General features: G+C 38.5%; 2 protein-coding genes across 8 annotated transcripts in view; one reads left to right on the top strand and one right to left on the bottom strand.

Moving 5' to 3' along the window:
- Positions 1–35,752, bottom strand: part of ZNF713 (zinc finger protein 713) — a 44,607-nt gene extending 8,855 nt beyond the window's left edge. Inside the window, exons 1-5 of one of the 7 annotated variants that reach the window (XM_019421783.2) lie at positions 35,529–35,751; positions 23,768–24,283; positions 23,022–23,110; positions 2,361–2,487; positions 1,931–2,023 (exon numbers count right to left, since the gene is read on the bottom strand). In XM_019421783.2, coding sequence (XP_019277328.2) covers positions 1,931–2,023; positions 2,361–2,487; positions 23,022–23,108 — 307 coding nt within the window. In that variant the 5' untranslated portion in view covers positions 23,109–23,110; positions 23,768–24,283; positions 35,529–35,751. Of the gene's footprint in view, positions 1–1,930; positions 2,024–2,360; positions 2,488–6,933; positions 6,959–23,021; positions 23,111–23,767; positions 24,284–25,183; positions 26,305–32,901; positions 33,849–35,528 lie in introns of those variants that run through there. The other 6 variants (XM_019421782.2, XM_019421781.2, XM_019421784.2 and 3 more) reach the window with 6 other exon arrangements.
- A 27,944-nt stretch (positions 35,753–63,696) lies between these two features.
- SEPTIN14 (septin 14) lies at positions 63,697–138,528 on the top strand. The gene is made up of 8 exons (XM_053894030.1): positions 63,697–63,781; positions 64,418–64,486; positions 75,535–75,655; positions 76,483–76,678; positions 100,725–100,911; positions 103,578–103,739; positions 136,753–136,849; positions 138,355–138,528. Exons 2-8 carry the CDS (start codon positions 64,433–64,435, stop codon positions 138,525–138,527), a joined length of 990 nt encoding a protein of 329 aa, XP_053750005.1. The 5' UTR covers positions 63,697–63,781; positions 64,418–64,432; the 3' UTR covers position 138,528.
- Positions 138,529–144,179: the final 5,651 nt, after the last annotated feature.

Genomic DNA, 144,179 nt, shown 5'->3' with positions numbered 1-144,179 from the left:
GGGAAGGGAGTTTTCATTTTCTTCCTTTACTTTCTTACTTCCCAGGTTTCAAAGTGTGGAAATTCATAGAAATAACGTCACTTACTGTTGTCAGGGAAAGTGTTAGGGTTCCTGAAAAAATGTTTTAATTATTAGCCTCTACTTATGGAATGGCAGCACTGGTCAGACCAAAATTCAGGTTCAATGAGACTAAAACAGGAACAAGGATTCCTACCTAACATGACCTGGAGAACTAAAAGCAAGGACAGCCAAGTCAAAGCCACACTGAAAAATAAGCTGAAGACTGAATGACAGAAAACCAAGTCTAAATGGGAAAACCAGGTGCCAGAGCAAAGAATCAGGGTGGACACTAGACACAGATGGCGTAGGTTAACTTGACTTAATAAACCAGAGTGGAAAATACCTAACTCAGTGTCTGGCATATGTTTAACAGACAACTACTTGCTAATATAACTGGGCAGAACACTGTAGGTGGTATGCCAACAATAGAGAGCTAAGCGCTTGGGTTTTTTTGGTTAAGAAGCCTCTCATTTAAAGAGTCCATCAACTGATGAATGGATAAAGAAATTGTGGTTTATATACACAATGGACTACTATGTGGCAATGAGAAAGAATGAAATATGGCCTTTGTAGCAACGTGGATGGAACTGGAGAGTGTGATGCTAAGTGAAATAAGCCATACAGAGAAAGACAGATACCATATGTTTTCGCTCTTATGTGGATCCTGAGAAACTTAACAGAAACCCATGGGGGAGGGGAAGAAAAAAAAAGAGGTTAGAGTGGGAGAGAGCCAAAGCATGAGAGACTCTTAAAAACAGAACAAACTGAGGGTTGATGGGGGGTGGGAGGGAGGGGAGGGTGGGTGATGGGTATTGAGGAGGGCACCTTTTGGGATGAGCACTGGGTGTTGTATGGAAACCAATTTGACAATAAACTTCATATATTGAATAAAAATAAAGAGATACTTTAAAGAGAGAGTATAAAGTCAACAAATGCAGGTTTTGAAATAATTAAAATAATGGTATGACATTCATAAACAAAAATATAATCTGAAATCTGGGAAGAGAATGTGGGTGAAATACTGAGGCTAGAAATATAGACATGGGAAAATGACACAGAAGGGCTATTTTAAAGCGATGTACTGCAGAGTTGAGCACCACGTCTGTAGGAATACATACCTTTAGAAGAATGAAAAGGGACAGAAGGTAGTGAAAGAAGCAGGTAGAGATACAAGACTGAGACTACAAGAGACAAGAATTGTGTGTATCACAAGCCAGGGTGGAAGAAAATTTCAAGAAAGTAAAGCCAACACAATCGAATGCAACAAAGTCATAGGAGACAATAACCGTTTTTGGTTTTTTTTGTTTGTTTTTTTTTTGCCACTGGATTTGACTGATAGGAAGTTAGCGGTAATCTCCAAGTAAACAATTTTAGTAGTACAGGTAGGACAGGGGTCATATCACACAGATAATCTAAAGAATTAAAATTCAGGTTATGGGTTTTAGGCAAATTTAAAGAATTTGATAATAAAAGGAAAAAGAATGAAAAGTAGGTAAAAATGGCAGAGGATCTTTGACATGGAAAAGAAAGATTTAAAGAATACTGAGAGAGGATGTATGAATAAAGCCCAGAAAATGTTATGTGGAGATTTACAACACCAAGGTATTTATGAATGTTAAAATTAATACCTTGAAAGTAACTTTTGTGTTGTGTAAATTTTTAAATAATAAGTATATATTATCTGTTTAATCAGAAAAAAATAAGAGAGCCATTTCCACTTTGGAAAAAAGTCAAACATAAACTGAATTTTAAAAGTCCTCAGTATTCTTTAAATCCCAGAGGCAGAGATTTGGAGCACACTCAGTTGAATATTTCAAAAGTGACTGCTTCTCTTTACTGAGCAGCAAATACCCAAATGCTTGCTCCTCACCTGCACGAATGTCCCCTGAGCTGCCTCTTTCCATCATCCATTGCTCCTCCTGCTCCAACTGACAGATCACCTCTGGCTTATAAAGTTGATGCCCTATTCATGGGAAAAATGTATGCCATAGAAGTTTATACTGGGAACAAAACTGTCTCTCAGAACTCATTTCCAACTTTTTTAGTCTTTAGAGCCTCTGGATTTGGAAAGGGGAAACTTCAGAGGCAGCGAAATAAAGCTTACTCATCTCAAACTCAACAAAGTCAAGACCTTTTACCTGAGGAGAAACAGCAGGAAACAAAGGTCCTCTGTCTCCAAGCATTGATTAACATTCTGTCCTGGCCTGAACTATATTCACAAAAGCTTTGGAAATTTTCACTACTTAAGGAAACAAACCCCTTTAGAATGGTTTCTAGTTTTACAGGGGCAACATCCTTACCCAGTGCGACCAGATTCCTGTAGTTCTCCAGCATCACATCTCGGTAAAGATTCTTCTGAGCAGGGTAGAGCTGGTCCCACTCCTCTCGTGTGAAGTCCACAGCCACATCCTGGAACGTCAGTGATTCCTGAAATATCAAGAACACCCTGCTTAGCCAGACACTGCTTTTTACAGGGGTCCTTTGGGGAAAGGGCAAAGGTGCAACAGTGGCAGTGGCAAAGGTTAGGATGTCTGAACTGTTGAGCTGCCAGTCTTCAAGGCTCTCTCTTGAGTAATCTAGGTCAAAAATTTTAAAACAACAATTACTGCCTGTCTATCATCTTTTAAGACAGACATAAAGACATGCACGAAATAATGCTTGCTTTTAAGTTTTTTACAGTTTGTTGCAAGGGAAAGACTCTCCTCACCTAAACAATTGAAAAACTATAGGAAATTCATGCTGTAAGATTTCAGAAATGAAAGAATCCAGGATCAGTAGAAATACTGAGGTGTAAGGAGGTGTCAAGTTGGGGGATTTTGTGTATTCTCAACAGATCCTTAATAGATTTTTAAATTTCAGACAGAATTAAGAGAAAGTATTCCAATGGGTTGGAAAAAAAAAAAAAAGCAGCAAGGGCAAACAGGTTGAGAACAGAAGACACATGGTGCATGTGGGGATCAGAAAAAGAAACTACCTTGTTACAGGTAGGAAATTCAAATAAAAAAGGGTGACTTCTAAATTTCCTCCACTGTCAGTGCTTTTTAACAATCCTTTTGCTTTAAGGGACACACCATACAAACACAGGCACATACAAACAATATATATACCTCCCCCTCTTCCCTTACTACCTAACCGTCTCCCACCCCCACCAAATACCACCCATAATAACTCCTCAACCCATCAGAATGAGTGTAGTGTTACAAATAAGTCTTTTCCCCCATAAGGTAATAGTCGATATTTAAATACAGTTCTGGCATTTTACTTATATTAATTTTCATGCTTTGATAACATATCCTTCTAAAATATATTTCAATTAAGTGACATAGACAATTTAGAGATGAGTCACCAAGGCTGGAAGAAATTAAATAATTTATCCAAGGACATACAGCTAGTAAATAGCAGGAACTGGATTTTATCTTCAATCTTATTCTAAGACTATGTTCTTTCCATCATACCACAAAGATGTGTTTTCTGCTTCTACGAACATCTTCCCTCTTGTGACTTTTATTTCTAATTTCCATTCTACTTTCCCCATGCTTCTTGCATGCAGTACCAGGGTGAGGAAAACTTTTAATTTATTATAGTCTACATTTTTTAATACCTGCATTTGTAGTTCTTTTTTGGCTGTTTTATTTAGTACTTTTTATTTCCTTCTATACATTCTAATGATTTTGCATTTGGTTACCTGTTTCTATTTTATTCTTTTTTAAAAATATCCTTATTTGAATTCTATTTTTAGGTAGATAATGTATTAATATTAATATAGTTCATAAACAAAAACATATAAAAAGGTAGTAAAAAAAAAATCTCTCTCCCAGGCTTCTTTCCTCTCTATCCAGCTCTTGCTCCCAATAGATAATCACTATTTATAATTTTTAGTGTATTTCCCCAAAGTTCTTTATGCAAATATGAATATGGATTTTTATTTTCTCCCACTTTTTTTTTTTACCTCAAATGTAACATATTGTATAGATTGTTTTTTAAAATTTTATTTAAAGTTTATTTATTTAATTTGAGAGAGAGAGAGTGAGAGCAAGACCAGGTGCGTAAGCAGGGCAGGAGCAAAGAGAGAGGGAGAGACAGAATCCCAAGCAGGCTCCGTGCTTTCAGCCCAGAGCCCTACTTGCAGCTCAAACTCACAAACTGTGAGATCATGACCTGAACTGAGATCAAGAGTTGGATGCTTAACTGACTGAACCACCCAGGGGCCCCTCATTATAGTTTTTAAACTTAAAAAATTTTGACATAATTTCAGACTTAAAGAAAAGCTGCAATAATAAAAAAAAATTCCTCCTTCTCCTCTACCTTTTTCTTTCTATAATTTTTCTGGACTGTTTAAGAGTAAGTTGCAGACATGATGCCCCTTTACCTCTAAGAAATTCAGTGTTTACTTTCTAAACAAGGGATTCTCTTATGTAACAACAGCACAATGATCAAAATCAGGAAATTAGCACTGACACAATACTGTTGTCTAAACTATATACTAATTCAGATTTCATGAAATGTCCTAATAATGTGCTTTATAACAAAAGAAATTTCAAGACCATGTACTACATTTGTCTTCCATCTTTTGTCTCTTTTACTCTGCAGCAGTTACTGAGCCTTTCTTTAAATTTCATAACATAGATATTTGGAAAAGTATAAGCTAGTTATTTTGAGAATAAAACTCTGTTTGGTCTTGTCTAATGTCTCCTCACGAGTAGATTGACACCACACACTTTTGGCAGAGGTAGTACGGAAGGGATACCGGATTCTCGGTGAATCCTATCAGAAGGCACACATTATTGACTCGTTCCATTACCAGCAATTTTGATAATTTGGTTAAGGTGGTTATCTACCAGCAATTTCTACTAGAAAATTACTATTTCATCCTGAAATTTTTAAGTATCTTGTGGGGGAGATACTTTGAGACTATGTAAATATCTTGTTCCTTAAACTTTTATCCACTAGTTTTGGCACTGATACTTCTTGCCTGAATGAATTACATTTATGATGGTTGCTTACTTTTCTAATTCCATCATTCTTTGTATAAGTTGGCTTTCTATTGTGATGAAGAGGTTTCCCTTCTCATTCATTAATTTGTATCAGGTGGATTTATTTATTTTATTCAGTAATTTATAATCATTTACTATCACTATTTATTTTAATGCTCAGATTGTCTTAAATTTAGTTGGGAGGAGTCCTTCAAACTGGCTCTGTGTCCTTCAACATTTCCCTATCATTCTCTGAGCACTTTACTTTTTGGGGACAGAAAAATGTTCTTTCAAGGTACATTTTGTGCTTTTCTGTCCCAAGGATGGAATTAACAATTTCTTCAAGGATCCATGGTTCCTTCTAGTGGTCAAACACTGAGCGGCTCTGCTTCTAACCAAAGGATCTGTAGGGCTGCCATGTATCATGTTCTGTTCTATTGGTCAAATACGGAGTGTTATGTCTACTTCCTCTTAATGGAGAATGGCATTTAAAAACCAAGATGTGGACCCTAGGTGTGTTCAATGCTACTGGAATGTTACTGCTTTTAGGCCTTCTAAGTGGTTGTACCTGGGAAATAGAGGTATGTATATAATGATGTATGTATACATGAACACAAATACAACTCCATAACCATTTCTATACTTAGCTGTATATATTATGAGATCACACTGATACCTCTAATTCCAATCCAACATGGCAGAGTTTATCATCTCTTTTCGTGCTAACTCATGCCTCTGCACAAAAGAAACCTACAACTTAGAGCTCTGTATTTGCAGTTGCTTTTGCTTTTAGCCTCTGAGTAGAGTCCAACAATTTAGGTTTAAAGGTTAACTCCTTTTTCTGCCTGATTCCTTAAGTGTGGTTATGTCAGTAATTTGAAATACAGTTTAGTTCATTTGTTTCTGCTTATATTCGATTGTAGGCCCTCCCTGCAAACTCTCTCCCTCTCCCTGCCATTCCCTCTTTCTTTTTCACCCATTCTCATTCAAGCCCTATTGGCAACCAATCTCAGACTAAATTTCAACCTGGTGTTCCTTTTTTCTCAAATGAGCAAATATACATATACGTATGTTTTTATTTCCTCTTCTTTCGTACACAAAAAATAGTGCACTATAGATACTCTTGTATTTTGATTTTTTCACTGAACAGTTTATCCTGGAAATTCCTCCACATCAGTTCATGGTTATCTATCTCATTCTTTTTCATGGCTACATGGATGTCTCTTGTGTGAATGTTGCACAATTTATTTAACTAGTGTATTAAAAACACTTTAGTTATTTTCTACTCTTGCTATTATAAATAATGCTGCAATGAATTATCTTGTATGTATATTATTTTGCAACTGTGAACAAGTCTGTCTGATGAATCAATTTCCCAAAATAGGATATCTAGTAAAAGAATACATGAATCTGTAATTCTGATATATATTGTCAAACTGATCTTTTATAAGGGTTCTATCAATTTACATGCTATAAGAATCTATTGTTGCATAACAAACTACTCCAAAGTTTAGTAGCTCAAAAGAACAATCATTTATTTTGTTTACAAAATCTGAAACATGGGCAAGACTCAATGAGATTAGCTCATCTTTGTCCCATTTGGTTTCAGCTGGGATGGCTCAACTTTGGGCTGTAGGAATCACTTGTAAGATGGCTTGCTCATAAGGCTGACAAGTTGGCTGTCAGATGGTGCTCAGACAGGGGTCTCAGTTTCTCTCTGCATGGGTCTCTCAACAGGGTGCTTCTGACTTCTTCATGGGATAGTAGTTGGATCCTGAGTGTAAAATTCCCAAAAGGACCACCTTTTATGACCAAGCTTCAGCAGTCACATTGTTCACTTCCACTATAGTCACAAGCCTATGAAACTGCCCAGATCCAAGGGGAAGATACAGAGCCTTACCTCTTAATGGAAAGTTTGTCTTTCTTTCTTTCTTTCTTTCTTTCTTTCTTTCTTTCTTTCTTTCTTTCTTTCTTTTTCTTTTCTTCTTTCTTTCTTTCTTTCTTTCTCTCCTTTCCTTTCCTTCTTTTCTTCCTTTTCTTTCTCTTTCTTTCTTCCTCTTTCTTTTTTTTTTTTTTAATTTTTTTTGGAGAGAGAGAGAGAGGAAGAGGGAGGGGAGAGAAAGAATCTTAAGCAGGCTCCACACTCTGTACAGAGCCCTGTGTGGGGTTCAGTCTCACAGCTGTGAGATCATGACCTGAGCTGAAATCAGGAATTGGATGCTTAACTAAGCCACCCAAGCTCAGATGGAAAGAGTTTTCAAGTCACATTATAAGAGGAGTCTGTGGGATGGGAGAGATTATGCCATTTGTGGAAAATACTCTCTGCCACAGTATATCTTCTAGAATATAAAAATTCACATTCCTTCCACATGCAAAATATACCCATCTTCTTCCCCTAAGCCCCCAAGTTTCATTCCATTATGGCATCAGTTTGAAGTCCAGGATCTTGTCATCTAAATTAGGTCCACATACAGATAAGGATCTTAGAGTGTAGTTCCTCATGTTTGGTTCCTTGAATGATTTCTGTCTATACTATGACCTGTGAACTAAAGAAGTAGTTATTTGGTCCCATCCTGAACTCCTCCCCCCACCCCCAATTTACAGTGGTAGGAAAGGCACAGAAATAATCACTGGAGGTATCCCCATTCAAGTAAATAGCCGTTCATTGTAGTTCGAAAATGTAGCTGAACTGTGCACATGTTGAGAGGTGTGAATGGGAAAGTTTCATTTTCAAATCCAGTAACTCTCGGTTTCTGTATATTTAATGGACCTTTTTTTAGCCTATATTTTTCCTTTTACATTTTACTTTAGGTAGCCAGAAGCTAAAGCAATCAGGGATTTCAATTTTCTACGTGAAAATCTCCTTAGATAGATCATTGGGTTCATTAAGTATATTTCCTATTTTCCTTATTATGAAGGTGACAACATTGCCCATTATTTCTTCTTTGAGGATGTTGTTTCCTCTTCACGTGGGCTTCTCCAAGGACTGTCTGGTGCTCTAAATGGCAAGGTAGCTGGATTTAGAGCAAGCATCCCAAGAGAATGAGGTGGAAGACTTATTGCTTTTTGACTTGCCTTTGAAGTCACAAAGCTTTACTTCCACTGGTCATAGACCTGCCCAGAGTCATCGGAGGGAATACACACCTCAATGTCTCTTGATGCAATGAGTATCAAAGTCACACTGTAAAGGAAGTGTTTCTGATGGGAGATGTTTTGGCCACTTTTCTGAAAAAGCAAGTTGCCACACACTTATACCAGCAATGTAAGAGAGTGCCTGTTTCCCCAAAGCTTTGCCAAGAGATTATTTGACAAGCTTGTGGAAAATATCAAACTCATGGCACATATGAAGCTTGGTGATAAAATATCAAGCTTCTCTAGTTTTATTTTTTTTTAAGCTTCTCTAGTTTTAATTTAAACTTTCTCTTGTTATGAGTATATTTGACATTTTCTTTAAGATCTACCTGAATTTTCTTTCCTGTGAATTGCCTTTTTATGTTATTTGTACATTTTTTTATTGGATTAATAATCTCTTATTGATTTAGAGAAGTGTTTTATATATTTCAAAAATTAGCCCACTGTTAATTTGAGTGGCAAAATGTTTTTCATCATTTGACAATGTCTTTTTACTTTGCTTATAGTTTTCTTATCATGCAGACTTTTTGGGTATTTTTAAGGAGTTGAGTCCATCAATCTTTTCTTTTATGGTTTCTGGATTCCCAGTAATTATAAAACCTTTCCTCAGTGAAGGGATTCTTCCATTTTTTAAATTGATGTATAATTGAGATACATTATGTCAGTTTCAGGTATACAACATAATGATTTGACATTTGTATACATTGCAAAATGATCACCACATTAAGTCTATCATCTGTCACCATACAAAGTTACCACACTTTTTTTTTCTTGTGATGAGTTTTGCTTTCTTAGCAACTTTCAAATTTGTCATATAATATTATTGACTAAAATCCCCCCACTGTACATTACATCCCCATGACTTATTTTATAACTCAAAGCTTATATTTCTTGATCTCCTTCACTCTTTTTGCCCACCTCCCAACTCCCCTCCCCTCTGGCAACCACCAATCTGTTCTCTGTATCTATGAGTTTTGGGGCTTTTTTTTTGCTTGTTCATTTGTTTTGTTTTTTAGATTCCAGATATAAGTGAAGTCATGTAATATTTATCTTTCTTGGACTCATTTCATTTAGCATAATACTCCTGAAGTCCATCTATGTTGTCACAAATGGCAAGACTGCATTTTTTTTTAAGGCTGACTAGTATTCCCTTGTGTACACACACACACACATACATACATACATACATACATGTACACACACACTACATCTTTTTTAAAATGTTTATTAATTTTTGAGAGACAGGGAGACACAGAGTGCAAGCAGGGGAGAGGCGGAGAGAGAGGGAGACACAGAATCTGAAGCAGGCTCCAGGCTCTGAGCTGTCAGCACAGAGCCTGATGCAGGGGTCCAACCCATGAACTGTGAGATCATGACCTGAGCCAGAGTCTAACGCTCAACTGACTGAGCCACCCAGGAGTCCCCTACATCTTCTTTATCCATTGATGGGACATTTAGGTTGATTCCATATCTTGGTTATTACAAACAATGCTGCAAAGAACATAGGGGTGCATATATCTTTTTGCCTTTGTGTTTTTGTTTTCTTCATATAGATACCCAGAGGTGGAACTGCTGGGTTGTATGGTAGCTCTATTTTTAATTTTTTAAAGAGTTTATTTATTTATTTTGAGAGAGAGAGAGAGAGGGAGGGAGGAAAGGACAGAGGGAGGGAGAGATCACATGCATGAGCCAGGGAGGGGCAGAGAGAGAGGGAGAGAGAATCCCAAGCAGCCTCTGTGCTGTTAGCATATAGCTCGATGTGGGGCTTGATCTCATGAACTGCAAGATCATGACCTGAGCTGAAATCAAGAATTGGACACTTAACTGCCTGAGCCATCCAGGTGCTCCTATTTGTAATTTTTGAGGAACTTCCATACTGTTTTCCACAGTAGCTGCACTAATTTACATTCCCACCAACAGTGCACAAGGGTTCCCTTTTCTCCACAGCCTTGCCAACACTTGTTAGTTTTTGTCTTTCTGATAATAGTCAATCTGACAGGTGTGAGGTGATATCTCATTGTGGTTTTGGTTTGCATTTCCCTGATAATTAGTGATGTCGAGCATCTTTTCATGTGCCTATTGGCTTTCTGTATGTCTTCTTTGGAAAAATGTCTATTCAGATCGTCTGTCCATTTTTAAAATCAGATTGCTTGTTTTTCTGTTACTGAGCTGTATGAGTTCTTTATATGTTCTGGATATTAACCCATTATCTGATATGTTATTTGCAAATATCTTCTCCCATTCAGTAGGTTCCTTCTTATTTGTTTTATTTTATTTTTAAAAAATATTTATTTATTTTTGAGAAGAGAAAGCAAGTGGGGAGGTTCAGAGAGACAGGGGGACAGAGGATCTGAAACGGTGTCTGCTCTGACAGCAGGGAGCCAGATAGGGACTTGAACTCACCCGTGAGATCAAGACCTGAGCTAAGGTCAGATGCTCAACTGACCAAGCCACCCAAGTGCCTTAATATGTACCTTTTTAATTTTGTTGATGGTTTCTTTCACTGTGCAGAATCCTTTTAGTTTGATGTAGTCCCATTTGTTTATTTTTGCTTTTGTAGCCATTGTTTCTGGAGTCAGATCCCAAAAAATATCACTAAGACCAATGTCAAGGAGCTTACCATCTTTTTTTTCTTCTAGCTATTTTATGGTGTCTGGTGTTACAACTTCCATTTTTTCTTGTAATACTTTTAGGCTTAATTTTTCATATTTAAATCTTTGACCCATTTGAAGACTATTCTTTTTGTTCTTCCAAGTTTTAAATTCCAAATAGTTAACATACACTGTAATATTAGTTTCACATGTAGGATTTAGTGATTCATCACTTACATAGAATACCCAGTGCTCATCACAAGTGCCCTCTTTAACACCCATCACTCTTCATCACCCATCACCCATCATCCTCCCACCTACCTCCCCTCCAGCAACTCTCAGTTTGTTCTCTAGAGTTAAGAGTCTGTTTTATGGTTTGTCTCTCTCTTCCCACCTGCCCCTCCCATGTTCACCTGTTTTGTTTGCAGACTATTTTGATGTAAAGTATGAGGTGTGGATTCAACTTTACCTTTTTCCAGATGGCTCTCCAGAAATGCCAACATCAATTATTGAATAAACTATCTTTTCACCACTGGTTTGAGATAACAATCTTCATCATATGAAAATTTCTATTTTTCTTTCTTTCTTTCTTTTTTAAAGTTTACTTAATTATTTTGACAGAGAGAGAAAGAGAGAGAGAGAGAGAGAGAGAGAGAGAGAGAGAGAGAGAGAGAATCCCAAGCAGGCTCCACATTGTCAGAGCAGAGTCTGACACAGGGTTCTAACTCATGAACTGTGAGATCATGACCTGAGCTGAAACCAAGAGTTGGACACTTAACTGACTAAGCCACCCAGGAGCCCCACAAATTTCTATTTTTCAAAAAATATTCAGTGCTTCCTTATGTGACAATCATGGTGCTTGAGTGTCATAGATCCTGGGTCTAGAGTTCTCTCTTGTTCAGTAAGAATGCAGGTCGCAGAATTAAAACGCGAGAGAGGCTAATGTTCTGAGGAGACAAGAGCCCTGAGTAAGGGTGCTTGCTTTGTTTTTATTAAAATCAGAAGTCTTATTGTTGGAGAAATGAATAAAGTGCTGCACTAAAGATGGCCGACGGGACTAAAACAAGCTCTGGTCTCTAGCTTAGAGACCCCTCTTTCCGGGTTCTTCTTGCCCTGTTTGCTGTGAGCATGAAAACCCCCACAGATATGGAAGCTGACAACTATAAATTACCCTTCCCACTTGCATTCAGGATCAGATCTTTGGAAAAAGTCTCCTCTGAGCCCGCCGGTGTTAAATAAATCTCTGAACCACCAAGATCTCCAAGTGCCACTTGTTTTTTTCTGCCAGTGTTCCAGCTTGGTTCTGTAACATATTTGGTTGCCTGACCAGGAAACCCAACCATGCTGGCCCATTGTTGCCACCGGTTTGGAAGAACGGTGAGGCAGTGACGGAGCGAGGAATCGCAAAGGAGAAGGCGCGCCCTGCCTGAATTTTGGCAGTCTCCTATTTGGTCGCCTCAGGCTGGCCCCGCTCCATCGTTCCCACCGGACTCAAAGAGACTGGTAGGTGAGGACCTGGACCCGACGCCAGAACCGGTAAGGCCGGGGCCCCAAAGTAGTCAGGCCCATCCAAAAGGGTGGATGGGGGACCTGATCACTCCCCAGAGACGTTAGCGCTCTCACGGGTAGAAAATTTTGCAGGAGGGAATGTAATAGCCTCTGGTGTGTGTGCGTGTGAATGTGCGGCTCAGCCAGGCTTGCCAGTCGAGTTTGAGTTTGTAGCTCCACGGACAGGCACCCTTAAGGTCCCCAAAAGTCTACGGAGTCTGAATGGGCTTTCCTGTATCGTGGTGAAAGCATACAGTCCAGGGCGGCATCAGGATAGACTCCAATTGCAAGTCACAAAGCTGAGTCCACTACAGCCAAGCCTCACCTAAAGTTTCCCTTGGGAACGCGACCAGTGGAGTATCTGATTGGTCCTCTCATCTGAGGGGATACCCTCCCTTTGTCTGTCTCCGCAACACTGAACACGAGAAAGGAATTAATCATGAGGTCAAAATAGAGTAAGCCTATGATTTTAGAGGTCATGCTCAGAAATTTTAAAAAGGGATTTTCAGGTGATTATGGAGTCAAAATGACACCTGGGAAGTTAAGGAACTTTTGTGAACTAGAATGGCCCATATTCAATGTAGGATGGCCCCTGGAAGGGATATCAGATGCTCAAATAGTGCAGCAGGTTTGGCTGATAGTCACTGGGAACCCAGGTCACCCTGATCAGTTTCCATACATCAACTCCTGGCTTGAAATTGCCTGAAATCCTCCGCCTTAGGTGCAATTCATCCATAGCAAGCAGAGCCAGGCAAAGGTTTGAGCTGTTTTATCCAAAGACTCACCCAGGTAGCCAAAGAAGCAATCCACCACTCCCCTAGTGTTTGCAGGAGACCCAGAGGAAGATCCCATCTTTCCACCACCTTATGACTCACTGGGCTCCCTCCCCCCTTCCCCTGAGCTTGAAACTCCCCGCCCCCCCCCCCCCCCGTCTGTCTCTCCTCCTCCACTGCTGCTGCCACCCATCCCTCCTCCCCTCCCAGACCCAGAGAACCCTCCCTACAAGGGCCAGCAGCCAGACTGCGCCCCAGACCCAGACCTAACACTCTCCAAATGCCTGTAAGGGAGACGAAAGAGCCTGAAAGACAGAATGAGGACAGAATAGTCCAGCCCAGCTGTTCCATGATGTATTATTATCAACCTTTCTCTACAACCAACCTCCTCAATTGGAAACATAACACTCCATCATACTCTGAAAAGCCACAAGCAATGGTCGACTTGATGGAGTCCCTCTTCCAGACCCACCAGCCGACTTGGGAAGATTGTCAACAGTTACTCTGTACTCTGTTTAATACAGAAGAAAGAAGAAGAATGAGAGAAACATGACAGTACCTAGAAGATCACGCACCTCTGGGGATCAATGACCCTGCTGTCTGGGCTCAAGCTGCTGCCCCTGATTCAATGCCCAACATGGGATTTCACCACAGAAGGAGGACAAGCCCACATCTGACAATACCAGGAAGCCCTCCTTCGGGGAATCTGAACTAGAGCCAAAAATCCCATGAACATGACTAAAATATTGTCAGTCACACAGCCTGGGGAGTCTCCCAGACACTACTATGAAAGACTATGTGAGGCATACCGTGTATACACTCCGTTTGACTCCCAGGCACCAGAAAGTCATCAAATGGTAAATACCTCTTTTGTGGCACAGGCTTCCCCAGATATCAGAAGAATACTCCAGAAGTTGGAGGGCTTTGCTGGGGTGAATATCACTCAGCTGATAGAGGTCACCAATAAAGTTTTCAGGAACAGATAAGTTGCAGCCGAAAGAGAAGTGGAGAGAAGACTAAAAAGAAGGCCACCTTTCTTGCAGCAGCACTGAAAGAAATAGACACTGCAAAGATGGGAAGACCCCAACCACCAAAAAGGGGGAAGCCCAGAGCCCCCTTAGCAAAGGACCAACGTGCATACTGCAAAGAGAAGGGACACTGGTAGAATGAATGTCCGAATTGGAAGGGGCCCTCAAAACCCAGCTGATATTGGGAGGAACCTCGAGGCGAGGACCTCATTGGTCTGGCCAGGATAGAATCAGACTGAGGGGGACCGGGCTCTTTCTCTCTTGGCCCCCATGAGCCCACGGTTGAAATGAAAGTAGGCAGCTGAACAATAACTTCCATGGTTGACACTGGGACTAAACACTTGGTTGTTACTTCCCCGGTAGCCCCTTTCAGCCAAAAGACAGCAACCATACTTGGAGCTACTGGGACATGGGCGATACAAGAGCCCTTCTGTCAAGCTCAACAATGTGAACTTGGGGGTCACAAGGTCTGGCATGAGTTCCTCTACTTACCTGACTGCCTGATTCCTCTCCTGGGCTGAGATCTGCTCTCCAAACTTGGGGCCAGATAACTTTTGAACCCACTGGACACACTAGCCTCCAATTAAACCCAAGGCAGAAGGAAACCCTGGTCTTGGTGATTACCCTGCCAAGGGAAGAAGAATGGAGACTATTCTGTGCCCAAGCCCTACCCTGTAACCCCTCAGAATTCAGGCTTACATTCCCTTCTGTATGGGCTGAAGATAATGCACTTGGACTAGCTTGGAGTCGGGCCCCCATCATTGTTGACCTGATCCCTGGAGCCCAACCTCAGAGACAAAGGCAGAACCCCTTCCACTCGAGTCTAGAATGGGTACACAAGAGCACCTGACCAAGCTCAGAGAGGAAGGTATTCCAATTGAGTGCCAATCAGCTTGCCAGTCAAGAAGCCAGGAGGAGGATACAGACCAGTACAGGATTTGAGGGCCATTAATAAAGTGACTGTTTCCTTACACCCAGTGGTTCTGAACCCGTGTACTCTCCTCAGCCAAATTCCAGGGTCAGCCAGATGGTTTACATGCCTCAACCTAAAGGATGCTTTCTTCTGCCTCTGCCTGGCTCCTCAAAGTCAACCACGGTTTGTCTTTGAATGGACTGAGCCCGTTACAGGGTGCCAGATGCAGCTGACCTGGATATGACTTCCCCAAGGCTTCAAGAACTCACCCACTTTTTTGGGGGAAGCATTAGCTACAGACCTCACCAACTTTCCAAGGGAAACCACAGGGTGTGTCCTCCTCCAATATGTAGGTGACCTCCTCCTTGCCACCGACACCCAAGAAGGCTGTATGAAAGGTACCAAGGCCCTCCTGCAGCTCCTATCCTACTTGGGGTACCGGGCCTCTTGGAAAAAGGCACAGATTTGCCAGCAGCAGGTCCAATACTTAGGTTTCCTCCTCACAAAAGGAAAAAGAAAACTAGGACCGGAAAGGAAGAAGGTTATCACCACACAGCCACAGCCCCAAACGAAATGAGGCTTGTGTGAATTTTTAGGGGCTGCAGGGTTCTGTCGCATTTGGATCCCTGGATTCTCAACCATAGCGAGGCCCCTCTATGACCTGTTGGGAGGGCCAGACTGGGAGCCCCTCGCATGAACTGATGAGGCAAGGGCCACTTTCACAGAAATAAAGTTGGCTCTGGGACGAGCCCCAGCCCTGGGTTTGCCCGACACAGAAAAGCCCTTTAACCTCTTCGTACATGAAAAGGACAAAACAGCCCTTGGAGTGCTCACTCAGAGCATGGGGCCTTGGCAATGGCCAGTGGCCTAACTGTCAAAAAAAACTTGATCCTGTGGCTGCAGGATGGCCACTGTGTCTCAGAGCGCTGGCAGCCACAGTCCTGCTCATCAAGGAGGCAGACAAACTCACACTGGGACAAACACTTAATGTTAAGGTCCCACACGCGGTCATGTCCCTCATGAGTACCCAAGGATATCATTTCCTCTTCAATTCTCAGCTGACACAATACCAAGGACTTCTCTATGAAAACGCAAGGGTCACTCTCAAAACAGTAAGAACACTAAATACGGTCACCTTCTTTCCGACGGAAGAGGGAGAACACGACCATGACTGTTCCGAAGTAGTGGATGAAGTCTACGCCAGCCGCCTGGACCTCCAAGACCAGGCTATAACAAACCCAGAGATCACCCTGTTCAGCAATGGGAGCAGCTATTTACAAGAGGACAGCCAAAGAGCAGGATATGAAGTAACCACAACCACCGAAGTTCTGGATGCCGAGGCTTTGCCGGAAAGATGGTCGGCACAATGAGCTGAACTGTAAGCCTTAAACCCCAGCCCTCATCCTTAGCAAAGGTAAATGAGTTAACATCTACACTGATTCCCAGTATGCCTTCGCTACTGTGCATGTACATGGGGCCATCTATAAAGAAAAAAGACCTCCTTACTGCAGGGAAAGCTGCAGGGAAAACTATCAAAAACAAGGAAGAAATACTAAAGCTTCTTGAGGCTGTTTGGCTCCCAGACAAGGTAGCTATCCTACACTGTAAGGGACACCAGAAAGGAGATGACCCCATATCTCAAGGAAATTCCCTGGCCGACAAAACAGCCAGAGCGGCCGCCTGTGGTGATCCAGGTGAAGCTCCTCCCTACACTATGACTCTTGCACCCCAGAGGGAAGCCTCCCCACCCCTGTACGCAAATGAGGAAAGAAGTTGGGCCTCGACAGAAGGGGGCACATTAAGCAAAGAGGGATGGTGGGTCATGCCAAATGGGCACATCTTTGTCCCGTTGTCTATGGGAAAACACCTAGTGAAGGAATATCACCAACTCATGCACCTAGGGAAAACTGCACCAGAGGCCATCCTCAAAAAGAACTACTATATCAGCCAGCTGCTGGCATTATGCCGAGCTGTCAGTGAACGATGTGTAACGTGTGCCAAAAACAATGCTTGGTCTGTCCCACGGCCCCCGCCTGGCACACAAAGGAGGGAGGCCACCCCTTTCGAAGATTTAGAGGTGGACTTTACTGACATACAACCAAATAAAGGATTCAGGTACCTTCTTGTAATCATCTGCACATATTCGGGATGGGTCGAAGCATTCCTGATCAGAATAGAATGAAGTCGCGAGGTGGCCAAAGCTCTTCTACGGGAGATTGTGCCTCGGTTTGGTCTACCCTTAACCATACACAGTGATAATGGACCTGCGTTTGTGGCAGACATTACACAAACCCTGACAAAATCCCTTAACATTACCTGGAAACTGCACACTGCTTACCGACCCCAGAGCTCAGGGAAAGTAGAGCAGATGAGTTGAACCCTCAAGGAAACCCTGGCTAAGTTCCACCAAGAGACTAATTGCCCATGGCCAGATTTACTACCGCTGGCCCTCTTGCATGCCCGATGCATGCCTGGGGCACTAGGATTCTCCCCTTTTGAGTTATTATATTGGTGACTCCCCATGTTTAGGAAAACTCTCAGGAGACCTACACCAGATTGGAGACAAGGGAATAAGAGAACAGCTCCAGACCTTGGGGGTAGTCCTAAACAAGTTACAGAGATACACCATAGAGAGGGCCCCAATTTCCTTAGGGACTCTCGTTCACCCCTTTCTGCCAGGAGACTCTGTGTGGGTCAAAGATTGGAAGAGGGAACGTCTTAAACCACGGTGGACTGGGCCTCATACTGTTATTCTAACAACTCCTACAGCCCTTAAAGTTTCAGGTATTACCCCATGGGTCCATCAATACAGAGTTAAGAAGGCCAGCTCAGAAGAACCCACAACTTGGCGAAGTGATCCAGATCCAGTCAACCCGCTTAAACTGGCCCTCAAAAGGGACACTGGCCCCTGAGACCTCCAGCCCTGCTCCAGCCACACCCTGGCTGTCCTGCGCATAGCAGAAGCTTGAGGAATCAACACGTGAACCTAGACCAGGGGTTTGGATGCAACTCTGCCAGCCCTTGCCCCTTACTGGTGTCATAGCACTAATCTTACATCTTTTAAAAATTATTTTTTTTACACTTATTTATTTTTGAGACAGAGCACAAGTCGGGGAGAGGCAGAGAGAGAAGGAGACACAGATTCCGAAGCTGGCTCCAGGCTCTGAGCTGTCAGCACAGAGCCCGATGCGGGGCTCAAACTCACGAACTTCGAGATTGTGGCCTGAGCCGAAGTTGGACGGTCAACCGACTGAGCCACCCAGGTGCCACCTAATCTTACTTCTTACTGTTGGGCTGATAGAGACTGCACCAACAAGCTGGACATGAGACAAAGGATGCATGCTGGGTATCACATACCTCCTCTGGATGGGAGGATTATTAAGTACTGCCTGCATATTATGATAACCTCTCTCACCCTCTCAACTGTTGCTTACCCACTTTGCTCCCAGGATTGTTATGTGACAATAAGGGGGTCAAGGGTGTTCAGCGCCTTCACCTCCCTCCACAAAGATTGCTACAAGGGAGAAACACTCACTCTCTGTCAGTCATCCGGTGCCCCAAGGACTAAGTATTGGACGCAGAGAGAACCCAAAATGTCAGGAACCCATGTCACAATAAGGGCCTCCAGAGAGGGAAGCTTGCTACCTTACCTTACCTTCCTCAATGAGGGATCTCGGACGGGGGAGGGATGCAAGACACGGCCCTTCAAAACTTATAAAGGATACCCAGGATAGGGTAATATAAGCCATAAAGGTGACCATTCCCCCAGCAGCCTACCAGGGTTTGAACCTTTCAGCCTTCAATCAGATGTTTACCAATTCCCCACTCCAGTGTTGGACTAACACTACTCTACAAGTCCTCCATAAAATAGATAATCACACCCAAACCTGCTGGATGTGTTTGCCCCTCAGCAGAAGGGCTTACTTAGCCACTCCTATCCATTTGACTTGTGAAGCTTCTGAAAATCTCAAAACCAACACTTCTGTCTTAATTGGACCCCTGGCCCCTGGGATCCGTCTCACAAATGCTGACAATCTAATCTGTACAGTCCCTGAAGGTATGAATGGTAACTCTCTATACAGAAGAAATATAACCTTAAAGAGGAATACAACCCTATGTTCAACCCCTGGGTTGTTCTATCTCTGTTCTAATTCGGCCTACCAATTGCTTAGAGGCCAACTGGACTCAGATATGTTATTCCGTCTTCCTAACCCCAGAGATATCCATATACACTGAAGATCAGTTCCTAACAGCCTTTAGCCCCAAGTCCTGGACTAAACAGGTAATCCTGCTACTCATTCTGATAGGAGCAGGAATTGAGACAGGAATAGGGACTGGAATAGGGGGCACAGGTTCATCCGTAGGACTGTACCATAGACTATCTCAAGAGCTGAATGAAGACATGGAACAGGTGGCAGATTCTCTGGTAACCTTACAAAGCCAAATAAACTCTCTGGCAGCAGTGACCCTCCAAAATGGGCAAGCCCTCAACCTCCTCACTTCAGAAAAAGGAGGGACTTGCATCTTTCTGGGGGAGGAATGTTGCTATTTCATAAATCAGTCAGGAATAGTTACAACTAAGGTTAAGGAGCTCAAGGAAAGAATTCAACATAGACAACAGGAAAATATCAATCAATGGAAAGGATGGGATCTCACGGATTGGGCATCCTGACTTTCTGCCCTGATGGGGCCTCTCCTCTCCATAATTTTACTTGTATCCATTGGCCCCTGTATACTGAATGCCATGATACATTTTATTGAAAACACTGTTGCTTGCCAAACTACTGCCCATATCTTAGCCTTCTGAGAGTACCAACCTGTAAAACTGAAAGGTGATGCCTACTAAAAGTTTTTTTAAAAGGCATCAAAAGGGGGAATGTTGGAGAAGTGGATAAAGTACACCAAAGATGGCTGATTGGACTAAAACAAACTCTGGTCTCTAGCTTAGAGACCCCTCCTCTGGGTTCTTCCTTTGTTTGCTGCGGCATGAAAACCAACCCCCCCTCCCCCAACACACACACAAATATGGAGGCTGATAACTATAAATTACCTTTCCTGCTCGCATTCAGGGCTCAGATCTTCCGAGAAACGGTCTCCTCTGAGCCCGCCGGTGTTAAATAAATCTCCAATCCACCAAGGTCTCCGAGTGTCGCTTGGTTTTTCTGCCAGCGTTCCAGCCTGATTCTGTAACAAACTGACTGAGCCACTCAAGGGCCCCTTCTCCACCTAGTTTTAAGTTATTATTTTCTATCATCTACAATGTGGTAGTAACTTCCTAAGTGGTTCTCTCCCCCTTCCTTTCTTGCCTGTCAAAAATTCATTTGTTATATAGCACACATCTGGGTGATCTTTAAAGTGGAATTCAGCTAATTATTATGTTACTGTCCTGCTTAAATTCCCCCAAGGCTTTCTACCTCATTTAGAATAAAACCCAAACTTTTCTTGCATAAGAAAGTCCTGCATACTTAGGCCATGTATACTTCTCCAAGCTTATCTCAAGTCATTCTCTCCCTCCCTCCACTCCAACAATGGTGGCCTTCTTTTAACTTCTCAAATATACCCATAGCTTTTACACATGATGTTAAATGCTCTTTTTCACTTACTTCTTTTAACACTTGTATAACCTTTACATTTCACCTTAAATTTCACTTCCCCAGAGAGTTTTTTCTTGATTCCCTAATGCACATTCACAGCCTCTTATTCTTATTTTGTATAATAAACACCTCAATTTGCAAGTGAGTGGACGTTTCTGTTAGACTCTAAGCAACTTGGATTTAGGAACGTCTATTTTGCTTACTGATGTATATCTGATGCCAAGCACAATTTCTGGTACATAGTAGCTGCTCAAAAAATACTTGATGAATTAACCATCTTTCTTTTTTCTTTTTTAAGTTTATTTTGAGAGAGAGAGAGAGACAGAGACAGAGACAGAGAGACAGAAAGCGAGCGCTAGCAGGGGAGGGGCAGAGACAGAATCCCAAGCAGGCTCTGTCCTGACAGCGCAGAGCCCAACACAGGGCTCAATCTCATGAATCATGAGATCATGACCTGAGTTGAAATCAGGAGTCTGTCACTTAAGTGACTGAGCCACCCAGGTGCTTCTGAATCATCTTCTTTCTTAACATAATAAGTGGTTCTGGAAAATGAAAACAAACTTCTTTGGCTAGAATGCCAAGAGGCAGATATGTCACCTTAGTTCTTGATGTCTTTCTATTCCTGTCTGTGGGGAGCCTTATAATTAAGAATAAACCTAATAAATCTATTCCCTGCAACCCAAAGATTCCCAAAGCACTAATGTACCAAATAAATGCTCAGCTCCAGCTGCCAGTCTTCTTATTGTCCCTGCTCTTGCACAAGTTTTATTTCCTGTCTGCAGTGCTCCTGTCTACTTCAGTCCCCAAATTCTACCCAATATCAGCACAAATTCAAACTCTATCTTCTTCATGAAGTCTACCCTCATCATTCTGGTCTCAAACAGATTTCACCCTTCTCTGAGTACCTAGTGTATTTTGTTGCATTCTACACTCATAGGAGCATCCAACATTACACTTTTGTAAGTGCTGTATGGTGTAGACCTGTAAAAATCTCCTCCAATGAATTTATTGGCTACCTACAGATAATGATTATTTCATATAATTTGGGACAAGAGAAGTCCTCCTGATGAGGGAAACAAAGACAAGAAAAATGTAGTTTAAATTAAATCCCCTCACAGCTTGCAGACCACTGATAGATACCAGAGACCTGTAGTGTATAACATTCTTCAAGGAGTTTGTGGCTGCCTTAATGCATTAATGTTTACATTTCATTACAATGTAAAAGCAACCTTATCTTGACAATAGCTAAGTCTTCAGGGTTCAGTAAGACCCTGCTTTCACCATACAGAAATTCCTTAGAAACTAATGTTTTCTTCATCTAACCCCGCTCCCTCCACAAACTTAAAAGTATATAATCAGTTGCTCCTCCCAATCCCAGTGCAGCTCTTTCTGCCCATGGGTCCTGTCCTCGTGCTTAAATAAAATCACCTTTTTGCACCAAAAAAAAAAAAAAAAAAAAAGTCTTGAGAATTCTTTCTTAGCCATTTGTTCATGAACCCCACTTCAAATTTCATCACTCCTATCTGAATTAATTGATACTGGTAGCTGGTGTGTTAAGCTAAAAAGCTTTTAAAGTTGAGATCCATAAAAGATATCTTAAACATTTTCATTTGAAATTATAAATGTATATTCATTTGCTCATCTTTCGATGCAAATCTAAGCCTCTTCTATGAGAGTGATTTTAATGATTGAATGCCCATACCCATAATACATCAGTTTTTGTTTCATTAAAGTGGAACAAGCAAGTGACACTTGGGAAATTATACAAGCGTAGAATCCTCTGAGATTTTTATAATTTTACTTCAGTGTTTTACAGTTTTCTCACACATAATTTGATAGCAATTTAAAAAAAGTGGCATTTATAAGGTCTTTCCAAAGCATTCAACTAGTTTTCATAGAAACAACTTCTTGTCATAGTTACACCTTATCAGTTTACATAATACTTAAATTATGGAATAGTAACAACAGGCTTAAACAGATTTTGTAAGAGATACAAGAGATTCTTGATAAACACTGTCTTGTAGCAGCTGTCCTCAGGTATATTTAATAATGTCATTAGCTCCAAGAAGTCATACTTGGGCATCATTCATTGTTTACAGAGAGAATGACAAGTGTTGTTTAAAGTCTGGTGAGCTGTTTAAGTAAAGGGTGATTAAAAGATAGTCAATGGCTTCTTTTGTTTCCTTTAAAATATCTAGAACAGACATCAGCCCGTGATCTGGTAAAAATGCTGGAAGGAGAGAAGAGTTATAAAGGGTATATAAGGCAAACGGGAAACATCTTACAGAGATTATCATTTGCCATAAAAGTCTAAAGGGCTCTGGATTCAAAACTGAGAACTGAAAAATAAAAGTGCCCACATTCTTAGAACTATAACAGCATTTCCGAGGAGAATAAAAGTGAACTTACCTGAGACCTGACTATCTGTGATTCATCATTCATTTCCTTCTCTTCCATGTTCCCTCTTAGGGAAAGTATAACATTCTGAGAGGGCATAACTAAGAAAAAGAGCAAAGAAGCATCTGGTCAATACATGACATTAACACTGACACTAACTCTTAGAGTTTTTGCTTTGTGTTAGGATGGCAGACAGTTTAGAGAGAAGCCCTCTAAGACATAAGCTCAAAGGCTGGATAACTTAACCGTGACATTCTTGCTCTTCCAACATACTGAGGAATTCAGTGTAGGACTTTCTCTTATTGTGGCATATGGGAAGCTCAAGGAAGTTCAGTGATTTTCAGCCCTGGCTACACACTTGGGGGATGTTCTAAAAATGCAAATGCTAAGATTTGGATAAATCCAGTATTATACAAATTGGTCTACGATGACCCTGGGCAACAGCATTTTAAATTCTAAAGTCTCCAAGTGACTTCTAAGTAAGGAGATGCAAACCACTGATATGAGCTGATAGAGAAAACATATGTTGAGAGCCTGATCTTATTTTTAAGGGGATACATTCATCCCCAAACTCAAACTCCAGGGATCTTCTCTAGTTTACTCTCTTTAAGCTGATCTTTCTGGGCTTTCTTGATCTTGGGGTTGTGAGTTAGAGCCCCATGTTGGGTGAAGAGATTACTTAAAAAGAAAATCTTTAAAGATGATTTTTTCTAACACACAAAGGAGATTTCACTCTTCTCATTTTTCAAAATGTTCACCTTCCTGTTTGAGTACATGGATTCAGTCCTCCACCAGGATTACTACACCTCTTTGCAGTTCTTAAGTTATAATGCCATCAAAGCTTTGCTTTCTTCTAGAAGGACAGTCAGGAGATACACCAGTACTAACAGCTTCAGTGTCCTTGTCAGTCCCTGAAAGCTGATTTTCCAATGCCTTATGGAAAACAATCACTCATTCCCAGGTATTAAAGGTGCCTCATCTCTGATGAGAACCTCAGGAGCCAATGGCTATCCACAAGAATGACTTCTCAGGGCAGCCACTCTCCGAATCTTGCCTTGTTCATGCAAGGTTGACATGTGGGGGTTCCTCAAGGTGGCTATTACCTTTTCCCCCTAAAGGCATCAGTCCTTCATGAACAGACTTCACTATGATACTCAAATCTCCCTTCTGACAGGAATCTTGTAAGATACTCTATCAGGTGTAGCACATGTAATGAGATGCACCAGTCTACAGAAGAAGTCCAGCAGTCTCAGTCACCCAGTGACCTAGAGAGTCTGTAAAGAAACATACTAAACTATCTATTCATACTTCACAGTATGGTGTGGAATTTTTAAAGACAATCAAAAAGCATTTCTAGAATTTCTCAGATTCACACATTACAAAAAGCAGATATATACAGATCCATCAACCAAAAACAAACTTTAGCTTTAGTTCTTACCCATCCTCTTAGAATAGAAAACATGTGGTCCGTGCCTAGTGAAAGATTTTCAGAAGACTTTCACCAACATCAACAACAGAGCAAAATGTCTTGATCTGCTGATAAGCATGAAAGAAAACATTCTTTTTTCTGTTCACAACGTTTGGCCTGAAAAATTTCTCTCAAAAGCTAGTGATGGTATTAAAGAATGAAGTCATTCCTGAGAAGTAAGTTTTTTTAAGAAGAGAAAATCACAGTTCCAGTGGAATGGCCTTGTTAGATGAGGAAGCCAATCACTGCCCAAGATAGGGCATGAATTCAACATTTTACAACCAGTTGACTAAGAGGTACACCTTTCGGGAGTAATTTAAAAGCATTTTAAGAATCAGGTCCTAGGGCGCTTGGGTGGCTCAGTTGGTTAAGTGTCCAAATTCAGTTCAGGTCATGATGTCATGGTTTGTGGGTTCAAGCCCAGCCTCGGGCTCTGTGCTGACAGCTCAGAACCAGGAGCCTGCTTCAGATTCTGTTTCCCCCTCTCTCTCCCCCTCCCCTGTTCTCTCTCTCTCTCTCTCAAAAATAAATAAACATTAAAAAAACCAACAACAGGTTCTATTTCACCAAGCAAAAGCTCTAAAAGTGTCCTATTCTCTGAAGAGCCAGACAGAATCTATGAGAATGCTTTGATGGTTTCAACCCAATCACCTCAAAACCACTTACAAAATAATAAATAATCACAATAATAAAAAACAGCATTTACCAAGTTAGGCAGAACAGGGTTTGTCCTTCATACGTGTGAACCCAAGGGGATAAAGAGCATGTCAAATATATATTGCTTGCAAACTTAGTTATTTGAGAATTTTCTTATGGCATCTGATGAGACTAAGTTTCCAGAGAACACACGTTGGAAGCACTGATTTAGTTCTCAGCTTTTTGGTTTAAAGGAGGATTCTGAAGCTGAAGATCATAGAACTAAGTGAAAAAGCTGGTTCTAGACCCTAGGTCTCCTGGTTCACAGCCCTAGGTTCCTTCTAGTATACTCTGAAGTTCTTCTTAGTACCTGTTCTCTCCGTTTTCATTTTTTAATCTGATCCCCTTCTCAAAATTTCCCTTTTAATTCCTGTATTGGAAACACACACACATAAAACCCCACAAACCAACCACTCTCCATCCCCAAACTGTGTGTAATTTTTTATACAATACACATGTAGTCCTTTTCAGAGAAGCCTGTGGTATCACCACAGGCTTTTTCAAATATGTAACCATGATGGCTTGGAAAGTAAGGAATTCCCATGACTGCCTAAGGAATACTAAAATTATAATCAATTCAGATGAAGAATGACTTCTGGCTTAATACCCTTTTTCCTCCAAGCTCTTCCAAAAATTTGAGTGAACTTCCTTGACCATGTATATATTAACGTATATATACATGTCCAGGTTCCACCCAAAAACTGTTGAGATGAAGTCCGGCATCTATACATTTTTTAAGTGCCTCACAAGTGATTTTGAAGCAAGCAGGAATTCAGAACCATTATCAGAGCCTCTAATTTTGTTAACTTCTTCAATGCCAGTGATTTTCACCATCATTCTACTTCTGTTACCCACTTCCGGTGCCATAGTAGTTCTGAAGTTTCTTCCCTTACAAAATGCTAGACTATGAATCGGGAAACCTTATGTTATAGACTGGATGGGGAAGAAAGTGAAGACAGGGGTGGCTTGGGGTGCCTGGGTGGCTCAGTCGGTTGGGTGTCCAACATCGGCTCAGGTCATAATCTCGCTTGTGAGTTCAAGCCCCACGTCAGGCTGGGTGCTGACAGCTCAGAGCCTGGAGCCTGCTTCAGATTCTGTGTCTCCCTCTCTCTCTCTCTGTGCCCCTCCCCCGCTCATGCTCTGTCTCTCTCTCTCAAGAAGTAAACATTAAAAAAAAAAGACAGGAATGGCTTAGTATAGGGGAAAAATAGAAAAAAAGAGCAATGTTTATCAAAGTGTGGTCTGCAGATCACTTGAATCACACAGCATTTGCTGAAAAGCAGATTCACTGGTTCAATCCCAGACCTAATGAAATGGCATCTCTGGGGGAGTATTCTTGACCCAGGGATTTGCCTTAAAAAATATTTCTTCTCTAGGATCAAACCATTCTCTCCAGCCTCCCTACAGGCCTGAATCTAGCATATATCTTCTCAGTCCTTGATCTGCAACTTCATCTTTCATTTTATTGACTCCTCCTGTCATAATTTAAAACCATTTAATATCTCTCCCAGCATTAAAAACTTTCACTGGCTATATGCCCTTTTGTAACTAATATCCATTCTTTTTTCAAGGCTACAACTCTTCAAAGGATTGTTAGTACTTGTCTCTGCTTCTTCACTACCCATTTATTTTTCAATTATCTATGATCTTTCTTCTGTTTTGCCATCAGCACACCGCTAAAATTGCTCTGGTTAGGAATGTCAACAACACTTTTGTTCATGCAATGGGGTTTATTACTTCCTGAGCTCTGATGGGTATCTGACATTACTAACAGCTGTGTTTTGCTTTATGTCCACAGTCTTTCTCAGCAGGCTATGCTCTAGTCCCTTTTCCTCTGCCTACCATTTACATTATGTTGTTCCTTAGGAGTTTTCAATATCTATCTTTGTTCCCTCCACAGGTGAAGTAAAGGAATCTTTAAAGGTATACAAATCTGATCATATCAGTCCCTTATTTGAAATTCTTCAGTGGCTCCCTACAGCTCTTAGGCTGGAATACAAAGCCATAAAAAACCCTGTGACCTGCTTCCTGATCTTTCAAGCCACTCCCCTGCTTGCTTCTGAGATTTCATCTACACAGCTCTGCTTTTAAGTCCTTAAATGTGTCCTGTGTGGTATCTCCCCTCCTCCACTCCAGATGATACTTACTCTTCCTTCAGGTCTCAGTTTAAATCAAGGAAGATTTTTAATATCACAGACATGTGAGGTCCCTCATTTACACCTTCCTTTTTTTTTGGTAGCACTTTTTATCATTGTAATTATTTGTAGTCATCATTTTTATTTATACCTCACCATTGTGTGATGTTAACCTCCGTGAAGACAGGAATCTTTTCTGTCTTATTTACTATTCCACTTTTAATACTTTCAGTATGTGGCTCATAGTAGGTACTCAGTATCTGCTAAATGAGTAAATGAAAGGGTTCTTCTGTTTCCTCTTCTATTTTTTATTTTTAACTTATTTTGAACCAATTTTAGACTTACGGTAAAGTTACAAGAATAATACACAATTCCCACATACAATTCACCCTACTTGTCCAAATGTTAATATTTTATATGCCTATGGTACAATGATCAAAACAAGGAATTTAAATTGGTACAATACTATTAATTCAAACTACTCAAAATTTACTAGTTTCTCTAGTAGTATTTTTTCTTTGATCCAGGATCCCACATGGAATTTAGTTGTTTTTTCCCTTTGTCTTCCCCAATCTGTAAGTTCCTCAGCCTTTCTGTCTTTCTTGAGCTTAATACTTTTGAAGAGTACTGATGAGTTATTTTGCAGTGTCCCTCAATTCGGGTTTGTCTGATGTTTTCTCATGGTTGGAATGAAGCTAAGTATTTTTGGCAAGAATAACACAGAAGTGATCTTTTATCTTTCTTAGTACATCGCATTAATGGGTTTATGATGTTGGTACACTTCATTAATGATAATGTTAACCTTTATCACTTGGTTAAGGTGGTGTTCACCTGGCTTCTCTACTGTAGAGCAACCATCTTTCCCTCTGTAGCTGATAAATATCTTGGGGAGATACTTGAAGATTATATAAATATCCTGATTCTTCTCAAACCCACTAACTTTAGCATCCATCAGTTTATCTTGTCTGCAACAGTTAGTAATATAGTGTTGGTCTAATGGTGATTTCCCTATTTCTCTCTTTCCCATTAACTTATTTATGTATATATTTTTAATGTTTATTTCTGAGAGAGGGAGAGGGAGCTGGGGAGGGGCAGGGAGACAGGATCTGAAGCAGGCTCTGCACTGTCAGCCAGCGCCTGACGCAGGGCTTAAACCCATGAACTGTCAGATCATGACCTGAGCCAAAGTCTGACGCTTAAGCAACCGAGCCACCCAGGTATACCTCCCACTAATTTATTAACTGGAATTTTTCTGCAAGGAAAAGCTGCTCCATATCTCTTATCATTTATTTACTAATTTATTTATGTCACTATGAACTCATGAATATTTTGTAAGCACCAATATTATCATTATTTTATTGCACAAATAGTTTTGGCTTTGGCCAGTAGGAGGCTCCTATGTTATTCTGACCAGCCTCTATCCTATTTTGAGCACTTCTTGGCACTGTAAGATGTTTCAAGTTCTTGTATTATCCCTGCCCAGCCCTAGAAATCAACTTCTCCGAGGAGCCCTAGTTCCTTCTATTGGAGAAGTGCTTAGAAACAAAGATCTGGGTGCTGGATCTGCACAAAGATCAGCTGTGCTCGCTGCTACTGGGGTATCATTGCTTCTAGGCCCTCTAGGAGAGATAGGACGCACGGACACACAGACACACACACACACACACACACACACACACACACACTGTATTCATCTATGTATTAAATGCCACAAGTTCATTATGACACCTCTGATTCCAATCCAGTACCTCAGCGCTCATTTTTAATCTTCCTCTTTTCCTCACTTCTTTCTTCAACAAAGAAGTTAGCAGTGAGGAAAGGAGGAAGATTGTTGGCTCTTAGTATTCACAATAGATTTACTTATTTGTTCAGTTTTGGTATATACATAAAGTAGTTTCAGAATTGACTCATACCCCTGTGACAAACACAGTTATTAACTGGAAATTACAGCATCTGTGTAGAGTTCTCTTTGTCTTTAGTTATACAGTATCTAGTCAAGATAGTGTTTTCTAAAGTAATTTAACTTTTTTCTTTGCCACTTCCTTCAGTGTGGTTATGTCATTCACTTGTAATACAGTTAGGTCCATTTGTTAGTACTTGTGTTTATTCTCTTCTATTTGTTCTCAGGTGGCTTCCTTCAGCTTTACCCACTGCCATGATTTCACTGATCATCTTTTTTGAGCTACATAACCACATATCTACCCAACCACCTTACTGGACATCCCCAGGCATGTGTCCCCCAGATCTCTCAAACCTAACATGTCCCAAACTCATTCTCTCTTAAGCCTCTTGCCATATATTTGCAATGAAGTATGCATGAACACCAACCCTATCGTCAAACTGATTGGGTTTGATTCCTAGCTCCACAACTTACGAGCTGTGTGAGTTTGGTTGTATAAGTTACTCAACCTTTCAATGTTTCAATTTCCTCATTTGTAAAACTAGTTATAATAGTACCTACTTCATGGGTTTGTTGCGGATTAAGTAAGTGAATATTTTGAAAATATTTAAAACAAAATGCCACATAGTAGACATATTTATATGTTACATACTGTTCTTTTTTTGTTTTGTTTTTTTTTAGTATTTATTTATTTATTTATTTATTTAAAAATGAAATGTATTGTCAAATTGGTTTCCATACAACACCCAGTGCTCATCCCAACAGGTGCCCTCCTCAATGCCCATCACCCAACCTCCTCTCCCTCCCACCCCCTATCAACCCTCAGTTTATTCTCAGATTTTAAGAGTCTCTTATGGTTTGGTTCTCTCCCTCTCTAACTTTTTTTTTTCCTTCCCCTCCCCCACGGTCTTCTGTTAAATTTCTCAGGATCCACATAAGAGTGAACACATGTTATCTTTCTCTGTATGATTTATTTCACTTAACATAACACTCTCCAGTTCCATCCATGTTGCTACAAAAGGCCATATTTCATTCTTTCTCATTGCCAAGTAGTATTCCATTGTGTATATAAACCACAACTTCTTTATCCATTCATCAGTTTGTTACATACTGTTCTTATTCTCCTGTTAAATTCCCTATCTCAATGAATAGCACCACCAAGCCTGAAACCTGAATGCCATTCCTGACCTCTCTTTCTTTCTTTCCCTTAGTCTCTCTCTTCAATTAAAGTCAAATCCTGGTAAATTTATCCCCTTAAATATGTAGTGAATGTCTCATCTTCTCTTCCACTACCTTGATTCAGGCCACTATCATCTCTCACTTTGACTACTTCTGCATCCATCAAACTGGTCCTTAACTTTAGTCCAGTATTTTCTTCATGCTGGAGCCAGAGTGATTTCTCTCTCCACACCTTTTCTCTATCTTGGAAACACCTTAATTTTATTTTCTGACAAATATTAAAACAAAAATTTTTGTAAACATAGAAAAGCAGAAAGAAAATCACTTATAATATCATTACCCAGAGATAACCAGTTTTTTGGGGATACATACTTCCCAGCTTTTTCTATACTAATTCTCACACATATTATAATATGGCATATGTCATTATCATATGTCTGATTTTATTTTCTGAAATCTGGGTTTTAATTGACAGTATTGTGTATATCACTTCAGGACAGAAAACAAAAATCTAAATATTCAAAAAACTAGGGTCATACAGTCTCTTCAACAAACGGTGCTGGGAAAATTGGACAGCTATGTGCAAAAGAATGAAACTGGACCACCTTCTTATACCATATGCAAATATAAATTCAAAATGGATTAAAAACCTAAATGTAAAACATGAAACTATAAAAATTCCAGAAGAGGGCACAGGCACTCGGACATCAGCTGTAGCAAAAGTTTTCTAGATAAGTCTTCCAAGGTAAGGGAAATAAAAGCAAAAATAAGCTATTGGGACTACATCAAAATAAAAAGCTTCTGCACATCGAAGGAAACATCAACAAAACTAAAAGGTAACCTACTGAATGGGAGAAAATGTTTACAAATGATCTATCTGATGAAGCGTTAGTATCCAAAATATATAAAGAACTTATACAAACAACTCAATACCAAAAAAACAAACAAACAAACAAACAAACAAACAAAAAAACCTCCCAAATAATCCAATTAAGGATGGGCAGAAGAAATGAACAGAAATTTCTCCCAAGAAGACATCCAGATGGCCAACAGATGCATGAAAAGATATTCAACATCACTCATCAAGGAAATGCAAATCAAAACTAGAATGAGGTGTCACTTCACACCTGACAGAATGGCTAAAATAAAAAGCACATGAAACAATAAGTGTTGGCTAGGATGCAGATAAAGGGGAAACTTCTTGCACTGTTGGGAATGCAAACTGGTGCAGCCACTGTGGAAGACATTATGGAGGTTTCTGAAAAAGTTAAAATTAGAACTGCCCTATGATCCAATGGCACTACTGGGTATTTACCCCCAAACACAAAAAAACACTAATTCAAGGGGATACATGCACCCCTGTGTTTACTGCCACACTGTTTACAGCAGCCTGTGTCTACAGATAGATCGATAAAGATGTGGCATATGTATGCAATGGAATATTAATCAGCCATCAAAAAAGAATGAAATTTTGCCATTTGTGACAGCATGGATGGAGCTAGACAGTATTATGCTAAGCAAAATAAGTCAAGTCAGAAAAAGATATATTCCATATGACTTCACTCACAGGTGGTATTTAAGAAACAAAACAAACAAGCAAAAGAAAAAAAAAAAAAGAAAGAAAGACAAACCAAGAAACAGATTCTTAACTATAAAGAACAAACTAAACTGATGGTTACCAGAGATGAGGTGAGTGGGGAGGGATGGTGAAATGGGTGATGGAGATTAAAGAGTAGGTTTATTATGATGAGCACTGAATAGTATATAGAATTGTCAAATCACTTATTGTACACCTGAAGCTAATATAACACTGTATGTTAAGTTTACTGGAATTAAATAAATAATAAAATAAAAGACAAAAGAAATAAAATAAAAAAGGAAAAAAATTTTAAAAAAATAGTGTCATGGTATATTCAATTGCTTGCAATACCCAAAACTTGTTTAATAAGTTAATTATTAATAGGCATTTAGGGAGCTTTATTTCTCTTTTCCTGTTATAGACTACAGCAAACATTATACAGTCTTGGCATAATTTTGTGTGATTATTTCTTTAGGATAGATTCCTAGAAGTGGAACTGCTGGATCAAAAGGAAGACAAAATACTATTAAGGAAGGTTGTACCATTTTACATATTAATCAACAATATATGAGAGTGACCATTAGCCAAGAATGATCAGCATTATTCTTTTTAAATATAATACATAGTATATAATTACTGCTTTAGAATGTAATTCTTAGATAACATGGGAGGCAGACTTTACATTTTTAGTTTTCATGTTTCTTCTTTCATAAATTACACTTTTGTGTAATTTGTCCACTTTTCTACCATTTCGCCTTTTCCACTAATTTGTAAGAATTCTTTATTACAAAGTGCAGAGTGCAGGAAAGGATGAACTAAGCAGGTCTGGGTGGTCCAAACTGTACATTTTAAGGCAAGGTTTGATCGTGGCCTGGTTCCTGAAAGATAATCTATAGCCTTGCAACACCCTGCCTTTTAAGAGTGTCTCTGTTTACCTGAGGCCTTGGGACAGGTCAGAAAGTTTATGCCAAAAGAGGATTTATAGTGGGATCCTTGGGCCATGTGGTATCAGCTTGCCTTCTGGAGAGACTGGAGACTGAAGGTCAGCAGCACAGGTGGTCAGCTATGCCTACATGAACAACTTCCGCTAAATACTCTGGATGCCAAGGTTTGGAGGAGATTTCCTGGTTGGCAATACTGCATACATGTTATTACATGTCACTTCTGGGAGGATGTAAATGCTAGCTGCGTGACTGTTATTGACAGAAGACAACTGGAAGCTTGTACCTGGTCTCTTCTGGACTCGCATTTTTTGTTGCTGATTTTAATGTGTATCTTTTCACTGTAATACTTATGCTACTGTACGTATAACAGTTTTGTTGAGTTCTGTGAGTCATTTTAGCAAATCATTGAACCTAAGGGTAGTCTTGGGGATCCCTGAACACAAACAGTAAACAGCAACTCCCTTGGTATAACATAAATAACAAATGTAGTCTTCTTGTTATCATTTGTCTTTTATTCTTTGCTGCTTTAAAAAAAAGTTAATTTAAAAATTTTCTGCATCATAAAACACTTTCCCCCCTGTGTAGATCTTAAGTTCATGTGAGGCTTTTGTTTTGTTTTTTCCTTACACAAGAAATAGCTTCTCGGTCTTTTGGCTAAGATCAAGTGTTTTTTCCTTACACATGTAATATATGTTCCAATTTTTTTTTACACATTCTACATGAAACCATAAGTATTCAAAACATGGGAATATACTGAGTAAGATGTGAGTGACTTTCAATCCCTCTTCTCTATTCGATTTCCCTCTCTGAAAATAAATCATTGCCAGTCATTTGGTGTACATCCTTTTCTGTGCATTTATGAACATATATAACCACATCCATACTTAATATGATGCACACTATATTACGTGCCATTGTTCTCTAGCATCCTTTATTCACTAAATGTCTTTATTCACTAAATTGTTCCTTGTTTGTTAACTTCAAAATAAACTACCTTATTCTATTTTATGGCAGCACAGTATTCCATTGTATGGATCTATCATAATATATTTAAGCATATCCCTAGTGAACATTTAAGCATACTTATTTCTCACAATTACAAATAATATTGAAATAAACATCTTTTTACACACTTTTTTACACATTTTGTACCTGTGCAACTATTTCTGCAGGACTGATTCCAGAATGAAATTTCTGAGCCAGGGTGAGCTCATTTAACATTTTGGTAGGTACTGTCACACTGCCATTCAAAGTGTCTTCCTCAATTTTACAACTGGGTCCTTCTCCTGGGCATTTCCCTCACACCTTTTATCATCAATATTTTTATATTTTTCCATTCTATTTTGTGAAAAATATCCTTGTCTTCATTTGCATTCTCGGGTTACTTATGAGGTTAAGCATTAGAAATTTTTGTTTTGTTTTGTTTTTTGGTTACCTGTATTCTATAAATTGCCTGTGCATACCCTTTGACCATTTTCCCTTTTTCCTTCTGTTGTTTCTTTCTTTCTTTCTCTTTCTTTCTTTCTTTCTTTCTTTTTGCTATTTACAGAGATTCTTTACATATTATGGACATTAATCCTTTGTCTCTTACACATGTTGCACATTTTTTCATGTCTCTTGTTTTTTAGCCCTTTGTTCTTTCTGAATACAGAAATTAAAATTTTTGACATAATCAAATGAATGAATTTTTCCCAGAGGGTTTTGTGTCATGTTTCAACAGTTTGGTATGGCTATAGCACGATGTGCAAGAGTGGACGGCAAAATATTATGCAATATTAAGATCATAACGGGCTTTGAAGGCACTTCTAAGAAACTAGATTATCCTGATGGCAACAAGTAAACGTAAACATTTTCAACAACACAGTGACTTTCAACAAACATTCCCTAGTTTAATAACTATCTGTTGAGCACCACTAAGTGCCACGATCAATTCTTTCTCTTAGAGAATTATAATTTTTGAACCTTTACATTTTTCACAATTGCAAATACGTCAAAAGAAATAGATCATTACTGTCAGAGGACATAATTAGGGGGCGTTTGCTCTGCCACATATTAAAACATACTTAACATTAAAACACAGTGCAAAAACTGTCAGAGCAGTGCAAGAAACTGTCTGGAAACATTTCCGAGTATATACACGCCTGCAGAATGTAATAGAAGTGTCATTTCAATTCAGAGGGAAAATGATTCAATAGATAATGGCAGGACAACTGGGAAAAAGGCTCATTTCTATCCAACACCTGACAACAAATTAATATCCAACATAATATAAGTACAAATGTAAACAATACATTTTTAAAATCCTTTAAAAACATTAGAAAAAAGTAAAGGTTAAGGTTTTAATAATCTTGAGATGGGGAAAAACTTTCCAAAAAATGACACCCACCCATGCCCACACCAAATAACAACTGCAGAAGATACCAGAGGAAAATATGTTTGTACTCTGGGGATGGGGCGGCCTTTCTATCAAAGAAGGGGCGCGGGTCTCCGAGGAGGAGGACGGCGCTGCAGAAGTACTCCGAGTTGAACGCGGACTGCGACCGCTCCCCGGGCACCCTTGGGCCGCCGCCCGCCCTTCCCCCTCGCCCGCCTCCGGGCCCGCGGCACGCCGCACTCACCAGCCTCCACAGACAAAGGGCGTTCGGGGCGGCTCCGCCCCCTGACGCCACCGCCGCCGGGCCCGACCTAGGCGGGACAGGGTGATGAGGGCCTTACGGCCTGAGCCAATGACGCCCAGCGGCTGGGTCCCTGGAGCTGGACCAGCCGCCGGCTCCAGGCCCGCTTTAACGGAAACCTTCCCGCGATGGCGACCGCGTCGCGCTGGCTGAAGCTCCCCGATACGCATGCGCCAGCGGCGCCCCAGGCAGAGCGCTTCCCACATGCTGGACTCGGAACTCCCACCCGCTGCCCCGGTCGGCTTTCTCCCGGGCAGCGCTCACCCAGGAGGCTCGGACCTCCGCCCCAGGCCTCGCAAAATTTCGCTTACCGGGGGTGGAAGTTGGGGTAGGGGTGGGAGTGAAGGTGGGGGGAAGAAAAGGGAAGGCCGAGGACCCTCCCATAGTCCCTGCCAATGGGAAACATCGTACTGCCCCGTTCCCCCGCGCTGTAGCTGCTGCGTCCCAAGGCGACGAGGGAAGCCCTCCTACTCCTCAGTCCCGGCATACCCCTCCCACCCTCCTTTTGTACTGAGAGACTCAAAATATAATTAATGATTGAATTCAATTTTCTGTTTTGTAATACAGGTCTACTGATGAGAAGAATGAAATTCTTTTAACAGGGATAACTTAATTGGGATTCAAAATGTTCTCCATCATCAAAATTGATTGCCATGGTTGATCTCTTAATGCCATTCTATATTTAACATATTTCATCTTTGAAAACTTTTCAAGTAGATAGGTACTGTCAAATACTAACATTCACAAGGTTATGATTTAAACGGAGCATGTTCATTGCTTGGAAGGTATTTATGGAATCCCATAATTTTCCTCTTTTTATATTTGCTTTTTAGCATGCTAAAAAAGGCAGATTAACCACTTCTGAATGAAGGTTAGGTGGCAGGCCTTCTCGACTGCACAGTTAAATGGATTGTAAAATACAGAAACGTCCTTTGCACTTGCATGGAGGATTTTTAAAATTAAATTTTAATTCCAGTCTAGTTAATATACCATGCTATATTAGTTTCAGGTGTACAATATAGTGATTCAATAGTTCTATATATTACTCAGTGCTCATCAAGATAACTGCATTTTTGTCCCCTTCACCTATTTTACTCATCCCACACCCACCTCCTTTCTGGTAACTATCAGTTCTGTATAATTAAGAGTCTGTTTCTTGGTTAGTCATTTTTTTTCTCCCTGTGCTGTTTGTTTTGTTTCTTAAATATCACGTATGAGTGAAACCATATGGCATTTGTCTTTCTTCGAATTGACATATTTTTCTCACTAGCTCCATCCATGTTGTTGTAAATGACAAGATTTCGTTGTTATATCTCAGTAATAGTCCATTGTACATATATACAAGTATATATATACTTTGGCTGTTTCCATAACTTGGTTACTGTAGATAATGCTGCTGTAAACATAGGGGTGCAGGTCTCCATTTGAATTAGTGTTTTTGTATTATTTGGGTCAATACTGCAATTGCTAAATCATAGGGTAGTTCTATTTTTTTCTCTTTATTTTTATTTTTATTCATTTATTTATTTTATATTAAATATAATTAATTGTAAGATCGGTTTCCATACAACACCCAGTGCTCATCCCAACAGGTGCCCTCCTCAATGCCCATCACCCACTTTCCCCTCCCCTCCACCCATCATCAACCCTCAGTTTGTTCTCCGTATTTAAGAGTCTCTTATGGTTTGCCTCCTTCCCTCTTTGTAACTTTTTTCCCCCCTTCCCCTCCCCCCTGGTCTTCTGTTGAGTTTCTCAGGATCCACATAAGAGTGAAAACGTATGGTATCTGTCTTTCTCTGTATGACTTAATTCACTTAGCATAACACTCTCCAGTTCCATTCACGTTGCCACAAGTGGCCAGATTTCATTCTTTCTCATTGCCACGTAGTATTCCATTGAATATATAAACCACATCTTCTTTATCTGTTCATCAGGTGATGGACATTTAGGCTCTTTCCATAATTTGGCTATTGTTGAAAGTGCTGCTATAAACATTGGGGTACAGGTGACCCTATGCATCAGTACTCCTGTATCCCTTGGGTAAATTCCTAGCAGTGCTATTGCTGGGTCATAGGGTAGATCTATTTTTAATTTTTTGAGGAAACTCCACTCTGTTTTCCAGAGTGGCTGCACCAGTTTGCATTCCCACCAACAGTGTGAGAGGGTCCCCATTTTTCCACATCCTTGCCAGCATCTATAGTCTCCTGATTTGTTCATTTTAGTCACCCTGACTGGTGTGAGGTGGTATCTGAGTGTGGTTTTGATTTGTATTTCCCTGATGAGGAGTGACATTGAGCATCTTTTCACGTGTGTGTTGGCCATCTGGATGTCTTCTTTAGAAAAGTGTCTATTCATGTTTTCTGCCCATTTCTTCACTGGATTATTTGTTTTTTGGGTGTGGAATTTGGTGAGTTCTTTATAGATTTTGGATGCTAGCCCTTTGTCCGATATGTCATTTGCAAATATCTTTCCCCGTTCCATTGGTTGCCGTTTAGTTTTGTTGATTGTTTCCTTTGCAGTGCAGAAGCTTTTTATCTTGATGAGGTCCCAATAGTTCATTTTTGCTTTTAATTCCCTTGCCTTTGGAGATGTGTCAAGTAAGAAATTGCTGTGGCTGAGGTCAAAGAGGTTTTTTCCTGCTTTCTCCTCCAGGGTTCTGATGGTTTCCTGTCTCACCTTCAGGTCCTTCATCCATTTTGAGTCTATTTTTGTGAATGGTGTGAGAAAGTGGTCTAGTTTCATTCTTCTGCACATTGCTGTCCAGTTCTCCCAGCACCATTTGCTAAAGAGACTGATTTTTTCCCACTAGATACCCTTTCCTGCCTTGTCAAAGATTAATTGGCCATACATTTGTGGGTCCACTTCTGGAGTCTCTATTCTATTCCATTAGTCTATGTGTCTGTTTTTGTGCCAATACCATACTGTCTTGATGATTACAGCTTTGTAGTAAAAGCTAAAGTCTGGGATTGTGATGCCTCCACTTTGGTCTTCTTCTCCAATATTACTTTGGCTATTCGGGGTCTTTTGTGGTTCCATACAAATTTTACGATTGCTTATTCTAGTTTCGAGAAGAATGCTGATGCAATTTTGATTGGGATTGCATTGAATGTGTAGATAGCTTTGGGTAGTATTGACATTTTAACAATATTTATTCTTCCAATCCAAGAGCACAGAATGTTTTTCCATTTTTTTGTATCTTCTTCAATTTCCTTTATAAACTTTCTATAGTTTTCAGCATACAGATCTTTTACATCTTTGGTTAGATTTATTCCTAGGTATTTTATGACTCTTGGTGCAATTGTGAATGGGATCAGTTTCTTTATTTCTATTTCTGTTGCTTCATTATTGGTGTATAAAAATGCAACCGATTTCTGTACATTGATTTTGTGCCCTGCAATTTTGGTGAATTCATGTATCAGTTCTAGCAGACTTTTGGTGGAGTCTTTGGGTTTTCCATGTAGAGTATCATGTCATCTGTGAATAGTGAAAGTTTGACAACATCTTTGCCAATTTTGATGTCTTTGATTTCCTTTTGTTGTCTGATTGCTGATGCTAGGACTTCCAATATTATGTTAAACAAGAGTGGTCAGAGTGGACATCCCTGTCGTGTTTCTGATCTCAGGGGGAATGCTCTCAGTTTTTCTCCATTGAGGATGATATTAGCTGTGGGTTTTCATAAATGGCTTTTTATGATGTTTAAGTATGTTCCTTCTATCCCAACTTTCTCGAGGGTTTTTATTAAGAAAGGATGCTATATTTTGTCGAATGCTTTTTCTGCATTGATAGACAGGATCATATAGTTCTTATCTTTTCTTTTAATAATGTGATGTGTCACATTGATTGATTTGCGAATATTGAACCAGCCCTGCAGCCCAGGAGTGAATCCCACTTGATCATGGTGAATAATTCTTTTCATATGCTGTTGAGTTCTATTTGCTGGTATCTTGTTGAGAATTTTTGCATCCATATTCATCAGGGATATTGGCCTGTAGTTCTCTTTTTTTTCTGGGTCTCTGGTTTGGGAAGGAAAGTAATGCTGGCTTCATAGAATAAGTCTGGAAGTTTTCCTTCCCTTTCTATTTTTTGGAACAGCTTGAGAAGGATAGGTATTATCTGTGCTTTAAATGTCTGGTAGAATTCCCCAGAAAAGCCGTATGGTCCAGGGCTCATATTTGTTGGGAGATTTTTGATAACTGATTCAATTTCTTTACTAGTTATGGGTCTGTTCAAATTTTCTATTTCTTCCCGTTTGAGTGTTGGTAGTGTGTGGGAGTTTAGAATTCGTCCATTTCTTCCAGGTTGTCTTTTTGTTGGCATACAATTTTTCATAGTATTCCCTGATAATTGCTTGTAATTCTGAGGGATTGGTTGTAATAATTACATTTTCATTCGTGATTTTATCTACTTGGGTCCTCTCTCTTTTCTTTTTGAGAAGCCTGGCTAGGGGTTTATCAGTTTTGTTTATTTTTTCAAAAAACCAACTCGTGGTTTCATTGATCTGTTCTACTGGTTTTTTTAGATTCTATATTGTTTATTTCTGCTCTGATCTTTATTATGTCTCTTCTGCTGGGTTTGGGTGTCTTTGCTGTTCTGCTTCTAGTTCCTTTAGGTGTGCTGTTAGATTTTTGTATTGGGGATTTTTCTTGTTTCTTGAGATAGGCCTGGATTGCGATGTATTTTCCTCTCAGGACTGCCTCTGCTGCATCCCAAAGCTTTTGGATTGTTGTATTTTCATTTTCATTTGTTTCCATATATTTTAAATTTCTTCTCTAATTGCCTGGTTGACCCACTCATTCTTTAGTAGGGTGTTCTTTAACCTCCATGCTTTTGGAGGTTTTCCAGACTTTTTCCTGTGGTTGATATCAAGTTTCATAGCATTGTGGTCTGAAAGTGTGCATGGTATGATCTCAATTCTTATACTTATGAAGGGCTGTTTTGTGACCCAGTATGTGATCTATCTTGGAGAATGTTCCATGTGCACTCGAGAAGAAAGTATATTGTGTTGCTTTGGGATGCAGAGTTCTAAATATATCTGTCAAGTCCATCTGATCCAATGTATCATTCAGGATCCTTGTTTCCTTACTAATCCTGTGTCTAAATGATCTATCCATTGTTGTAAGTGGAGTATTAAAGTCACTGCAATTACCACATTCTTATCAATAAGGTTGCTTATGTTTGTGAGGAATTGTTTTATATATTTGTGGGCTCCCGTATTTGGCATATAGACATTTATAATTGTTAGCTCTTCCTTATGGATAGACCCTGTAATTATTATATATTTCCCTCCTTCATCTCTTGTTGCAGCCTTTAATTTAAAGTCTAGTTTGTCTGATATAAGTATGGCCACTCCAGATTTCTTTTGACTTCCAGTAGCATGATGGATAGTTCTCCATCCCCTCACTTTCAATCTGAAGGTGTCCTCAGGTCTAAAATGAGTCTCTTGTAGACAGCAAATAGATGGGTCTTGTGTTTTTTTTTTTATCCATTCTGATACCCTATGTATTTTGATTGGAGTATTTAGTCCATTTACATTCTGTGTTATTATAGAAAGATATGGGTTTAGAGTCATTGTGATGTCTGTAGGTTTCATGCTTGTAGTGGTGTCTCTGGTACTTTGTGGTCCTTGCAACATTGCACTCACAGAGTCCCCCTTAGGACCTCTTGTAGGGCTGGTTTAGTGGTGATGAATTCCTTCAGTGTTTGTTTGGGAAAATGTTTATCTCTCCTTGTATTCTGAATGACAGGCTTCCCCTATAAAGGATTTTTGGCTGCATATTTTTTCTTCATCACATTGAAGATTTCCTGCCATTCCTTTCTGGCCTGCAAGTTTCAGTAGATAGGTCTGCCACTAGTGTTATGGGTTTGCCCTTGTAAGTTAGAGCGTGTTTATCCCTAGCTGCTTTCAGAATTTTCTCTTTATCCTTGTATTTTGCCAGTTTCACTATGGTATGTCATGCAGAAGATCTATTCAAGTTACATCTGAAGGGAGTTCTCTGTGCCTCTTGGATTTCAATGCCTTTTTCCTTCCCCAGATCAGGGAAGTTCTCAACTATGATTTGTTCAGGTACACTTTCGGCCCCTTTCTACCACTCTTCCTCTTCTGGAATTCCTATTATACGGATATTTTTCCATTTGATTGCATCACTTAGTTCTCTAATTCTCTGGATTTTTTATCTCTCTTTTTCTCAGCTTCCTCTTTTTTCATAATTTTATCTTCTAATTCACCTATTCTCTCCTCTGCCTCTTCAATACGTGCTATGGCCGCCTCCATTTTATTTTGCACCTCATTTATAGCATTTTTAGCTCCTCCTGACTATTTCTTAGTCCCTTGATCTCTATAGCAATAGATTCTCTGCTGTCCTCTATACTTTTTCAAGCCCAGCGATTAATTTTATGACTATTATTCTAAATTCTTGTTCCATTATATTGCTTAAATCGTTTTTGATCAATTCATTAGCTGTCGCTACTTCCTGGTATGTCGTTTGAGGAGAGTGCTTCCATTTCATCATTTTGGGTAGTCCCTGGGGTGATGCCGAACTGCAGGGCACTTCCCCTGTGCTGTCTGGAGTGATTTATGTTGGTGGGCGGGGCCACATTCAGTCCCAATATCTGCCCCCAGCCCACTGCTGGGACCACAGTGTAGCTAAAAGGTTTATAAGTTCGGTTATTTTTAAAGAACCAGCTCCTGGTTTCATCAATCTGTTTTTCTTTGAAAATAAATTTATATCATCTATTTCTACTCTATCCTTCTTTCTACTGTTTTTAGGTTTTCCTTGTTCTTTTTCTAGCTCCCTCAGGTGTAAAGTTAGGCTGTTCATTTGAAATTTTTCATGCTTCCTGAGGTAGGCCTGTATTACTATAAATTTTCCTTCGAGAAAATTTTGCTGCCACTCAAAGATTTCGCACCATTGTATTTTCATTTTAATCTGTCTCTATGTATTTTTTTTTTACTTTCATTTTGATTTCTTGGTTTACCCATTCATTGCTTAGTAGCATGTTTTTCTTTTTCAAGTTATTTATTTATTTTGAGAGTGGGGAAAGACAAAGAGGGAGGGAGAGAGAGAATCCCAAGCAGGCTCCATGATGTCAGCGCAGAGCCCAAAATGGGACTTGATCTCACTAACCGTGAAATCATGAGCTGAGGCTAAATCAATAATCATACACTTAACTTACTTGGGTACCCAGGTGCCTCCTAATAGCATGTTTTTAATCTCCATGTATTTGTGGTCTTCTCAGATTTTGTCCTGTGGTTGACTTCTTGTTTCATAGTGTTGTGATGAGAAAAGATACATGGTGACTGTGATCTGTTTGAATTTGTTAAGACTTGCTCTGTGGCCTAATATGTGATCTATTCTGGAGAATGTTCCACGTGTACTTGAAAAGAATGTGTATTCTGCTGTTTTAGGTGAAATGTTCTGAATATATCTGTTAAATCAATATGGTTGAATCTGTCATTCACAACCGCTATTTCATTTTAGATTTTCTGTTTGGATGATCTGTCCATTGATGTACGTGGGGTATTAAAATTCCTTACTATTATTGTATTGATTAATTCCTTTATGTTTGTTATTAACTATTTTATGTATTTGGCTGTTCCCATATTTATGTACATAAATATTTTCAATTGTTTTATCTTGTTGTTTTGTCTGTGTTATGATTATATAGTGTCCTTTTTTGTCTCTTGTTGCAGTCTTTGTTTAAAGTCCACTTTATCTGATGTAAGTATTGCTAGAACAGCTTTCTTTTCATATCCATTGCATGATAATGTTTCTCCATCTCCTCACTTTCAATATGCATGTGTCTTTAGGTCTGAAGCAAGTTTGTTTTAGGCAGCATATAAATGTGTCTTTTTAAAAAATCCACTCTGTCACCCCATGTCTTTGTCTTTATTTTATTCTATTTTATTTAAACATTTATTTTTTTGAGAGAGTGAGAGGCAGTGAGAGAGGGAGAGAGAGAGAGTCCCAAGCAGGCCCTGTGCTGTCAGCACAGAGTCTGATGTGGGTCTCAAACTCACAAACTGTGAGATCATGACCTGAGCCAAAATCAAGAGGCAGACACTTAGCTGGTTGAGCCACCCAGGTGTCCCTGTCTTTGTTTTTAATGTTTATTTACTTACTTTGAGAAAGAGAGAATACACATGCATGTGCGTGCTTACAAGTGGGAGAGGGGAGGCTTGATCATGGGGTAGTTCTATTTTTAGTTTTTTAAGGAACCTCCATACTGTTCTCCAGAGTGGCTGCACCAGTATGCATTCTCACCAGCAGTACAAGAGGGTTCCCCTTTCTCCACATCCTCATCAACATCTGTTTTTTCCTGAGTTGTTACTTTTAGCCATTCTTACAGCTGTGAGGTAGTATCTCATTGTGGTTTTGATTTGTATTTCCCTGATGATGAATGATGTTGAGCATCTTTTCATGTGTTTGTTCATCATCTGGATGTCTTTCTTGGAAAAGTGTCTATTCATGTCTTCTGCCCATTTCTTAACAGGAGTATTTGTTTCTTGAGTGTTGAGTTTGAGAAGTTCTTTATAGATTTTGGATACTAACCCTTTTTTCAGATATGTCATTTGCAAATATCTTCTCCAATCCTGTAGGCTGCCTTGTGTGTGTGTGTGTGTGTGTGTGTGTGTGTGTGTGTGTGTGATTGTTTCCTTCACTGTGCAGAAGACTTTTATCTTGATGAAGTCCCAATAGTTCACATTTATTTTCATTTCCCTTGCCTTTGGCGACATGTGTATTAAGAAGTTGCTCTGGCTGCAGTCAAAGAGGTTACTGCCTGTGTTCTCCTCTAGGATTTTGATGGTTTCCTGCCTCAAATTTAGAATTTAGAATTTATCTTTGTGCATGGTGTAAGAAAGAAAGTGGTCCAATTTCATTTTTCTGCATGTTGCTGTCCAGCTTTCCCAACACCACTTGTTGAAGCGACTGTCTTTTATACATTGCATATTCTTTGCTGTTTTGTCAAACATTAATTGACTATTTAGTTGTGGGTCCATTTTCTATTCTATTCTATCTGTTCTGTTGGTTTTTTTTAATGTTGATATCATTGATTTCTGCTCTAATTTTTCTTATTTCCCTTCTTCTGCTGTTTTTGGGCTTTAGTTGCTGTTGTTTTTCCAGCCCTTTTAGGTGTATGGTTAGGTTGTGTATTTGAGGCCTTTCTTCCTTCTTTAGGAAGGCCTGGATTGCTATATACTTCCCTCTTATGACTGCTTTTGCTACATCCCAGAGGTTTTGGCGTGTTGTGTATTCATTTTCATTGGCTTCCATGTACTTTTTACTTTCCTCTTTAATTTTTTGGTTAACCCATTCATTACTTAGTAGGTTGCTCTTTAATTTCCAAGTACTCATGGTGTTTCCAACTTTTTTCTTGTGGTTACTTCAAGATTCATAGTGTTGTGGTCTGAAAATATGCACGGTGTGATCTTGATCTTTTTGTACTTGTTGAGCATTGATTTGTGACCCATATATGATCTAATCTGTAGAATGTAACATGTTCCTTCTTGACAAAAATGTGTATTCTGCTGCTTTGGGATAAAATACTCTGAATTTATCTGTTAAGTCCATCTGGTCCAGTTTGTCATTCATTGTTTCCTTGTTGATTTTCTGCTTAGATGATCTGTCCATTGTTGTAAGTGGGATGTTAAAATCCCCTACTATTATGGTATTATCAATGAATTTCTTTATTTTTGTGATTAATTGATTTCTATATTTGGGTTTCTACCATGTTGGGGCATAAATGTTTACAGTTGCTAGATCTTGTTTTCCCCCTTTTTTCTATTGTTAGATCTTCTTGATAGATGCCTTAATTATGATATAATGCCTTTCTTGATCTCTTGTGACAGTCTTTGATTTATTGATTGATTTATTTTTAAATTTTAATAATTTATTGTGAAGTTAGCTTACATATAGTGAATAAAGTGTAGTGTTGGCTTCAGGAGTAGATTTCTGTGATTCATCCCTTTAATAAAACCCAGTACTCATCCCAATGAGTGCCCTCCTCAATGCCCATCTCCCATTTCCCTTGCCCTCCAATTCCCCCACCACCATCTTTCCTGAGTTTGTTCTCTCTATATAAGAGTCTCTTGTGGTTTGCCTCCCTCTTTGTTCATAACTTAGTTTTCCTTCCCTTCTCCTATGGTCTTCCTTTAAGTTTCTCAAATTCCACATATAAGTGAAATCATATAATATCTGTCATTCTCCGACTGACTTCTTTGCTTAGCATGATACCATCCAGTTTCACCCACAATGTTGCAAGTGGCAAGATTTCATTCTTTTTTAATTCCATTGTATATTTATACATATACCACATCTTCTTCATCCATTCATCAGTTGATGGACATTTGGGCTCTTTCCATATTTTGCCTATTGTTGATAGCGTTGCTGTAAGTGTTAGGGTACAATGTGCTCCTATGAATTAGTATTCCTGTATCCTATGGATAAATTTCCAGTACTGCTATTGCTGGATTATACGGTTATTTTTAAAAACTTTATTTATTGTTTAATTTACATCCAAATTAGTTAGCATATGGTGCAACAATAATTTCAGGAGTAGATTCCTGAATGCCCCTTACCCATTTAGACCATTCCCCCCTACTACAACTCCTCCAGTAACCCTCGGTTTGTTCTCCATATTTAAGAGTCTCTTATGTTTTCCCCCCTCCCTGTTTTTATATTATTTTTGCTTCCCTTCCCTTATGTTCATCTGTTTTGTATCTTAAAGTCCTCATATGAATTAAGTCATATGATACTGGTCTTTCTCTGACTGACTAATTTCATTTAGCATAATACCCTCTAGTTCCATCCACGTAGTTACAAATGGTAAGATTTCATTCTTTTTGATTGCCAAGTAATACTCCATTGTGGTGTGTGTGTGTGTGTGTGTGTGTGTGTGTGTGTCACATCTTCTTTATCCATTCATCCATCAATGCATTTGAGCTCTTTCCATATTTTGGCTATTGTTGATAGTGCTGCTATAAACATGGGGGTGCATGTGTCTCTTTGAAACAGCACATCTGTATCCCTTGGATAAATGCCTAGTGGTGCAATTGCTGGGTTGTAGGGTAGTTCTATTTTTAGTTTTTTTGAGGAACCTCCATACTGTTTTCCAGAGTGGCTGCACCAACTTGCATTCCCACCAACAATGCAAAAGAGATCCTCTTTCTCTGCATCCTCGCCAACATCTGTTGTTGCCTGAGTTGTTAATGTTAGCCATTCTGACAGGTGTGAGGTGGTATCTTATTTTCCATGTGTTTGTTGGGCATCTGGATGTCTTTGGAGAAGTGTCTATTCATGTATTTTGCCCATTTCTTCACTGGATCATTTGTTTTTTGGGTGTTGAGTTTGATAAGTTCTTTATAGATTTTGGATACTAACTTTCCTTCGCTGTGCAGAGTCTTTTTATTTTGATGAGGTCCCAGTAGTTTATTTTTGCTTTTGTTTCTCTTGCCTCTGGAGATGTCTTGAGTAAGAAGTTGCTGTGGCCAAGATCAAAGAGTTTTTACCTGCTTTCTCCTTGAGGATTTTGATGGCTTCGTATCTTACATTGAGGACTTTCATCCATTTTTAGTTTACTTTTGTGTATGGTGTAAGAAAGTGGTCCAGGTTCATTTTTCTGCATGTCGCTGTCCAGTTTTCCCAGCACCACTTGCTGAAGAGACTGTCTTTATTCCAATGGATATTCTTTCCTGCTTTGTCAAAGAGTAGTTGGCCATACGTTTGTGGGTCCATTTCTGGGTTCTCTATTCTGTTCCATTGATCTGAGTGTTCTTGTGCCAGTACCATACTGTCTTGATGATTACATCTTTGTAATACAGCTTGAAGTCCAGGATTGTGGTGCCTCCTGTTTTGGTTTTCTTTTTCAAGATTGCTTTGGCTATCCAGGGTCTTTTGTGGTTCCATACAAGTTTTAGGATTGTTTGTTCTAGCTCTGTGAAGAATGCTGGTGTTATTTTGATAGGGATTGCATTGAATATGTAGATTGCATTGAATATGTAGTATTGACATTTTAACAATATTTGTTCTTCCTATCCAGGAGCATGGAATCTTTTTCCTTTTTTGTGTGTCTTCTTCAATTTCTTTCATAAGCTTTCTATAGTTTTCAGTGTATAGATTTTTCACCTCTTTGATTAGATTTCTCCTAACCAAAGGTATTTTATGGTTTTTGGTTCAATTGTAAATGGGATTGATTCCTTGACTTCTCTTTCTATTGCTTTATTGTTGATGTATAGGAATGCAACCGATTTCTGTGCATTGATTTTATATTCTGCAACTTTGCTAAATTCATGAATCAGTTCTAGCAGTTTTTTGGTGGAATCATCTGGGTTTTCCATATAGAATATCATGTCATCTGCAAAGAGTGAAAGTTTGAACTCCTTCTGGACAATTTGGATGCCTTTTATTTCTTTGTGTTGTCTGATTGCAGAGGCTAAGACTTCCAATACTGTGTTGAATAACAGTGGCGAGAGTGGACATCCCCTCTTGATCTTGACCTTAGGGGGAAAGCTGTCAGTTTTCTTCCATTGAGGATGGTTTTAGCATTGGTTTGTTCATGTATGGCTTTTATGATCTTGAGGTATGATACTTGTATTCCTACTTTCTTGAGGGTTTTTATCAAGAAAGGATGCTGTATTTTGTCAAATGCTTTCTCTGCATCTATTGAGAGGATCATATGGTTCTTGTCCTTTCTTTTATTGATGTGATGAATCATGTTAATTGTTTTGTGGATATTGAACCAGCCCTGCATCCCAGGTATAAATCCCACTTAGTCATGGTGAATAATTTTTTTAATGTATTGTTGGATCCAGTTGGCTCATATCTTGTAGGGGATTTTTGCATCTGTGTCCATCAGGAAAATTGGTCTATAGTTCTTTTAGTGGAGTCTCTGTCTGGGTTTGGAATCAAGGTAGTGCTGGCTTTATAGAATGAGTTTGGAAGTTTTCCTTCCATTTCTCTCTTTTGGAACAGCTTCAAGAGAATAGGTGTTAACCCTTCTTTAATCTTTGGTATGGGGCGCCTGGGTGGCTCAGTCGGTTAAGCGTCCGACTTCAGCTCAGGTCATGATCTCACTGTCTGTGAGTTCGAGCCCCGTGGTGGGCTCTGTGTTGACAGCTCAGAGCCTGAATCCTACTTCAGATTCTGTGTCTCTCTTTGCCCCTCCCCTGGCCATGCTCTGTCTCTCTCTGTCTCAAAAATAAATAAAAACATTAAAAAAATGTTTGGTAGAATTCGCCTGCAAAGCCATCTGGCCCAGGATTCTTGTTTTTTGGGAGATTTTTGATTACTAATTTGACTTCCTTACTGGTTATGGGTCTGTTCAAATTTTCTACTTCTTCTTGTGTCAGTTTTGGTAGTGTATATGTTTCTAGGAATTTGTCCATTTCTTCCATATTGCCCATTTTATTGACATATAATTGCTCATAATATTCTCTTATTATGTTTATTTCTGGTGTGTTGGTTGTGATCTGTCCTCTTTCATTCTTGATTTTATTTATTTGAGTCCTTTCCTTTTTGTTTTTGATCAAACTGGGTAGCGGTTGATCAATTTTGTTAATTCATTCAAAGAACCGGCTTCTGGTTTCATTGATCTGTTCTGTTTTTTGGCTTCAATAACATTAATTTCTGTTCTAATCTTTATTATTTCCTGTCTTCTGCTGGTTTTGGGTTTCATTTGCAGTTCTTTTTCCAGCTCTTTGAGGCATAAGGTTAGGTTGTGTATCTGAGATCTTTCTTCCTTCTTTAGGAAGGCCTGGATTGCTATATACTTTCCTCTTAATACCGCCTTTACTGCTTCCCAGAGGTTTTGGGTTGTGGTGTTATCATTTTCATTGGCTTCCCATACTTTTTAATTTCCTCTTTAACTTCTTGGTTAGCCCAGTCATTCTTTAGTTGGATGTTCTTCAGTATCCAAGTATTTGTTACCTTTCCAAATTTTTTCTTGTGGTTGATTTTGAGTTTCATAACATTGTGGTCTGAAAATATGCACAGTATGATCTCAGTCTTTTTGTACTTGCTGAAGGCTGATTTTTGTCCCAGTATGTGGTCTATTCTGGAGAATGTTCCATGTGCACTGGAGAAGGATGTATATTCTGCTGCTTTAGGATGAAATGTTCTGAATATATCTGTTACGTCCATCTGGTCCAGTGTGGCATTCAAAGCCATCTTTCCTTGTTGATTTTATGCTTAGATGATCTGTCTGTTGCTGTTAGTGGGGTGTTTAAGTCCCCTACTATTATGGTATTACTATCAATGAGTTTATTTATGTTGGTGATTAATTGATTTATATATTTGGTTGCTCCCACATTTGACGTATGAATGGTTACAATTGATAGGTCTTCTTAGTGGATAGACCCCTTAATTATGATATAGTGCCCTTCTGCATCTCTTGATACAGTCTTTATTTTAAAGTCTAGATTGTCTGACATAAGCATGGCTACTCTGGCTTTCTTTTGTTGACCATTATCATGATACATAGTTCTCCATCCCCTTACTTTCAATCTGAAGGTGTCTGTAGGTCTAAAGTGGGTCTCTTGTAAACAGTATATCGATGGATCTTGTTTTCTTATCCATTCTGTTACCCTATGTCCTTTGACTGGAGCATTGAGTCCATTGACGTTTAGAGTGAGTACTGAAAGATATGAATTTATTGCCATTATGTTGCTTGTAGAGTTGGAGTTTCTGGTAGTGTTCTCTGGTCATTTCTAATCTTTGTTGCTTTTGGTATGTATGTATGTATGTATGTATGTATGTATGTATGTATGTATATTCATCTTTTCTCCCCTCAGAAAGTCCCCCTTAAAATTTCTTGCAGGGTTGGTTAAGTGGTCACAAACTCAATTTTTGTTTGTCTGGGAAATTTTTATCTCTCCTTCTATTTTGAATGACAGTCTTGCTGGATAAAGAATTCTTGGCTGCATATTTTTCTGATTCAGCACACTGAATATATCCTGCCACTCCTTTCTGGCCTGCCAAGTTTCTGTGGATAGGTCTGCTGCAAACCTGATCTGTCTTCCCTTGTATGTTAGGGGCTTTTTTCCCTTGCTGCTTTCATGATTCTCTTCTTGCCTGAGCATTTTGTGAATTTGACTATGATATGCCTTGTCGATGGTCAGTTTTTGTTGAATCTAATGGGGGTCCTCTGTGCTTCCTGGATTTTGATGTCTGTGTCTTTCCCCAGGTTAGGAAAGTTTTCTGCTATGATTTGCTCACATAACCCTTCTATCCCTATTTCTCTCTCTTCCTCTTCTGGGACCCCTATGATTCTGTTGTTTTTCCCTTTTAATGAGTCACTGATTTCTCTAATTCTTAAATCGTGCTCTTTTGCCCTAATCTCCCTCTTTTTTTCTGCTTCATTATTCTCGACAAGTTTGTCCTCTATATCACTGATTCTCTGTTTTGCCTCATCTATCTTGCTGCCGCTGCATCCATCCGTGATTGCAGCTCAGTATAGCATTTTTAATTTCATTCTGGCTATTTTTTACTTCTTTTTCACTGCAGAAAGGGATTCTGATTTATTTTTGACTCCAGCTAATATTCTTATTGTTGTGATTCTAAATTCTGGTTCAGACATCTTGCTTGTATCTGTGTTGGTTAAGTCCCTGGCTGTTGTTTCCTCATGCTTTTCCCTTTGGGGTGAATTCCTTCGTTTTTGTCATTTTGAAGGGAGAAAAGGAATTAATGAGGTAGAAAAGTTGAAATTTAAAAAATTAAAATAAAAAATATAATTAAAAATTAAACACACACACACACACACACACACACACACAAACCAAATAGATGTTGCTAGATCCTAAGTGTGTTTTGGTCTGGGTGTTGAAAGTGGTTTGACAGATTAGAGAAAAAAAGCGGGGGGGGGGGGGGGAAGGAAATCATTTGAGAATTTGAAAAAATGAATACACTGAAGTAGACTAAAATGAGATGATTAGGGTAAAATAGTACTTGAAAAAATGTACACAAAAGTAAAGATTATAGTAGAAAATATTAAACAAAAATATTTTTAATAAAAGTTAAAAATAAATATGAATTTTTTCTTTTTATGTATTCGAGAAAAAATAAAAGAAATGAAAAAGAGAAAAAAGATTTAAAAAATAAAGAAAAAAAGGAAATCGTTTAAAAATTTGAAAAAGTGAATACACTGTAGTAGACTAAAATAAAATGATGGAAGTAAAATAGAATTTGAGAATTTACATGAAAGCAAAAATATAGTAAAAAAAAATAAAAATATTTTAAATAGAAACTGAAAGTAAAAATGAAGTTTTTCTCTTCTGCATTCAAGAAAAAGAAAAGAAATGAGGAAGAGGAAAAAAAGAAAGAAAGAAATAAAAAGGAAATTGCTTGAAAATTTGAAAAGGTGAATACACTGAAGTAGACTAAAATAAAATGATGGAAGTAAAATAGAATTTGAAAATATTTACACAAAAGCAAAACACATAGTAAAAAAATTAAAGAAAAATATTTTTAATAAAAATTGAAAATAAAAATGAATTTTTTCTCTTTCTGTATTCAAGAAAAAGAAAATTGTAAAAGAGAAAAAGAAAAAAGAAAGAAAATTGAATAGATGAACCTGTTAACAGATTGAAGTAGGACTGAAATTACTTTGTTTTCCCCTAGATGTCAGAATATGAAGCGCTTTATAGCCCATAAACTAAGCCGACAGTGAGACTTGTGTTCTTGAAGAGCGAAGTTGGCCCAGTTGGGTGGGACTCAGTGTAACAGCTTTGCTCTCCACTAGATGGCGCTGCTAGCCTCCTGGGGTGGATTGTTGTTGGGCTCGTAGGTGCGTATGTGCATACATGGGAGTGGTGAAAATGGCGCCACCCAGCGACCCAGTGTGTTTTCACTGATCAGCAATTGCCCACCCATCCCCTGTCTTTAGCTTTCATCCACTCCTTGCCTTTTCACTCTCCTTGACCAAGCCCCAGGCAGTACCTCTCTCCAGAGTTGTCTCAGATGCGGCTGTTTTACCCAGCCCCTTACTTCTGAAGGACTGTGGTTTTGACCTGTTCCGCCCCTCTGTGGAAGGGTCTCACTGAGCAATGGCCAAATGAGCAATAGCCAAATGTCGGCTGCACCCAGGAACGCTTACTGGACCCTGCTGCTGGTGACCAGAGACTGCAGCCAGGTACCAGCCCACCCCAGAAAAAATTCATGAGACAGTGTAGCAGCAGCATTTCAGGGATTGTGGAAAATCACCACACAACTGGCACCAGGCTTCACCCTTAAAGACCTTGTTCCAGCACCAGTGAATGTGGCCGTTCTCTGGGGTCTGCTGGGACCAAGTGGCCTCAACAGTCTCTACCAAATGTCCTTCCAGCAGTGGAACCGCTTTTCCCAGTGTGACCCAGGAACCTCCTGGACCTCACTCTGCTCCTGGGGATTCACCCTTCCCACCAGAGCACCGCCAGGTATCAAGCTGCGGAGTTGCAGACTTTGTGCTCTCCTTTTTTACAGTCTTAATGGAATTTAAACCCTCTCCTTTCTCCTTTCTCCCGTTTTAGTTTAGTCCCTGCAGCTGTTTCCAATTTTTCACTTTCTCTCCAGCTGCTTTTGGGGAGGAGTGCTTTTCCCGTATTCTGCCCTCCTCCCCAGTCTCTGTCTTCTCTCCGCCCACAAAAGCGGTTCCCTTCCCTCAGCAGCTTTTCACTCCCCAAGTTCACCTCTCCATGCCGCGTACCTGCTGAATTCTGTGGTTCAGGTTGTGCAGATTGTTGTGTTAATCCTCCAATCAGTTTTCTAGGTGTGTAGGATGGTTTAGTGTTGGTCTGGCTGTATTTCAGGACATGAGACACACAAAAAACTTCCATGCTGTTCCACCATCTTGGCTCCTCTCAATATTTATTCTTCTTATCTTTGAACATGGAGTGTCTTTCCATTTCTTGGGGTCATCTTCAATTTCTTTCATCAGTGCTTTATGGCTTTCAGAGTATAGGTCCTTCACCTCTTTGGTTAGGTTTATTTCTAGGTATCTTATTGTTTGGGGTGCAATTGTACATGGTAAATCGATTCCTTGGTTTCTCTTTCTGCTGCTTCATTATTGGTGTCTAGAAATGCAACAGGTTTCTGTACATGATTTTGTATCCTGAAACTTTACTGAATTTGTGTATGAGTTCTAGCAATTTTTTGGTGGGGTCTTTTGGGTTTTCTATGTAGAATATGAAGTCATTTGCAAGTAGTGAAAGTTCCAACTTCTTTCTTGCCGATTTGCATGCCTTTTATTTCTTTTTGTTTGAGTGCCGTGGCAAGGACTTCCAGTACTATGTTAAATAACAGTGGTGAAATGGATATCCCCATCTTGTTCCTGACTGTAGGGCAAAATCTCTCATTTTTTCCCCATTGAGGAGGATACTAGCTGTGGATTTTTTTGTATACAGCCTTTACTGTGTTTAGGAATGTCTCCTCTACCTCTACTTTGTTGAGGGTTTTATCATCAATTGATGTTGTACTTTGTCAAATGCTTTTTTTTGCATCTATTGAAAGGATTATATGGCTCTTATCCTTTCTTTTATTCATGTGGTGTATCACATTGATTGATTGATTTGCAAATATTGAACCACCCTTGCAGCCCAAGAATAAATCCCACTTGATCATGGTGAATGACTTTTATTTTTATTATCATTTAAAAAATTTTTAATATTTATTATTTTTGAGAGAGAGAGAGAGACAGAGAGCAAGCAGGGGAGGGGCAGATAGAGAGGGAGACACAGAATCTGAAGCAGGCTCCAGGCTCTGAGCCATCAGCTCAGATCCCAACGTGGGGCTTGAACTCATGAATGGTGAGATCATGACCTGAGCCGAAGTAGGACACTTAACCAACTGAACCACCCAGGCACCTCTCGTAAATGTTTTTTAAAAATCTATTGGTGGATTTGGTTTGTTAGCATTGTATTGAGAATTTTTGTTTCCATGTTTATCAGGAATATTGGCCTGTAGTTTCCTTTTTTAGTGGATTCTTTATCTGGTTTTGGTATCAGGCTAATGCTAGTCTCAGAGAATGAATTTGGAAGTTTTCTTTCTTTTTCTATTTTTTTGGAATAATTTGAGAATAGGTATTAAATCTTCTTAATTATTTCTTAGAATTCATCTTGAAGACGTCTGGTCCTGGCCTTTTGTTTTTGGAGAGCTTTTTGATTACTGATTCAATTAGTTTGCTGGTTATTTTTCTATTCAAATTTTCTATTTCTTCCTGTTTCAGTTTTGGTAGTTTACATGTTTCTAGGAATGTATTTATTTCTTCCTGGTTGTCCGATTTGTTGACATATAGTTTTTCATAATCTCTGATAATTATTCGTATTTCTATGGTGTTGGTTGGTACTTATCTTCTGTTCATTTGTGATTTTTTTTGACTGGGTCTTTCTCTTCTCTTTGATAAGTCTGAGTAGATGTTTATCAATTTTATTATTTTTTTCAAAGAACCAACTTCTGGTTCCATTGATCTGTTCTATCACGGCTTTAGTTTTTATATCATTTATTTCTGCTCCAATCTTTATTACTTCCTTCCTTCTTCTGGCTTTAGGTTTTATTTATTGTTCTTTTTCAAGCTCCTTTAGGTACAAGGTTAGGTTGTGTATTTGAGATTTTTCTTGCTTCTTGAGGTAGACCTGTATTGCTATCTACTCCCCTCTTAGGACTGCTTTTGCTACATTCCAACATTTTGCATCATCGTGTTTTCATTTGTTTCCACGTATTTTTAAAATTTCTTCTTAGATTTCTTCATGGAATCATTCTTTTTTTAGTAGCATGTTGTTTCACCTCTATGTTTGTGGTCTTTCCATTCTTTTTCTTGTGGTTGACTTCTAGTTTCACAGTGTTATGGTCAGAAAATATGCATGGTATGATATCAATATTTTTATATTTGTTGAGACATGTTTAATGACCTAATATGTGATCTATTCTGGAGAATGTCCAATGTTCACTTGAAAAGAATGTGTATTCTGCTGTTTTAGGTCGAAATGTTCTGAATATATCTGTTAATATTTATGTACTTTCGTGTTGGGTTCATAAATATTTACAATTGTTAGATCTTTTGTTGGATTGTCCCCTTTATTATGGTATAGTGCCAACTTTTTGTCTCTTGATACAGACTTTGTTTAAAATCCAGTTCGTCCACTATAAGTATCACTACTCTGGCTCCCTTTTGACATCTATTTGTGTGATAAATATTTCTCCATCTCGTCACATTCAATCTCCAGGTGTATTTCAGTCTAAAATGATTCTATTTTAGGCAGCATGTAGGTGAGTCTTGTTGTTTTTGTTTTTATCCATTCTGACATTTCTCTTTTTTTAAAAAAATATTTTAATTATTTTTAAGACGGAGAGAGACAGAGCATGAGTGGGGATGGGGCAGAGAGACAGGGAGACACAGAACCTGAAGCAGGCTCCAGGCTCCGAGCTGTCAGCACAGAGCCCGACGCGGGGCTTGAACTCACAAACTGTGAGATCATGACCTGAGCTGAAATCGGACACTCAACCGACTGAGCCACCCAGGCACCCCTGACATTTATCTTTTGACTGGAGTGTTTAGTCCATTTCAGTCAAGTTAATTATTGATAGATAGATATTTAGTGCCATTTTATTGCTTGTCTTGTCATTGTTACTGGAGATTTTCTCTTACCCTCTCTTGTATTTGTCTCTTTTCATCTCCCTTTTCCACTTAGAGTCTCCTTTAATATTTCTTGCAGGGCTGTCTTATCTTTTGGTATCAAGTTTTTATTTAAATTCCAGTTAGTTAACATATAGTGTAATATTGGTTTTAGGAGTAGAATTTAGTGATTCATCATTTACATATAATACCCAGTGCTCATCACAAGTGTCCTTTTTAATACCCATTACCTATTTGACAAATCCCGCACCCACCTCCCCTCTATCAACCCTCGGTTTGTTCTCTATAGTTGAGTCTCTTGTGGTTTGCATCCCTCTTTTTTTCCCCTTCCCCTATGTTCATCTGTTTTTTCCCCCCGAAGTTTATTTTTATTGGGGCGCCTGGGTGGCTTAGTCAGTTAAGCGCAACTTTGGCTTAGGTCATGATCTCACAGTTAGTGGGTTCAAGCCCCACAATGGGCTCTGTGCTGATAGCATGGAACCTGGAGCCTGCTTCATGTTCTGTGTCTCCCTCACTCTCTGCCCCTCCCCCACTCATACTCTTTCTCTCTCTCTCAAAAATAAAACAAAACATTAAAAAATTTTAAAGTTTATTTTTATCTATTTTGAGAGAGAGATAGAGAGTGAGCAAGGGAAGGGCAGAGAGAGAGAGAGAGTCAGAGTACAGAGCCTGACTGGGGGCTCAAACTCACAAACTGTGAGCTCATGACCTGAGCTGAAATCAAGAGTCAGACACTTAACTGACTGAGCTACCCCAGACTCCCATTTGTTTTGTTTCTTAAAAACCACAAATGAGTGAATTCATATGGCATTTGTCTTTCTCAGACTGACTTATTTCACTTAGTATAATGCACTCTCTAGCTCCATCCATGTCATTGAAAATGGCAAGGTTTCATTCTTTTTGATGGCTGAGTAATATTCCAGTGTGTGTGTGTGTGTGTGTGTGTGTGTGTGTGTGTGTGTACATATCACATCTTCTTTATCCATCTATCAGTTGATGGCCATTTGGTTCTTGCAGGGCTGTTTTAGGGATCACAAACACCTTTAATTTTTGTCTGCCTGGGAAACTCTTTATGTCTCCCTCTATTCTGAATGATACCCTTGTTGGATAGAGTATTCTTGGCTATAAATTTTTCCCATTCAGCACTTTGAACATATCATGTCATTCCCTTTTGACTTGCCAAGTTTCTGTTGAGAAGTCTCCAGCTAGCCTTATCAGTTTTTCTTTGTAAGTTAAGGACTTTTGCTACTTTAAAGATGTTTTCTTTCTTTTTTTTTTTTTTTTTTTTTTGTTAAAATTTTTTTAATGTTTTTAGTTTGGACACAGAGAGAGACAGAGCATGAACAGGGGAGGGTCAGAGAGAGGGCGACACAGAATCTGAAACAGGCTCCAGGCTCTGAGCTGTCAGCACAGAGCCCAACGCGGGGCTGGAACTCACAGAATGTGAGATCAGGACCTCGGCCGAAGTCGGACGCTCAACCGACTGAGCCACCCAGGCGCCCCTAAAGATGTTTTCTTAAGATCATTATGTTTTGCAAATTTAATTACTATTTGTCTTGTTGTTGGCCTGCTTTTGTTGATTTTGATGGGGGTTCTCTGTGTCTTTTAGATCTGGATATCTATTTCCTTCTTCAGATTAGGGAAGTTTTCAGCTATTATTTCTTCAAATAAATTTTCTGCCCCCTTTCTCTCTCTTCTTCTGGCATTCCTATAACATGAATGTTATTACATTCGATGGAGTCACTGAGTTCCCTAAATCTATTCTTGTGTTGCATAAATCTTTCTCTCTTGTGTTCAACTTCATTAATTTCCATTCTTGTGTCTTGTCACTAATTTGTTCCCCTGCTTCTTTTAACTTGTTGTTCATTGCATCAAGCCTGCACTCTTCATCTCTGATTCATTCTTTTTTAATCCTTTTATCTCAGTGATAAGACCTCCCTGATGTTTTCTATTCTTTTCTCAATCCCAGTGAGTATCCTTATGATTGTTTAATTCTCCATCAGGCATGTTACTTATATCTGTTTCACTTAGATCTCTGACCATGGTCTTATCCTTTTATAAATTCCTCCATGTTGGTATTTTGTACAAGTCTCTGCCTTCTTCTCTGTGGTAGGAAAGCCAACTATGTTTCCTGATTCTGAAAGTAATGGCCTTATGAAGAGGAGGTTATATAGTACCCCGGGCCTGGCATTTCAGGGAGTGTCTCTTGTGTGTTTTGGGTGTGCTCTGCTCTTGTGCTTTGGATACTCAATCCTTTAGGCCGGTCATCTGCAGAAGTTCTCTTTCCTTGCAGAGGGCTGTGTTTGGTCCCTGGCCATATGTGGTGAGTTTTAACTAAGTGTTAAACTAAGAGTTAAACTAAATGGTCCTCTTTAAATGAGACCTGATACCACTTCCACTAGAACTGAGGCCAAGCAGAGCACTATGGCCAAGAGACGTGGTGTGGGCAGAGGTTTGTGCTGGTATTCTGGCGGAGAGGCCCAGTGTGCTGGGACTGAGGCATGATTGACTGAGAAAGGCAGTCACACCAGAGTGGAGGGTGGGGGTGGAGTTTGCTGTAGGCAAATTTGGCAGCCAGTGTCCATGCTGTGCTGCTTCCAACAGGTGGCTCTGTGTTTATGCTGAGGGGTTGGGGAGGGAAATGGAGCCAGCCAGCTTTTTTTTTTCCTCGAGAGGTGTCTCCATGGACACTACCTCTTAGATACATGCTCCAAGAAGAGCGAATAGTCTCCCCATTCTGTGCCCAAGTGTTTTTCTGATTGCTGTTTCCACACTGTTTGCTCCTGAGTTATTTGCCTGCATTCTCTCCAGAGCAGGTCTATCTTCAGGCTGTATTCCAGCTAAGCCCTCTCACCTTTAAAACTCCAGGCTTTAAGCTCCACTCGTTATAAGAACTCATGAAATTCAGCTCCTCTTGGTTTCTAAGTCAATGGCTTTGGGGAAATGCTCTCCTTGTGCCTTCCCCTGTGTGTTCCCCCCTGCCTCTCTCTCTCACTTTACTCTGTGACCATGTCCCCCTCCCTTCTGCAGCCCCAAGATCCATTTCTCCCTTGAACCAGGTCTCCACAATTCCTATCTTCTTTGATGTGGCTTCTTCTCTCCCTTTAATTGTGGAGTTTCTCTGTCCTCAGGTTGATTTCTGCGATATTGAGAATGATTTGATAGTTACCTATTTGTGTCCATGGATGGTGGCAAACCTAGGGTCTCTTTAATCCACCACCATCTTCCCCAAGTCTCTCTCATATGGTTTTATTTTTAACGTTTGTGAAGAAACTCTATACTCTTTTTTTACATTGGTACACCAAATTACATTTCCACCAACAGTGCACAAGGGTTCTCTTTTCTCTACATCCTTGCCAGCACTTGTTATTTCTTGTTTGTTGTTGTTGTTGTTGTTGTTGTTGTTGGTAATAGCCATTCTAACAGGTATGAGCTGATAGCTAATAGTAGTTTTGATCCTCGTTTTCACTGGACCTCAACCTCACACTGCAGGAACATGACCTTGAAGGGTTTGAGAGGGAAGGAGAAAAGGATAAAGAATTAGACGAGGGATGTACAGAGCAAGGAGAGGATTGAGGATCAGGAACTAATGATCCAGCACCCACAAGACCTGAACTTTAGTGGTTCCTGAGAAAACAGGTAAGGGAGGCATGTTAGTATTGACTCTGAGCATATGGAAAGGTTAGGAGGCTAGTTAGTCCCCATGCTCTGTTTCTCTGGAAGCTTCTAGGATAGATGCCTCTCCAGCTTCTGGCATTTGTAGTGGTAAAATACCATGAAGAGTGTGTGCTCCCTTAATCTATTCCTGAGTAGAAGCAAAGCTGTGTATTGTCACACAACACAAATGTGAAAAACAGAGTATCTTTTTAAAAAATGTAACATAATTGTAATTCTCTGATATTTTCTTAAGGGGAGAAGTTTCTTCCATTCTTTGCCATGAAATTGACTTATATTAGGAAAGAATAATAATATGTGTATAGTACTAAGGATCCTTCTGTACTACATTTACATCCGTGGATGTCCTTGTTACCTTTCACAATCCTGCAGCCCTCACCATTTCGCCCTCTCCAGGCTTTCTCAGGACTCTATGGCTGCCTCGTTTTCCTGACAGACCTATCCATGGATCCAGGCAAGGACTTTCAAACCAGACCCACCTGTGTAATTCTAACCTGAGGCACCAGAACCAGATAATGCTGTGCCTGTGCAGAAGCCTGTCTGAGAAGCCACTAGGCCTGAAATAGACTTTCCTGTTCCCTCACAATGTCATTCAAGATTAGGCTTTCCAGAGGAAAGGCATTTGCATCTTACAGCACTGCCCAAGGGATCCATTCTAGACACTGACTTCTGCTCAGAAATGCAGGTGTTAACAGTTCTCTTTCATTTAGAAAATACTCAGCAAATGCCAATTATATGTCAACCAGGCACTATTTTGGGCAATGAGGACTTATATATTTCCATTAAATTAAAAAAAAACATGACAAGGTTCCAGCCTACTTGAATAATACAGACAGACAGTAAACCACTTAAAAACAAACACTTAGTATAATGCCAAGGATTGATAAGGATATGATCTAAAACAAAGCCAGGTGACATGATTAATAGGGATGAGAATTTGTAATTTTAGCATTGTTGGTTTACAAGCTCCTCTGGAACTTCCCAGGTGTAATTGGAAACTGGCCCCCATGTGTGGTGGGCAGGGAGAGACTTGCCCAGCCTACTCAAGATTGGTAATTGACAGGCTTAATAAGCAAAGGAACTTACATATGAGGCTAGTTTAGGGTGACTGCAAAATGAAGAGATCTCAGCACCCACCCACCAAATCTTAAAAGTTTATGTAAAGGGCCTGACTGGGTTCAGTCACATTTACCTTCCAGAAGGTCTCAATACCACATTATCTCAAGGTTATGTATGTCTTTGGGACAGCCTCTGGGAGCAGAGAAGGCAAGTGAAATGCATATTCCAAGGAGAGGGACTGAGGGTAAATAGTCTTCAGTTGCTGGGCTCCATCTCACATGTGAGCTGGCAGTCACATCTTCTCCATGACCTCCCCAATAATACATCCTTCATGACAAACTATTACAATCTCATATGCCCTGAGAAGTCAGCAACGTGTTTCATTAGCATGGAGGTGGCTCTTTTGGCAGCTGGGTGCATCAGAGGCAGATGACACAGCAATAGCACAGGCTCATGTAAGAGAAAACACAGATTAAGACAATGATTTCCCATATCAGTGAGAATTTATCCACCTAAATGCCCATGATATGAACCATTGATTTATTAAGTCTTCTAGACTGGGAGTCACATCACTCAGGTTGTTCACTTGTGTTCTTGTGTCAATTAATAAGATTATACATTAGTAGAGTCACCAGGTATGAAACAACAGCATTCTTTTTGGATAATGGCACAGATGCCTTCTTGCAAAGCAGTAATAATGCCCAAGACCATCTTATTTTGGAGGACCACTTTTAATAAAGACATTTCAGTGTTCAGTAAGAACAGGCTTTGTTGACTATTATTTAAAGTTTGCTGGACAAAGTTAGTAAGGCATTTATGTGTGCTATAATATACTCCAGGCCAATGGAGGGGAAAAAGACAGTGGCCAAATAACTATTACCAGTGGTAAACATAACATACCCACATAGCATTTAGGAGAGCAAAGTTGGCAGTTTTAGGAACTTAACGTGTTTGTACATACCATACACGTTGTCCAGTGGAGGCAGAGTTGTCAGGCATAAAGAGACAGACTGTCAGTAGGATATGCCAGACTAAAACTCTTTTTTCCTTCCCTCTTTCAATGGTACATGTTCCATTCCATGTATAGTGCATTTCACCAGGTCCAGCTTGCAGCAGGACAATGCAATCCAACAAATATAAATATTTGTTAAATTAAAAAAAAAACTGCCCTAGATATAACAAAACCTTAAAAACTAGTGATGTTAGTTGGTTTTGCAACTGAATTTGACATGCCTTGACAAAAGGAGTTATTATATCTCATAATCACATAACTTGTTTTACTTTAAGACATCCATCACACTTGTCTACAGTATAAATGTTTATGGGTACTTGCCTTCTATTTCTTTTTGTGTGAATGTGTGAAGTGACTAAAACACAAGTGACTATTTGGTGACACTGCCTTGATTAAAGTAGCAACAGTTTTATCCACCATTGCTTTTGAACCATCAGTGCAAATGTCAACACATTGGAAAAAGCAAATCACCTTCATATTATTCATATTTATACTCATATTATGGGTTCCCTGTGAGAGGGTCAGTGATCCCCAGAGTCCCAGGGAACATGCTTTCAGAATATTTGCTCCAGATTTATGTGACATAAGTAAACCACTATTTAATACACAGTTAGTTTGGAGGCGCCTGTGTGGCTCAGTCAGTTAAGCGTTCGACTTTGCAGGTCATGATCTCATGGCTGTGAGTTCAAGCCTCTGCTGACAGCTCAGAGCCTGGAGCCTGCTTCATATTCTGGGTCTCCGTCTCTCTCTGCCCCTCCCCCGCTCATGCTGTCTCTCTCTGTCTCTCAAAAATAAACATAAAAAAAGACGCAGTTAGTTTGGTTTAAAACACAAGATAATTTGTATCTCTAGTTTTCAAACCATCTTGTGCAAGTTTGCCAAAAGGTAGCAATTAGAGATATTCTTTTTCTGAAAATACTTTTCTCTTTTTTATAGCTTTATTGAGATGTAACGGAAAAATAAAAATTGTATATATTTAAGGTGTACAATGTGATGTTTTGATATACATATACATTGTGAAATGATTATCCCAATAAAGCTAGTTAACATATCCCTTGCCTCACATAGTTAACACTGTGTGTGTGTTTGCATGTGTGTGTGTATGTGGGGGATAAGAACAATTAAGATCTCTTTTAGCAAATTTCAAGTACACAATACAGTATTATTAACTATAATCACCATGCTATAGAGTAGATCTCCAGAACTTTATCCTTTGCATAACTAAAATTTGAGACTCTTGAATTTATAGTAACTTACTTCAAATTCTGAGACAGAATAGGCAGGGGAAGTTAAGAAACAATTCTTTTTTTTTTTAGTGGTTTAGATGTTTATTGTTGATTTCAGTTAAAGGCTAGAAATGACTGCAATACCCAACATTAAAGTTCTGCTAATACAGAACTTGCATATATAGACCAGAGTAAACAATACCATAACACAGAACACTATCTGTTTTAGAGGATACTATTTGCTATTAAGGAAAAAATGAAGTCAACATATACACGAAAGTGGAATAATTCTCAGGAATTATTATTCTCAAGTGAAGAAGCCATGATAGAGAGCCATTATTTGATACTGTTTACTTTTCTTTTTGCTATATTTGTATATAATATTTCCTTTTAAATCATGCCCCATATTCTCATATCTTTGTGCTCTACTCAAAAGTAGGATAGCATGTCCTTCTCAGACAGTTCTGCTTAGAAATCAGCACATGCTCTTTTGTACCTCCCCTCCCTTGTTCCACAGTGTTGCAAGCACAGTGAATATTTGGTTCATAACTGTGGACAGTAGGAAGAACACCAGCTTTGGAGTCAGTTCAGACCTGTGTCTGCTGCATTGCTGAAATCTTGGGCAAGTAAGTTACTCATTTTTCTGAATATGAATTTTCTCAACTGGCATATGGCAACAAAAATATGTCTATATCTATCTATTACGATGACTAAAGGAGCTAAAGCACATAAGCACTCAGCACAATGCTAGGTGCATAATAAGTGCTTCATAAGTGACAGTTTTTATTAATTTAGTACAATGTTTAAGGGACTTGTTTAGATTTTATAAGCTCTTCTTTTCCAACTCTCCTTGAGCTGTATCACCCCAGCCTTCCCTGGTAAGCTTCTCTGTAAAGTTAAGTAATTTTGCCTTTCCTGGTTCTTTTAAGCACTTTTTAAAGCAAAATTACCTATTTTACACTCAGTGCTTTAAAGAAGAATGCTCTCTGTCCTCTTGATTTCAAAAGAGAGTTTACCCTTTCTTTAGATTATTCTGCATGTTTATGGTTAAATGTATCACTGTGCATTTTAAGTTGAATATTACATATTATATAGGAGGCTGTCTAGCAAAACAGTTACAATTTAAAACAGATCAATAGTGTGGACTGAAAGACAAAACCCGGGATAATGTCTCTATTAGACTCTCTTTTGATCTAAATTATATTGAAGGAATATAGTCTTATAAAGTAATTTTTAACAGATTTTTATTTCTTCATTTTCAGGTCTTTCAGCCTGGTATGGCAGAAAAACCATTGTGTATGTCCACACAAATACCCCATGATGAAGATACAGTTGAGTATATCTTTCAAATAGAACTTCCAATTTTGTACTTTAACAAGATTGGGTAATTTCAAAATATTGATTCAGTAAAATGATATAGACATAGGTCATAAAGATTCGTGTTTGTTATGCTTGCACATGAATTAAATTTTACATTGATTGGAGTTAAATACCAATATTGGTTTAAATAACTGTTCCCTGTTCTTGAGTTTGCAGACCTTTTTGGTAGTATTCTTCTTTAACACCAAAGAATAACAAACCTCCCATTAGGTGGGAAGAATAGCACTATTTTGATGCATGTGTTTGTGGAAATTTATGTGCTGATAATAAATAACTTTTAAGTGAAGTTATTTTAGGAAGTGGTTGGGTGGCTGTTTATTTCTTTGCTCAGTGGGAGATTGAAACAAGTTATATTTTAAGATGAGCCTCTGTACTAGGGACAACTTACAATAATTCACATACAAATTTACACTAAAAAAGAGAGTAGTATGCCTGAATGAGTGAAAAGTGAGTTTTAGAATTCCTTTTGAGCAGAATGTCAAATATATATGTGAACATTGATCTATGTTAAATAGTGCTCATTTATGTCTTAGTACCTAATGGCTCTCTTCTTGGTATTTTCTCTTCCTCCAAACATGCATATCCAAACTACCATATTTTTTCTCTTTTCCTTCTCACTGTTACTCCTCTGAAGAGAATGGCTTATTCAATATTTGTTTTTCTATCTGTCACATGCTTAAAATCACACTTGATCCACCTTTCATCTTCACTGCTTTTTAAACTACTGTCAAAGTCATGTCTCAGAAACGAAACCACTGACTTATGTCCATGCCATAATATCTTTGGCCCCTCTTTTGCATTAAATCATGGTGAACATTCCTTTGTTTACATGATATTAAAATAATAAAATTTTAGAATTAGAAGGGATCCCAAAGGCCAATTAGTCACACTTTAAGCTAAGGTAGAAATGCTCCGTACACACCCTTTAGCAAGTAACCTTCCAACTTTTTTAACCATTTTACAATTGGCAACTTAGTTTGTTCCCTCATCATGCTCAAACAATAAGAAAGAGAAAACACTCCTCTCAACCTAGTTTTTCACCAGCAGTAACTAATCTTTGGACAAGTTTTCATATTAGCACACAGATCAACCTTATTCTTTTTAATAGCTCTGTACTTTTGCTATTATAAATGTACTTTTTTTCAATAGCCAGCCCCTCTATGTAGTGGTAAGGTAACTTCTGGGCTTTTTTTTTTTTTTCTGTTTCTCTTTCTTCCTCCTCCTCATTTTTTCTTCTTTTTCTTCTTCACAATTCTGTATAATGCTGCATTGAGTATCCTCCTACATACTTTTTCATGTATATGTTTCATGTATTTTGTTAGAAATGAAATTATTGGATCAGAAAGTATATGCAATTTAAAATTTGATAGTAATTAGCAAATCACTCTATAAAGATATTATGTCAATTTATGCTACAACCATCAATATGTGAGGATGTCTATCTTTTTTTTTTTTTTTTTAAATCTTTCTCCTGTATTGGAATTCAAGGCTTAAGTAGACTCATTTAATTGTTTTTTATTGAAGTGTAATTAACATATTGTTTTATATTAGTTTCAGACATACAATATAATTAAACAATTCAATACATTACTCAGCGCTCATAATAATTAATGAACTCTTAGTCCCTTTTTATCTATTTCATTCATTTTCCCACCTTCCTGTTTTCTGGTAACCACCAGTTTCTTCTTTGTATTTAAGAGTCTGTTTTTTTGTGTGTCTTTTTTTCTTTATGTTTTTTGTTTGTTAAATTCCAAATATAAGTGAAATCATATGATATATATGTCTTTCTCTAAGTGACTCATGTCAGTTAGCGTTATACACTTTAGGTCCATCCATGTTGTTGCAAATGGCAGGTTCTTATTCTTTTTTATGGCCAAGTAATATTCTATTGTGTATATATGCCACATCTTTTTTTACACCAAGTTTTTATTTAAATTCCAGTTAGTTGACATACAGTGTAATATCAGTTTCAGGTGTAAAATTTAGTGATTCAACACTTACATACAACACTCAGTGCTCATCACAATAAGTGTCTTCCTTAATCCCCATCACTTATTTACCACATCACCCTTCCCACCTCCCCTCTGGTAACCATCAATTTGTTCTCTATAGTTAAGAGTCTGTTTTTCTATTTGCCTCTCTTTCCCCCACTATGTTCATTTGTTTTGTTTCTTAAATTCCACATATGAGTGAAATCATATGGTGTTTGTCTTTGACTGACTTATTTCACCTAGCACAATACTCTTTTGCTCCATTCATGTTATTGCAAATGGAAAGATTTCATTGTTGCTATTGCTGAGTAATATTCCATTATATATATATATATATGTATGTATATATGTATATACATGTATGTATATATGTATGTATATATGTACATATATACATACATATATATGGCCAATTCTTCTGTATACATTCGTAGTCAATGGGCATTAGGACTCTTTCCATAATTTGGTGATTGTTGATAATTCTGCTATAAACATCAGGGTGCATGTATCCTTTTGAATTAGTATTTTTGTATCCTTTGAGTAAAGACCCAAGAGTGCAATTGCTGGATAATTGAGTAGTTCTATTTTTAAACCTCCATACCATTTTCCAAAATGTCTGCACAAATTTGCATTTCTGTCAAGAGTGCAAGAGGGTTCCTCTTTCTCTGCATTCTTTACCAACATCTGTTGTTTCCTGAGTAGTTAATTTTAGCCATTATGACAGGTGTGAGGTGGTATCTCATTGTGGTTTTGATTTGTATTTCCCTGATGTTGAGCAATGTTGAGCATCTTTTCATGTGTCTGTTAGCCATCTGGATGTCTTCTTTGGAAAAATGTCTATTCATGTCTTCTACCCATTTCTTAACTGGATTATTTGTTTTTTATATGTTGAGTCCCAATAGTTTATTCTTGATTTTGTTTCTCTTGCCTCAGGAGACATATCTAGAAAGAAGTTGCTATAGCTAATGTCAAAGAGGTTATTGCGTATGTTATTCTCTATCTCACATTTAGGTCTTTCTTATCTCACATTTAAGTCTTTAATCCATTTTGAATTTATTTTTGTATATGGTGTAAAGAAGTGGTCCAGTTCCTTTCTTTTGCATGTTGCTGAACAGTTTTCCTAACACCATTTGTTGAAGAGACAGTCTTCTTTCCATTGGATATTCTTTCCTACTTTGTTGAATATTAATTCACCACATAGTTGTGGGCTTATTTCTGGGTTTTCTATTCTGTTCCATTTATCTATGTATATATTTTTGTGCCAGTATCATAGTATTTTGGTGACTACAGCTTTGTAATATAACTTGAAGTCCAGAATTGTGATGGCTCCAGCTTTGCTTTTCTGTTTCAAGGTTGCTTTGGTTATTTTTAGTCCTTGTTCATTCCATACAGGTTTTAGGATAGTTTTTTTCTGGTTCAATGAAAAAATGCTATTGTTATTTTGATAAGGATTGCAATAAGTGTGTAGATTGCTTTGGGTAGTATGGACATTTAAACAATATTTGTTCTTTTGATTCAGGTCATAGAATGTCTTTCTATTTCTTTGTGTCATCTTCAGTTTCCTTCATCAGTGTTTTATAACTTTGAGGGTACGGGTCTTTCACCTCTTGGGTTAGGTTTATTCCTAGATATCTTATTATTTTAGGTGAAATTGTAAATGGGACCAATTCCTTAATTTCTCTTTCTGCTGCTTCCTTATTGGTGTATAGAAATACAACATATTTCTGCATGTTGATTTTATATCCTGAGACTTTATTGAATTCATGTGTTCTAGACGCTTTTGGTCAAATCTTTTGGGTTTTCTATATGGAGTATTATGTCATCTGCATATAGTGAAAGTTTGCTTTCTTCCTTGCTGATTTGGATGTCTTTTATTTCTTTTTGTTGCCTGATTGCTGAGGCTAAGATTGCCGTACTATATTAAGTAGTAATAGTGAGAGAGAACATGCCTGTCTTGTTCCTGACCATAGAGGAAAAGCTCTCAGTTTTTCCTCACTGAGGATTATATTAGCTGTGAGTCTTTTGTATATGGCCTTTATGATGTTGAGGTATGTTCCATCTATCCTTACTTTGCTGAGGGTTTTTATCAAGAATGGTTGCTGTATTTTGTCAAATGCTTTTTCTGCATCCATTGAGATTATATGGTTCTTACCCTTTCTTTTCTTAGTGTGATATATATGGTTGATTGATTTGTGAATATTGAACCACGCTTGTAGCCAGGAATAAATCCCGCTTGATCATGGTGAATGATTTTTTTTAATGTACTGTTGGATTCGATTTGCTAGTATTTTATTGAGAATTTTTGCACCCATATTCATCAGTTATACTGTCCTGTAGTTCTTTTTTTAGTGGAGTCTTTATCTGGTTTTGGTACCAGGCTAATACTGGCTTCAGAGAATGAGTTTGGGGTTTTCCTGCCACTTCTATTTTTTGGAATAGTTTGAGAAGAATAGATATTAACTCTTCTTTAATTGTTTGGTAGAATTCACCTGTGATGTCATCTGGCCCTAGACTTTTGTTTGTTGGGAGATGTTTTATTACTGATATAATTTCTCTTATGGTTATTGGTCTGTCGAAGTTTTCCTTTTACCTGTTTCAGTTTTGGTAGCTTATATACTTCTAGGAATTTATCCATTTCTTCCAGTTTGTCCAATTTGTTGGCGTATAGTTTTTCATAATATTGTCCAATAATTGTATTTCTGTGGTGTTGGCTATTATTTCTCCTCTTTCATTTGTGATTTTATTTATCTGGGTCTTTTTTATTTTGTAAGTCTGGCTAGGGGTTTATCAATTTTATTAATTTTTTCAAAGAACCAGCTCCTGGTTTCATTGATCTGTTCTATTGTGGGTTTTTTGTTGTCTTTTAGTTTCTATGTCATTTATTTCTTCTCTAATTTTTGTTATTTCCCTTCTTCTGCTGGCTGCAGGCTTCATTTGTTGTTCTTTGTTGAGCTCCATTAAGTGTAAGACTAGATTGTTTATTTGAGATTTTTCTGGCTTGTTTAGGTGGGCCTGTATTACTATCTACTTCCCTATTAGGATCACTTTGCCACATCCAAAAGGTTTTAAACCGTTCTGTTTTCATTTTCATTTGTTTCCATGTATTTCCTTATTCTTTTATTTCCTGTGCGAACCATTCATGGTTTAGTTGCATGTTGTTTAACCTCCATGTGTTCAAGCTCTTTCCAGACTTTTTCTCATGGTTTTACTTCAAGTTTGATAGTGTTATGGTCAGAAAATATGCATGATATGATCTCAATATTTTTGTCCTTCTTGAGGCCTGATTTTTGACCTAGTATGTGATTTATTCAGGAGAATCTCCCATGTAGACTAAAAAGAATCTTTATTCTGTTATTTTAGATTAGCATGTTCTGAATATATCTGTGAAGTCCATCTGGTCCAGTGTGTCATTCAAAGCCATTGTTTCCTTGTTGATTTTCTGTTTGGATGCTCTCTCCATTGATATAAATGTGGTGTTAAAATCCCCTAATATTATGGTATTATTATCAATGAGTACTTTTATATTTGTTGTTAGCTTTTAAAATATATTTTGGTGTTTCATGTTGGGTGCATAAGTATTTATAATTGTTAGACCTTGTTGGATTGTCCCCCTTATTATAGCATAGTGCCCTTTTTGGTCTCTTACTACTGACTTTTTTTTTTTGAAGTCCATTTTTCGTGTATTAGTATGACAACTCCACCTTTCTTTTCATGTCCATTGCATGTCAATATTTCTCAATCCCCTCACGTTCAATCTGCAGGTGTCTTCAGGTCTAAAATGAGTCTCATAGGCAGCATATAAGTGGGTATTGTTTTTTTAAATCCATTCTGACACCCTATGGCTTTTGATTGGAGTGTTAAGTCCATTTATATTCAAAGTAATTACTGATAGATATATTCAGTGCCACATCATTACTTGTTTTGTCATTGTTTCTGGAGATTTTTCCTGATCTTTTCTTGTCTTTGCCACCTTTGGTCTCTTCTTTCTTTGCCACTTTTGGTCTTTCCACTCAAAGAATCCCCTTTAATATTTTTATCAGGGTTGTTTAGTGGTCAGTAATTCCTTTGGTTTTTGTCTGTCTGGGAAACTCTATTTTTCCTTCTATTCTGAATGATAGCCATGCTGGAAAATATTCTTGACTGCAGTTTTTCCCCATTCAGCACTTTGAATATATCATGCCACTCCCATTTGGTTTGTCAAGTTTCTATTGAGAAATCTCCAGCTAGCCTTATGGGTTTTCCCTTGTAAGTTAAGGACTTCTTTAGTCTTGCTGCTTTAAAGATGTTTTCTTTCACTCTACTTTGCAAATGTAATTACAATATATCTTGCTGTTGGCTTGTTTTTGTTGATTTAAAAATTTTTTTAAATGTTTGTTTATTTTTGAAAGCCAGAAAGAGAGACAGAGTGTGAGTGGGGGAGGGGCAAAAGGAGATGGAGACACAGAATCTCAAGCAGGCTCCAGGCTCTGAGCTGTCAGTACAGATCTCAATGCGGGGCTTGAACTCACAAACTGTGAGATCATGACCTGAGCTGAAGTTGGATGCTTAACCGACTGAGCCACTCAGAGGCCCCACTTTTGTTGATTTTGATGGGAGTTCTCTGTGCCTCCTGGATCTGGATGTCTGTTTCCTTCCTCAAATTAGGGAAGTTTTCAACTACTATTTCTTCAAATAAATGTTTTGTCCCCTTTTCTCTGTCTTCTTCTTGTGGGACTCTTGTCATACAAATGTTATTACCTTTGATGCAGTCATTGAGTTCCTTAAGTCTATCTCATGTTGCATAATTCTTTCTTATTTTGTTTAGCTTCTTTAATTTCTCTTACTTTGTCTTCTATCACTAATTCATTCCTCTGCTTCTTCCACTCTGCTATTCATTGCATCAAGCCTGTTTCCAATCTCATTTATTGCACTATTCATCTCTGATTGATTCTTTTTGAACTCTTTTATATCTGTGGTAATGGTCTCACTGATCTCTTCTTTTCTTTAAAAAAATTTTTTTAATGTTTATTTATTTTTGACAGAGAGAGAGACAGAGCATGAGCGGGGAATGGGCAGAGAGAGAGGGAGACAGAATCTGAAGTAGGCTCCAGGCTGCGCTGTCAGCACAGAGCCCAACGTGGGGCTTGAACCCACAGACCGCGAGATCATGTCCTGAGCTAAAGTCGGATGCTCAACTGACTGAGCCACCCAGGCGCTCCTCTCTTCTTTTCTTTTAAAATATTCATTTTATTTTTATTTTTTTGAGGTTTTTTTTTTGAAATAGACAGACAGAGAGAGAGAGAGGGAGAAAGAGAGAGAGAGAATCCTAAGCAGGCTCCATACTGTCAGCACAGAGCCTGATGCAGAGCTTGAACTCATGAACCATGAGATCATGACCTGAGCCAAAATCAAGAGTCAGACAATTAGTTGAGTGAGCCACCAAGGTGCTCTTCTTCTATTCTTTTTTTAAACCCAGAGAATATACTTATTATTTTTGCTTTAAATTCTCCATCAGACATGTTACTTATATCTGCCTTTCTCAGATCTCTGGTTGTGACCTTATCTTGTTGTTTCATTTGGGATGAATTCCTCTGTCATGGCATTTCGTCTAAGTCTCTGCCTTCTTCTGTGTATTACAAGCCTGTATGTTTCCTGCTCCCTAGAGTAATAGCTTATGAAGAAGAGGTCATAAATGTCCAGGGCCTGTCACTTTAGGAAGTGTCTCTGGTGTGTGCTGCATGCACTGCTATTTGCTCTATTCTTCATACCATGCGTCTGCAGGCTCTCCTTGCCTGCAGTGGGCAATGTTGGGTCCCTGGCCAGAATGTGGAGTTTTAACTAGGTATGGCCTTGTCTGTTTGTTGAATGAGACCTGATACTACTGAAGCCCTGCAGATCTTCCTGGTCAGGAGACATGGTGTGGCCAGGTGTTTATGCTGGTCTTTCCTCTGGGGAAGGGGCCTGCTGTGCTGGTACCGAGGTAAGCTTGACTGAGAAGGGCAGTTGTGCCAGAGTGTAGGGGTGTGGGATTTGGTGCAGGCAGGTTAGGCAGCCAGTCTTGGTACTGCCTGCTTACTGCAGGTGTGTCTATGTTTATATGAGGGTTGAAGGAGAGAACTGACATAAGCTGTCTCCTTTGTTCCTGTAGAGGTGACTCCTTGAATGCTGCCTCTCAGGGAAGCACTCCAAGAAAAGCAAATAATCTCCTCTCCATGTTTGACCCAGGCATTTTTGAGATGTCTGTGTCCAGACTCTCTGCTTCTGGATTATTGCTTACCTTTTATCCGGGAGCAGCACAGTGCCCTCTGGGATCTCTCCCAGCCAAGCCTGCTGACTTCTAAAACCCCAGGCTAGGGGTGCCTGGGTGGCTCAGTTGGTTAAGCGGCCGACTGGCTCAGGTCATGATTTCGCGGTCCATGAGTTCGAGCCCCACATCGGGGTCTGTGCTGACAGCTCAGAGCCTGGAGCCTGTTTCAGATTCTGTGTCTTCTTCTCTCTGACCCTCCCCCATTCATGCTCTGTCTCTCTCTGTCTCAAAAATAAATAAACGTTAAAAAAAATTAAAAAAAAAAAACTCCAGGCTTTAGGGACACGGTGTGGGCAAAGGCTTGTGGTAGTCTTCTTGGGGAGGAGCCAACTTCACTGGGACTGAGACAAGTTTGACTGAGAAGGGCAGTTGCACCAGAGCACAGAGGGTGAAACTTGGTATAAGCAAGTTAGGCAGCCAGTGTCAGTGCTGTGCTATTTCCAGCAGGTGGCTCTGTGTATATGCTGAGGGGCTGCAGAGGGAAATAGCACCAGTGGCTCCTTTGTCCCCAGAGAGTCAACTCTGAATGCTGACTCTCAGAGATGCACTCCATGAGCAGCAAATAATCTCCCCCACTGTGTGCCCCAGGCATTCTTCATAGTACTGATCCCATGCCTTCTGCTTCCCCATTCCCCTCACCATCTCCTCCCCCCACCCCCCAGTTGTTTGCCTGCCTTATCTCTAGGAATAAATCAGTGCCTTCAGGGCTCAATCCTAGCAAAGCCTGTGGACCTTTAAAACTCATCTTTAAACCCTGCTGGTTGTAAGAACTCACAAAAAATCAACCCCTCTTGTTTTTCCTGCCAATGGCTTTAGGGGAAATGTTCTCCTTGTGTGTTCTTTCCCTTGTGTGCTCACTCTCTCTTGCTTTTTCCTGTGAACACAGCTGCTTCCTCTCTGCAGCACCCATTTCTCCATTAAACCATGTCTCCACACTTTCTACATTCTTTGATGTGGCTTCTTTCTCTCCCTTTAGTTATGGAGCCTGTTCTGCCAGTCTTCAGGTTGATTTCTGGATTATTTAGAATGATTTGATAGCTATCTAATTGTGTTCAAGGGATGAGACAAGCCTAGGGTCCTCCTACTTTGCTGGCATCTTCTCCATTATTTTGTCTTCTGTGTCACTAATTCATTCCTCTGCTTTTTCCACCCTACTGTTCATTGCATCAGGACTGTTTCTAACGTCGTTCATTGTATTCTTTATCTCTGACTGATTCATTTTAAGTCTTTTATATCTGTGGTAAGGGTGTCTGATGTCTTCCATTCTTTTCTCAAGCCCTGATAGTATTCTTATGATGGTTGCTTTAAATTTTCCATCAGACATGTTACTTATATCTGTTTCACTGGCCATGGCCTTATCTTGTTCTTTCATTTGTGATCAATCACTCCATCTTTGCATTTTGTTTATGTCTCTGCCTTCTCTCTGTTAGAAAAGCCAGCTATGTCTCTATTCTGAAATAATGGCCTTATGAAGAAGAGATCATGTAACATCCCCAGCCTGTCATTTCAGTAAGTGTCTGGATGTGTGCTGCATGCACTCTGCTATTGTGTTTTGGCTACTCTATCCTTCAGGCCAGTCATCTGCAGAGGTTCTCCTTGTCTGCTGTGGGCATTGTTTGGTCCCTGGCCTAAATGTTGTGAGTTTTAATTAGGTGTGTTCTGGTCTGCTTATGAAATGAGACCTGACACTACTTCCACCAGAACTAAGTGCCCATAAAATTCTCTGGTCAGGAGACATGATGTGGACAGGGGTTTGTGCTTGCCTTCTAAGGGAGGGGTCCACCCCATTGTGCTTGAGGCGAGCTTGAATGAGAAGGGCAGTCCCATCAGAGTGCAGGGAGTGGGCTTTGTGCAAGCAAGTTAGTGTGGGCACTGCACTGCTTCCGCAGGTGGCTCTTTGTTTATGCTGAGGGGCAGGGGACTGAAATGGTGCCAGGTAGCTCTTATGTTCCCACAGAGGCATCTGTGAATGATGCCTCTTTGGTATGTGCTCAGAGAAGAGCAAATACTTTCCCCACTATGTGCCCAGGCATTCTTTGGAGTGCTGTTTCCATGGGATCTGCCCCTGGGTTGTTTGCCTGCCTTATATCCAAGAGCAGAAAAATGCCCTTGGGGCTCTCTCCCAGACAAGCCAGCTCACCTTTAAAACTCCAGGCTTTAAGCACCATTGGTTGCAAGAACTCATGAAATTCAGCCCCTCTAGTTTTCCAAACCAATGACTTTTGTAAAATATTCTCCTTGGGTGTTCCCCTCTGTGCTCCTCTCTTTCTCACCCTTCTCTGTGATGCTGGCTCCCTCCTTTCTGAAGCACCCATAATCTTTTTCTCCCCTATACCACTTCTCTGCACCTCATACCTTCTTTGATGTGGCCTCTTCTCTCCCTTCGTTGTGGAGTTTGTTCTGTCTGTCTTCAGATTGATTTCTGGAGTATTTAGGATGATTTTATAGTTATCTATTTGTGTTCAAGAGACAAGATGAGGCTAGGGTCCTCCTACTCTGCTGCCATCTTCCTCTCCCTCCTACAGATTTACTATTTTTAAAATTGAAAGCAAAAACTATGTGTCTGGACAAGACTTACTTGCTCACAAATTTACTTAATTCAAATCTTGTCTGAGTTATGATAATCAAATGATAATTCTAATTTCTTAAACCTATTATTAAAATTATTTTTTCAAATGATATTACTAATTTTAATTAATTGTTTTATTTTTGTGTTTTTAAGCAAAGAGGAGATAGTGTCCGTTGCTTAACAACGCTTGGTCATTTTGGTTTTGAATGTTTGCCTCATCAGTTGGTAAACCAATCTATTCAACAAGGATTTTCTTTTAATATTCTCTGTGTGGGTAAGTACCTGATTCCTCATCTGAATTAGTACTTAATTTTCTCAAATGCTTACTTCAACTTACCTAAGTAGTGTAACACTGGTGCTGCTAATTCAAGACCATGTCCTTCTATCTGTATTTGTTCCCATCATGTTAGTCACATTACTTAGATTTTTTATACAAATAAATTTTTATTTGTTTTTGAGAGAGAGAGAGACAGAGTGGGGGGGGGGGGGGACAGAGAGAGATGGAGAGAGAATCTCAAGCAGGCTCCACACTGTCAGTACAGAGGGCAATGTGGGGCTAGAGTCCATGAATCATGAGATCATGACCTGAGCTGAAACCAAAAGTTGGACGCTTAACTGACTGAGCCACCCAGGCACCCCTAGACTTTTATTTTCTTTGGATGTTTCAGTGCTCTTCAAAATCTGATATGTTTTCGTGTATATTTTTTCTATATTATATTAATGACTGAGAGAGTCAAGAGAAACATGTATACCTCATTTTTATTCACAAGATTTTTTAAATGCATTTTTTATATTTATTTATTTTTGAAAGAGAGAGAGTGCACACACATAAGCAGGGGAAGGGGCAGAGAGAGAAGGAGACAGAATCTGAAGCAGCTACAGGCTCTGAGCTGTCAGCATAGATCCCAATGCGGGGTTTGAACCCATGAGCTGTGAGATCATAACCTGAACTGACGTTGGACGCTCAACCAACTGAGCCATTCAGGAGCCCCTAAACATGTATACTTTAAAGGACATTATAGTCATTGATGTATTTGGGTTAAGCGTTACTTCTTCTTAGCCATTTTATGCCCCTAGATAATGTATCTATGTTTATTACAGGGGAAACTGGAATTGGAAAATCAACACTCATCGACACATTATTCAATACTAATTTGAAAGACAAAAAATCCTCACATTTTTACTCAAATGTTGGACTTAAAATTCAGACATATGAACTTCAGGAAAATAATGTTCAATTGAAATTAACTGTTGTGAAAACAGTGGGATACGGTGATCAAATAAACAAAGAAGCCAGGTTAGTGTTTTCTTATTTTAATTACAAAAGATTTTATTCTTTAAAGGAATTTACCTTCTTTACTGACATTTCCTCTGGCTATATCACTCCCATCTGCCTCCACCTTTATATAGCCTTCTCTGCTCTCCTTATGTCTCTTTTAAGGACATTTGTTGTTTGAACTAAGATGTATCCAGAAAATCCAGGATGATCTTGTTTATACAAATACTCTTTTTTTCCCAATAAGATTAAATTTACTGGTTTTATAGATTAGGATGCAGACATATCCATCTGATTCTCACCATTGAATCCTTTATATAAGGGTATATCCTTATATATCTATATCAATATCGATATAGATATCCTATATATAAGGTTGATTTCTATAAATTTTTCAAATAGATTTTCCCCATATATTTACTTGTTGGATATTCTCATTTTTAAAATCACTTACCCAAGTTATAAGTAAATTTATTTCTGTAAAAATTTAAACGATCCAGATGAAATGAAAACCCACTTAGCCAAATGTAAGTACTTAGAGCCTTTTCTTTTTCCAAAAATAGCCACTATTGTAAGTTTAGTAACTTACAATAACTCAGACCTTATGTTGAATTTTTATAATAATTAAAATACATTTGAAATAATACAGAACAAGTTTCCTTAAACTATATTATGTATAATATAAAAACGCATAAAACATTTATGAACAGGTTAATAGATAATTCTGAAACATCCTATGTAATCACCTTTCATTCAAATTGTGGTCTGATTCCCATGGGCCTTAGACATTTCCCTTTCTTATAAAAATTTTTTTAATGTTTATTTATTTTTGACAGAGAGAGATAGAGAGACAGCATGAGCGGGGGAGGAGCAGAGAGAGAGGGACACACAGAATCTGAAGCAGGCTACAGGCTCTGAGCTGTCAGCACAGAGCCCAATGCAGGGCTCAAACTCACAGACCGTGAGATCATGACCTGAGCTGAAGTCGGACACTCAACCGACTGAGCCATCCAGGTGCCCCAAGACATTTCCCTTTCTTGATCACAACCCCTCACCAAACTCATAGAAGAGTATAAAATGTTTGCCAATGGTTGGGGAGAAGGAGAAATTAAGAGTTCTTGTTCAATGGACATAACGTTTTAATCATGCAAGATGAGATCTGCTGTACAACAGAAGGTTTAACAGTATATGTAATAGTACTTTATTACATTCAAAAACTTGTTATGAGAGTAGATATCCATTAAGCGATCTTACTGCAATTAAAAAAAAGCTATAGGAATGCCGCAGGAGTTTTACTTAGAGGGAAATTTAAAAAATTTTTTTAATGTTTTTTTTTGAGAGAGAGAGAGAGAGAGAGAGTGAGTGAGTGAGGGAAGGGCAGAGAGAGGAAGACACAGAAACTGAAGCAGGCTCCAGGCTCTGAGCTGTCAGCACAGAGCCCGATGTGGGGCTCGAACCCACGAACCATGAGATCATGGCCTGAGCCAAAGTAGGATGCTCAACCGACTGAGCCACCTAGGGAAATTAATAGCATAAGATACTTATGTTAGAAAAAACGACAATCTCAAGTATTATAAATTTCAATGTTAAGAAACTAGCCAAATAAGAACAAATTTACCCTAAAGCAAGAAAAAGAAAGGAAAAATCATACTACAGCAGAAATTGATGAAAACAGAAAAAATGTCAGAAAATCAATAAATTGAAAACTTTTAACTAGACTGAGCAAGAAAAATAAATGAGAAGCCAAATATCACCAACATCAGGAACAAAAAAGAAGACATTATTACTGATTTCACAAATATTAGGGGAGAGAGGGAAGATGGCGGCGTAGGAGGACGCTGGGCTCACCGCGCGTCCTGCTGATCACTTAGATTCCACCTACACCTGCCTAAATAACCCAGAAAACCGCCAGAGGATTAGCAGAACAGAGTCTCCGGAGCCAAGCGCCGACGAGAGGCCCACGGAAGAGGGGAGGAAGGGCGGCGAGGCGGTGCGCGCTCCACGGACTGGCGACAGGGAGCCGGGGCGGAGGGGCGGCTCGCCGGCCAAGCAGAGCCCCCGAGTCTGGCTGGCAAAAGCGGAGGGGCCGGACAGAGTGTGTTCCGACAGCAAGCAGGACTTGACACCTGGGAGGTCATAAGTTACCAGCTCTGCTCGGAAAGCGGGAAGGCTGGAGGACAACGGGAAGGAGAGCTGCTGAGCCCCCGGACGGCAGAGCTCAGCTTGGCGGGGAACAAAGGCGCCAGCGCCATCTCCCCCGCCCATCCCCCAGCCAAAATCCCAAAGGGAACCAGTTCCTGCCAGGGAACTTGCTCGCGCAGCGCAAACACCCAACTCTGTGCTTCTGCGGAGCCAAACCTCTGGCAGCGGATCTGACTCCCTCCCGCTGCCACAGGGCCCCTCCTGAAGTGGATCACCTAAGGAGAAGCGAGCTAAGCCTGCCCCTCCAGCCCCCGTGCACCTTGCCTACCCACCCCAGCTAATACGCCAGATCCCCAGCACCACAAGCCTGGCAGTGTGCAAGTAGCCCAGACGGGCCACGCCACCCCACGGTGAATCCCGCCCCTAGGAGAGGGGAAGAGAAGGCACACACCAGTCTGACTGTGGCCCCGGCGGTGGGCTGGGGGCAGACATCGGGTCGGACTGCGGCTCCGCCCACCGACTCCAGTTATACACCACAGCACAGGGGAAGTGCCCTGCAGGTCCGCACCACTCCAGGGACTATCCAAAATGACCAAACGGAAGAATTCCCCTCAGAAGAATCTCCAGGAAATAACAACAGCTAATGAACTGATCAAAAAGGATTTAAATAATATAACGGAAAGTGAATTTAGAATAATAGTCATAAAATTAATCGCTGGGCTTGAAAACAGTATAGAGGACAGCAGAGAATCTCTTGCTACAGAGATCAAGGGACTAAGGAACAGTCACGAGGAGCTGAAAAGCGCTTTAAACGAAATGCAAAACAAATATTAAAAAGATAAGAATACAACAAACAATTCAATACCCATAAAGTTAACAATTTAGAGGTTGGCCATGGGCTTTTCATATATAGCTTTTATTGTGTTGACATAAATTCTTTTCTACATAGTTTCAAGAGTTTTGCTATTTTTTAAATGATGAAAAGGTGTTAAATTACATCAAGTATCTGTTCTGCAACTATTGAAATAGTTATGTAATTTTTCTTTTTCAATCAATGTGGTGTTTATAAATCAACTTACTTATATTGAATAATCCTTGCATTCTGAGGATAAATCCCACCTACTCATTGTGTATGATCCTTTTAATTTGCTGTTGAATTCACGTTGCTAAGTATTTTGTTGAAGATTTTGCATCTGTGTTTATTAGGGATATTTATCTGTAATTTTTTTTTATATCAGGATAATTCTGGCCTTCAAAAGAGTTGGAAATTTTCCCTTTAATCCTCTTGGAAGATTTTAAGTATTGGTGTCAATTCTTCTTTAAGTGTTTATTAGAATTCAATACTGAAGCCTGAGTTTTCTGTGTTGGTAAATTTTTGATTACTTATTTAACCTCCTTATTTGTACAAGAATACTTGATTTTACTAGATTTACCTTATTGTGCTTGTCAGATATATTTCTTTTTATGTATTTTTTTTACAAATTGAAAGTTTATTGCAGCTCTGTGTAAAACAAGTCTATCAGCCTGGCTTTTCCAAGAGCATTTGATGACTTTGTGTCTCTGTGTCACATTTGGTAACTTTGCAATATTTAAAAATTTTTCATGATTATATATTGTTATGATCAGAGATCTCTGATGTTACTTTGTAATTGTTTTGGGGTGCTATGAGCTGTGTCCACAAAAGACAGGAAATTTAATTTGTAGATGTTGGGTTTTTAAGTTTTTATTTTAATTCTAGTTAGTTAACATACAGTATTATATTAGTTTGAGGTGTACAATATTATGATTCCACACTTCCAAACAACACCCAGTTTTTTTTCCCTTTGTTTGTTTTGTTTCTTAAATTCTACATATGAGTGAAATCATATGGTATTTGTCTTTCTCTGTCTTATTTCACTTAGCATTATACTCCCTAGCTCCCTCTATCTTATCGAAAATGGCAAGATTTCATTATTTTTATGCTGAATAATATTCCATATATAATATTCCATATATAATACATAATATTCCACATATCATATATAATATTCCATATATAATATATAATAAATATATAATATATTCCATACATTATATGGAATTACATATATATTTTTTATTCAGCATAAAAATATATGAGTGCATATATGAATAATATATATAAAATATATATGCCTCTTCTTTATCCATCAGTCTATGGACATTTGGGCTACTTCCATATCTTGGCTATTGTAAACAATGCTGCTATAATTATAGGGGTACATATAGCTCCTTGAATTAGTGTTTTTGTATTCTTTGCTTAAATACCCAGTAGTGCAAATGCTGGATCTTAGGCTAGTTCTATTTTTAACTTTTTGACAAACAAAACTTCATATTGTTTTCCAGAGTGGCTGCCTCAGTTTGCATTTGCACCAACAGTGCATGAGTGTTCTTTTACTCTACATCTTTGCCAACACCTGTTGTTTCTTGTGTTGTTAATTTTAGCCTTTCTGACAGGTGTGAGGTGATACCGCATTGTAGTTTTGATTTGCATTTCCCTGATGGTAAGTGATGATGAACATCTTTTCATGTGTCTGTTGACCATCTGGATGTCTTCTTTGAAGAAATGTCTATGTCTTCTTCCCATTTTTAATTTTTAAAAAATGTTTATTTAGTTTTGAAAGAGAGAGAGAGACAGAGTGTGAGCAGGTGAGGGCCAGAGAGAGAGAGGGAGACACAGAATCCAAAGTAGGCTCCAGGCTCTGACCTGTCAGAACAGAGCCTGATGCAAGCCTCGAACCTACAAACTGTGAGATCATGACCTGAGCTGAAGTCAGACGCTTAACCTACTGAGCCACCCAGGTGCCCCACCCCTTCTGCCCATTTTAAAATTAGATTATTTGTTTTTTGGATGTTGCATTTTATAAGTTCTTTATACAGTTTGGATACTAACCCTTTATCACATATGTAATTTGCAACTATCTTCTCCCATTCCACAGGTTGCCTTTTAGTTTTGTTGTCTGTTTCCTTTGGTGGGCAGAAGCTTTTTATTCTCATGTAGTTGCAATGGTTTATTTTTTATTTTGTTTCCCTTGCCTCAGGGGGCTTACTGAAAAAAAGGTTGCTGCAGCTGATGTCAAAGAGGTTACTTCCTGTGTTCACGTCTATGATTTTTATTGTTTTAGGACTCGAATTTAAGTCTTTAATCCATTTTAAATTTGTTTTTATGTATGGTGTAAGAAAATGGTCCAGTTTCTTTCTCTTTCGTGTAGCTGAGCCGTTTTCCCAATACCATTTGTTGAAGGGACTGTCCTTTTCCCATCAGATATTCTTTCCTGCTTTGTCAAAGATTAATTGACTATATAGATGTGGGTTTATTACTGGGTTTTCTATTCTGTTCTATTGATCTATATATCTATATTTGTACCAGTACCATATTGTTTTGATTACTACAGCTTTGTAATATAACTTGAAATGTGGAGTTGTGATGCCTCCAGCTTTTCTTTCTCTTTTTATGTTTATTTATTTATTTTGAGAGAGAGAGTGAGTGAGTGAGAGAGAGAGCACGTATACAGAAGTGGGTGAGGGGCAGAGAGAGAGGGAGAGAGAGACTCCCAAGTAGGCTCTGTGCTGTCAGCTCACAGCCTGATGCAGGGCTCAATCCCATGACCATGAGATCATGACCTGATCTGAACTCAAGAGTCAGATGCTTCACTGACTGAGCCATCCAAGTGGCCCTGCTTTTCTTTTTCAAGATTGCTTTGGGAATTTGGGGTCTTTTATGGTTCCATATAAAATTTAGAATTGTTTGTTTTAGTTCTGTGAAAAATGCTGTTGGTATTTTTTTTAGGGATTTAGTTAAATGTGTAACTTGCTTTGGGTAGTATAGACATTTAGCAATATTTGTTCTTTTGATCCATGAGCATGACATATCTTTCCATTTCTTGGTGTCATCTTCAATTTCTTTCATCAGTGTTTAAATAGTTTTCAGAATACAGGTCTTTCACCTCTTTGTTTAGGTCTCTTACTAGCTATCTTATTGTGTTTGGTGCAATTGTACGTGGGATTGAGTCCTTAGTTTCTCTTTCTGTTCTGTAATGATAGCTTCATTGGGGCTATCTAGAAATGCAACAGATTTATGTATTGACTTTGTATTCTGCAACTTTACTAAATTCATTTATCAGTTTGTGCAGTTTTTTAATGGAGTCTTATGAGTTTTCTATATACCATCATGTTATCTTCCAATACTGAAAGTTTTACTTCTTCCTAATTTGTATGCCTTTTATTTCTTTTTGTTGTCTAATTGCTATGGTTAAGACTTCTAGTACTATGTTGAAAAAAGTTTGGGGATGGACATCTTTGTATTTTTCCTGTCCTTAGAGGATAACCTCTCCATTTTTAAATATCGCCTTTGATATTCACTGTGGGTTTTCCATATAAGGCCTTTACTATGTTGAGGTAAGCTTCCTCCAAACCTGCTTTGTTGAGGGTTTTTATCATGAATGGATGTTGTACTTTGTCAGATGGTTTTTCTTTGTCTATTGAAGTGATCATACGGTTCTTATCCTTTGTCCTATTTATATGATGTATCACATTCTTTGATTTGTGAATATTGGATCACCCTTGCAACCCAGGTATAAATCCCACTTGATCATGGTGAATGATTTTTTAATGTATTGTTGAATTCTTTCTGCTAATATTTTGTTGAGAATTTTTGTAGCCTTATTCATCAGGGATATTTCCCTGTAGTTCTTTTTTTTTTTTTAAAGGAAAACAACTTTTTTATTGAAGCATAGTTGAAACACAATGTTACATTAGTGTCAGGTGCACAACATAGTGATTTGACAAGTTTATACATTATGCTAGAGAAAAACAACTTTTGGGGTAAAAGAGAATCCCCATAAGACTAATAGATTTTTCAGCACAAAATTTGCAGGTCAGAGGAAAGTGGAATGACATATTCAAAATACTGAAAAAAACTCCTAACAAAAAATATATTCTGAATTGAAGGAGAGAGAAACAGTTTTCCAGGCAAGAAAAGCTGGAGTTTATCAGCACTAAACCAGCCTTACAGGAAGTATTAATGGGATTTTTTTTAAGTTGAAAAGAAAGGGTGTTAACTAACAACAAGAAAACACGTGAAAGAATAAATCTCACTAGAAAGGTGAATATATAGTAAATGTAGATTATTCACTTTTTAACATTTATTTTATTGTTTAAATTAATTAATTAATTTTTAAATTTACATCCAAGTTAGTTAGCATATAGTAAAATAATAATTTCAGAAGTAGATTCCTTAATGCTCCTTACCCATTTAGCCCATCCCCCCCTCACACAACCCCTCCAGAAACCCCCTATTTTGGCCCCTTCCTGTTTTTATATTATTTTTGCTTCACTTCCCTTATGTTCATCTGTTTTGTGTCTCAAATTCCTTATATGAGGGAAGTCATATGATATTTGTCTTTCTCTGACTAATTTCACTTAGCATAATATCCTCTAATTCCATCCATGTAGTTGCAAATGGCAAGGTTTCATTCTTTTTGATTGCCAAGTAATACTCCATTGTCTGTGTGTGTGTGTGTGTGTGTGTGTGTGTGTGTGTGTGTGTGTATGTGTGTGTGTATCTATCTATCTATCTATCTATCTATCTTCTTTATCCATTCATCCGTCCATGGACATTTGGGCTCTTTCCATACTTTGGCTATTGTTGATGGTGCTGCTATAAACATTGGGGTGCATGTGCCCCTTCAAAACATCACATCTGTATCCCTTGGATAAATACCTAGTAGTGCAGTTGCTCGGTCATAGAGTAGTTCTATTTTTAACTATTTGAGGAACCTCCATACTGTTTTCCTGAGTGGCTGCACCAGCTTGCATTCCCACCAGCAATGCAAAAGAGATCCTCTTTCTCTGCATCCTCGCCAACATCTGTTTTTGCCTGAGTTGTTAATGTTAGCCATTCTGACAGGTGTGAGGTGGTATCTCATTGTGGTTTTGATTTGTATTTCTCTGATAATGAGTGATGTTGAGTATCTTTTCATGTGTTAGCTGGTCATCTGGATGTCTTCTTTGGAGAAGTGTCTATTTATGTCTTTTACCCATTTATTCTCTGGATTATTTGAATTTTTTGAGTGCTGAGTTTGTAAGTTCTTTATAGATTTTGGATACTAACCCTTTACCTGATATGTCATTTGATAATATCTTCTCCCGTTCTGTTGGTTGCATTTTAGGTTTGCTGATGGTTTCCTTTGCTGTGCAAAAGCTTTTTATTTTGATGAGGTCCCAGTAGTTCAGTTTTCCTTTTCTTTCCCTAGCCTCTGGAGACATGCTGAGTAAGAAGTTGCTGTGACCAAGGTTAAAGAGGTTTTTGCCTGCTTTTCCCTCGAGGATTTTGATGGCTTTCTCTCTTACGTTTAGGTCTTTCATCCATTTTGAATTTATTTTTATGTAGGATGTAAGAAAGTGGTCCAGATTTATTTTTCTGTATGTTGCTGTCCAGTTTACCCAGCACCACTTGCTGAAGAGACTGTCTTTATCCCAATGGATATTCTATCCTGCTTTGTCAAAGATTAGTTGGCCATATGTTTGTGGGTCCATTTCTGGGTTCTGTATTCTGTTCCATTGATCGGAGTGTCTGTTCTTGTATCAGTACCATACTGTCTTGACGATTACAGCTTTGTAATACATCTTCAAGTCCTGGAGTGTGATGCCTCCAGCTTCGGTTTTATTTTTCAAGATTGCTTTGGCTATCCAGGGTCTATTCTGGTTCCATACAAATTTTAGGATTGTTTGCTCTAACTCTGTGAAGAATGCTGGTGTTATTTTGATAGATATTGCATTGACTATGTAGATTGCTTTGGGTAGTATCAACATTTTAACAACGTTTATTCTCCCTATCCAGGAGCATGGAATCTTTTTCCATTTTTTTGTGTCTTCTTCAATTTCTTTCATAAGCTTTCTATAGTTTTCAGTGCATAGATTTTTCATCTCTTTGGTTAGGTTTATTCCTAGGTATTTTATGGTTTTGATGCAATTGTTAATGGGATAGATTCCTTGATTTCTCTGTTCCTTCATTGTTGGTGTATAGGAATGCAACCGATTTCTGTGCATTGATTTTATATCCTGCAATATTGCTGAATTCGTGGATCAGTTCAAGCAGTTTTTGGTGGAATCTTTTGGGTTTTCCATATAGAGTAGCATGTCATCTGTTAAGAGTGAAAATTTGGCTTCCTCCTGGCTGATCTGGATGCCTTTAATTCCTTTGTGTTGTCTGATTGCTGAGACTAAGACTTCCAATATTATGTTGAATAACAGTGGTAAGAGTGGACATCCCTGTCTTGTTCCTGACCTTAGGGGAAAGCTGTCAGTTTTTCCCCATTAGGATGATATTAGCCATGGATCTTTCATACATGGCTTTTATGATCTTGAGGTATGATACTTCTATCCCTATTTTCTTGAGGGTTTTTTTATCAAGAAAGAATGCTATATTTTGTCAAATGCTTTATCTGGATATATTGAAAGGATCATGTGCTTCTTGTCCTTTTTTTTAAAATTGATGTGATGTATCATATTTATTGTTTTGTGGATATTGAACCAGCCCTGCATCCCATGTATAAACCCCACTTGGTCGTGGTGAATAATTCTTTTAATGTATTGTTGGATCCGGTTGGCTAGTATCTTGTTGAGGATTTTTGCATCCATGTTCATCAGGGAAATTGGTCTGTAGTTGTCCTTTTTAATGGGGGCTCTGTCTGGTTTTGGAATGAATTTAATTCTGGCTTCATAGAATGAGTTTGGAAGATTTCCTTTCACTTCTATTTTTTTGGAACAGCTTCAAAAGAATAGGTGTTAATTCTTCTTTAAATGTTTGGTAGAATTCCCCTGGAAAGCCATTCTGTCCTGCACTCTTCTTTGTTGGGAGATTTTTGAATATTATTTTGATTTCTTTGCTGGTTATGGGTCTGTTCAAATTTTCTCTTTCTTCCTGTTTTAGTTTTGGTAGGAATTTGTCCATTTCTTCCAGATTGCCCATTTTATTGGTGTATAATTGCTGATAATATTATCTTATTATTGTTTGTATTTCTGCAGAGTTGGTTGTGATCTCTTTCATTCTTGATTTTATTTATTTGGGTCTTTTCCTTCTCATTTTTTTGGGGTTGAACTGGCTAGGGGGTTATCAGTTGTGTTAATTCTTTCAAAGAACCAGCTCCTGGTTTTATTTATATGTTCTATTGTTGTTGTTTTTTTTTAGTTTGTTTCTTTGGTTTTGATAGCATTGATTTATGTTCTAATCTTTTTTTTCTTGTCTTCTGCTGGTTTTAGGTTTTATTTGCTGTTCTTTTTCCAGCTCTTCTGGTGTAAGGTTAGGTTATGTATCTGAGACCTTTCTTCCTTCTTTTTGGAAGGCCTGGATTGCTATATACTTCCCTCTTATGACAGCCATTGCTACATCCCAGATGTTTGAGGCTGTGGTGTTATCATTTTCATTGGCTTCCATGTACTTTTTAATTCCCTCTTTGACTTCTTGGTTAGCCCATTCATTCTTTAGTAGGATGTTCTTTAGTCTCCAAGTATTTGCTATCTTCCCAAATTTTTTCCTGTGGGTGATTTCAAGTTTCATAACATTGTGGTCTGAAAATATGCACGGTATGATCTTGATCTCTTTGTACTTGTTGAGGGCTGCTTTGTCTCCCAGTATGTGACCTATTCTGGAGAATGTTCCATGTGCACTGGAGAATAATTTGTATTTCACTGCTGTAGGATGAAATGTTCTGTATATATCTGTTAAGTCCATCTGGTTCAGTGTGTCATTCAAAGCCAAACAATGTCATTCATTGTTTCCTTGTTGATTTTCTGTTTAGATGATCTGTCCATTGCTGTAAGTGTGGTGTGAAGTCCCCTACGATTATGGTATTATTATCAATGAGTTTCTTTATGTTTGTGAATAATTCATTTATATATTTGGATGCTTTCACATTTGGAGCATAAATGTTTACAATTGATAGGTCTTCTCTGTGGATAGACCCATTAATTATGATATAATGCCCTTCTTCATCTCATGTTACAATCTTTTTTTTTAAACGTTTATTTATTTTTGAGACAGAGAGAGACAGAGCATGAATGGGGGAGGGGAAGAGAGAGAAGGAGACACAGAATCTGAAACAGGCTCCAGGCTCTGAGCCATCAGCCCAGAGCCCGACGTGGGGCTCGAACTCACAGACCGCGAGATCGTGACCTGAGCTGAAGGCAGACGCTTAACCGACTGAGCCACCCAGGCGCCCCTCATGTTACAGTCTTTGTTTTAAAATCTAGATTGCCTGATATAAGTATGGCCACTCCAGATTTCTTTTGTTGACCATTAGCATGATAGATGGTTCTCCATCCCCTTATTTTCAATCTGAAGCTGTTTTTAGGTCTAACATGGGTATCTTGTAAACAACATATAGATGGATATTGTTTTCTTATCCATTCTGTTACCCTATGTCTTTTGATTGGAGCATTGAGTCCATTGACATTTAGAGTGAGTACTGAAAGATATGAATTTATACCATTATTTTGCCTGTAGAGTTGATGTTCCTGGTGGTATTCTCTGGTCATTTCTAGTATTTGCTGCTTTTGGTAATTTTTTTTTCATTTTTTTCTCCCCTCAGAGAGTCCCCCTTAAAATTTCTGGCCAGGCTGGTTTAAGGGTCACAAACTCTAATTTTTGTTTGTCTGGGAAAATTTTTATCTCTCCTTCTATTTTGAATGACAGCCTTGCTGGATAAAGAATTTTTGGCTGCATGTTTTTCTGATTTAGCACATCGAATATATACTGCCACTCCTTTCTGGCCTGCCAAGTTTCTGTGGATAGGTCTGCTGCAAACCTGATATGTCTTCCCTTGTAGGTTAAGGACTTTTTTTCCCTTGCTGCTTTCATGATTCTCTCCTTGCCTGAGTATTTTGTGAATTTGACTATGACATGCCTTGTTGATGGTCAGTTTTTGTTGAATCTAATGGGAGTTCTCTGTGCTTCCTGGATTTTCATGTGTATGTCTTTCCCCAAGTTAAAAAGTTTTCTGCTATGATTTGCTCATGTAAACCTTCTACCCCTATTTCTCTCTCTTCATCTTCTGGAGCCCTTATGAGTCTGATGTTACTCATTTTTAATGAGTCACTGAGATCTCTAATTCTTATTTCGTTCTCATTTGCATTAGTCTCCCTCTTTTTTTCTGTTTCAGTATTCTCCATAAGTTTGTCCTCTGTATTGCTGATTCGCTCCTTTGTTTCATCCATCCTTGCCACTGTGGTGTCCATTCGAGATTACAGCTCAGTTATAGCAGTATAATTTTATTTTCATCCTGACTAGATTTTACTTCTTTTTTTTTCCACAGAAAGGGATTCTAGTCTGTTTTAAACCCCAGATAGTATTTTTATTATCGTGATTCTAAACTCTGTTTCAGACATCTTGCTTGCATGTGTGTTGATGAAGTCCCTGGCTGTCGTTTATTCCTGTTCTTTCTTTTGGGGTAAATTTCTTCCTTTCATCATTTTGAAGGAAAAAAGGAATTAATAAATTAAAAAAATTAAAATTAAAATTAAAAAATTAAAAACAACACAAAGAAATCAAATAAAGGATGATAGATCCTACGTATGTTTTGGTCTTGTTGAAAAATACTTGATAGATCAGAGAAAAAAGGGGGAAAAAAAGAAAAGAAAAAAGAGGACAAAAAAAGGAAATAGGTTGAAATTTTGAAAAAATGGATACAATAAAATAAATAAAGTGAAATGATGGAAGTAAAATAGAATTTAAAAAATTTACAAAAAGGTAAAAAATATAGTAGGAAAAAATTAAAAGTCTTTTTAAAAATATGGAAAATAAAAATAGTGTCTCTTTCTATATACAAGAATAAGAAAGAAAAGAAAAAGAAAAAGAAATTGAATACATGAACCAGTGAACAGAATCAAGTACAATTGAAATTACATCCGGTTTCCCCTAGAGGACAAACTATGAAGCACTTTATAGTCTGTAAACTAAGCAGGTGGAGAGACTTCTGTTCCTCAAGAGGGCAGTTGGCCCAGTTGTGCAGGGCTTAATGTAATGGCTCCGTTCTCCACTAGATGGCGTTGCTTAGCTTACTGGGGTGGATTGTTGTGGCACTTGTGGGTGTGTATGTGAATATGCCAGAGGGTGAAAATGGAGTCACCCAGCTACCCAGTGTCTCTTACCAGAACTCTGTGCTCTCCCCAACCTGCAATCAAGCACGTCTCCTTTGTCTCTGGCTTCCATCCACCACCTGCTTCTACACTGTCTGTGACAAAGCCATCAGGCTGCCAGGTGGCACCTCCATCCTGAGTTTTATCTCAATGGGTCTGTTTCCCAACCCCTCACTTCTGAGGGACTGCAGCTTTGACTCACTCTGACCCTCTGGGGGAGGGTCTTGCTGAGCAATGGCCAGGTGCTGGTCTGTCCCCAGGAATGTTCATGAGCCTGTGCCACTGCCTCTGCCCAGCAACTGTGGCCAGGTGCCAGCCCGCCCCAGAATAAGTTCATGTGATCATGTAGCAACAGTGTTTCAAGGATTATGGCAAATCACAACACACATCTGGCACCAGACTTCACCCTTAATGTCCTTGCTCCAACACCGGCAAATGTGGCCATTCTTTGGGTCCACTGGGACCTTTTTCTTTGTGGAAGCTGCAGTGCTGCAAATGTCCTCCCAGCAGGGAACTGCCTCTCCCTGTGTGGCCCAAGGACCCCTTGGACCTCTCTTTCTGCTCCTAGGGATTTGTCTTTCCCCCCAGAGCACCACCAGGTATCGACCTGCAGAGTTTCAGACTCTGTGCTCCCCCTGTTTATAGAGTCTTAATGGAATCTAAACCCTCTATTTTCTCCTTTCTCCCTTTTTTTTCAGTCCCTTGTGGCTGTTTCCACTCTCCCTTTTTCTCTCCAGCTACTTTCCAGGTGTGCTTTGCCCATACTCTCCTCCTGCCCCCATTTTCATCTCTCCACAAGCAAAAACAGCTCCCTGCTCTCTGCAGCTTTTCTCTACCCCAGTTCACCTCTCTGCGCCACATACCTGCTGAGTTCTATGGTTCAGGTTGTGCATATTGTTGTGTTAATCCTCAAATCAGTTTTCTAGGTGTGCAAGAAGGTTTAGTGTTGATCTGGCTGCATTTAAGAGATGAGAGACAAAAAAAAAACCTTCCATGCTCTTCTGCTGTCTTGGCCCCTCCCTTGTAGTTTTCTTCTTTAGTGGAGTCTTTATTTGATTTTGGTATCAGGCTAATGTTGGCCTCAGAGAATGAGTTTGGAGGTTTTCCTTTCTGTTATATTTTTGGAATAGTTCGAGAAGAATAGGTACTAACTCTTTAAATGTTTGGTAGAATTCTCCTGGGAACCCATTTGGCCCTGAAGTTTAGTTTGCTGGGAGTTTTCTGATTACTGTTGCAATTTCTTTGCTGGTTATATGTCTGTTCAAATTTCCTATTCTTTCCTGTTTCAGTGGTGGTAGATTATATGTTTCTAGTAATTTATACATTTCTTCCAGGTTGTCCAATTTGTTGGCATATAATGTTTCATAGTATTCTCTGATTATTGTATTTATGTGGTGTTGGTTGTTATTTCTTCCTTTTCATTTGTGATTTTATTTGGGTCCTTTCTCTTTTCTTTATGATAGGTCTGGCTAGGGGTTTATCAATTTTATTAAATTTTTCAATGAACCAGCTCCTGGTTTCATTGATCTGTTTAAAATTTTTTGGGGGGTTCCGGAAGATGGCGGCGTAGGAGGACGCGGGGCTCACAGCGCGTCCTGCCGATCACTTAGATTCCACCTACACCTGCCTAAAGAACCCAGAAAACCGCCAGAGGATTAGCAGAACGGAGTCTCCGGAGTCAAGCGCAGACTAGAGGCCCACGGCAGAGGGTAGGAAGGGCGGCGAGGCGGTGCGCGCTCCACGGACTGGCAGGAGGGAGCCGGGGCGGAGGGGCGGCTCGCCGGCCAAGCAGAGCCCCCGAGTCTGGCTGGCAAAAGCGGAGGGGCCGGACGGACTGTGTTCCGACAGCAAGCGCGACTTAGCGTCTGGGAGGTCATAAGTTAACAGCTCTGCTCGGAAAGCGGGAAGGCTGGAGGACAAAGGGAGGGAGAGCTGCTGAGCCCCCGGACGGCAGAGCTCAGCTTGGCAGGGAACAAAGGCGCCAGCGCCATCTCCCCCGCCCATCCCCCAGCCAAAATCCCAAAGGGAACCAGTTCCTGCTAGGGAACTTGCTCGCTCCGCGCAAACACCCAACTCTGTGCTTCTGCGGAGCCAAACCTCCGGCAGCGGATCTGACTCCCTCCCGCTGCCACAGGGCTCCTCCTGAAGTGGATCACCTAAGGAGAAGCGAGCTAAGCCTGCCCCTCCAGCCCCCGTGCACCTTGCCTACCCACCCCAGCTAATACGCCAGATCCCCAGCAACACAAGCCTGGCAGTGTGCAAGTAGCCCAGACGGGACACGCCACCCCACAGTGAATCCTGCCCCTAGGAGAGGGGAAGAGAAGGCACACACCAGTCTGACTGTGGCCCCAGCAGTGGGCTGGGGGCAGACATCGGGTCGGACTGCGGCCCCGCCCACTAACTCCAGTTATACACCACAGCACAGGGGAAGTGCCCTGCAGGTCCTCACCACGCCAGGGACTCTCCAAAATGACCAAACGGAAGAATTCCCCTCAGAAGAATCTCCAGGAAATAACAACAGCTAATGAACTGATCAAAAAGGATTTAAATAATATAACAGAAAGTGAATTTAGAATAATAGTCATAAAATTAATCGCTGGGCTTGAAAACAGTATACAGGACAGCAGAGAATCTCTTGCCACAAAGATCGAGGGACTAAGGAACAGTCACGAGGAGTTGAAAAACGCTTTAAACGAATTGCAAAACAAAATGGAATCCACGATGGCTCGGCTGGAAGAGGCAGAGGAGAGAATAGGTGAACTAGAAGATAAAGTTATGGAGAAAGAGGAAGCTGAAAGAAAGAGAGATAAAAAAATCCAGGAGTATGAGGGGAAAATTAGAGAACTAAGTGATACACTAAAAAAAAATAATATACGCATAATTGGTATCCCAGAGGAGGAAGAGAGAGGGAAGGGTGCTGAAGGGGTACTTGAACAAATTATAGCTGAGAACTTCCCTGAACTGGGGAAGGAAAAAGGCATTGAAATCCAAGAGGCACAGAGAACTCCCTTCAGACGTAACTTGAATCGATCTTCTGCACGACATATCATAGTGAAACTGGCAAAATACAAGGATAAAGAGAAAATTCTGAAAGCAGCAAGGGATAAACGTGCCCTCACATATAAAGGGAGACCTATAAGACTCGTGACTGATCTCTCCTTTGAAACTTGGCAGGCCAGAAAGGCTTGGCACGATATCTACAGTGTGCTAAACAGAAAAAATATGCAGCCGAGAATCCTTTATCCAGCAAGTCTGTCATTTAGAATGGAAGGAGAGATAAAGGTCTTCCCAAACAAACAAAAACTGAAGGAATTTGTCACCACGAAACCAGCCCTACAAGAGATCCTAAGGGGGATCCTGTGAGACAAAGTACCAGAGACATCACTACAAGCATAAAACATACAGACATCACAATGACTCTAAACCCATATCTTTCTATAATAACACTGAATGTAAATGGATTAAATGCGCCAACTAAAAGACATAGGGTATCAGAATGGATAAAAAAACAAGACCCATCTATTTGCTGTCTACAAGAGACTCATTTTAGATCTGAGGACACCTTTAGATTGAGAGTGAGGGGATGGAGAACTATTTATCATGCTCCTGGAAGCCAAAAGAAAGCTGGAGTAGCCATACTTATATCAGACAAACTAGACTTTAAATTAAAGGCTGTAACAAGAGATGAAGAAGGGCATTATATAATAATCACAGGGTCTATCCACCAGGAAGAGCTAACTATTATAAATGTCTATGCGCCAAATACCCGAGCCCCCAGATATATAAAACAATTACTCATAAACATAAGCAACCTTATTGATAAGAATGTGGTCATTGCAGGGGACTTTAACACCCCACTTACAGAAATGGATAGATCAGCTAGACACACAGTCAATAAAGAAACAAGGGCCCTGAATGATACATTGGATCAGATGGACTTGACAGATATATTTAGAACTCTGCATCCCAAAGCAACAGAATATACTTTCTTCTCGAGTGCACATGGAACATTCTCCAAGATAGATCATATACTGGGTCACAAAACAGCCCTTCATAAGTTTACAAGAATTGAAATTATACCATGCATACTTTCAGACCACAATGCTATGAAGCTTGAAATCAACCACAGGAAAAAGTCTGGAAAACCTCCAAAAGCATGGAGGTTAAAGAACACCCTACTAACGAATGAGTGGGTCAACCAGGCAATTAGAGAAGAAATTAAAACATATATGGAAACAAACGAAAATGAAAATACAACAATCCAAACGCTTTGGGATGCAGCGAAGGCAGTCCTGAGAGGAAAATACATTGCAATCCAGGCCTATCTCAAGAAACAAGAAAAATCCCAAATACAAAATCTAACAGCACACCTAAAGGAAATAGAAGCAGAACAGCAAAGGCAGCCTAAACCCAGCAGAAGAAGAGAAATAATAAAGATCAGAGCAGAAATAAACAATATAGAATCTAAAAAAACTGTAGAGCAGATCAACGAAACCAAGAGTTGGTTTTTTGAAAAAATAAACAAAATTGACAAACCTCTAGCCAGGCTTCTCAAAAAGAAAAGGGAGATGACCCAAATAGATAAAATCATGAATGAAAATGGAATGATTACAACCAATCCCTCAGAGATACAAACAATTATCAGGGAATACTATGAAAAATTATATGCCAGCAAATTGGACAACCTGGAAGAAATGGACAAATTTCTAAACACCCACACTCTTCCAAAACTCAATCAGGAGGAAATAGAAAGCTTGAACAGACCCATAACCAGCGAAGAAATTGAATCGGTTATCAAAAATCTCCCAACAAATAAGAGTCCAGGACCAGATGGCTTCCCAGGGGAGTTCTACCAGACATTTAAAGCAGAGATAATACCTATCCTTCTCAAGCTATTCCAAGAAATAGAAAGGGAAGGAAAACTTCCAGACTCATTCTATGAAGCCAGTATTACTTTGATTCCTAAACCAGACAGAGACCCAGTAAAAAAAGAGAACTACAGGCCAATATCCCTGATGAATATGGATGCAAAAATTCTTAATAAGATACTAGCAAATCGAATTCAACAGCATATAAAAAGAATTATTCACCATGATCAAGTGGGATTCATTCCTGGGATGCAGGGCTGGTTCAACATTCGCAAATCGATCAACGTGATACATCACATTAACAAAAAAAAAGATAAGAACCATATGATCCTGTCAATCGATGCAGAAAAGGCCTTTGACAAAATCCAGCACCCTTTCTTAATAAAAACCCTTGAGAAAGTCGGGATAGAAGGAACATACTTAAAGATCATAAAGGCCATTTATGAAAAGCCCACAGCTAACATCATCCTCAACGGGGAAAAACTGAGAGCTTTTTCCCTGAGATCAGGAACACGACAGGGATGCCCACTGTCACCGCTGCTGTTTAATATAGTGCTGGAAGTTCTAGCATCAGCAATCAGACAACAAAAGGAAATCAAAGGCATCAAAATTGGCAAAGATGAAGTCAAGCTTTCGCTTTTTGCAGATGACATGATATTATACATGGAAAATCCGATAGACTCCACCAAAAGTCTGCTAGAACTGATACATGAATTCAGCAAAGTTGCAGGATACAAAATCAATGTGCAGAAATCAGTTGCATTCTTATACACTAACAATGAAGCAACAGAAAGACAAATGAAGAAACTGATCCCATTCACAATTGCACCAAGAAGCATAAAATACCTAGGAATAAATCTAACCAAAGATGTAAAAGATCTGTATGCTGAAAACTATAGAAAGCTTATGCAGGTAATTGAAGAAGATATAAAGAAATGGAAAGACATTCCCTGCTCATGGATTGGAAGAATAAATATTGTCAAAATGTCAATACTACCCAAAGCTATCTACACATTCAATGCAATCCCAATCAAAATTGCACCAGCATTCTTCTCGAAACTAGAACAAGCAATCCTAAAATTCATATGGAACCACAAAAGGCCCCGAATAGCCAAAGTAATTTTGAAGAAGAAGACCAAAGCAGGAGGCATCACAATCCCAGACTTTAGCCTCTACTACAAAGCTGTCATCATCAAGACAGCATGGTATTGGCATAAAAACAGACACATAGACCAATGGAATAGAATAGAAACCCCAGAACTAGACCCACAAACGTATGGCCAACTCATCTTTGACAAAGCAGGAAAGAACATCCAATGGAAAAAAGACAGTCTCTTTAACAAATGGTGCTGGGAGAACTGGACAGCAACATGCAGAAGGTTGAAACTAGACCACTTTCTCACACCATTCACAAAAATAAACTCAAAATGGATAAAGGACCTGAATGTGAGACAGGAAACCATCAAAACCTTAGAGGAGAAAGCAGGAAAAGACCTTTCTGACCTCAGCCGTAGCAATCTCTTACTCGGCACATCCCCAAAGGCAAGGGAATTAAAAGCAAAAGTGAATTACTGGGACCTTATGAAGATAAAAAGCTTCTGCACAGCAAAGGAAACAACCAACAAAACTAAAAGGCAACCAACGGAATGGGAAAAGATATTTGCAAATGACACATCGGACAAAGGGCTAGTATCCAAAATCTATAAAGAGCTCATCAAACTCCACACCCGAAAAACAAATAACCCAGTGAAGAAATGGGCAGAAAACATGAATAGACACTTCTCTAAAGAAGACATCCGGATGGCCAACAGGCACATGAAAAGATGTTCAACGTCGCTCCTTATCAGGGAAATACAAATCAAAACCACAGTCAGATACCACCTCACGCCAGTCAGAGTGGCCAAAATGAAGAAATCAGGAGACTATAGATGCTGGAGAGGATGTGGAGAAACAGGAACCCTCTTGCACTGTTGGTGGGAATGCAAATTGGTGCAGCCGCTCTGGAAAGCAGTGTGGAGGTTCCTCAGAAAATTAAAAATAGACCTACCCTATGACCCAGCAATAGCACTGCTAGGAATTTATCCAAGGGATACAGGAGTACTGATGCATAGGGGCACCTGTACCCCAATGTTTATAGCGGCACTCTCAACAATAGCCAAATTATGGAAAGAGCCTAAATGTCCATCAACTGATGAATGGATAAAGAAATTGTGGTTTATATACACAATGGAATACTACGTGGCAATGAGAAAAAATGAAATATGGCCTTTTGTAGCAACATGGATGGAACTGGAGAGTGTGATGCTAAGTGAAATAAGCCATACAGAGAAAGACAGATACCATATGGTTTCACTCTTATGTGGATCCTGAGAAACATAACAGAAACCCATGGGGGAGGGGAAGGAAAAAAAAAAAAAAAAAGAGGTTAGAGTGGGAGAGAGCCAAAGCATTAGAGACTGTTAAAAACTGAGAACAAACTGAGGGTTGATGGGGGGTGGGAGGGAGGGCAGGGTGGGTGATGGGTATTGAGGAGGGCACCTTTTGGGATGAGCACTGGGTGTTGTATGGAAACCAATTTGACAGTAAATTTCATATATTAAAAAATAAAAAAAAAATAAATTCATAAAGATAAAAAAAAAAGAAAAAAAAAAAGAAAAAAAAAGAATTAAAAAAAAATAAAATTTTTTAAGTTTGTATATCATTTATTTTTGTTCTAATCTTTAGTATTTCCCTACTTCTGGCTTTAGGATTCATTTGTTGTCCTTTGGCTAGCTCCTTTAGGTGTAAGGTTTGGTTGTTTATTTGAGATTTTTCTTGCTTCTTAAGGTAGCCTTATATTGCCATATACTTTCCTCTTAGGACTCCTTTTGCTGCATCCCAAAATTTTGAACCATGGTGTTTTCATTTTCATTTGTTCCCATGTATTTCTTTCTTTACTCTTTGATTTCCTGTTTCATCCATTCATTATTTAGTAGCATGTTGTTTATCCTCCATGTATTTGGGCTCTTTCCAGATTTTTTTTGTTGGGTTGACTTCACATTTTATAGTGTTGTGGTCAGAAAAGATGCAATGTATGATTTCAATGCTTTTGTATTTGTTGAGGCCCGATTTCTGACCTAATATGTGACCTATTCTGGAGAATGTTCCATGTTCACTTGACAAGAATGTGTATCCTGCTATTTTAAAATGGCATGTTCTGAATATATCTGTGAAGTCCATCTGGTCCAGTGTGTCATTCAAAGCCATTGTTTCCTTATTGATTTTCTGTTTACATGATCTGTCCATTGGTAAGTGGAGTGTTTAAGTCTGCTATGATTTTGGTATTATTATTGATTAGTTCCTTTATGTTTATTACACATATATATTTGAGTGTTACCATGTCAGGTGCATAAATATTTATAATTGTTATATCTCCTTGTTGGATTATACCTTTTATGATTATATAGTGCCCTTTCTTGTGTCTTGTTACAGTATGTTTTAAAATCTAGTGTGTCCAATGTAAGTATTACTACTCTGACTTTCTTTTGACATCCATCTGCATGATAAATATTTCTTTCTCCCCTCATTTTCAGTCTGCAGGTGACTTTAGGTATAAAATGAATCTCTTGTAGACAGCATATAGATGAGTCTTTTTTTTTTTAAATACACTCTCACACTCTATGTCTCTTGATTGGAGCATTTAATCCATTTACTTTCAAAGTAATTATTGATAGATAAGTATTTAGTGCCATTTTATTACTTGTCATTGTGTCTGGAGATTTTTTTCTGACCCTTTCTTGTCTTTTCCACCTTTTATGATCCATTCTTGGCTGCGGATTTTACCCATTCAGCACTTTGAATGTATCATGCCACTCCCTTCTGGCTTGTAAAGTTTCTGCTGGAAAATTTCCTGCTAGTCTTATGGACTTTTTCTTGTTAGTTACTGTTTTCTTTTGTCTTGCTTCTTTAAATTTGTTCTTTATCATTGTATTTTGCCAATTTAATTACAATAGGTTTTGCTTCTGGTATGGTTTTGTTGATTTTCATGACAGTTCTCTGTGCCTCTTTGATCTGGAGAGGTGTATTTTTTCCCCCACATTAGGGGAGCTTTCAACTATTATTTCTTCAAATAAATTTTCTGCCTCCCTTTGTCTCTTCTGCTTTTGGAATTCCTATACTGTGGATGTTATTATGTTTGGTGGAGTCACTGAGTTTCCTGAGTCTATTCTCCTTTTGCATAATTCTTTTTCTCTCTTTTGTTCAGCTTGGTTACTTTCTATTACTCTATCTTCTAGGTCACTAATTTGTTCCTCTGCTTCTTTCATCCTGCTGTTCATTCCATTAAGCATGTTTCTTATTTAGTTTATTGTGTCCTTTATTTCTTCTCTTTGTTCCTTATATCTTTGTTAAGAGTTTTACTCATGTATTGCACTCTTTTCTCAATTCCAGTGAATCCTCGTGATCATTACTTTAAATTCTCTATCAGGCATGTTCTTTTTATCTGTCCCACTTTGATTTTGCTGTTGCCTTGTACTATTCTTTCAGTTGGGTAAATTTATTTGTCTCCTGATTTTGTCTGCCTCTCTGTGTCTGTTTGTGTGTGTTAAGAATGTCAGTTATGTCTTCTGCTCTTGAAAGTAGTGACTTTATGAAGAAGAGGTCCCGGAGTGGTTTGCTGTGCAGTGTCTCCTATGCACCAGAACCTGGTACTTCGGGAGAATTATCCTTTGTGTGTTGCTTACATCCTGCTTTTGTGTGTGAACAACTCTTCATTTCAGTTCAGTCATCTGCACTGACTCTCTGCCTATTGTGGTCTGTATTTATTCTCTGTGGCATTAGTGGGACCGAGACAGGGCAGCTCTTAAGGGTTCTGCCTGCTGGGGAACTTGGGGGTGGGGCGGCAGTTTTAGCAAATTTGCCTGGTGCCACTAGTCCTATGCTGGATCCCTCAAAGTGCTGGGGCATTGGGGGGCTGGGCATTAGGGTGGGAAGTTGTGTGAGACTGGGCACAGCATATGGTGATATTTGGACATGGCTTGGTCAGGTGTGCCATGGTGGATGTGCACCCAGTAGCTGGGCAGGGCTTGTATGCAGCTTGACAAAATTTTCCCTGGGCCCAGGGCTGAGGCTAGCAGGCTTGGAGTGTGAGTGTCCTCAGGAGAACTTGTGGGCATGGCACATTGCTAGCAAGTTATTTAGCTAGTGTCTGTGCAGCCTGGCCTCCTGCAGATGGCCCTATGTTTATGTTGGGGGCTGGGGAAGGCAAGTGGCACCTGCCATCTCCTTTGTCTTTGGTGAAGTCCCCTAACATGCTCTGAATAAATATAAACAGCTGTGTCTCCTGTTTGCCCCTGGTATATAAATTGCCATTTTTTATGTTGCTTCTATGCACAGGCTGCTGTCTCTTTACAGGCAATGACACAGCTATCACTAGCCCTCTGGGCTCGCCCAGTGCTGAGCCAGCCAGCAGTTAAAGGTCCAGGTTCCAAGTTCCACTGGTTACACAAACTCAAGAATTCAACCCCTCTGGTTTTTAAAGCCGAACTTTATGGGGATTTGTCTTCCCTGTGTGAACTCCCTGGTGCAAGGGCCTATTTATCTACCCTTCTGCATATGCAGCTCCCTTCCTCCTGTGGGAAGTCTCCCTCCATCATTCTGGCCTGCCTAACCTTTCAGATGCAGCCTCTTCTCTGTATTTAGTTGTGGAGTTTGTTCTGCCAATCTTTGGATCACTCTCTGGTTTATTGACTTGGATGTAGATGATATCTATTTGTAAACATGGGATGTAGTGAGCTCAGGGTCCTCCTACTATGTCATCTTCCCAAGCTCCCCCATATTAGCTATTTATTAAGTGGTGAAAAGACAGACTATAGATGTTATTAATCTTTTATACTAATATGTTGAAATAACCTTTTTTTCCCCAGCTACCAACCTATAGTTGAATATGTAGATGCTCAATTTGAGGCCTATCTTCAAGAAGAATTGAAAATTAAACGTTCCTTCATTGACTACCATGATTCCCGTATACATGTGTGCCTTTACTTCATTTCACCTACAGGACATTCTTTGAAGTCCATTGATCTATTAACTATGAAGAACATTGACAATAAGGTGTGTTAGGTAAATCTATTAACCTGTCAGGATTTGATAATTATTTTATGATAATATATAATTTGAAGGTATTTGGATACAAGAATTTATTATTATTATTATTATTATTATTATTATTATTATTTTCAACGTTTTTTATTTATTTTTGGGACAGAGAGAGACAGAGCATGAACGGGGGAGGGGCAGAGAGAGAGGGAGACACAGAATCAGAAACAGGCTCCAGGCTCCGAGCCATCAGCCCAGAGCCTGACGCGGGGCTCGAACTCACGGACCGCGAGATCGTGACCTGGCTGAAGTCGGACACTTAACCGACTGCGCCACCCAGGCGCCCCAAGAATTTATTATTTTTTAATATGTTTAATATATTTAAAATATGTTTAAAATGTTAAAAGGGATAGCATTACAACATGCCACAAACTTAGTAGTTTAAACAACAGAAGTTAATTTTCTCACAGTAATGGAAAGTAGAAGTCCATGATGAAGATGCTGCCAACATTGTTTTCTTCTGCAATCTTTTTTATTGAGTGGTAGACCATCACCTTCCCACTGTATCTTCACATGATCTGTACTCTGTGCACGTATCTGATGTCTTTTTGTTGTATGTCTATGTTTCCTCTTCTTTTAAGGATACCAGTTACATTGTATTAGCCCCTATTCTAATGGCTTTATTTTAACTTAATCACCTCTTTCAAGATTCTCCAAATACAGTCTTGTTCTGAGATATTGGGTGTTAGGAACTCAACATATGCATTAAGGGAGGAATGATACATTCAGCCCATAATAGCATTTGATAAATTTCAACCTTAGTTTGCTTTACAGATAAATTTAATTAAGTATCTGTTAGGAAAATAAGATACAGGTTAAAAAATATTTTTAAAAAACTTACAGGTTTTTTTTTGTGATTAAAGATCATACAGATTGTGGTAATTTGCCTGTATTTGTAAATTTGAATTTATTCTATTGTACTATAAAACAATCCCATTAACATTTACTTGACACCATTGATTGTGTGAAACATGAAGTTTTTATGATCCTGGCTAGTGATCCTATCAGAGGGATTCAGAATGCAATATGTTCATGTATATTTTTTCCAATAGAAGGTAAATATACATATGAAAGAAACTTCTATTTCATGAGATTCTTTTCTGTACTTTATGAAGTTGAAGAGAGAATAACTTTTAAAATTTGGTTTCTTTTTATCAAAGAAGGCCTGACTTTTGCTTCAAACTAGAAAGAAATTTTGTACCTAATCATATATGTCACCAAGTTGTTGGAAGAAGTTAGATTTTTACTTAAAATCAAGAGCTGACCTAATTTCTTTATTTTTATTATTAGTGTATTCAATAGCCTGAGGCACAAAGTTTTATTTTTAATCTTATGGGTAGCTGTTATCATCAAAGAATTTCCAGATATAGAAAATTGCTATTTTTTTCTGCAAGGACATTACATAAAGGGGTGGATAACCGTGCCTATGTGTCTGTTGTCTTCTAGGTTGCTCAGTTCCCTTCTGCAATAAGTGACTTTCATTCCTCAAATCTGAACACCTAACAAATTAACATGGAAAATTTCCACTTGTTATGTGTTAAGGATATACTATCATTAGAGGATAGCTTTCTCAGCAGTATAATCCAAGATATTTATGTTAGACTTGAATCTATCTTAGTAGCTGTCTGCTTTCTACTGTGGAAACTATTATTTAAGTTTTGAAAGCTAGATAAAAATTTGAACATCAGTGTTATATTGAAGCCCTAGATTTGTACAAGGATTTTTTAAAATGTATTTTGAAGAATCTAAAACAAAAGCAAAATACATAGAACTGATTCTTATGCATTCACACTATATCACAAGCCTTGACATTATGTAGCTATGATTTAATAAAATATCTTAGTTTAACAGTAATAAAACATATTTTAGAATTTTGCATATTTTTACTTTCTGCAAAGTTTAATTATTAAGATATAAATGCATGGAGACAGGAGGGATCATGTTGTAGAACTATGAAGAAAAGTTTATGAGTAAAATTTCAACCTCAAATATGCAATATGGAAATAGTGCCTTTTTACAAAATATGAATGAAGAGTTTTGTGAGCAAGATATTACACAAATGTATACATACATTCAGCCTTTAGAGTATGGTAACAATAAAAGTCTATTATTTTTACATGGTCTTTGGAAAACAGAAGCAAATATATCTGCAAAGACATGTAGGTAGATCAAGGATCTGTGAAAATGGGACATTGATTAAGATGAATTTATGAAGAAGGTGATGCAAATGAATGACAGGTAGATGGACAAAATAAATCTCATATATAGTGTGATGAAAGGTCTCTTCTGTCTTTTAGCACTCAATTTAATAAGAAATCAAATCGATAATGAGTTAAATAGACTATTTCATTATACCACTTACATTTTACTAACTCCAAATGTGTTGAAAGTGTAAGAAAGTTTGAGAAAAAAAGTTTGAAACTTTTAAACCTGAATTCTGAGAAAAGATTCATCTTCAAAAGTACTGATGATTTTGGGAAGCAATTTTGTGATGAAGGTATGGTAGCCACTGATTATCTAGTTGTAAAAATTTATTGTCAGAGTGAGGTTTTGACTGTAAAAATTCCAAGATTAACAACAAATCCTCAATGGTGAGATTTTATTTGCTTCTTTATTTACAGGTGAACATTATACCATTGATTGCCAAAGCAGATACAATTTCTAAAAACGACTTACAGAAATTCAAGTGTAAAATAGTGAGTGAATTGGTTAGTAATGGCATCCAGATATATCAGTTCCCAACAGATGATGAAACTACTGCTCAGGTGAATTCCTCAATGAATGTAAGCTTCTAACTATTGAATATCATTTCTATTTTGTGTGGGAATAAAAATATAATTTATAAGTAACAATATTAGTAATAAATTGTCACTCATATCTGACAAAGAGACTTTAAATAAGGCATTTCCCCCCAAAATTTATTGTGGGAAACCTTGCCTTGTCTTCCCTTCCCCTCCCGTCTTCCCTTCCCCTCTCCTCCCTCTTTCCTTCCTTTCCCTTCTTTTCCCTTCCCTTCCCTTCCCTTCCCTTCCCTTCTCTTCCCTTCCCTTCCCTTCTTCTCTTCTCCCACCTGTCAGACCTCGCCACCAATGCTAAGCAACTACTAATCAACTCTCTATGTAGATTTTTTTGTTATGGAATTAGCATATGAATAAATTTAATAATATTTGGTCTCTTCGTGTACATATTGGTTATTAGTATATCTTCCCACGAGAAATGTTTGCTTATATCCTTTTTACAAGGATTGGAAAATGGAAAAAACATCCATTTTTTAATTGAGGTTTTGTCTTTTTTATCATTGAATTGTAAGTTTTTTTAATATATTCTGGATACAAGTTCCTTATGAGAAATATGGCTTGCAAGTACTTTCTTCCAAGCTGTTGGTCATTTCCTCATTTTCTTTTTGCTATCATTTGAAACACAAAAGGTTTAATTTTGATGAAGTCCAATTTATCTATTTGTGTTATTGTTACTTGTATCTTTGGTGTCATATCTAAGAATATTTTGCAAAATCCAAGGTAATAAGTATTTACCTTCTTCTAAGAGTTTAAAAATTATGGTAAAATACACATAGCATGAAAATTACCATCTTAAATATTCTACACTGTACAGTGGAGTTGTATTATACATTCACATTTTTGTGCTCCCATCACCATTATCTATTTACAGAACCCGTTTCATCTTGTAAAACTGAAGCCCTGTATCTAAGAAACAGTAACTCCACATTACCCTTCCCTTTAGCCCCTGGAAACCACCATTGTACTTTCTATCTATAAATTTGACTACTCAAGTTACTTCCTGAAAGCACAATTATACAATATTTGTCCTTTAATGGATGTACAAATAACTCTTTGAATTACTTTGAATATATTCCAAGAAGTGGAATTGTTAGATTTTATGGTAATTATATGTTTAATTTTTTTTGAAGAACTGTCATACTGTTTTCATAGTGTCTGCACTATTTTTCATTATCAACTATAGTGTGCAAGTTTCTCTACATCCTAACCAATGCTTGTTATTTTCTATTTTTTTAAATAGCTAATCTTAATGGATATGAAGTGGCATCTCATTGTAGTTTTGATTTGAATTTTCCTAATGATTATGTATGTTAAGCATCTTTTATTGTGCTTTTGGTATTTGTATACTTTCAGTGGAGAAATATGTACATTTCCATTCTATTTAGTTGTCTAATTTGTTGGTGTTCAGTTGTTCATAATATTCATTTATAATTATTTTTATTTCTGAAATGTTGGTAGTAATGTGTCTCTTTCATTTCTGATTCTAATAATTTGAATCTCCTTTTTTACCTTGGTTGATAGAGCTAAAGTTTGGTCAATTTTGTTGTTTTTTTCCCCAAAGAACCCACTTTAAATTTCTTTGATTTTCCTATATTTTATTATTCCTTATGTCATTAATTACCAATGTAACCAGTATTATTTTCTTCCTTCTGTCTGCTTTAGGTTTAGCTCTTTCTTCTTTTGTAAGTGTCTTAAAATGAATGGTTAATTTGTGGATTTGACATCTATCTTCTTTCTTTATAGGGATTTATGGCTATAAATTTCCATCTAGTCATTGCTTTGGCTACCTCACACAATTTTTTTAGTATTTTTATTGTATTTTATTATTATTTTTATTAAGTTTTTATTTTAATTTCAGCATATTTAACATATAATGTTATATTAGCTTCAGGTGTACAATATAGTGATTCAACAACTCCATTCATCACCCAGGGCTCATCAGGACAAGTGTACTCCTTCATCCCCATCGCCTATTTAACCCATCCACTACCCAACTCTCCTCTGGTAACCATCAGTTTGTTCTCTATAATTAAGAGTCTCCTTCTTGGTTTCTTCCTCCCTCCCTCTTTTTTCCCTTTGCTCATTTGTTTTGTTTCTTAAATTTCACATTAATGAAATCATATGGTATTTGTCTTTCTCTGATTTATTTCACTTCTCATTATACTCTCTAGCTCCATCCATGTTATTGCAAATGGCAAGATTTCATTCTTTTTTATGCCTGAAAATATTCCATTGTATATATGTATATATGTGTATATGCATATCTCTATCATTTACCTATCATCTATCTATTGTCTACATATCTATCACTTGCTCTTTATTCATCAATCGATGGACACTTGGGCTTCTTTCAAATCTTGACTATTGTAAACAATGCTGCTATAAACATTGGGGTGCATATATCTCTTTGAATTAGTATTTTAGTATTCCTTGAGTAAATACCTTGTAGTATGATTACTGATAAGTGTGATTAACTTTTTGAGGAACCTCCATACCATTTTCCACTGTGGTTGAATCACTGCATTCTCACCAAACAGTGCACAAGTATTCCTTTTTTTCCACATTCTTGCCAACACTTGTTTCTGACAGGTGTGAGATAATATACCATTGTAGTTTCGATTTGCACTTCCCTGATGAATGATGTTGAGCATCTTTTCATGTGTCTGTTGACTATCTGGGTGTTCTCTTTGGAGAAATGACTGTTCATATATTCTGTCCATTTTTAATTAGATTATTTGTTTTCTTGGGTGTTGAGTTTTATAAGTCCTTTATATAATTTGGATACTAACCCTTTAGCAGATATGTCATTTGCAAATATCTTCTCCAATTCTGTAGCTTGGCTTTTAGTTTTATTGTTTTCTTTCCTGTACAGGAGCTTTTTATTTTTTAATTTTTATTTTATTAAAAACTTGTTTTTAATGTTTATTTTTGAGAGAGAGAGAGAGAGAGAGAGAGAGAGAGAGAGAGAAAACGAGCAGGGGAAGGGCAGATAGAGGGAGACACATAATCTGAAGCAGTCTCCAGGGTTGAGTTGTCAGGGTAGAACCCCACGCAGGGCTCAAACTCACAGACTGCAAGATCATGACCTGAGCCAAAGTCAATAGCTTAATCGACTAAGCCATCCAGGTGCCCCTGCAGAAATTTTTTATTATGATGTAGTCCTACTAGATTATTTTTGCTTTTATTTCCCTTGCTTCAGAGGACATATCTAGACAAATGTTGCTATGGCCCATGTCAGAGAAATTATTGTCTATGCTGCCTTCTTGTTTTATGGTTTCAGGTCTCACGTTTAAATCTTTAGTCCATTTTGGGGCACCTGGGTGGCTCAGTTGGTTAAATGGCTGACTTCAGCTCAGGTCATAATCTCATGGTCCGTGATTTCGAGCCCTATGTTGGGCTCTGTGTTGACAGCTCGGAGCCTGGAGCCAGCTTTGGATTCTGTGTCTCCCTCTTTCTCTGCTCCTCCGCTGCTTGTGCTCCGTCAGTCTCTGTCTCTCAAAAAAATGTTTAAAACATTTTTTTAAATCTTTAGTCCATTTTGAATTTATTTTTATGCATGGTGTAAGAAAGTGGACCAGTATCATTCTTTTGCATATAGCTGTTCACTTTTCCAAACACCAGTTGCTGAAGAGACTATCGTTCCTTTTTGTGTGTGTGTGCTATCTATTTATAATTAAATTTTTATTTTAAATTTACATCCAAAGTAGTTAGCATATAGTGCAACAATGATTTCAGGAGTAGATTCCTTAGTGCCCCTCCATTTAGCCCATACCCCCTCCAGTAACCCTCTGTTTGTTTTCCATATTTAAGAGTCTCTTATGTTTTGTCCCCCTCCCTGTTTTTATACTGTTTTTGTTTCCCTTCCCTTATGTTCATCTGTTCTGTGTCTTAAAGTCCTCATATGAGTGAAGTCATAGATATTTTGCTAATTTTGCTTGGTATAATACCCTCCAGTTCCATCCATGTAGTTTCAAATGGCAAGATTTCATTCTTTTTGATTGCCAAGTAATACTTCATTGTGTGTGTGTGTGTGTGTGTGTGTGTGTGTGTGTGTGTATACATATATATATCACATCTTCTTTATCCATTCATCTATCGATGGACATTTAGGCTCTTTGCATACTTTCGCTATTGTTGATAGTGCTGCTATAAACATGGGGGTGCACGTGTTCCTTTGAAACAGCACACCTGTATCCCTTAGATAAATACCTAGTAGTGCAATTGCTGGGTCGTAGGGTAGTTCTTTTTTCAGTTTTTTGAGGAACCTCCATACTGTTTTCCAGAGTGGCTGCACCAGCTTGCATTCCCACCAACAATGCAAAAGAGATCCTCTTTCTCTGCATCCTTGCCAAATCTGTTGTTGCCTGAGTTGTTAATGTCAGCCATTCTGACACGTTCCCTGATGATGAGTGACGTGGAGCATTTTCTTATGTGTTGGTTGGCCATCTGGATGTCTTCTTTGGAGAATTGACTATTCATGTCTTTTGCCCATTTCTTCAGTGGACCATTTGTTTTTTGGGTGTTAAATTTGAGAAGTTCTTTATAGATTTGGGATACTAACCCTTTAGCTGATACATTGTTTGCAAATATCTTCTCCCATTCTGTCAGTTGCCTTTTAGTTTTGCGGATTGTTTCCTTTGCTGTGCAGAAGCTTTTTATTTTCATGAGGTCCCAGTAGTTCATTTTTGCTTTTGTTTCCCTTGCCTCCGGAGATGTATTGACTAAGAAGTTGCTATTGCCAAGGTCAAAGAGGTTTTTGCCTGCTTTCTCCTCAAGGATTTTGATGGCTTCCAGTCTTACATTGAGGTCTTTCATCCATTTTGAGTTTATTTTTGTGTGTAGTGTGAGAAGGTGGTCCAGGTTCATTATTCTGTATGCCGCTGTCCAGTTTTCCCAGCACCACTTGCTGAAGAGACTGTCTTTATTCCATTGGATATTCCTTCCTGCTTTGTTAAAGATTAGTTGGCCATACGTTTGTGGGTCCATTTCTGGGTTCTCTATTCCATCCCATTGGTCTGAGTGTCTGTTCTCGTGCCAGTACCATACTGTCTTGATGATTACAGCTTTGTAGTATGGCTTGAAGTCCGGGATTGTGATGCCTCCTGCTTTGGTTTTCTTTTCTTTTTTTTTTTTTTTTTTTAATTTTTTTTAACGTTTATCTATTTTTGAGACAGAGAGAGACAGAGCATGAACGGGGGAGGGTCAGAGAGAGGGAGACACAGAATCCGAAACAGGCTCCAGGCTCTGAGCTGTCAGCACAGAGCCCGATGCGGGGCCTGAACTCACGGACCGCGAGATCATGACCTGAGCCGAAGTCGGCAGCTCAACCGACTGAGCCACCCAGGCGCCCCTGGTTTTCTTTTTCAAGATTTCTTTGGCTATTCGGGGCCTTTTCTGGTTCCATACAAATTTTAGGATTATTTGTTCTAGCTCTGTGAAGAATGCTGGTGTTATTTTGATAGGGATTTCACTCAATATGTAGATTGCATTGAATATGTAGTATTGACATTTTAACAATATTTGTTCTTGCTATCCAGGAGCATGGAATCTTTTTCCATTTTTTTTGTCTTCTTCATTTTCTTTCATAAGCTTTCTATAATTTTCAGTGTATAGATTTTTCACCTCTTTGGTTAGATTTATTCCAAGGTATTTTATGTTTTTTTTTGTGCAACTGTAAATGGGATTGATTCCTTGATTTCTCTTTCTGTCGCTTCATTGTGGTGTATAGGAATGCAACTGATTTCTGTGCATTGATTTTATATCCTGAAACTTTGCTGAATTCATGAATCAGTTCTAGCAATTTTTTGGTAGAATCTTTTGAGCTTTCCATATAGAATATCATGTCATCTGCGAAGAGTGAAAGTTTTACCTCCTCCTGGCCAATTTGAATGCTTTTTATTTCTTTGTGTTGTCTGATTGCAGAGGTAAGACTTCCAATACTGTGTTGAATAACAGTGGTGAGAGTGGACATCCCTGTCTTGTTCCTGACCTTAGGGGAAAAGCTCTCAGTTTTTCCCCATTGAGGATGATATTAGCGTTGGGTCCCTCATATATGGCTTTAATGGTCTTGAGGTATGATATTTCTAGTCCTACTTTCTTGAGGGTTTTTATCAAGAAAGGATGCTGTATTTTGTCAAATGCTTTCTATGCATCTATTGAGAGGATCCTATGGTTCTTGTCCTTTATTTTATTTTTATTTTTATTTTTATTTATTTATTTATTTATATAAATATATTTTATATTTAGTTATTTATTTATTTATATAAATATAAATATTATTTTTATTTATATTTATTTTTATTTTACTTATATTTATTGATGTGATGAATCATGTTAATTGTTTTGAGGATATTGAACCATCCCTGCATCCCAGGTATAAATCCCACTTAGTCATGGTGAATAATTTTTTTAATGTATTTTTGGATCCAGTTGGCTCCTCTTGTTGAGGATTTTTGCATCCATGTTCATCAGGGAAATTGGTCTATAGTTCTCCTTTTTAGTGGGGTCTCTGTCTGGTATTGGAATCAAGGTAATGCTTGCTTCATAGAATGACTTTGGAAGTTTTCCTTCCATTTCTAATTATGGAACAGCTTCAAGAAAATAGGTGCTAACTCTTCCTTAAATGTTTGGTAGAATTCCCCTGGAAAGCCATCTGGCCCTGGACTCTTGATTTTTGGAAGATTTTGATTACTAATTTGATTTCCTTACTGGTTATGGGTCTTTTCAAATTTTCTACTTCCTCTGTCAGTTTAGGTAGTGTATATGTTTCTATGAATTTGTCCATTTCTTCTATATTGCCCATTTTATTGGCATATAATTGCTCATAATATTCTCTTATTATTGTTTTTATTTCTGTTGTTTTGGTTGTGATCTCTCCTCTTTCATTCTTGATTTTGTTTATTTGGGTCCTTTCCTTTTTGTTTTTGATCAAACTGGCTAGTGGTTGATCAATTTTGTTAATTCTTTCAAAGAACCAGCTTCTGGTTTCATTAATCTGTTCTACTGTTTTTGTTTTGATAGCATTAATTTCTGCTCTAATCTTTATAGTTTCCTGTCTCCTGCTGGTTTAGGCTTTTATTTGCTGTTCTTTTTCCAGTTTTTTGAGTCATAAGGTTAGGTTGTGTATCTGAGATCTTTCTTCCTTGTTTAGGAAGGCCTGGAGTGCTATATACTTTCCTTTTAATACTGACTTTGCTGCTTCCCAGAGGTTTTGGGTTGTGGTGTTATCATTTTCATTGGCTTCCATATACTTTTTAATTTCCTCTTTAACTTCTTGGTTAGCCCATTCATTCTTTAGTAAGACGTTCTTCAGTCTCCAAGTATTTGTTACCTTTCCAAATTTTTTCTTGTGGTTGATTTCGAGTTTCATAGCATTGTGGTCTGGAAATATGCACAGTATGATCTCAATCTTTTTGTACTTGCTGAGGGCTGATTTGTGTCCCAGTATGTGGTCTATTCTGGAGAATGTTCAAAGTGCACTGGAGAAGAATGTATATTCTGCTGCTTTGGGATGAAATGTTCTGAATACATCTGTTAAGTCCATTTGGTCCAGTGTGGCATTCAAAGCCATTGTTTCCTTGTTGATTTTATGATTAGATGATCTGTCCATTGCTGATAGTGGGGTGTTGAAGCCCCTACTATTATGATATTATTATCAATGAGTTTCTTTATGTTTGTGATTAATTGATTTATGTATTTGGTTGCTCCCACATTTGACAAATAAATGTTTACAATTAATAGGCCTTCTTGGTGGATAGACCCCTTATTTATGATATAATGCCCTCCTGTATCTCTTGATACAGTCTTTATTTTAAAGTCTAGATTGTCTGATATAAGCATGGCTACTCGGGCTTTCTTTTGTTGACCATTAGCATGATAGATGGTTCTCCATCCCCTTACTTTCAATCTGAAGGTGTCTATAGGTCTAAAGTGGGTCTCTTGTAAACAGTATATTGATGGATCTTGTTTTCTTATCCATTCTGTTACCCAATTCTGTTACTCCAGTCTTTTGACTGGAGCATTGAGTCCATTGATGTTTAGAGTGAGTACTGAAAGATATGAATTTATTTCCATTATGTGGCTTGTAGAGTTGGAGTTTCTGGTGGTGTTCTCTGGTCCTTTCTAATCTTTGTTGCTTTTGGTATTTATTTATTTATTTATTTATTTATTTATTTATTTATTCATCTTTTCTCCCCTCAGAGAGTCCCCCTTAAATTTCTTGCAGGGCTGGTTTAGTGGTCACAAACTCCTTTAATTTTTTTACCTGGGAAACTTTTTATCTCTCCTTCTATTTTTAATGACAGCCTTGCTAGATAAAGAATTTTTGGCTGCATATTTTTCTGATTCAGCACACTGAATATATCCTGCCACTCTTTTCTGGCCTGCCAAGTTTCTGTGGATAGGTCTGCTGCAAACCTGATCTGTCTTCCCTTGTAGGTTAAGGACTTTTTTACCCTTGCTGATTTTATGATTCCTTGCCTGAGTATTCTGTGAATTTGACTATGACATGCCTTGTTGATGGTCAGTTTTTGTTGAATCTAATGGGAGTCCTCTGTGCTTCCTGGATTTTGATGTCTGTGTCTTTCCCCAGGTTAGGAAAGTTTTCCACTATGATTTGTTCACATGACCCTTCTACCTCTATTTCTCTCTCTTCCTCTTCTGGGACCCCTATGATTCTGTTGTTTTTCCCTTTTAATGAGTCACTGATTTCTCTAATTCTTAAATCGTGCTCTTTTGCCCTAATCTCCCTCTTTTTTTCTGCTTCATTATTCTCTATAAGTTTGTCCTCTATATCACTGATTCTCTGTTCTGCCTCATCCATCCTTGCTGCCGGGGCATCCATCCATGATTGCAGCTCAGTTGAAGCATTTTTTATTTCATCCTGACTAGTTTTTACTTCTTTTATCTCCACAGAAAGGGATTCTAATCTATTTTCAACTCCAGCTAGTATTTTTATTATCATGATTCTAAATTCTGCATGATACATCTTGCTTGTATCTGTGCTGGTTAAGTCCCTGGCTGTCGTTTCTTTCTGCTCTTTCTTTTGGGGTGAATTCCTTTGTTTTGTCACTTTGAAGGGAGAAAAGGAATTAATGAGGTGAAAATATTAAAATTAAAAAAAATTAAAATTAAAAAATATTAAAATTAAAAAATTAGAAACACACACACACACACACAATTGAATAAATGATGCTAGATCCTAAGTGTATTTTGGTCTGGATGTTGAACGTGGCTTGATAGATTAGAGAAAAAAGGGGGAGAAGAGAAAAAAAAAAGAAGTCATTTGAAAATTTGAAAAAATGAATACACTGAAGTAGACTAAAATGAAATGGAGTAAAATAGAATTTGAAAAAATGTACACAAAAGTAAAGAATATAGAAAAAATTAAAGAAAAATATTTTAATAAAAATTGAAAATACAAATGAATTTTTTCTATTTCTGTATTCAAGAAAAAGAAACGAAATGAAAAAAAAGGAAAAAGGAAATCGTTTGAAAATTAGAAAAAGTGAATACCCTGAAGTAGACTAATATAAAATGAAGGAAGAAAAATAGAATTTGAAAAAAATTACACAAAAGTAAAACACATAGTAAAAATATTAAAGAAAAACATTTTTAATAAAAATTGAAAATAAAAGTGAAAATTTTCTTGCTGTATTCAAGAAAAAGAGAAGAAATGAAAAGCGGGAAAAAAGAAAATTGAATAGATGGACCTGCTAACAGCGGACATATGACTAAAATTACTTTGTTTTCCCCTAGAAGTCAGACTATAAAGCGCTTTATAGTCCACAAATTAAGCAGGTGGTGAGACTTGTGTTCTTGAAGAGCGAGGTTGGCCCAGTTGGGTTGGGCTTAGTGTAATGGCTCCATTCTCCACTAGATGGCGCTGCTAGCCTACTGAGGTGGATTGTTGTGGGGCTCGTAGGTGTGTATGCGCATGCGTAGGAGTAGTGAAAATGGTGTCCCACAGCTACCCAGTCTCTAGTATCGGAACTCCACACTCTCCGATCAGCAATCGCACAACTGTCCTTTGTCTTCAGCTTTTGTCCACTCCCCGCTTTTACACTGTCCATATCCAAGCCCCAGGTAGTACCTCTCTCCTGAGTTTTGTCTCAGATGCAGCTGTTTCCCCCAGCTCCTTACATCTGAGGGACTTTGGCTTTGACTTGTTCTGCCCCTCTGCGGAGGTTCTCAGGGAGCAATGGCTGAATGCCGGCTGCACCCAGGAATGCTTGCTGGACCCTGCCGCTGCTGGTGCCCAGAGACTGTGGCCCGGTGCCAGGCCACCCCAGGACAAATTCACGAGACAGTGTAGCAGCAGCGTTTCAGGGATTGTGGAAAATCACAACACACATTTGGCGCCAGGCTTCACCCTTAATGACCTTGTTCCAGCACCAGTGAATGTGGCCGTTCTCTGGGGTCTGCTGGGACCAGGTGGCCTCAATAGTCTCTACCAAATGTCCTCCCAGCAGTGGAACTGCTTTTCTCCGTGTGGCCCAAGAACCTCCCAGACCCCACTCTTCTCCTGGGGATTCACCCTTCTCACCATAGCACCATGAGGTATCGAGCTGCGGAGTTGCAGACTTTGCATTCCCCTTGTTTACAGTCTTGATGGAATTTAAACCCTCTCCTTTCTCCTTTCTTTTTTCTTCTTTCTCCTTTCTCCCTTTTTAGTTTAGTTCCTGTGGCTGTTTCCTAATTTCAACTTTCTCTCCAGCTGCTTTTGGGGAGGAGGGCTTTTCTCGCATTCTCCCCTCCCCCACCCCTGTTTCTGTCCTCTCTCTGCACGCAAAAGTGGCTCCCTGCCCTCTGCTGCTTCTCTCTTCCCAAATTCACCTGTTGGCGCCATGTACCTGCTGAATTCTGTGGTTCAGGTTGTGCATATTTTTGTGTTAATCCTCAGATCAGTTTTCTAGGTGTGCAGAATGGTTTGTGTTGGTCTGGCTGTATTCATGGACGCGAGACACACAAAAAACTTTCATGCTGTTCCGCCATCTTGGCTCCCTGAGACTATCATTTTCCATTGTATATTCCTTCCTCCTTTGTCAAAGATTATGTGACCATATAATTGTGGGTTTGTTTCTGGGTTTCCTATTCTGCTCCATTGATGTATATGTCTATTTTTGTGCCAATACCATATTATTTTGATCACTACGGTTTGTTGTAAATAAAATGGTCTAGAATTGTGAGACCTCCAGTTTTGTTTTTCTTTTTTAATATTGCTTTGGTTGTTTGGGATCTTGGGGTTCCATACTAATTTTAGGATTGTTTGTTCTAGTTCTGTTCCATGAAAAGTGTTGTTGGTATTTTGACAGGGATTGCATTAAATGTATAGATTGCTTTGGGTAGTATAGACATTTTAAGAATATTTGTTCTTCTAATCCATGACCATTGACTGTCTTTCCATTTCTTTGTGTCATCTTCAACTACTTTCATCAATATTTTATAATTTCCAAAGTATAGGGTTTTTTTCCCTCTTTGGTTTTTTCCTAGGTATTTTATTATTTTGGTGAAATTATAAATGGGATTGTTTTCTTAATTTCTCTTTTTGCTGCTTCATTATTAGTATATAGAAATTCAACAGACTTCTGTATATTGATTTTATATCCTGCGACTTTACTGAATTCATTTATCAGTTCTTGTAGTTTTTTGGTGGAGTCTTGCAGGTTTCTATATACAGTATCATGTCACCTACAAATAGTCAAAGTTTTACTGCTTTCCTACTGATATTTATGCCTTTTATTTCTTTTTGTTGTCTTATTGCTGTAGCTAGGACTTCCAGTACTATTTTGAATAGGAGTGGTGAGGGTGGACATCATTATCTTGTTCCTGACCTTAGGAAAAACTCTCTTGGTTATTTCCCTATTGAGTATGATATTCATTGTGGGTTTTTCATATATGACCTTTATTATGTTGAGGTATGTTTCCTCTGTACCTACCCTGTTGAAAGATTTTATCATGTTGCTCTTTGACAAATTCTTTTTCTGCATCTATTGAAATGATCATATGATTTTTATACTTTCTCATATTGATGTGATGTATTACCTTGATTGATTTGTGTATTAAACCTCCCTTGCATGCCAGGAATAAATTCCACTTGGTCATGGTATATGATTTTTTAAATGTATTTTTCAATTTGGTCTGCTTGCATTTTATTGCAGATTTTTGTATGTTCATCAGTGATATTGGCCTGTAGTTCTTTTTTAGTGGTGTCTTTAACAAGTTTTGGTGTTATGAGTAATGCTGGCTTTATAAAATGAATTTGGAAGTTTTTCTTCCTCTTTTTTTGGGAATATTTTGAGAGGATTAAGTATTAACTCTTATTTAAATCTTTGATAGAATTTGCCTATGAAGCTCTCCAGTCCTAGACTTTTGTTTGTTGAGAGTTTTTTGATTAATTCAACTTCCTTGCTAGTAATCAGTCACTTCAAATTTTCTATTTCTTGGGTGTTGAGTTTGATAAGTTCTTTATAGATTTTTGGATACTAACCCTTTATCTGATATGTCATTTGCAAATATCTTCTCCCATCCCACTAGTTGACTTTTAGTTTTGCTGATTGTTTCCTTCACCGTGCAGAAGTTTTTAATTTGATGAGGTCCCAATAGCTCATTTTTTCTTCTGTTTCCCTTGCCTCCAGAGTCTTGTTGAGTAAGAAGTTGCTGAGGCCAAGGTCAAAGAGGTTTTTGCCTGCTTTCTCCTCGAGGATTTTGATGGCTTCCAGTCTTACATTGAGGTCTTTCATCCATTTTGAGTTTATTTTTACATATGGTGTAAGGAAGTGGTCCAGGTTCATTCTTCTGCATGTCACTGTCCAGTTTTCCTAACACCACTCGCTGAAGAGACTGTCTTTATTCTATTGGATATTCTTTCCTGCTTTGTCAAAGATTGGTTGGCCATACATTTGTGGGTCCATTTCTGGGTTCTCTATTCTGTTCCATTGGTCTGAGTGTCTGTTCTTTTACCAGTACCATACTGTCTTGATGATTACAGCTTTGTAATACAGCTTGAAGTCCAGGATTGTGATGCCTCCTGCTTTGGTTTTCTTTTTCAAGATTGCTTTGGCTATTCAGGGTCTTTTCTGGTTCCATACAAATTTTAGGATTGTTTGTTCTAGCTCTGTGAAGAATGCTGGTGTTGTTTTGATAGGGATTACATTGAATATGTAGATTGCTTTGGGTAGTATTGACATTTTAACAATACTTGTTCTTCCTATCCAGGAGCATGGAATCTTTTTCCATTTTTTTGTGTCTTCTTCAATTTCTTTCATAAGGTTTCTATAGCTAAATGGTAAGGGGCATTAAGGAATCTACTGAAATCATTGTTGCAGTATATGCTAACTTGAATGTAAATTAAAAAAATAAATTAAAAAATAAAAGTAAACTAAAAACAAAACAAAACAAAACAAAACAAAGAATACACTAATACAAAAAAAATTCTATTTTTTTCTACTTCAATTTTTTGTAGGTTCTATTTTCTAGGAATTTATCCATTTCTTCTAGTTTGTCCATTTTTTTGCCAATTCACTTTCATAACATTCTTTTACAATTTTATTTCTGTGGTGTTGGTTGTTATTTCTCCTCTCTCATTTGTAATTTTATTTGGGTTCTCTTTGTTTCTCTTTCTCTCTCTCTCTCTGTCTTTCTCTCATGAATCTGGCTACAGGTTTATCAATTTTGTTGACTTTTTCAAAGAACCGTCTCCTAGTTTCATTGATATGTTCTTTTTCTTTTTCCTTTTTTAAAAGTTTTTATATCATTTATTTCTGATCTAATCTTTATTATTTATTTTCTTATGCTGTTTTTTTTTCTTTTTCTGGCCCCTGTAGGTGTAAAGTTAAGTTGTTTATTTCAGATTTTTCTTGCTTCTTGAGGTGGGTCTTATATTAGTATTCACTTCTCTCTTAAAACTGCTTTACTCACATCCCAAAGATTTGGGGTCATTGTGTTCTTATTTTCATTTTTCTTCATATATTCTTTAATTTTGTCTTTGATTTCCTGTTTGACTCATTTATTTTATAGTGGCATATTATTTAACCTCCATGTATTTGTGGTTTTTCTAGATTTTTCTTGTGGTTGACTTCTAGTTTCACAGAGTTGTGGTCAAAAAAGATGTACAATAGGACTTGGCTCTTTTTGATATGTTGAGGTTTTTGCTTTGGCTTAATATGTGATCTCTTCTGGAGAATATGTGTACACTTGAAAAGACTGTGTATTCTGTTTTAAGATGGAATATTCTGAATATACTGTTAAATATGTCTGTTTCAGTGTGTGATTGTTTCCTTGTCGGTTTTCTGTTTAGTTTATTCATTAATGTTAAGTGTTAAAGGCAACTGGAATAATTGTATAATTATCAATTAGTTTCTTTTTATTTTTTATTAACTGTTTTATACATTTATGTGTTTTCTTGTTGGGTGCATAAATATTTCCAATTCTGATATCTTCTTGTTTGTCTCTTGTTACTGTCTTTGTTTTAAAGTCTATTTTGTCTGATACAAATATGCTACTGTGGCTTTCTTTCAACATTCATTTGCATGATAGATGTTTCTTTATCTCCTCACTTTCAATCTGCTGGTGTCTTTAGGTCTAAAATGAGTATGCTCTTGTAGGTCTACAAGTGTGCTCTTGTAGGCAGCATATAGATGGATCTTGTTTTTTAATCCATTTTGATACCCTCTGTCTTTTGATTGGAGCCTTTAGTCCATTTACATTCAGAGCGATTATTGGAAGATATAAATTTAGTGCCATTGTGTTACCCATAGAGTTGGTATTTCTGATGAGGTTCTCTGGTCCTTTACAGTCTTTGTTACATTGGTCTTATTTTTTCTCTTCTCTAAGATTCCCCCTTAAAATTTCTTGCAGGTCTGGTTTAGTGGTTACATCCATTAGCATGATAGATCGTTCTCCATTCCCTTACTTCCAAGTTGCAGGAGTCTTTAGGTCTAAAATGAGTCTCTTGTAGGCAGCATATAGGTGGGTCTTATTTTTTTATTCATTCTGATACCTATTTCTTTTAATTGGAGCATTTAATCATTTTCATTTAGAGTGATTATCAAAAGACATGAATCTAGTGCCATTGTGTTGCATGTAGAATTGGTGTTTTGGGGTAATATTCTCCGGTCCTTTCTAGTCTGTTGCTTTTGGTCTCTTTTGCTTTGTTTTGTGTTTTTCTCCACTCGAAGAGTCACCCTTAAAATTTCTTATAGGGCTTACTTAGTGGTCATGAAGTCCTTTAGTTTTTGTTTATGTGGGAAACTCTTTATCTTTCTTATTTTGAATGACAGTTTTGCTGGATAAATAATTCTTGGCTGCATATTTTTTCCATTCATCACGTTGAATATATTCTACCACTCCCTTTTGGCCTGCCAGGTTTCTGTGGACAGATCCTTTAATATGTTGTTGAATTCCATTTCCTAGTATTTTGTTCAAATTTTTTTTGCATCAACGTTCATCAGGGATCTTGGTATATATATATATATATATATATATATATATATATATAGCACACATCACATCTTTTTTATCCATGCATTTATGGATAAAAACTTAGATTGTTTCCATGCCTTGGCTATGGTAAATAATCCTGCAAAAAGCCATAAAGGTGCACATACCTTTTCAAATTAGTGTTTTCATTTATTTGGGATAAATACCAATAGTGGAGTTAGTAGATCCTATGGTATTTTTATTTTTAATTTTGGGGTGAACCTCTACACTGTTTTCCATAGTGGCTGCACCAATTTACCTTCCCACAAATGGTTCATCAGATTTCCTTTTCTCCATATCCTCATCAACACTTTTCATTTCTTTTTTTTTTATTCTAATGATTTTGACGAGCATAAAATATCTCATTGAGGTTTTGATATGCATTTCTCTGATGATTAGTAATTTTGGGTACCTTTTTATGTATCACTTTGCCATTTTTCTTGGGTTTGTGTTTAATATTGCTATTTCTGTAACATCAATTGTAATGTCTCTCCTTTTATTTCAGATTCTATTTGAGTATTCTTTTTTCTTTATTAATTTAGCTAAAGACTGATCATTTTTGTTAATATTTTCAAAAAAGAACCGTGATTTTTTTCTATTGTGATTCTATTCTTTATATCATATACCCTGCTCTAATGTTTATTGTTGCCTTCATTGTACTATGTTTGGGTTTTGTTTGTCTTCTTTCTAGTTCATTGAACTGTAAAATGAGATTGTAGATTTGAGGTGTTTCTTTGTTTTAAATATGTTTATAGCTCTAAAGTCTTCTGTTAACAGTACTTTGGCTGTATCCCATAAATTTGTGTTTTCTTTTGGTTGTCTGAAGGCAGTTCTAATTTCTTTTGTAATTTCTTTTTACACTCATCCATTGATTGTTTGAATGTGTTACTTAATTTGTACATAATCATGGGTTTTCTATTTTTTCTGCTATTGCTTTCTCTTTGTATTTACTTTGTTCAGCTTTTTTCTTGGTGTTTGGACAGAAATGGTAACCTACAAGCTCTTTACATGCCACAAAGGAAACCAGAGTTTGGCTCTACTTTTCTTGAGTGCCCTTAGGCTTTTCTTTCTCTATGGTTGCTGTAAATTAAATCAGCTCATTTAGGAAGAGATTAGATGTCCTTTTCTTTATGTCTCCCTCCAAGAAAAATTTCTGAAAAAGGGATGTGAAATTGGATGTGGGGACATTGGCTATTTATTTCCTTAGTGTGAGCATACTGTCAGTGGGGAGTTCTCAGTGGGGAGGGGCAGCAGCCTGAGGTCTTTTTGCTTGCCTCGTTAGTCATTGAGCTATCACCTTATACCCAAGGTGAGGGTGATGAGGCCCTCAATTTTGTCCAAAACTCGTCTAACCAAAATAGAGATTTTATTACACAAATACAGCTTGAATAGTAGAAGGGAGGCTTATTTTGCAAATGCAACTCCCAGAGGCTTAGTCTCAGAAACAGGTAGGTGGGGACTGAATCAGAAATGCTATACTGTATTTCTATCATTTTGGTATTATGACAATATTGAATGACAAAGTTTTATTTGTGTAAATTCTTCATGATAATAAATATCTAATGTATCAAGCCATATTTTGAAAATTAAACATTGTAGTTAGACTGAAACTTCAATTCTGCCTTCTCTACTTAAAAGCTGTAGGACCCTATGTACAAAAATGAGTCAAGGAATCCACAATATAAAAGGGTGTAATGTATGACATCAAAAATATATAACATGTGGGGAGGGGGAATAGAAATTTAGTGCTTTTAAGATGAGTTCAAACTTAACTTGGTCATCAACCTAAAATAAACTACTATATACTGGGGCAACTGGGTGGCTCAGTAGGTTGAGTGTCCAACTTTGGCTCAGGTCATTATCTCACCATTTGTGGGTTCAAACCCGATGTCAGGCTCTGGGCTGACAGCTCAGAGCCTGGAACCTACTTCGGATTCTGTGTCTCCCTCTGTCTCTGCCCCTCCCCTGCTCATTCTTTGTCTCTATCTCTCAAAAAACATTTAAAAATTTTGAAAATTGTAGTACACTCTAAGTCTAAAGTTATCTGTTGTCTAGCAAGAGAGTGGGATGGATTAAAAGTGAGAGATGGCTAATATCCAGGAAAAGACAAGAGCCCCAAATAAGCGTCATTGACCCATATTTATTAAGATCAGAAGGCTTACAAGTGTGATGGGTGTGCACAAAGAGACAATGAATTGGTGAACATTAACTCATGGGCATGAGGGCAAATGGGGTTTTGAAGATATACAGTGTTTGGGGTTTGGGTCAATATAAAACAAAATCCTGGCGCCAGGCAGATGGGCAAATAGTTGTTAAGGGCAGACAGGAGGTGCTGCCATGTCTGTTTATCTTAGCTAGCCTAGGGGATAAGACAGATAGAACAAATAACCTCAGGATTAACAAGGCAACTATTCTTTTGTTAATCAACTCCGCTCTGGGCAGCTTTACCCACAGTGCAGTGGTCTATAGCCCTATTTACCTGTTTACCTAACTTGGTCCTTCCCTCCTGTGAAAGCAGCTTTCTTCTATAGTACTAAATTGGGGGGCACTTTTGCCCTGAATGCCTAACATTGCTTACCTCATATACTTTTGTATTGGGGAACTTTGCCCCCCTCTATTCTGGGGACTTTGCCCATCCCTCTTTTTTCTGGGGGCTCTGGCCACTCCCTATTTTATTCTGGGGCCTTTGCCTCACCCTACTTCATTCTGGGGTCTTATCTTGTTCACGCAAGTTTGGGTGAGAGCACCCTATGGCTTTGTAATTCTTTATGCCTTGTTAACCCATTGGTGTAAGCCAAGGGAATTTCTAATCTTATTCCCCACAACAAACAAACAAAAAACAAACTTCTATATACTTAAGATGTTATATGTATAAACATTTGTTTATGTATATACATATATACATATGTATAAACATTGTTTGTATAACATTAGTTAAACGAAAATCACAGGGAAGATGGTGCCGTAGGAGGATGCTGGGCTCACTGCATCCTACTGATTGCTTAGATTCCACCCACATCTGCCTAATTTACCCAGAAAACCACCAGAAGACTAGCAGAACAGATTCTCCAGAGCCAAGAGTAGACAAGAGGCCCACAAAGAGGGTAGGAAAGGCAGAGAGGCGGTGCACGCTACACGGAATGGCGGGAGGGAGCCAGGGCGGTGGAGGGGCAGTCAGCACACCTGGCAAGGCAGAGCCCCCGAGTCTGGCTTGCAAAAGCGGAGGGGCCAGACGGAGTGTGTTCTGGCAGCCAGCAGGACTTAACATCTGCAATGTTATAAGTCAACAGCTCTGCTCCGAGAGTGGGAGGGCTAAAGGACAATGGGAGGGAGAGTTGTTGAGCCCCAGAGGACAGCTCAGCTTGGTGGGGAACAAAGGTACTCACCAGTGCCATCTCTGCCCATCCCCCAGCCAAAATCCCAAAGAGAACCAGTTCCCGTCATGAACTTGCTTGCACCGCACAAACACCCAATGCTGTGCTTCTGTGGATCCATCCCTCCAATGGGTCTGCCTCCCTCCTCGTGCCACAGGGCCCCTCCCAAAGCATACCACCAAAGGCAAAGCGAGCTGAGCCTGCTCCTCCGGCTCCTGTGCACCTTTTGGATCCACCCCCGCTAATATGCCAGATCCCATCGAAGCAGCACCACAAACCCGGCAGTGTGCAAGTAGCCCAGACAGAGGCCACACCACCACAGTGAGTCCTGCCCCTGGGAGAGGGGAATATGAAGTACACACCAGTCTGACTGTGGCCCCAGCAGTGGGCTGGGGCAGACATCAGGTCTGACAGTGGCCCCGCCCACCAACACAAGTTACTCCAGACAGCACAAGGGAAGAACCCTTCAGTTCCCCGCCACTCCAGGGACTATCCAAAATGATGAAGCAGAAGAATTCTCCTCAAAAGGAACTCCAGGAAGTAGCGACAGCTAACGAACTGATCAAAAACGATTTAAGCAATATACCAGAAAACGAATTTAAAATAATAGTCATAAAATTAATCACTGGGCTTGAAAACAGTATAGAGGACAGCAGAGAATCTATTACTACAGAGATCAAGGGACTAAGAAACAGTCAGGAGGATCTAAAAAATGCTATAAATGAGCTGCAAGATAAAATGGAGGTGACTGCAGCTCGGATTGAAGAGGCAGAGGAGAGAATAGGTGATTTAGAAGATAAAATTATGCAAAAAGAAGAAGCTGAGAAAAAGAGAGATAAAAAAATCCAGGAGGATGAGGGGAGACTTAGAGAACTAAGTGACATAATTAAATGGAATAATATACACATAATTGGGATTTCAGAGGAGGAAGAGAGAGGGAAAGGTGCTGAAGGTGTACTTGAAGAAATTATAGCTGAGAATTGCCCTGACCTAGGGAAGGAAACAGGCATTGAAATCAAAGAGGCACAGAGAACTCCCTTCAGATGTAACTTGAATCGATCTTCTGTGAGACATATCATAGTGAACTGGCAAAATACAAGGATAAAGAGAGAATTCTGAAAGCAGCTAGGGATAAACGTGCTCTAACATATAAAGGGAGACCACTAAGACTTGTGACGGATCTCTCTACTGAAACTTGGCAGGCCAGAAAGGAATGGCAGGAAATCTTCAATGTGATGAACAGAAAAAAAAATGCAGCCAAGTATCCTTTATCCAGCAAGTCTGTCATTTAGAATAGAAGGAGAGATAAAGGTCTTCCCAAACAAACAAAACCTGAAGGAATTCATTACCACTACACCAGCCCTACAAGAGATCCTAAGGGGGATCCTGTGAGACAAAGTACCAGAGACATTGCTACCAGCATGAAACCTACAGACATCACAGTGACTCTAAACCCATATCTTTCTATAACAACACTGAATTTAAATGGACTAAATGCACCAACCAAAAGACATAGGGTATCAAAATGGATAAAAAAAACAAGACACATCTATTTTCTATCTACAAGAGACTCATTTTAGACCTGAGAACACCTTCAGATTGAAGGTGAGGGGTTGGAGAAGTATTTATCATGCTTCTGGAAGTCAAAAGAAAGCTGGAGTAGCCATACCTATATCACACAAACTAGACTTTCAATTAAAGGCTGTAACAAGAGATGAAGAAGGGCATTATATAATAATTACAGGGTCTATCCATCAGGAAGTACTAACAGTTATAAATGTCTATGTGCCAAATAAGGGAGCCCCAAATATATACAACAATGAATCACAAACATAAGCAACCTTATTGATAAGAATGTGGTAATTGCAGGGGACTTTAATACTCCACTTACAACATTGGATAGATCATCTAGACACAGGATCAATAAAGAAACAAAGGCCCTGAATGATACACTGGATCAGATCGACTTGACAGGTATATTTAGAACTCTGCATCCCAGAGCAACAGAATATACTTTCTTCTCGAGTGCACATGGAACCATCTCCAAGATAGATGACATACTGGGTCACAAAACAGCCCTTCATAAGTATAAGAGAATTGAGATCATACCATGCATAATTTCAGACCACAATGTGATGAAGCTTGAAATCAACCACAAGAAAAATCTGGAAAACTTCCAAAAGCATGGAGGTTAAAGAAAACCCTAATAAGGAATGAATGGGCTAACTAGAAAATTAGAAAATAAAATTAAAAATATATGGAAACAAATGTAAATGAAAATACAACAATACAAACACTTTGGGATGCAGTGAAGGCAGTTCTGAGAGGAAAATGCATTGCAATCCAGGCCTATCTCAAGAAACAAGAAAAATCCCCAATACAAAATCTAACAGCACACCTAAAGGAACTAGAAACAGAACAGCAAAGACGCCCCAAACCCAGCAGAAGAAGAGAAATAATAAAGATCAGAGCAGAAATAAACAATATAGAATCTAAAAAAACTGTAGAGCAGATCAATGAAACCAAGAATTGGTTTTTTGAAAAAATAAACAGAATTGATAAACCTCTAGCCAGGCTTCTCAAAAAGAAAAGGGAGATGACCCAAATAGATAAAATCATGAGTGAAAATGGAATTATTACAACCAATCCCTCAGAAATACAAGCAATTATCAGGGACTACTATGAAAAATTACATGCCAACAAACTGGACAACCTGGAAGAAATGCACAAATTCCTAAGCACCCACCCACTTCCAAAACTCAAACAGGAAGAAATAGAAAGCTTGATCAGACCTCATAACCAGCAAAGAAATTGAATCAGTTATCAAAAATCTCCCAACAACTAAGAGTCCAGGACCGGATGGTTTCCCAGAGGAATTCTACCAGACATTTAAGGCACAGATAATACCTTTCTCAAGCTATTCCAAAAAATAGAAAGGGAAGGAAAACTTCCAGACTCATTCTATGAAGCCAGTATTATTTTATTTCCTAAACCAGACAGAGACCCAGTAAAAAAGAGAATTACAGGCCAATATCCCTGATGAATATGTATGCAAAATTTTTCAAGAAGATACTAGCAAGTCAAATTCAACAGCATATAAAAAGAATTATTCACCATGATCAAGTGGGATTCATTCCTGGGATGCAGGGATGGTTCAACATTCACAAATCAATCAATGTGATACATCACATTAATAAAAGAAAAGATAAAAACCATATGAACCTGTCAATCAATGCAGAAAAAGCATTTGACAAAATTCAGCATCCTTTCTTAATAAAAACCCTCGAGAAAGTCGCAATAGAAGGAACATACTTAAACATCATAAAAGCCATTTATGAAAATCCCACAGCTAATATCATCCTCAATGGGGAAAAACTGAGAGCTTTTTCCCTGAGATCAGGAACATGACAGGGATGTCCACTCTCACCGCTGTTGTTTAACATAGTGTTGGAAGCGCTAGCATCAGCAATCAGACAACAAAAGGAAATCAGAGGCATCAAAATTGGCAAAGATGAAGTCAAGCTTTCACTTTTTGCAGATGACATGATATTATACATGGAAAGCCTGATAGACTCCACCAAAAGTCTGCTAGAACTGATACATGAATTCAGCAAAGTCGCAGGATACAAAATCAATGTACAAAAATCAGTTGCATTCTTAGACACTAATGAAGCAACAGAAAGACAAATAAAGAAACTGCTCCCATTCACAATTGCACCAAGAAGCATAAAATACCTAGGGATAAACCTAACCAAAGATGTCAAATATCTGTATGCTGAAAACTATAGAAAGCTTATGAAGGAAATTGAAGAAGATATAAAGAAATGGAAAAACATTCCATGCTCATGGATTGGAAGAATAAATATTGTCAAAATGTCAATACTACCCAAAGCAATCTACACATTCAATGCAATCCCAATCGAAATGGCACAAGCATTCTTCTTTTTTTTTAAAGTTAATTTTTTAACGTTTTATTTATTTTTAAGACAGGGAGAGACAGAGCATGAACAAGGGAGGGTCAGAGAGAGGGAGACACAGAATGTGAAACAGGCTCCAGGCTCTGAGCTGTCAGCACAGAGCCCGACGCGGGGCTCGAACTCACGGACCGCGAGATCATGACCTGAGCCGAAGTCGGCCGCTTAACCGACTGAGCCACCCAGGCGCCCCACAAGCATTCTTCTTAAAGCTAGAACAAGCAATCCTAAAATTTGTATGGAACCACAAAAGACCCCGAATAGCCAAAGTAATTTTGAAGAAGAAGACCAAAGCGGGAAGCATCACAATCCCAGACTTTAGTCTCTACTACAAAGCTGTAATCATCAAGACAGCATGGTATGGGCACAAAAACAGACACATAGACCAATGGAATCGAATAGAGACTCCAGAATTGGACCCACAAATGTATAGGCAAATATTCTTTGACAAAGCAGAAAAGAATATCCAATAGAAAAAAAGTCTAACAAATGGTGCTGGGAGAACTGGAAAGTGACATGCAGAAGAATGAAACTAGACCACTTTCTTACACCATTCACAAAAATAAACTCAAAATGGATAAAGGACCTGAATTTGAGAGAGGAAACCATCAAAACCCTAGAGGAGAAAGCAGGGGAAAACCTCTCTGACCTCAGCTGCAGGAATTTCTTACTTGACACATCCCCAAAGGCAAGGAATTAAAAGCAAAAATGAACTATTGGGACCTCATGAAGATAAAAAGCTTCTGCACTGCCAAGGAAACAATCAACAAAACTGAAAGGCAACCAACGGAATGGGAAAAGATATTTGTAAATGACATATTGGACAAAGGGCTAGTATCCAAAATCTATAAACAGTTCACCAAACTCCACACCTGAAAAACAAATAATCCCGTGAAGAAATGGGTATAACACATGAATAGACACTTCTCGAAAGAAGACATCCAGATGGTCAACAGGCACATGAAAAGATGTTCAATGTTGCTCCTCATCAGGGAAATACAAATCAAAACCACACTCAGATATCCCTGACGCCAGTCAGGGTGGCTAAAATGAACAAATCAGGGGACTAGATGCTGGCGAGGATGTGGAGAAAAGGGAACTCTCTTGCACTGTTAGTGGGAATGCAAACTCGTGCAACCGCTCTGGAAAACAGTGTAGAGGTTCCTCAAAAAATTAAAATAGACTTACCCTATGACCTAGCAGTAGCACTGCTAGGAATTTACCAAAGGGATACAGGAGTGCTGATGCATAGAGGCACTTGTACCCCAATGTTTATAGCAGCACTCTCAACAATAGCTAAATTATGGAAAGAGGCTAAATGTCTATCAACTGATGAATGGATAAAGAAATTGTGGTTTATATACACAATGGAATACTACGTGGCAATGAGAAAGAATGAAATATGGCCTTTTGTAGCAACGTGGATGGAACTGGAGAGTGTTATGCTAAGTGAAATAAGTCATACAGAGAAGGACAGATTCCATATGTTTTCACTCTTATGTGGATCCTGAGAAACTTAACAGGAAACCATGGGGGAGGGGAAGGAAAAAAAATGGTGAAAGAGGGAGGGAGCCAAAACACAAGAGACTCCTAAAAACTGAGAACAAACTGAGGGTTTATGGGGGGAGGGAGGGGTGGGTGGTTGATGGGTATTGAGGAGGTCACCTGTTGGGATGAGCACTGGGTGTTGCATGGAAATCAATTTGACAATAAATTTTATATTAAAAATAAATAAAAATCACAAACCTATATTAGATACAAAACAAAAAAAATAAGAAAGAAAGTCAAGAATAATACTAAAGGAAACCAAAAAACCACAAGGGAAGAGGGCAAGAGAAGAGGGAAAGAATAGAGAAGAACCATAAAAATGACTGTAAAACAAGTAACAACTGGCAATAAACACATTTTTCAATATTACTTTAATGATAAATGGATTAAAATAAATGGATTCAAAGACATAGAATGACTGAATGGTTAAAAAGGCAAGACCCATCTATATATTGATTACAAAAGACTCACTTCAGACCTAAAGACACACACAGTTTAACAGAGGAGGTATGGAAAAGAATTAAAGGTGACTAGGCCAACATGGTGGAGAAGCAGGGGGATCCATACTTCCCTCATCTCTCAAACAAAGAGGTGCTGAAGTCAAAGGACTTTGAATCCTAGAGTCTGGGAGGAAAAGAGACTGAATCTACCAGGAAGAAAATGGGAAAACTGGAGAAAAGATAGGCAGGTGATTGCACACTGGGGGAAATAAGAAAGGCCACATGGGCACGGACGGGAGGGATTCCCTTCTGCAGAGACAAAGGGAAGAGAAAGAGTGGCTAGGGAAGTGTAGGACCATATCTGGACAGGAGAAAGACCTCGGACTGGGACTGAGAGGGACCCTATCTCTAACTGGGGGGCTTTCTTCAGACTGGTGCTGGATCCCTGTTCACACACCTGGGGAGGAAGGGAGCCAGGCGTGGGTTAGGTGGTAGGTCAGGGGCACAATCCACAGGTGGAGAAAGCGGTCCCCTCCCTGGAGGGCTGTACAATAGTACAAAGCCTGCTTGCACCCACCACCTCCGGGCTCAGTGGCTGGGCCGAGGGTGTAGATCACTGTAGGAGAAAGTGGCCCCTCCCTGGAGTGCTGTGGAAAAAGACAAAGCCTGCCTGCATCTGCCTGCATCCGCCACCCCTGGGGCTTGGTGGTGAGGTCAGCAGTGCAGTTCACAGTAGGAGAAGGCGGTCTTCTCTGAAGTGCAGTGATACAGACAAAGCCAGCTGGGACCACATATCAGGCCGCACTGAGAGGGGCTTCCCCAGTGCAGGAGTGCATGGAGTGGGACTTTGAATCCTAGCCAAACGCAGGGTCAGGGGAGTTGGAGGAGAGAGAAGGACCACTACATACGTGCCCATGGCACAGTAAGGATGACTCAAATGGAGTCCACAGGGTCCAGGTCTGTTGAAACTGGGGTATCACCATTCCCCTCCCCCACCACCACCACTAATGTGGGGCCTCAGGAATCAGTCCCAGGGCCCATAGGGGAGGTGGGTCCAGGCTACACCAAACCATGCCCCTTCGCACTGGGTAACTGTGTAAACTGACAGACCCTGTGCACAGTTCTCCCAAACCAGTGATGCAGCACTGTCTAGATTAATTCTACATCAATTCTGGATATATGAATATATACTCCCCCCCAAACCCCATTTCTCCTCCTTATCTCTTCCCTCCTCTAGGCTGGTTACTCTGGTTAGCAGTCTGTCTAAACAGACATATTTAATCCATTCTCTTGATACATGTTTTACACCTCCTTCTTTATATTCCTTTCTCTCTTTCTGGAATAATCAAGCCATATAGTCTCTGTCTGGTTTACCTTATCTTCATTTCTTTTTGCCCACCTCCTTCCTTACTTTCCTTTCTCTCTCTCTGGATTAAGCCTTTCTCTCTGCCTAGTCAATGTTTATTTTTTCTTGGTTACCGCTCCTGTAATTTCTCTCTTTGTATGTGCTCTTCCATCAGCACCGCCTCCACCCTGTTCTTTACTTGTAGGTGTTTTTGGGATTTTTGTTTTAAGTTTTTTGTTTTTCTTTATTGGTTTGGGTGTTTGTGTGTTTTGTCTCCTGTTTGTCTGTTTTCCTTTACAGGGTTACACCAAGGAACAAATCAAAGCACATCTGGTGGAGGGTCCAAAATATCACTATGAGTAGGGTAATAAAATAACCAAAGTCACAACAGAGAGCAAGTAACAATCTCAAAAAAAAACACTTCCTGAGGTGCCAGGCCCTGGAGTGTATGACCCCCCCCCCCTTTAATGTATCAGTGCTCGCAGGTGCAGAGAACACAACAAGCTTTTAAAACACATAAGGGACAGAAAACTAGCCAAAATGATGAAATGGAAGAATTCTCCTGGAAAGAAATTCCAGGAAGTAGCAGCAGCTAACAAATTGATCAAAACGGACTTAAGCAATATAACTGAATAAGAATTTAGAATAATTGTTATAAAATTAATTGCTGAGCTTGAAAAAAGCATAGAGGACAGCAGAGAATCTATTGCTACAGAGATCAAGGGACTAAAAAATAATCATGATGAATTAAAAATTGCTATAAATGAGGTACAAAATAAATGGAGGTGGCCACAGCGTGGATTGAAGAGGCAGAGGGGAGAATGGGTGAATTAGAAGATAAAATTATGGAAAAAGAGGAAGCTGAGAAAAAGAGAGATAAAAAAATCCAGGAGTACGAGGTGAGAATTAGAGAACTAAATGATGTGATGAAATGGAAAAATACCTGTATGGTAGGAATTTCAGAAGAAAATGAGAGAAAGGTGCTGAAGGTGTACTTGAACAGATCATAGCTGAGAACTTCTCTGATCTGGGGAAGGAAACAGGCATTGAAATCAAAGAGACGCAGAGAACTCCCTTCAGACGTAACTTGAATTGATCCTCTGCACGACATATCATAGTGAAACTGGCAAAATACAAGGATAAAGAGAGAATTCTGAAAGCAGCCAGGGACAAAAGAGTCTTGACATACAAACAGAGACATATAAGGGTAGTAGGAGACCTATATACTGAAACTTGGCAGGCCAGAAAGGAATGGCAGGAATTCTTCAATGTGATGAACAGCAAAAATATCCAGTCAAGAATCCTTTATCCAGCAAGCCTGCCATTCAGAACAGAAGCAGAGATAAAGGTTTTCCCAGACAAACAAAGACTGAAAGGAATTCATCACCACTAACCAGCCCTAGAAGAGATCCTAAGGGGACACTGTAAGTGGAAAGTTGCAAAGACCACAAAGGACCAGAAACATCACTACAAGCATGAAACCTACAGATAACACAATGACTCTGAATCCATATCTTTCGTTAATAACACTTAATGCAAATGGACTACATGCCACAATCAAAAGACATAGGGTATCAAAATGGATTTTAAAAAAAAAAGACCCATCTGTTTGCTGTCTACAAGAGACCCATTTGAGACCTGAGACCTTTCAGATTGAAAGTGAGGGGATGAAGAACCATGTATCATGCTCCTGGAAGTCAAAAGAAAGCTGGAGTAGCCATACTTATATCAGACAAACTACACTTTCAATTAAAGGCTGTAACAAGAGATAAATATAAATGTCTATGTACTGAATTCAGAAGCCCCCAAATATATAAAACAACTAATCACAAACATAAGCAACCTTGTTGATAAGAATGTGGTAATCGTAGGGGACTTTAATACCCCACTTACAACAATGGACAGATCATCTAGACAGAGTATCAGTAAAGAAACAATGGCCCTGAATGATACATTGGACCAGATGGACTTGACAGATATATTCAGAACTTTTCATGCAAATGCAGAATACACATTCTTCTCGAGTGCACATGGAACATTCTCCAAGATAGATCACATACTGGGTCACAAAACAGCCGTCAATAAATATAAAAGTGAGATCATACCATGCACACTTTCAGATCACAATGCTATGAAACATGAAATAAACCACAGGAAAAAGACTGGAAAACCTCCAAAAGCATGGAGGTTAAAGAACATCTTGCTAAAGAATGAATGGGCCAACCAGGCAATTAGAGAAGAAATTAAAAAATACGTGGAAACAAATGAAAATGAAAATACAACAATCCAAACGCTTTGGGATGCAACAAAGGCAGTCTTGAGGGGAAAACACATTGACATCCAGGCCTATCTCAAGAAACAAGAAATATCCCCAATACAAAATCTAACAGCACACCTAAAGGAACTAGAAGCAGAAGAGAAAAGACACCCCAAACCCAGAAGAATAAGAAGAGAAATAATAAAGATCAGAGCAGAAATAAACATTATAGAATCCAAAAAAAAAAAAAAAATAGTAGAACAGATCAATGAAACGAAGAACTGGCATTTTGAAAAAGTAAACAACATTGATAAACCCCTAGCCAGACTTCTCAAAAGAGGAGAGAGGGGACCCAAATAGATAAAATCATAACTGAAAATGGATTTATTACAACCAATCCCTCAGAAATATAAGCAATAATTAAGGAATACTATGAAAAATTATATGCCAACAAAATGGACAACCTGGAAGAAATGGACAAATTCCTAGATACCCACACACTACCAAACTGAAACAGGAAGAAATAGAAAATTTGAACAGACCTATAACTAGTGAAGAAATTGAATCCATTATCAAAAATATCCCCCAAAAATATGAGTCCTGGACCAGATGGCTTCCCTGGGGAATTCTAGCAGACAGTTAAAGCAGAGTTAATGCCTATCCTTCTCAAGCTGTTCCAAAAAAAAAAAATAGAAACAGAAGGAAAAATTCCAGACTCATTCTATGAAGCCAGCATTACTTTGATTCCTAAACCAGACAGAGACTGAGCAAAAAAAGAGAAGTACAGGCCAATATCCCTGATGAACATGGATGCAAAAATTCTCAACAAGATACCATCATATCAAATTCAACAGCATATTAAAAGAATTATTCACCATGATCAAGTGGGATTCATTCCTGGGCTGCAGGGTGGTTCAATATTCACAACACAATCAATGTGATACATCACATTATTAAAAGAAAAGATAAGAGTCATATGATCCTGTCAATCGATGCAGAAAAAGCATTTGACAAAATACAGCATCGTTTCTTAATAAAAACCCTCGAGAAAGTCAGGGTAGAAGGAACATACTTAAACATCATAAAAGCCATTTGTCAAAAGCCCATAGCTAATGTCATCCTCAGTGAGGAAAAACTGAGAGCTTTCCCCTTGAGATCAGGAACACGACAGGGATGTCCACTCTCACCGCTGTCATGTAATATAGTGTTGGAAGTCCTAGCACCGGCAATCAGACAACAAAAGGAATAAAACTCATCAAAATTGGCAAAGAAAACTCAAACTTTCACTTTTCGCAGACGACATGATACTATACATGGGAAACCTGACAGACTCCATCAAAAGTCTGCTAGAGCGGATAGATCAATTCACCACCATTCCAGGGTCCAAAATCAGCGTACAGAAATCGGCTGCATTTTTATACATCAATAATGTAACAACAGAAAGAGAAATAAAGAATATGATCCCCTTCACCTTTGCACCAAGAATCATAAAATACCTAGGAATAAACCTAACCAAAGACATAAAAGATCTGTATGCTAAAAACTATAGAAAGCTTATGAAGGAAATGTAAGAAGATACAAAGAAATGGGAAAACATTCCATGCTCATGGATTGGAAGAGTAAATATCGTTAAAATCTCAATACTACCCAAAGCAATCTACACATTCAATGCAATCCCAATCAAAATTGCACCAGCATTCTTCCCAAAGCTAGAACAAACAATCCTAAAATTTGTATGGAACCAAAAAAGACCCCAAATAGCCAAAGTAATATTGGAGAAGAAGACCAAAGCGGGAGGCATCACAATCCCAGACTTTAGCCTCTACCACAAAGCTGTAATCATCAAGACAGCATGGTATTGGCACAAAAACAGACTCCTAGACCAATAGAATCGAATAGAGACCCCAGAATTGGACCACAAATGTATGGCCAACTAATCTTTGACAAAGATTAGTGCAGCCACTCTGGAAAACAGTGTAGAGGTTCCTCAGAAAATTAAAATAGATCTACCCTATGACCCATCAATAGCACTGCTAGAAACTTACCCAAGGGATACAGGAGTGCTGATGCATAGGGGCACTAGTACCCCAATGTTTATAGCAGCACTTTTAACAATAGCCAAATTATGGAAAGAGCCTAAATGTCCATCAACTGACGAATGGATAAAGAAGATGTGATTTATATATACAATGGAATACTACTTGGCAATGAGAAAGAATGAAATCTGGCCATTTGCAGCAACGTGTACGGAACTATAAGTTATGCTAAGTGAAATAAGTCAAGCAGAGAGAGACAGATACCATATGATTTCACCATGTTTCCTGAGAAACTTGACAGGGAATTAGGGGGGTGGTGAAGGGGGGGAAGTTACAGAGAGAGAGGGACACCAACCATAAGAGGTTCTAAATACTGAGAACTCAGGGTTGATGGGGGATGGGGGAAGAAGGAAATTTTGTGATGGGCATTGAGGAGGGCACTGTTGGGATGAGCACTGAGTGTGGTATGGAAATCAACTTGACAATAAATTATATTTAATTAAAAAAGAATTAAAAATTAAAATAAAAATTTAAAAATAAATTAAAGTGGAAGTATGAAAAACATTTACCATGTAAGTGGAAGCAAAAATAATATGGGAATTTAAGAAACAAAATAGAAAAACAGTATGAAGTTCACTTAGAAAGTTGAAAATAGAAGTACCGTAAGATCTAGCAATCACACTACTGGTATGAACGCCCCAAGTGCAGAAACACTAATTCAAATGGATACATACACCTCTATTTTTATTTTAGCATGATTTACAATAGCCAAATTGTGGAAGCAGCCCAAGTATCCATCAATAGATGAATGGATAAAGAAATATGGTACATATATAAAATTAAATATTATTCAGCCATAGAAAGAATGAAATGTTGCTATTTGTAATGACATGGATGAAGCTGGAGAGTATAGTGCTAAGGGAAATAAGTCAGAGAGACAAATGCCATAAAATTTCACTCATATGCAGAATTTAAGAAACAAGACAAATGAGCAAAGGAAAAGATAGGAGCCACGAAACAGACTCTTAACTATTGATGACAAACCGATGGTTACCAGAGGGGAATGGGTATGGGGAATGACCACTAAGTGCTGTATGGAGGTGTTGAATCATTATATTGTACACCTGAAACTAATATTACACTGTATGTTAACTAATGGGATTTAAATAAAAACTTTTAAAAAAGGTAAAACTATTTTAAAAAATCAATAAAATCCTGTAGAATTCTATAGAATTTCTATATTCCCTGAGGTTTTTAATGTATCTGCACTATGGGATCATTGATACGACTATTGAGGCTTTTTGTGAGGTATAAATGCCATAGTCTTTGTGAAGTGCCTGATACACAGGGTCAATCTATAACAAATAATTGATAAATAAAAATTATGTTTCTTCCATTTCTCTTTTGGTATTTTTCATACACCATTTATTGTAAGATTTCACACTCTAAACAGACTTCTGAATTGAAAAGCTGAGTCTGTAAAATTTATATTTATTCTTCTCTGTTAAATTTTCTTCAGATTTTGTCCTAAATATTTTGGCCTTTCCTATCTAATTGTACCTCTAGGAATTCATAGGGAATACATTTTCATCAAAATCAATTAATAAATTAAATATTATTAGGTATTAAGTATTTATATTGATGCTTACTAATTTTTATGTTAGACATTTCTTGTATATCAACCTTTCTATTCAATCTATATAACTTCTGACAGATCATGAATTTATCTTGAATATTTCTGCTGTCTTTACAGCCTGTTGAAAACCTCATTATTACCTGTGATTATTCTTCTCACTTTGCTTATTATCTTCCCAAATCTCCGTTTGGTTGCACATTAATTTTCAGACTCTCTCTGATTCTCACCTCCCAGAAAGACCCTTTAATTATGTTTAGAATTTATTGATGCATGTATGGTAGTATTTATTAATATACCCTAATTGTATATCCATTTATTATTACAGTTTTTTATCAATATTTTCCATTTAACTTGTATATTGGAGTTAAAAGTGGTTTACACATAGGGCACCTAGGTGACTCAGTTGGTTAAGTGTCCAACTAAGGCTCAGGTCATGATCTTGCAATTAATGAGTTGGAGCCCCACCTTGGGCTTTCTGCTGTCAGCAAAGAGTTGACTTCAGATCCTCTATCTCCCTCTCTCTGCCCCTACCCTGTTCTCTCTCTTAAAAATAAATAAACATTTTAAAAAGTGGTTTACATATTATTTCCTCAACATTTTTTGTTTTGGGGTAAAGACAATGTGAAAAAAATTGTGTCTCGTAAAAATATTTTTTATTTGTATTCCCCACAGCAGAATGCCTTGCTTTAGCCTCTACTCAGTAGTTTTCATTTGTGTGCATGACCTGACAATAATGTTTGCAGAAATTAATTTGCACAAATTTATTGCAAGTCATAAAATCTGAGGCAGGGTAGATAAACTTGTTTGAATAAACATAATATTCTTTCTTTTGATTTCCACAACGGAAGTAGGTAACAGAGTAGGCCTTATTGGTATAAGGGAACATAATGAAAGTTGTTCTTACTTTCTAGGGACAATTACCTTTTGCTGTAGTAGGGAGTATGGATGAAGTGAAAGTTGGAAAAAGAATGGTCAGAGGCCGTCAGTACCCTTGGGGAGTTTTACAAGGTAAATGTGATAAAAGTGAGCAGGCTTGCTCTGGAAAGACTGTGTGTGTGTGTATTCTCATAGTCCTAAAATATTTTAACTTGAGTCAGTAGTGGTAATTGCTGCTAAATAGTAAATTGAGAGTTACTAATTAGGAGCACAGATTCTTTTACATTTAACTGAATTCTCACTTTATAATTCATTCTCACAGAAGTTTACCAGGTGGTGCTTTAGAAAAAAATTCTTAGAGGTTTGGTAGAACCTCCTCATTTACCCCAACCTGACATATACATAGTTTCTCTCTCTGCATAAACTACTACATTCAGAATGTTGGAAAGTGCTTTGAAGGAAAGAACTTTGAACAATATTAAAGTATAAATACCAGTCTTTAAAACCCGTTACATGAATTAATGACTACTTAATTTGTAAAGCATTAAGTGACCACCAGAGAAAAAGGATGGTAAGCTATTTAAAAAAAAAGAAATGTAATTTACCTTTGGAAAATTCATACCTATATACTTATATTAGCTATCTAACATCATGATGAATTGAAATATTCTAATAGGCGGTCATTTATTCTCTGGTTTATATGATTGTAATACAGATTATTGGGGATTGGATTATCTCCAATTATACTAGTTTCAAAAATGTTTTATTAATTGATATATTAAAAATTAAACTTATGAAACACACTTAAAAACAATATATATTTTTTTAACGTTTTTTTTTTATTTATTTTTGAGACAGAGAGAGACAGAGCATGAACGGGGGAGGGGGAGAGAGAGAGGGAGACACAGAATCGGAAGCAGGCTCCAGGCTCTGAGCCATCAGCCCAGAGCCCGACGCGGGGCTCGAACTCACGGACCGCGAGATCGTGACCTGAGCCAAAGTCGGCTGCTTAACCGACCGAGCCACCCAGGCGCCCCTAAAAACAATATATTTTAATGTATATTAAATTTGGCTACAATATCATGCACAATAAAGTATATATTGTGCCCAGTAGTCTGGATATGACAAACACAGGAAAGGGCCATATAAACTAATTGGTTGATTTTGGATATTGACTAATTTGGTCTCATAAATATGGGGTAAAAATAGAAATAGAGAACTGAAACATGCATAACTTTTAATGTTTTCATGTCAGCTGGATTTACATTAACTAAAATAAAGTGTTTCATTAGTGAAATATTCTGTGTTAGCACTCAGTGAAATACCTTGGGGGACAGTTTGTAAAATACTAACAATATTAATGAAAAACTGTGCCGTACACTAATATAACATATTATTTCACTGTTTCTTATTTATTCTTTGACTAATAAACTTAAAGCAACTTTCCTGGTCCAAAAATAAACTCTGCCTATAATAGATATGTCCCATATAATCATAGTTACAGAGAATTATAGCTATTTAACAGAACGATCTCTTAGCTGTTATTTTAAATGTTTTTCATGCACATATCCACTCTAGAATACTGATTGGGTTGCAAGAATTAATGAGTGTTGTTACTTCCTTATTTTTCTACCTAGTGGAAAATGAAAATCACTGTGACTTTGTCAAGCTCCGGGATATGCTTCTTTGTATAAATATGGAAGACCTGAAAGAACAAACTCACACTCAGCACTATGAACGTTATAGGTGCTGCAAACTGGAGAAAATGGGCTTTACTGATGTGGGCCCAGACAACAAGCCACTTAGGTGAGTAGAGAAGAGCATATCAGAACAAGCTAATGGGTGATTTAGAAATCCCCTACAACGATGATATGCAGTCATTTGGGAATGAGAATAACTACTTTTCACATTCTGGGTCATACTGAATTTTTTTAATGTCTTATTTTTTTTTTATTTTAAAATATAATTTATTGTCAAATTGGTTTACATACAGTATGTAAAGTGTGCTCTTGGTTTTTAGGGTCAATTCCTGTGGCCTATAGCTTACATCCAACACCCAGTGCTCATCCCAACAAGCGCCTTCCTCAATGCCCATCACCCATTTTCCCCTCTTGCCCACCCTCAGTTTCTTCTCTGTATTTAAGAGTCTCTTATGGTTTGCCTCCCTTCATCTCTGTTTATAACTATTTTTCCCCTTCCTTTCCCCACAGTCTTCTGTTAAGTTTCTCAGGATTCACATACAAGTGAAAACATATGGTATCTGTCTCTCTCTGCTTGACTTATTTCACTTAGCATAACTTATAGTTCCGTACACGTTGCTGCAAATGGCCAGATTTCATTCTTTCTCATTGCCAAGTAGTATTCCATTGTATATATAAATCACATCTTCTTTATCCATTCGTCAGTTGATGGACATTTAGGCTCTTTCCATAATTTGGCTATTGTTAAAAGTGCTGCTATAAACATTGGGGTACTAGTGCCCCTATGCATCAGCACTCCTGTATCCCTTGGGTAAGTTTCTAGCAGTGCTATTGATGGGTCATAGGGTAGATCTATTTTAATTTTCTGAGGAACCTCTACACTGTTTTCCAGAGTGGCTGCACTAATCTTTGTCAAAGATTAGTTGGCCATACATTTGTGGTCCAATTCTGGGGTCTCTATTCGATTCTATTGGTCTAGGAGTCTGTTTTTGTGCCAATACCATGCTGTCTTGATGATTACAGCTTTGTGGTAGAGGCTAAAGTCTGGGATTGTGATGCCTCCCGCTTTGGTCTTCTTCTCCAATATTACTTTGGCTATTTGGGGTCTTTTTTGGTTCCATACAAATTTTAGGATTGTTTGTTCTAGCTTTGGGAAGAATGCTGGTGCAATTTTGATTGGGATTGCATTGAATGTGTAGATTGCTTTGGGTAGTATTGAGATTTTAACGATATTTACTCTTCCAATCCATGAGCATGGAATGTTTTCCCATTTCTTTGTATCTTCTTACATTTCCTTCATAAGCTTTCTATAGTTTTTAGCATACAGATCTTTTATGTCTTTGGTTAGGTTTATTCCTAGGTATTTTATGATTCTTGGTGCAAAGGTGAAGGGGATCATATTCTTTATTTCTCTTTCTGTTGTTACATTATTGATGTATAAAAATGCAGCCGATTTCTGTACGCTGATTTTGGACCCTGGAATGGTGGTGAATTGATCTATCCGCTCTAGCAGACTTTTGATGGAGTCTGTCAGGTTTCCCATGTATAGTATCATGTCGTCTGCGAAAAGTGAAAGTTTGAGTTTTCTTTGCCAATTTTGATGAGTTTTATTCCTTTTGTTGTCTGATTGCCGGTGCTAGGACTTCCAACACTATATTACATGACAGCGGTGAGAGTGGACATCCCTGTCGTGTTCCTGATCTCAAGGGGAAAGCTCTCAGTTTTTCCTCACTGAGGATGACATTAGCTATGGGCTTTTGACAAATGGCTTTTATGATGTTTAAGTATGTTCCTTCTACCCTGACTTTCTCGAGGGTTTTTATTAAGAAACGATGCTGTATTTTGTCAAATGCTTTTTCTGCATCGATTGACAGGATCATATGACTCTTATCTTTTCTTTTAATAATGTGATGTATCACATTGATTGTGTTGTGAATATTGAACCACCCTGCAGCCCAGGAATGAATCCCACTTGATCATGGTGAATAATTCTTTTAATATGCTGTTGAATTTGATATGATGGTATCTTGTTGAGAATTTTTGCATCCATGTTCATCAGGGATATTGGCCTGTACTTCTCTTTTTTTGCTCAGTCTCTGTCTGGTTTAGGAATCAAAGTAATGCTGGCTTCATAGAATGAGTCTGGAATTTTTCCTTCTGTTTCTATTTTTTTTTTTTGGAACAGCTTGAGAAGGATAGGCATTAACTCTGCTTTAACTGTCTGCTAGAATTCCCCAGGGAAGCCATCTGGTCCAGGACTCATATTTTTGGGGGATATTTTTGATAATGGATTCAATTTCTTCACTAGTTATAGGTCTGTTCAAATTTTCTATTTCTTCCTGTTTCAGTTTGGTAGTGTGTGGGTATCTAGGAATTTGTCCATTTCTTCCAGGTTGTCCATTTTGTTGGCATATAATTTTTCATAGTATTCCTTAATTATTGCTTATATTTCTGAGGGATTGGTTGTAATAAATCCATTTTCAGTTATGATTTTATCTATTTGGGTCCCCTCTCTCCTCTTTTGAGAAGTCTGGCTAGGGGTTTATCAATGTTGTTTACTTTTTCAAAATGCCAGTTCTTCGTTTCATTGATCTGTTCTACTATTTTTTTTTTTTTTTGGATTCTATAATGTTTATTTCTGCTCTGATCTTTATTATTTCTCTTCTTATTCTTCTGGGTTTGGGGTGTCTTTTCTCTTCTGCTTCTAGTTCCTTTAGGTGTGCTGTTAGATTTTGTATTGGGGATATTTCTTGTTTCTTGAGATAGGCCTGGATGTCAATGTGTTTTCCCCTCAAGACTGCCTTTGTTGCATCCCAAAGCGTTTGGATTGTTGTATTTTCATTTTCATTTGTTTCCACGTATTTTTTAATTTCTTCTCTAATTGCCTGGTTGGCCCATTCATTCTTTAGCAAGATGTTCTTTAACCTCCATGCTTTTGGAGGTTTTCCAGTCTTTTTCCTGTGGTTTATTTCATGTTTCATAGCATTGTGATCTGAAAGTGTGCATGGTATGATCTCACTTTTATATTTATTGACGGCTGTTTTGTGACCCAGTATGTGATCTATCTTGGAGAATGTTCCATGTGCACTCGAGAAGAATGTGTATTCTGCATTTGCATGAAAAGTTCTGAATATATCTGTCAAGTCCATCTGGTCCAATGTATCATTCAGGGCCATTGTTTCTTTACTGATACTCTGTCTAGATGATCTGTCCATTGTTGTAAGTGGGGTATTAAAGTCCCCTACGATTACCACATTCTTATCAACAAGGTTGCTTATGTTTGTGATTAGTTGTTTTATATATTTGGGGGCTTCTGAATTCAGTACATAGACATTTATATTTATCTCTTGTTACAGCCTTTAATTGAAAGTGTAGTTTGTCTGATATAAGTATGGCTACTCCAGCTTTCTTTTGACTTCCAGGAGCATGATACATGGTTCTTCATCCCCTCACTTTCAATCTGAAAGGTCTCAGGTCTCAAATGGGTCTCTTGTAGACAGCAAACAGATGGGTCTTTTTTTTTTAAAATCCATTTTGATACCCTATGTCTTTTGATTGTGGCATGTAGTCCATTTGCATTAAGTGTTATTAACGAAAGATATGGATTCAGAGTCATTGTGTTATCTGTAGGTTTCATGCTTGTAGTGATGTTTCTGGTCCTTTGTGGTCTTTGCAACTTTCCACTTACAGTGTCCCCTTAGGATCTCTTCTAGGGCTGGTTAGTGGTGATGAATTCCTTTCAGTCTTTGTTTGTCTGGGAAAACCTTTATCTCTGCTTCTGTTCTGAATGGCAGGCTTGCTGGATAAAGGATTCTTGACTGGATATTTTTGCTGTTCATCACATTGAAGAATTCCTGCCATTCCTTTCTGGCCTGCCAAGTTTCAGTATATAGGTCTCCTACTACCCTTATATGTCTCTGTTTGTATGTCAAGACTCTTTTGTCCCTGGCTGCTTTCAGAATTCTCTCTTTATCTTTGTATTTCTCCAGTTTCACCATGATATGTCGTGCACAAGATCAATTCAAGTTATCTCTGAAGGGAGTTCCCTGTGCCTCCTGGATTTCAATGTCTATCTTCTTCCCCAGATTGGGGAAGTTCTCAACTATGGTTGTTCAAGTACACTTTCCACCCCTTTCTCTCTTTCTTCTTCTGGAACTCCTATAATATGGATATTATTCCTCTTCTTTGAATCACTTAGTTGTCTAATTCTCCCCTTGTGGTCCAGAATTTTTAAAACTCTCTTTTTCTCAGCCTCATAATTTCCCATTATTTATCTTCTATTTCACTTATTCTCCCCTCTGCCTCTTCAATCTTCACTGTCATCACCTCTAGTTTATTTTGCACCTCATTTATGGCATTTTTAGATTCATCGTGGCTATTTTTTAGTTCCTTGATCTCTGCAACAATAGCTTCTCTGTTGTCTTGTATGTTTTTTTTCAAGCCCAGTGATTAATCTTATGATGATTATTCTACATTCTTGTCCAGTTATAACGTTTATCAATCCTTTAGCTGTCATTTCTTCCTGGAATTTCTTTTGAGGAGAATTGTCATTTTGACTGGTTTTCTCTCCTTTATGTGTTTTAAAAGTTTGTTACATGCCCTGCACCTGCAAGAAGTACTATATTAAAGAGGTGTCATACACTGCCCAGAGTCTGTCCCTTCCATAGGTGTCTTTTGGAGTGTGTTACTTGCTCTCAGTTGTTGTGACTTTGGTTTACTTTATCTCTCTACTTCTCATAATGATGCTTCAACCCTTCACCAGGTTTACTTTGATTTGTTGATGGAAGTAACCCTGGAAAGGAAAACAAACAAAACACACACAAACAAAAAAAACCCCCAGAAAAACCCACAGAAACACCAGCTACAAGTAAACAATATGGTGGAGATAGTGCTTATGGAATAGGCCTTATCCCATACTAAGAGAGAAATGGCAGGGTTGGGGAGAAAGAAAGGAAAATTGACCAGAGAAACTGTATGGATTAATCCAGAGAGAGAGAAAGGAAAATAAAGAAGGAGGTGTATAACATGTATAAAGCCAATAGATTAAATATGTCTGCTTAAACAAACCAACAATCAGAATAACCAGACTCGAGAAGGGGAGAGATAAGAAGGAGAAAAGGAAGGAAGACTATGTCTACATAATAAGAATTGTCTGAAAATTAAATCAGGCAATGCAACAGCGCTGGTCTGGAGGAGGGGCTGTCTGGTTCATCAGTGTCAATCCTGCTCTCGTAGATACACAGTTACCAGGCACAGAGGGGCATGGTTTGGTGTAGGCGGGTCCTGCTTCCACTCTGGGCTCACTGTTCATTCCCTGAAGCCCCACATTATTGGTGATGGGGAGAAAAATGACACCCTAGTCTCTCCTCCATGGACAGTGTGTCCCAAACCACTCTGTTCAGGCTGTCTTCACTGTGCCATGGGCTCAAACAAGGTGGTTTGTCCTGCTCCACTGATTTCTGTGCCTCCCTGCATCTTGGCTGGGACCTAAACCCCGATGTCTAAAGGTTCCCACTCTATACACCCTAAGTTTTGGGAAGTGCCTCTTTGCACTGCCAGATATATGGTCTCTGGCTGGCAGGTACAGGCAGTCTTTTTCCTCTGAATGGTTATATACCTTCTTCCCACACCACTCCAGGGAGGGAATTGCTTTCTCCCTCTGTAGACTGCACCTCTGAACTAGTTACTGAGCTTGGGACTGGCTCTCCTCTTCCCCAGGTGTGCAAACAGGGCAGCTCGTCCAATCCGGAAAAAGCCCCACA

Source organism: Panthera pardus, unplaced genomic scaffold (assembly GCF_024362965.1).
Source record: "Panthera pardus isolate Hobbes unplaced genomic scaffold, ASM2436296v1 HiC_scaffold_4, whole genome shotgun sequence".
NCBI lineage: Eukaryota > Metazoa > Chordata > Mammalia > Carnivora > Felidae > Panthera > Panthera pardus.
The sequence above is the reverse complement of the archived record's forward strand: the minus strand, read 5'-3'. Positions and strand labels throughout refer to the sequence as shown.

Coding starts and splice junctions, on each gene's coding strand:
- SEPTIN14 (XM_053894030.1), top strand. CDS start 64,433: ATGGCAGAAAAACCATTGTGTATGTCCACACAAATACCCCATGATGAA. Junction 75,656..76,482: donor TTTTAATATTCTCTGTGTGG/GTAAGTACCTGA, acceptor TGTTTATTACAG/GGGAAACTGGAATTGGAAAA. Junction 100,912..103,577: donor TGAAGAACATTGACAATAAG/GTGTGTTAGGTA, acceptor CTTTATTTACAG/GTGAACATTATACCATTGAT.